At 36.1% G+C, this 144,179-nt stretch overlaps 1 protein-coding gene across 1 annotated transcript; it reads left to right on the top strand.

Annotated features, from left to right (window-relative positions):
• The first annotated feature begins 36,367 nt into the window (after positions 1-36,367).
• meox2.S (mesenchyme homeobox 2 S homeolog) lies at positions 36,368-109,145 on the top strand. Its single transcript, NM_001087204.1, is given in 3 exon segments — positions 36,368-37,015; positions 100,119-100,291; positions 106,197-109,145. Coding segments are annotated over 3 exon segments (897 nt in total). The 5' UTR covers positions 36,368-36,516; the 3' UTR covers positions 106,422-109,145.
• The last annotated feature ends 35,034 nt before the right edge of the window (positions 109,146-144,179 follow it).

Raw genomic sequence — 144,179 nt, 5'->3', positions numbered from 1 at the left:
ATCAACAGCATTTGTACCCACTGAAATAATCAGGACAGGAGAATCCATGAGACTACATTACCTCCAATATATGCTGACTGTGTGCAAATATCCATGGGCAAGACGAAAATGCCATAGACTTGACCTGGGCCTTTGTCGCTGTGCACCATTCTCTCAACAACTGCAGTACATTGTAAGCTGCATGATTTTAAGGGTTATGCATGATCTCTAGGTGCAGAACTGGGACAAAAATGTATGCAGAATTATACCTGATGGAACACCATTCCTTAAGGTCCCTTTTAACCTGCTAAGATGCATATGGTTTATAATGCAAACTTCAGGTCTCACTGGCACAAATTGCATGACATGTAATTTTTGCATGATGCATATGCTGGATAAGAATGATGCATTGTGGGTAAAACCTTGAGTCATAATGCACTTTGCATGTACTGCCAACTTTGTAAATGAGCCCTTTAATCTTTTTGTTCATTATGGATAATATTTGGGTTGAATACACTGTGGGATGTAGCCTTACTGCACCTGTCAAAAAAAAATATATATGTAGCAATCACTTTTTATATTTGACTAAGCACGAGATCAAAGCAAAAATGTGGTTCGTTCCAGGAAGAGTTTTTAAATTGTGTTTAGGGAATAAACATATAAGAGGATTTTAAGCTGAAATGTAAGCATTGGTGAAAGATGCCATCAGTACAAGCACCTGTAAGCCACTTATTTTATACCTTAAAGAAAACTTCAAGCCAAACAGGATGCATGTGTGCCGCCGTTTCCAAAACAAAGACTATTAAAAAGTGTAAGGTGGCTATTTCTGCTAACAGCACTTCAAAGTCCACATTTTAAAGAGGAATTTATAGTGGAAAATATCCATTTGTTCGAAGTGCAGATCCACAAAGAGAGAAACATATGGTAACCTTGAGGTGCCAGTTTCTGTTAATGAAACTGCGGAACATGTGTTAAGTTTGATATTGAGCTTCAGCGAAAGCACATAAATATCATAGAGCTTCTTGGGATTGCCTGGTCTTTGTTTAAATCATGTATTCTGAAACAGCAGAATCACAATGCAGAAAAAATATCCTATTGTGTAGCTTTTTGCCACTTAATGGTTGAAAAAGGCACCAGAAAACTGTAAAAGGAGTTATTTAGGGGCTGATTCACTATGGGTCGAATATCGAGGGTTAATTAACCCTCGATATTCGACTAGGAATTGAAATCCTTCGACTTCGAATATCGAAGTCGAAGGATTTAGCGCAAATTCTGCGATCGCACGATCGAAGGATTATTCCTTTGATTGAACGATTAAATCCTTAGAATCTAACGTTTCGAAGGATTTAAATCCAACGATCGAAGGAATATCCTTCGATCAAAAAAACGTAGGCAAGCCTATGGGGACCTTCCCCATAGGCTAACATTGACTTCGGTAGCTTTTATCTGCCGAACTAGGGGGTCGAAGTTTTTTTTAAAGAGACAGTACTTGGACTATCGAATGGTCGAATAGTCGAACGATTTTTACTTCGAATCCTTCGATTCGAAATTCGAAGTTTTTTTACTTCGAATCCTTCATTCGAATTTAGTGAATCGGCCCCCTAGGGTCTTTCAGATTCAAGAACCTTCTACATTCTAATCGACTGTTGAAAAGAATATTATGATACTCTATGAATCCAACAATGTTAAATAATAAGAATATCTAAAATAATATATTTATATAATAATAATAATGTTTCAATTATATAGTTGTCAACAAAGTTTGAGATACATTTTGTCATACCAACAAAATATAAAAGGAAAATCATTAGTTTAAAGGGATCGAAAAACAGGAGGAGTAGTGCTACTTTATACCTTGGAGAAATACCCATGGAAGAATGGAGCCATTAAAAATATTTTAATATTGGCTTTCCGTTGCACCTGCAAAGGTAACAAAAAATCCAACTAGCACCATACGGGAGATTATATGTACTACAAAAGTCTGTTAAATTGGCCATGTGTATGTTTGGTGTTTTTCAAAGGCAGATTTACAACAGGGGTTTCCAGACTGGGAAGAGACATTCTACAAAATCCACTAAATGAAAAACATTTCTTTTTGTTTATGATCTCATTCAACAGCCATAGTAGAGCTGCAACCAGCCTACAGGAACCATGCAGGTATATTGATCCTATCGAGCCAAATCCATGGCCAGTAATGAGGCGAATTTCTATTTCAGGCATTAACACAAAAAAATATGAATCATGTTTCTGAAAGACCATGTATCCTGGCAGCATTTTGTCTCAATTTCTAATCACTTTCTAAGAATAAAAGCAATAACGATGAAGGATAGAGACAAGAAAGAAAAAGGAAACGCATAACATTTTGCTACATTTTCCAAGACTATTAAGTTAATAATGATTCAAGTGGAAAAGGCTGGTAAAAAATATCTGGCAGTTCTGCGTGGAAGTCTGCATTATACTTGTAATAATCCATAGAAACACATAAACCACAGTATGAAGAATGCTCACTGTAGCATACATATCATTTTCATTGAATTGAATTCTACTATACAGGAAGAAAAACTATAATGCTACTGCACAATGCCTCTTAAACAGGTCTAGATTAGGCCAATTCATCAGAAAAATGAATAATATAACCACTGAAATGGTTTGGAAATCACTGATGCTGATATTATAGAAAGCAGCACTGCATGTTTATTTAGGATTCAGTTAGCCATAAATCACCTAATATCCACCCTAAATAATTTGTAAAGCGAGTGAACTTGAATGAAACAATACTTTTCTAATTAGAAAACACCTGGATTACTAAGAACAAGGCGTTATAATAAGCAGGCATTCTATTTACACTGACTGTAATGTTCTTGGAAAGTTGGCAAATAAAACATCACTTTCTGCATGCAATTAAAGTATATGGTTTATTGCAAAGACAAGGAAATATATTACAGATGTAACTCACTTAATAGGCTACAGATATCCCAATATTTCTAATTCCTCAGCTTGCAAACTATTGCAGTTAAAATTCTAGAAAGGTTGTAAAATGTCCCGGTATTAAATGTGTGTGCACTGGGCAGAAATAAGAGTTTTGCACTTTGATGCGGTCCCTTTTTAACTGATAAATTAGAATTGAATGTTGAATTGTAATGCTCAGCAACATGGAGAAAATGTGAGATAGTCATTCAAATACCCTGTAATTTAATTCACAATATTCAGAGTCGCCTCATATCAACCTGGATTGGCAAAACTCCATGAGGTTTGGAATTAATCCAACTCATTTTTAGGTTCCTTGCTTGGTAGACAGTTTATTGCAGCACAATACATTGAGATGTATAGAAAAATATACATTCTAGATATTTTCCAGAGCACCCTTTTACAGATGTGTTCTGTTTGGCAATTTTTTCTTTCCATCTGCTATTTCTTTATCCTCTGCTCTTCTCTTTCTCTAAATAAAGAACTGCGCCTATACCCCAATGGTTTGTCTCATGCCTATCCTTTTCTTTGAATGCTTCTTGCACAATGTTATCATAATCCACCTAAAACTATTTATTATTCCTTAATTACATAAAACACCCAACCATTTGATAAGATAAGCACCACCTGCTAGAGACCTGTTCAGAGTTTACACACTGTGTAAGGAGAAAGTCAAAGATAATAATATGTTAAAAACAAGGGAAAGGGGAGCAGGAATTAGAGGGATTAGGATTAGGGTTATTTTTATAATAGGAAAACATATGTATTAGGAGATGTGAGAGGAAAAAGCTGTGTATGAAACCTACACAGAGAAAGGCGAGGCAGACATATTTGCCCAAGCCTCTCTCAGCTGCGACAGAACCAAAATCCAAAATTCAGTCCAGCACATCACAGTCTGAAACATTTACACCTACATTTTTAGTGCTTTTTTCATCCCCATGCTGTGTTTCAGATCATCACCAGGATTCCTTTGGGCATCTTCTCTGCGCATTATGCATGGCTTTGAAGTCACTCGGAAAACCAGGTATTCAATTTTTTACGTTTTGAAAGACGATTTATAAATAACACACAAAAAAATGATTCTTTTTCTCTATAATAATAAAAGAGTATCTTGGTAAAGCAATCCAACTGGGTATATTTAATGCTTACATTATTTTTTTTAGCAGACAGAATTACTGAAAGACCCCTTATCTAGACAATGCCAGGTCCTGTATTCTGGATAAAAGGTTCCATACCTGTATATGTGATATTATACAGCACACTTTAAATATCAGTTCTATCCCCAGGAAGTGAAATGTAGTTTGTTTAAATATTATCAATAAAGTTGTGTAGGGACCTATAGAATCTATTAGGCTCCTATAGAGTTAATCCCCTACCTTTCTTTAAATTCTCTTATCCCTTGTTATTGGGCCAAGCCCTTTATACTGGTTAAGTGTAACATCTGCACCTATTGGACAAAGAGTGTAATGACACTCCCCTGCCACACTGCTATATAGTGCAGTGTAGGGAGTGGCCTCTTCCTCTTTGGCTCCTGGTGTCTGTGCTGCTGGGTGTTTCCCATTGAGCCTGGGATCACCAAGGCCCCAGTAAGCCATTTATCCCAAAGGGACCTGTACCTTTGGTGCTGAAGTCGGGAACCAGGCAATCCCGTGAATGAGGATTAGCTATCATTAGGGCAGATTCTTTAATAGTCTCTCTAGGAGAGAGAGATAGCCAGATTTAGGTAGTATGAGCAGTTGTGTGCTCCATCAAGGAGAATAGCAGGGAGTAGCCTCCCAAAGGCTTCTAAGGTTGCCTTTAGTGTAGGGAACTCAGTGATAGGGAATAGTGATGGGCGAATTTTTCGCCGTTTCACGAAATTCATGAATTTTCCAGCGAAGCGAAACAACGAAAAATTCACAAAACGGCGCCGGCGTCTCGAATTTTTTCGGCTGAATTTTCGCGGGCGCTTCGCAAATTTATTCGCTGGCTGCGAATCGCGCAAATTCGCCGCGAATTCGCGCCTGGCGAATAAATTCGCCCATCACTAATATTGAATTCAGTTTAGCAGAGCACTGCCTGACCCCTACTTGATTGATCCTGTTTCACATTGGTCGCTGGTCTTTGAGAGTGAGATATTCTTCCTACTATTTGACTGGGGGAGTGACATCTGTTGTATCATGCTATCCTTCCTCCTCTGTGATATGCTAACTCCTACTACAGCTCCTGCGTGAGTAAACCTGTGGTCAATTGCCTTTGCATATTTGTGTGCCAATAAACCATCTCACTTGTTTTCACTATTTAAGAACCTCCTGGCGTCCATTATTCTATTATTCTACTACAGTTTAAAGGGGAAGCTTCCATTTGGCGAAGTCTCTGCCCTGGGTGAAGATTCGCAATGTAACCCATGCTCACTACCTAGCTGGTCACCCTTAACTCCTAATTGGCAGAATAGGCCAAGAAAGCGTTACAGTTGTTTGAAGAAAGAAAAAAATGAGGGAGGTGGTCTTTTTGGCAATGAGAAAGAAGAACAGCAGTCTTGTCTGGATTTAGGCCTACAATGGGAGTAGGGGTTGAAGTGTTCCAAGTGTCCTCATTAATATTACAGTTGTACCCTTGATGTAAAAAATGTAACATCTGTATTTCTCCCACAGTCCAGAACCTTAAAGGCAGTCATCTGATTCCTGATATACTGTAACTAATCCTACTGTGTGTAAATGTGTGAGACTTAAACCATAGGTTCCATTGGGGCAGGGAATAATGTATGATCTATGTAAAGCTCTGATGAATATGTCACCACAATATAAATAAAGCATAATACCTGCAGTAATAATAATATTAGTCATAAATTGCAAGTGTAAATTACCAGTCATGCACATTCATTTATACTTCATTTTGCATATTTTCTCTGCTTTATAAAATAATAAACTTTGTATATTCAGGCTACGTGACGGGTGGCAATAATATTTTCTCTTCTTAATACGCCTGCTTTCCAATGAAATTTAAGGAATGAACCCCGCATTTTATTAATTGACAAATACATGAAGGATTTTTGCTTTACAAGCCAGAAGACAGACCCACAAGTGATTTAGAGTGGAGACACTCTACACCTAAATATTATCAATCAGCAAAGTAAAAATGGGGCATGAGAAATCAGAAAATATTGTTGCCTACAGGAACACTGTTGGCCTTGTCACATGATTTAAATTTATTTGCTTTGACTGAACATTAAAGGAGAATAAAACCCTCCCAACCGACCCTATGTCCCCTTCATTGGCCCACTCCCTGCACCACCCATTATTGTGAAAGTGTCCCTAACTCTGTACCTACTATAAAAAGGCAGAGCTGTGCAGTGGGGTTGGCAGGTGCCATCTCATATACTGCTATCTGGCACTAGGCTTGGCACAATGATGCTCTACTTGGGGGGAGGACAAATTAAATTTGATTTAAGACAGCAGGTATTTATCAAGGGACGAAGTAAAATTAGAATTTAAAAATAAGGGTTTTCAAGCTATTTTTAGTGTACTTCGACTATCGAATCGTCCAAAATTTGTTCGAATTGGAAAATATCAAAATTTATCATGTACTGTCTTTTTAAAACTTCAACCATTCGCCATCTAAAACCTGCCGAATTGCTGTTTAAGCCTATGGGGGACCTCCTAGAACCTATTTGGAGTCATTTGGTGGACTTTGAAAAATCAAAGTTTTTTGGGGCAAATACTTTTTTTTTTTTTGTAAGTCTTTATTTTCAATTTTAAAGAAAAATGAAGGGTACAGAAGGAAAAAGGGAAGGGGAATGAGTAATAATATACAGTTATGTTTTTCAGATACATATATACAATATCATAGTACATTTCCACACATATTATATCTAAGTCCTAACCATTTCTATTCTCTTTTGTTTATCTTTAGAATCACTTTAATACGTAGGATCTATCTTTGTTTAGTACTAAGTTATTGTATTTTATAGAGGGGGTGGGAGATGAACAGATAGAATAGGGGTGGGTGATAGAGGGACAAGAGAGAGGGAAGCAGATTAAATTTTCTTTTCTGTCATTTCCAGCAATATTGTTCCAGTTCGAGACTACTTGATACGTAAGAGTAAAGGTAAGTAATTTTGTTATTGATGATTTCTTTTAGCTCGGTTTCTTTTTTTTTTTTTTTTTGTTTCCAGTTTTTGAATAGCATTATTCCACCTGTCTTTGGCTTGTATGGTTTCCGTGTCTGTATTCATTCCATGACTCCCATAATTTTTCAAAACGTTTCATTGTTCCTTGCTTTAAAGCTATAAGTTCTTCCATTGTTTTAACTTCTTCTAGTGCTCTAATCCAATCTATTTTACTTGGTGGCTCTTCTATTTTCCATTTTCTTGGGATTTGGTTTCTGGCTGCTTGTATGATCTGTATTATTAATTTATCTTTTATAACTTCTTCAGTATGTTTATTGACGGTGAGGATTACTGTTTCTATACAATTCTTATAAGTTCCTGGTCTTAGAATTTCTATTATTTCGAATACTTCCTTCCAGTATGTAGAGAGTTTAGCACACTTGTACCAGAGGTGGCTATATGTTCCTAGTTCAAGGTTGCATCTCCAACACTTCTCTGAAACATTGTTGTAAATTTTGTTTAAGAATACTGGTGTTCTATACCATCTACTGAGTAGTTTGTAGTTGGCTTCTTGTGTATTTGTCGTTCTCGATCCTTTGTGTGCTGTCAGCATTATATTTTCCCATGTTTTCCTCCCAATTTTAATGTTCAATTCTCGTTCCCATTTCTCTTTGGTTTTCTGGTTACTAGTTTTATCTTCCTCTGATAGTTTCTTATAAAATTTGGCTATAGGGTGGTTAATTACGGGTTGATTCAACAATACCTCCCATTCTGACAATGGTCTGGTGATGTTCTTGGGATCTAACGAGCTTAAATAATGATAGATTTGACGATAGTTCCACTGGTCCCTGGGGTGACTTCCCCATCTAGATTGGATTTTATTTAATGGAATTATTCGTCCTCTTTTAATAAATTGTTTGAGTTTAGTGGGTTTACCCTTTGTGCAGGCCCACCTATCAATTTGGCCTCTATCACAACTCGGTGGAAAGTCCGGATTGTTTATTAGCTCTGTCTCTGGAGACGGATAAGGAGAGATATCATACTTCTTCTGTAAACCATGCCATATTTCCAACGTTGCTCCTATAGTGGGATGTGTTTTGATTGAAGTTGGTATATTGTCGTAATGTATATTCATGATGTTGCTTATATTAATTTGCATCTCATTCTGCTCTATTTCTTTCCACAGCTTAAAAGATCCTTCTTGTTTCCAAGTCCAGATTCTCTGTAGGTGAGTGGCTAAATAGTAATTTTCAACATTTGGTATAGAAAGTCCTCCTTTAGGTTTTGTCGTCATAAGAATAGAAAGTTTAAGTCTAGGCCTTTTCATAACCCATATGAATTGTGAGAAAAGAGAGTTAATTTTTAAAAAGAATTGTTTGGGGAGTTTTATTGGAATCATTTGTAGTAAGTATAAAATTTTCGGCATAATCATCATTTTTAGTATATTAATTTTCCCAAACCAGGATAAGGATTGTGTTTTCCATTTGGCGAGTAGAGTCTGTATGTCGGATAGTAGCGGTAGATGATTCATTTCGTATAGTTTGTTGGGATGTGATGGGATGTTGATTCCCAGGTACTGAATTGATTTTGTAGCCCATTTAAAAGGAAATTTTCTCTTTAACAGTTCTGTTTGGTTCTGTGGTATAGTAATATTTAGAATGTCTGTTTGAAATAATTTATTTTAAAGTTAGAGACTTCACTGAATTTCTTGAATTCTAGGATGATGTTTGGTAGAGATAGTTCCGGTTGTGAGATTATTAATAATAGATCATCCGCAAACGCTGCAGCTTTGTGTTCATGGATTCCCATTTTCATTCCGGTTATATCTTTATTTTGTCTGATAGCCGTTATAAATGTTTCCATAGTTAGTATGAAGAGAATTGGAGATAGGGGGCACCCCTGTCGGGTTCCGTTAGTGATATCAAAGTGCTGAGATAGGATTCCGTTGACTTTTATTCTTGCATGCGGAGCTTGATAGAGAGCCATTATTTGCGCCACACATTTAGGGCCAAAACCAAATTTCGTTAATGTCAATTCCAAAAAATTCCAATCCACCCTGTCAAAGGCTTTTTCAGCATCAGTTGTTAAAAGGAGTGTTGGTCTCTGGTGTTGAATTGCATGATGTAGGATGTTTATGAGTTTGGTCGAGTTGTCCTTACCTTCCCTGCCTTTCACGAAACCCGCTTGATCGGGGTGGATAAGAGTGGGTATAATCAGTTGGAGTCTGTTAGCCAATATTTTAGCGTAGAATTTTTGGTCCAGGTTTATTAAAGATATGGGCCTATAGCTGCTGCATATAGCCGGATCTTTCCCTGGTTTAAGTAGAACAGTTATTTGGGCTTCTTGTGCTTGTTTGGGAAAATGTTTGGTTTTGGGGCAAATACTTTTATTCGAATTCAATCGAATGCGGTAAAACTTCATTCCAAACAATTCAAATACAGCCTATTCACCCGAAGTTAAAAACTTCGATTTTTTTTATCTTCTACCCTGGATGGAAAAAAAAAAATTCTATTTTTTTGTAATAAATTTCGATTGGTCTTTTTTTATTCAAATTTCAAGTTAATGGGAGTTTAAAAAAACTCCCATCACCTCGAAATTCAACCCTTGATAAAATCTGCCCTGTACAAAGCAGAAAAAAACACAAGAGTGGCCCATTTGCCTTCAAGAGGTCCCCTGCACTCAACCCATTATCAATATATTTAAGACACTGAGACACTTGGTGCCTTAAGCTACCAAAAATGATTTACCCTTAAAATAAAGCAGGGATTGTTTATCCATATTTTGCAATATATTTAAGCTGGCCAACTATGTCAATGTCATTCCAAGGCTATTTTAGTATTTTAAGGTAGAGTCCTGCAGCGGGTCAGGTACTCTGCGGGTTGCGGGTGGAAGTTCTGGGGTAGAAGTTCCGGATGTGGGTATAGACGTGGATTGGCAGTTCTGCGGGTTTGTGGGTTGGGGGTCGGGCCGCAGGTCTTCTCAAAAGCTATATTTACTCCTTTTTTCTGATCATGTCTACTTCCGATGATGTCACTTCGGGTTTTACAATGACAGCACTTCCTGATTCTTGGTGGTCATCGGGTAAGAATGTGTGTTGTGGGTCCGGGATGAGAATTGCAGGTTGCGGGTTCGGGTTCCAAAAAATGGACCCGCGCAGGACTCTAGTTTAAGGCATGAAATGTCTCAATGTCTCAATGTCTTAAAAATATTGATAATGGGTTTACTGCAGAGGACTGGCCAGATATGGGATGACTTTGACGTAGTTGGCCAGCTTAAATATATTGCAATATATGGACAAACAATCCCTGTTTTGTTTAAAAGGTAAGGCATTTTTCAGTAGCAGTATGCACAAAATGTCTCTGTCTTAAATATATTGATAATGGGTTGAGTGCAGAGGAATCTTGTATGTGTCTATATGTATTTTGTGGTCACAGCCTCGTTGCACCCCCGCCTAATGGTTTTAAAAATTAGTGGTGAGAACAACTTTTCCTTGTTTGTTATAGTTATACAGGAGCAGTGACCAGCTCCATGTTGTAGCTCCCACCCTTCCCAGCTATAGTCAGGTGATCCCACTGGTGTCTAATAAAATGGCAGCCAAGTTTGGGAGTTTTACTTTGAAAGCAGCTAGTAAGTTGCAGGTAAAACTTAGTCCCTTTGTAAAATGTATAATGAAGCAGTAGAATTCTTTATGAATCAGATGAAAATTGAGCATATTTTAAAGTTAGAGACTTCACTGAATTTCTTGAATTCTAGGATGATGTTTGGTAGAGATAGTTCCGGTTGTGAGATTATTAATAATAGATCATCCGCAAACGCTGCAGCTTTGTGTTCATGGATTCCCATTTTCATTCCGGTTATATCTTTATTTTGTCTGATAGCCGTTATAAATGTTTCCATAGTTAGTATGAAGAGAATTGGAGATAGGGGGCACCCCTGTCGGGTTCCGTTAGTGATATCAAAGTGCTGAGATAGGATTCCGTTGACTTTTATTCTTGCATGCGGAGCTTGATAGAGAGCCATTATTTGCGCCACACATTTAGGGCCAAAACCAAATTTCGTTAATGTCAATTCCAAAAAATTCCAATCCACCCTGTCAAAGGCTTTTTCAAAGTTGCAGGTAAAACTTAGTCCCTTTGTAAAATGTATAATGAAGCAGTAGAATTCTTTATGAATCAGATGAAAATTGAGCATAGGTCTGCATTATTCAGCTTGAGTGACAAAAAAGGGAATTGCAATTTAAAATCATTTTTTTACTCAGTCAAATTGGAATTCATTTATGCATCTCTCTTTGGTACAAAAACCTTCGTTTGCCTCTTCCTTAATACATATCAATCTGATGTTAAAAAAAATTAACCCTTTCTGTTTTTTGGTACGCTTTATTCTATCTGGCTGGTTAATGTCCCTGGTTACTTCTTATTAGCTTTCCAGTACCATAACCAGCTCATTACTAATATCAATAAACATGCAATTTTGGGCAACAATTAGAACCACTGACAGCACACCCTTTGCAATCTATGGGAAGCAATTTGAGACTACTTCTGACAATATGATTGTGACTGCTCAGTAGTAGGAAAAGATTTCTTCAAGATGGGGCAGAATTGGAGTACTAGTATGTGCAGGTGATTTAATTGGTTGGGCAGAAAAATGTCACTTCACAACACACCACTTTTGTATTAATTTACCTTTTGAGTTCATAAAATTGACTTTGCATGCTACTTATACTGTAATTTTGCCATAAAGTATTTTCCCAATGCTTTTACATTACCTATCTGACTCCCTGTGATCGCCTATGAGGGGCTGCCATATTTGTGCAGCAGGAGTCCGTTAGCATTAGAAACTTTAGGCTGAGATGGGACAGTCAGGTTGGCAAAACAGTCAGGTTTAGGAACTTCAACTAACAATTACTTACAAAAACAAACCTCACAGCAAAAAACATCAGCATGACCTATAGGTAACTTATAATGTACATTCATATTTTCAAAAGTTTTTTGGGGGGCAGATTTATTACGGGTCGAATTTCGAAGTTGAAAAAACGTTGAAATTTTAATTCAAAAAGACCAACCGAAATTAAATCAAAGGTTTTTTTTTGGCTGAATAGGTCAGTTTTTGATTGAATCGTACAAAACACTTTTGATTTTCAAAGTCCATCAATTAACTCCAAATAGGTTCTACTCGGTCCCCCTACAGCAATTCGGCAGGTTTTAGATGGCGAATGCTCGAAGGTGAATTTTTAAAGAGACAGTACATGATAAATTTTGAAATTTGAATTTTCAATTTTTTTGCTAGAAGGCGAATTTTTAAAGAGACAGTACATGATAAATTTTGAAATTTTAATTTTCAATTTTTTTTCAAATACACAAAAAAAGTAGCTTGAAATTTGAATTTTTTAAATTCTAATTTTTACTTCGACCTTTGATAAATCTGCTCCTTAGTGTCAGTATCACTTTAAGGCTTTTCACTTCCCATAGTCGTCCAAAATGTTGGAGCTAATTTTAAGTGAATTCACATATTACTGTTAGGGGCACATTTACTAAAGGTCAAATATTGAGGGTTAATTAACCCTCGATATTCGACCATCGAAGTAAAATCCGAAGGATCTCGAAGGATTTACCGCAAATACTTTGATCGAACGATCAGAGGAAAAATCGAACGATTAAACGATCGAACGATTAAATCCTTCGAGTCGAGCGATCCGAATCATTTTAATCCATCGATCGAAGGATTTTCCTTCGATCAGAAAAATCTTAGCAAACTTATGGGGAAGGTCCCCATTGGCTAACATTGAAGCTCGGTAGGTTTAAGGTGGCGAAGTAGGTAGTCAAAGTTTTTTTTAAAGAGACAGTACTTAGACTATCGAATGGTCGAATAGTCGAACGATTTTTAGTTTGAATCATTTGATTCGAAGTCGAAGGTCGAAGTAGCCAATTCGATGGTCGAAGTACCCCCAAAAAAATCGAAATTCAACATTTTTATACTTCAAATCTTTCACTCAAGCTTAGTAGATGTGCCCCCTAAAGTGCACTAGATCCTCATTGCACAATATTCTACTAAATGTAACTGAAAAGATCCAATATATTCATTATCAGTGAACGTGTAAGACCAACAGTTCTAGTTTTTATCCTGTTGAAAAAGAGATAATTTACTGTTTGATTTTTTTAAACAACTTAACTTTTCATAAGAATTAGCATATTCTAATATGATTTGTCAAAAGCAGAAGCTCACAGGTCTGTCTTTTCACCCAATTAAACAATGATCTCAAAAGCTGGACCTTTTAAAATGTCCATCCTTCTTATTAGCATGTAAAAAAAAGAAACATTCAGCAAGGGAATATCTAAAATAATGTATTTCCTGCACTTTGAAGGTTAAAATGTAAATATTTCTCCAGTGTTGTAAAGTCCCTTAGGAATTCGTATTCTGTTATTTTGTTAAGTCACGCTATGTGCTAAAAATTTTATGCCAGGCTACGATCGTGTGATCTGCTATCTTAAAATATAAAGGAATTAAAACTATTTCCTGCAGCATTTTAGCAATCTCACATTCCAGGAGGAAGACATTCTCTGATTAGAACAAATGATTATAAAGGCGTATGTACCCATTTCCACCTTTATAAAATTTTACCTATTCAAAATCCCCTGTGCCTCGCTACTTAGAAAATAACTTTTTGACTTAATATCCTTCAATTGTTGAAAACATGCGTCACTGAGAGATCCTACTGAAATGTAGAAGTCCCAAGCTTCAATACATTGGCATCTCATTGTGATAGGGGAGTGCCTGTTCTATATTTGCACTCAAAAAAGGTTAGGAACTTAGATTTCCGATGTGCATAATGAATGGAAGCATAATTACACCCCCGAGCCAGTCACTTAACAGTGTGAAATGTTCACAGGTTAACAAGAACAGCACTTGGAACTATAATTGTGTTGAAGCCCAAGAGGCTTCTTGCAGACTTGAACAAGTAATCTTTAGTTTTACTGAAAATATAATCAACAAATGTAAACATAAAAAACAAAATTACAATTAACCACAATAAACATTAAAGGGGAACTCCACAAAAACATAAGTTAAGCTTTTCGAAAAGTAAACATAATTTCAAGCAACTTTGCAATATACATAATTTAAAAAATATGCAGACTTTTCATCATATTTAATAGTTTGGAAAAGTTCCCTAAGCCTCCTGTTCTCCTGCTGATCTGTCTGACTATTTTGCTGAGCTGGCTGACTACTTTGTATTAACAGCCAGCTGTCTTTTGACTGCATCCTCCAAACCCCACACGTGATTTCAATAAGCAATGGAACATCACAGTGCAATGCATTGTGGGTTATATAGTTCCTGCATGCTGTCTGTAAGCTATGGAGAAGTTGTTACAATTTGTAACAACAGTGTTTAGTTCCTCCTTCCCTGACAGGATTTCAAATGATGCAGAAAGAGAAGAACTGTTAAACAGCTGGATTTCAGCATAGAAAATGCATTTATTCATACTTTTTGAAGAAACAGGTAACTGTGATGGTATATTAGGGGTTTCTGTGTTATGTGGGCCTCTTTATCAAATTTTGGTTTGGAAGCAGAAGTTCCCCTTTACTAAAAAGATGGTAGCACAAGTTTGTGGTGCCTTATTTAAGTTGTTGCTGAACTGTAAATCCCACCAATGTTCAGTCAATGGAAGAATGTGGTGGAAACTGTAACATGAATAACTGGATGGCAGCCAATCAGCTCTCAGTTATAATGGATTAAATAGCTTGGAGCTGGCCATATAATGTTCTTGATGTCTTATATTGACTTAAATTTCTGGACATATCATAAAGAGCATCAGCTTGCTATTTATCTAGAACACCAAGCCACTTTTATAGCATACGTGCTAAATGTTTTTCCTGTCACTCTATATGCATTGGACTTTCAAATTCAAAATGACTTAACAATGTTGTTAAAGGATAAGTAAACCTTTAAAATAAGTAAATGTAAAATTGATAAGGGGGCTATTCTTAGCACTTTTGTAATTTACATTCATTATTTATTTTCTTTTTATTCCAAGATATTAAGAGATACTTGTATCGTTGATATGAATGAATTTTGTGCCAACATCGCCACCTGGTGGTCAGTTTCTGACCAGTCTGGCCGCAAAGTAGTCAAGGAAGTTATCAGGAGAAAGAAACAGGCTGTGCTGATGTTCTTCTGCTTAGGAAAGATGTGAGAAAGGTTTTTAATTTTGTCCTAAGCAGAACATCAGAGCAGCCTCTTTCTTTCTCCTGACAACTTCCCTGACTACTTGGTGGTCAAACTGGTCGGAAACTGACCAGCTAGTGGCGCTGTTGGAACAAACTTAATTCATATTAACAATATATGTAACCTTTAATATCTTGGAATAAATAGAAAATAAATAGTGAATGTACATTACAAAAGTGCTTAGAATAGCACCCTCGTCAATTTTACATTTACTTATTTTAAAGGTTTACTTATCTTTTAAGAGAACATGGCCAAAGAACTGGCCCAACGTGGGCTGTCATACAATGCCAACCTGACCACTAATTGTTCAGCTTATTGGCTTGTGTATGGGCAGCTTTATTGCCTTATAATAAAACACGCTAAAAGGGGATGCAAAAAACATCAAAAAACATCAAAAAGAAAATAGCTGTTTTTTTGCATTTACTCATGAATTCCTTTAAACAGGAAGGTCAGTTGACTCCAAACAAAATTGACTATAGTGTTTGCGCCTGTATTTTATAGGGATTTCAGATTGTAAACTTTACTGGGGCAGAGCCTGATGTGAATTATGCATACTCACTGTTGTGTAAGGGGAATATTTATCAAAGGTTGAAGTTAGAAGTTAAAAAAACTTCGAACTTTGAATTCAAAAAGACCAATCGAATGGTGGTCGAAGTTTTTTTGGGTGGAAGTGGGCCTACTTCGAATCAAACGATTCAAAGTAGCACTACTTCAAACTACTTTGATTCAAAGTTTTTTTAACTTCGAAAAAAAATTTGACCTTCAAATTTCCAAGTTTTTTTTTCAACTTCGAATTGAAGTTGGACTATTCGATGGTCGAAGTACCCAATTGCCTCCATACAGGTTCTAGGAGGTCCCCCATAGGCTAAACAGCACTTCAGCAGCTTTTAGGAGGCGAATGGTCGAAACCAAAGTTTTAAAGAGACAGTACTTCAAAAAAATTTGACCTTCAAATTTCCAAGTTTTTTTCAACTTCAAATCGAAGTTGGACTATTCGATGGTCGAAGTACCCAAAAATTACTTCGAAATTCAACATTTTTAACTTCGAACCTTCATTTCGTCCTTTGATAAATCTGCCCCTAAGTGTTGTGGAATATGCTGGTGCTATATAAACGAGAATAATAATTAGGGGCAGATGTTTGATTCATGTTCAAGAATTTATTTATGGAAATGACATACCCATCCCTGATGCACCAGCAGATGAGAATTACCAGTTTAATCTAAACCCAGAGCAATATAAGAAGTCAAATTGTATATGATCGAAAATAACCCATCATGTACTCTACTGCAACCAGACTGCTTCCTGTATGCACATGATTTATGATGCATTAATATACACATTTGGAGTACTTGAATCCAGTGATCAAGACAAGACACCTTCCCAAGCAATATTATTTTATTTTTTGGGCCATTTTTTGGATCAGATACTTTAGCGAGAGAGATCCTTTGAATTCCATAATCTTAAAATATTCCTGGGCTGTCCTACCTTTTCCTACTCATTCAGTTGTCATTTAAAAAAACCAAACAACACTTTTTTGTTGTTTGGTTATGGTTGTTTATTCCTGTTATATTTATGAGTTTCTTTCGTATGAAAACTTAGTTCAACAACAAACAAAAAACAAAAAATATTTGCTTTAAAAATACTTCAAGTACTCCATATAGAGAGCATATCAACTACATATGGTTAGATTGAATTTATTGGCTAACCTAAAAACCCATTGATGTGAGGCACCACTGGCATCACCTAGCTAAAAAACATATTTGTTAAATATAGGATTTTAGAACAACTCTGCATTTTTGCTTGTTAAAACAGTATACGTGATATATAGTATAAAATAGTGTGGTCATTGTTGAAATGATTGAAATATGGAAGACTTGTAACACAGGATTCTGGGCATATGTAAATAGATACTGTAGTATCAGATTGAGGTTTGGCTTACAAAGTACAGTATCTGTAACATTTTTTAGAGAAAAAAATGGGCTTCCTTAATCTTAATGGGATGTTGTATAAAACCTGTGCACTTCTGAACCAAACACTTTCTCCTAAAATTTCACTGAAGCAAAGTTAAAATAGCCTTCCCTTGGAATATAATGGAAATTTCCAGCCTCGGTGGTGAAATATTTATTGCTTATATCGTCCTGTAAAAATCTTATTTTAAAAGTGATTTAGAAATTGGCATTTTCTTCTATTCTTAGTATTATGTCTGATGAGTAAGAAGAGAATGGCATTCAAATAAAGTGTGCCAGGAAAAGGTACATTATGTTTGAGCAAACTGGCATAACAAAAGATTTTTTTTTAAATTTCTGGATCATTTTTTTTTACTGAATGTTCTATTTGTTCTGAGATAAAATTGCTCCTGTTGTTTTGAATTTTTTTTTTTATACATTTATTTTAATATTTAATACTGTCTGTACAGCTTTCAGGTACTACATTGATATATTTTGAAAACATATATTATATTAAAGATTTTGTTATTTTTTATATTTTTAACAAGAGATATTCTATAAGTCTTAGAAATATATTTTTTTCTTTTTATTTGTAGAATAAATAAAAATAATGTAATGAGTTGATGTGTGAATTAGCCTCATGGCACTTTTTTAAGTTATGGAGAGCTCTTAATCACTTTATAATGAAGAAGATGGTGCCCATGGCCATAACACTATGACATCAGCATACTGCATAACGTTGTGCTGGCATCACACTTGGCTCAAATTAAAAGTTAAAAGGATGCCAAAGACCCACTTTCAATGCCCGTGTAAGCTATACTGTAAATACTGCTTGACTGATTTCTAGTTCCTGACCTTTCTGTTTTGACTCCTGACTACTCTGAATGCTGCCTGCCCCTGACTTCTCTTCTGGATTTCAAACTTGATCTGCTTAACCCTTGTGGACCATAAACTGGACTATCCCCCATCAGTCTGCACACAAGCTTTTAGGTCCCGACTCCAACCTGGTAGAGCCGCTAGACCCAGACAGGAAGCCATGAGGTTGTGATAATCACTTGCCTGCCTAGCCCAACCTGGGTGGCTGACATGACAGGCAGCCAATACGTGTAGTTTGCTGGGAAATAGGGGCAGTATTGTGGGGGTTTTTTCAGTTTTTTAGTTCTATTAGAACTATTAGAAGTCTATGAGAAGTTTAACTATTGTTCTAAGTTGTTATATTAGCGGTACGTTAAACTGGGGTAGGCCTTGTGCATGAGCATAAAATAATTTCCCATTTTCAAATTAATTTATTTCACATCAACTACTGTTAAATTAATTTTTTTATTATTGTGACAATTCATATGTAATAAATTCTTCGTAAATCTGGTATTTCTATAGTGCCAACAGTGCATTTCATCATTCCCATCAGTCCCTGCCCCAGTGGAGATTACAATCTAAGGCCCATATCACATTCACACACAGTAGGGTCAGTTTTATCAGGTACCAATTAACCTATCTGTGTGTTTATGGAGTGTGGGAGTAGCGAAGAACTAGCTTCTGGCTTCATAAGATCTCTAAACTCAGAGGCGTAACTAGAGGTGGGTGGGCCTGGCGCGGGACGTGCAGCCGGGCCCCGCCCCCCTCCATACGGCCGGAAATGGCCCCAGAACTGAGTGGTGTGCGAGCTGCTGGGGGGCCCTGAGGGGGTGCGGGCCCTGGCCCGCTCGCACCCCCTGCTCCCCCGGGAGTTCCGCCACTGTGACTAAATTTATGCAAAATGCCTGATCATGGTCACCAATTTTATCTGTAGTAAATGCCTGTGATTTATTCATAAGCAACTACAACTAATCTTATGACGTCAGACAGACAAGAGCTTGAGTGAAATAAAACAGCTGTTGCATTATTTTTACAGTTAATATATCAAAGCCCACATCTCAAATGATAAAAAGGGTCAGAAGTAGGATGTTCAGTTCAAACAGGTTTTATTGTTTATTCCTCTCTTTAATGCTATAGCTTGAGTAAGAACACCTCTGTCCTGGGTCTGACTGTGCTCTGCGCTACTGATGGGCGAATTTCTCCTGCAGAATTCACTAAATGGCGAAAAAATCGTAAATTTTGGACGTGTGTACAATAAAGTCGCTCGTGTCAATTTCGCCATCACTAGTGCAGAGCACAGTCACTAGTGCAGAGCACAGTCAGACCCAGGACAGAGGTGCTCTTACTCAAGCTATAGCATTAACAGGAGGACTAAACAATAAAACCTGTTTAAAATGAACATCCTACTTATTATTTGAAATGAATTCATCCAAATGGGTCAGACTAGCTAAAAAAACTGTTCTAGTAATGCTAAGCTAAAATAATACTGTTGTTCCATTGTGTTTGTTATTCATTTAGAACAGAATATAACAGAAAAATTGCATTGTTTTTATAAACTTGTCTCTAATTATATAGTTTACATAACATTTTTGTAGTTTGGAAATAACTATTGTAATGATTACATTCCATGATGTACACAAAATCTGGCTTCTGTATTGTTTATGTATAAACTGTTTTACCAGGACAACATTCATTTTTTTTTATCTTCCCATTTCTGTTTTAGATATAACAGTACATGCAATGTTACAAATGTAATAAAGAACTAACAAAGTATCTTTCTCACATATGTACTGTTTAAAGACTTATGGCTGCAATAATTACTACTTAAATAAATGTGGATAATCCCTATTAACTTTTTCAAAGTTATTTGTACATGCAAATATCTAGCAATTAGTTCATAAATCAAGCCCTGAGTTACAGCTCGAATGAAACAGGCTATAGCAGAGATAAAAGAGTTGCAAACACTTCTTCTGGAGGGGGACTATAACATAGGTATGGGATCCTTTATCCGTAAACCATATAGCTCCAAAATTATGGAAAGCCATCTTCCAAAGACATTTTTTTTAGCAATTAACTCTCAAATTTTAAATGAATTCATTTTTCTCTGTAATAATACAACACTTTATGGTAACTAACTGCACAAATCCATATTGGTGGCAAAACAATCCAATTGAGTTTATTTCATATTTAAAGGATTTGTAAAATTCTTGTAAATTTGTAACATTGTAAGATACAGTTTGGAAATGTTGCTAATAGGGCCAAGAATATTTTCCTTAATTTTCCTTAATTTACTTGACTGTTCACCTGGTATATCAAACAGTCTTATTGGCACGCTTTGTTGTTTTATCAACTGGGATGCAAGGGTTCTACTATAGGCACCCATTTCATTTGCATCATTAAGAAACCCAGGCATAATGAGTTTTATAGACTCCTCGCCTTTATAATCAATTAGGCCAACACTTGTAATGGTCTATTTTATGTTGTTGTCTATTAATATAATTAACATTCTTCTAAATCAGGAGTGCCCATACTTTACTAATGCAAAGTCTACTTTTAGTGATGTTGTCCAATTAGGATCTACCATTGTCTTCCATTCTCTTCCATGGAAAATATTACTTAAATATGTTACTGATTTATGAGAGAATTTATATTGTTATATTTAACCAACAATTATTTCTTATGTAACTTTAACATAATAAATATCTGACTCAAAAGAATGAAACCGGAGGGTGATTTAGAAAAGCTGTTTGTTGACAGAGTCTTGAGATCTACTGATCACCAGCTAAAGGTCTACTGGTAGACCCCGATCTACCTTTTTGGGCACACCTTCTTTTTATTTGCAAAATGTTGGGGGGTATGCTAGGGCACTGAAGTTCACAGGTAACTCTGCAGAGCAGATGACTGTTCATTTTAAATACCTATAAAGGTATTCCTTCAGACCTGATTCTCTGGGCAGTCTTGCATGACTCTCCCTTGCTGTCCATGTAATGCTACTTTGCCAAGATGGAGGTCTTTCTCTCTCTTATAGAGGTTTTCCTTCTGCATATTTTCCAGCAATTCGTTTACCAGCTCTTTATTCAGTCTGTCCTTTTCAAAATATCCTTGATTCTCATTCTAGTGGACAGGCAGAGTAGTATTCCATCTATTATTCCCACTGTGAAGGAACTTCCAGAATCCAGACGGAGTAATACAAAGATGCTTTAAACAATACAGATACAACCTATCGTGAGGAAGTGGACAACACAGCTTTTTAATTTCTTACAGTGATCTCATTTGTAGCCAAGGAAATATCTACCTATTTATGCCCATCCTTTTAATTAGCCTCACTTCTTACCTGGACTTTGTGAGATTCCAAATAATGTAAAATTCAGAAATTGTAAATTTACTTTGGAAAAATTAATAATTTTTACATTTTACCTAACATAATATAAAGTATTTTTTCTGAAATATGTCATAACACATTTGACCACTTGGTGGGAGGAATACACAGTCCATAAACCAAAGTCATTCCTTAATTGCACTCATTTTAAAATGGAAATCATTTTCTAATGCAAATTCATATAATATCTCAGGAACTGGCATATTTTATAATTTTAAAAACACGTTTATTGATTTATTTCTATTGCCTGTGCCACTTACTGGACAAATTTATAAATGTTTCTTTCTTTGTTGTTGTTTATTTTTTTTTTTAAATGATAAATTATGGGAAAGGGTGATACTCCAAATTGCGGCAAAGTTACAGTGTTTGATAAATTCAAGTCATGTCCTTCATTTCCTGTGAACAAGCTTTCAGTTTTTGTAGTTACAATTGAAAAGTGGAAAAAATTACGAAAACTTTAATGGATTCCTGAAGACGTGAACCAGACACGGTTACACAATCCCACTTCCGAAACAGAATTGCAGTGTTTCACTTTTTGAGACATTTACCACCTGCAAAACACATTTGGTATTATTCATTTGCATGCCAGTAGCACTGCTTCTACCTGACATAAATATTGTTTATGTAATTTCATTTCTACTTTTTTTATCCTCTTCAAACACATGCTGACAAAGAAAAAAATATAAACTTGCCGCCATTACTGTTCAGACCAATAATGCAGATTTCCTGGGATGTAAAAAATAAGGGTTACAAGGTTTCAAATTCCAAAGGAGTGACATGCTGGGCAAATGACAGGTGTGAAAACCTCATATTGAAATGATTGATTTTTTTTTTTTAACCTAGTCCAGGTTAAAGAGAACAGATCAATATACATCCTAGTAATAAGAAGTAAAATTGTTTCTAAACTAAATTACACCAAATGTTTTACTTACTTTATTTATCATAATAACAGTCTGTAAAATTAGACACAGGTGTAGGTTACCAGGAAACGCTATTTTTTAAGAACATTTAAGATCATTAAACTTCATAATGTTCCCATCAAAAATATTAAGCAAGATTAATCAGCAATCAAAGATCAAGAAACAAATCTGAACAAGAGAGAACTGACAGAAAGATACTAGAAGCTAAAGTTGTGCAATATTTGGTGCTTAGAAATCGCGCTCTCTCGCTGGTTTAGGCTGTGTACATTTGTATGCAATTAAACTTTTTATTACACTTATGTATATATTTACTATGACCTGTATATATATATATATATATATATATATATATATATATGCTATTACATTTTATTGAAAATGACTTGTAACTACTTACAAATTTGCACCCTACTGTATCTTTACCTGGCATTGCAATTAGAATGAGAGAATGAGAGACAGTAGGTCTCAAAGAAGTTTCTATAGAGATAAGTTAAACCATTTGGCATGCCTCATTTTTCTATGAAGTTTGGAGGTTTACTGACGAGAAAACAATTTATGAATAAATGAGTGGAAAATTAACATTCACTAATATTTTGTGAAATATTCTTCAACATTTCAAAGTGATAAAGAACAAAGGCATAATCTCAATGTATAGTTCAAGATTTAACTTATCATTAGATTTGCCCCAGGTCTACAAGGTTTATTTCATAGTATCCAATCAGCAGGTCGCATTTACTGGTCACCTGTCTCAAACTAATATTTGATTGGTTGATGTGGGTTATTAGACTGAGCACAAATTTGCAACTTGTTTTATATTACCCCAATAATTTTGTGAGTTAATGGTTTAAAGTAATAGAAAATAACTTCATAACAATGTATGGGTGGAGTTCTAGGTGTACCCTGCCTATTTAGACCAATTGAATCAACAAAATAGAGGATCCATCAACGTAAAAGTAACTCGCCAAGTGATGGAAAAGGCTTCCCTTTGCCTTCAGCAAAGGGAAGCGACCATGACCAGGAATATGTTGAGCAACCACTCAAATAAAGCAATCTTCACCCAGGCAGTAGAATTCAGTAAAAATATTTTATTACGTGATTCATGTTATACACACTTAGACATATTGCTTGAGTGCCTGCTCTACAAATTCCTGGTCGCAAGAGGGGATAATGTAATAAAAGGTGTTACTGGGGTTGTCCACCTTTTGTAAAGTTTTACCACCAAAGTGGTAGATTTTGCAAAAAACACTTTTCCAAATAGACTTGTTTTGAAAAATATGCATCCTGTAAATGGAGAAAATAAATAATGTTTGTGCCTGCTGATCCTGGGGAATTAATTTACACCTCTGGACTCCTTTACAAACTCATAGAAATCGATCAGTAGTGAGAAAAATATTTTGCAACTAAAAAACACTCCAGCACCTCTGTCATTTATTTGTATAACATTAATCATATTGACAGAAAGGGGAAGATTTATCAAGGGTCGAATTGCGAAGTGAAAAAACGCCGAAATTCGACCAACGAATAGGTGTAGTACGATAGTCGAAGTTGAAGGTTTTTTCCGCTAAATTAAAATCCTTTGAATCGTTTGATTTAATCATACGATCTTACAAAAAACCTTTGACTTCTCAAAACTTAGCTAACGGCTCATATAGGTTATAAGAGGTTCCCCCATAGGCTAAGCAGCAATTCGGCAGGTTTAAGGTGGCGAAGTGTCGAAGTCAAAGTACTTCGATTATCGAATGGTCAAATTTGTGAAGTATTTTCAATTCAAATCGAATTTTGGCCTATTCGATGGTCGTAGTACCCAAAAATTACTTTGAAATTCGACGTTTTTGAATTCGAAAATTCACTTCGACCCTTAGTAAATGGATCCCTTCGCTGTAGTTTCCTCTTTCACTGCTGCCTATCTAGGCGCAAGTAATGTGCCAAAGCATCAGTTAAGCATTTAATTGCCATTTAAATAGCAACAAGCATTTTCTCTAAAACGTTTGTTTTGAGAACATATTTTTTTTGCAAAGTTTTAACTGTTTGGTAGAAAAAGGTGAACAACCCCTTTAATGGTAAAAATTTTCACAACAAAAAACTCCTTTGCGCAAACAATTTTTGCAGTCTTTTGTGAACCTGGAAATTATTTAGCAACCTCAGTCAGTAGAGTAAGAACAACTGTGAATGTAATAGTTTGTACCAGTATGCTGTGTATGTAATATAACTTCTTATTGAAAAAGTCAGCGTTTTTGCTCCAGAAGAGTAAGTAGGTCTTAAAAGTGTGCACTAACTAACCCTATATAATCTAATATAGAATATTAAATTGCTAAAAAAAAATTCGGTTTATGGCTTTTATTATATACTCTCCAACATGATTAACATGGTATAAATGCCTATACCTACTGCAAAATATTTAATTTAATAAATATTAAAATTAATAAACATTTAACAAGATTTTTACCAGCATTACCAGTGTTCATTTAAAAAACAAAAGCAATTACATTGTCATGGAAGTTTCAGTGTCATAATAAAAGTTTTAATTTTGAGACCAAATACATTTTTAGCAAAATAAATGTGTGATTAATAAGAGTCGAGAAGCAGATAAATGTTTATTCCCCTTACAGGGGATTTCTTCATCATTCTAGTTCATCAGGTAGCTATTTGATGGACAAAGAAATGCATTTGATTACTAAATATTGCAGTCACTTTACTTCGAATTCAAAGAAAATGTAAACAACGAAACATCACAATTACAAAAATAGTAGCTGTTGTTTTACATTTCTATCATCTGATCAAGGTTTTGCCATCTCTTTTAGTATATATAACATTCTATTATGTGTCACAAGAGGTTTTCAGTCTTGAGAGCATGTCTTTTTGGCAGATGTTTAAAGCATTGCTAGTTTGACAGGAAATCTCAAATGCAAAGTGTTTTCATGAAGATACTACAGTATAAATATTGCTGCGACTAATACTGCATAAATCATCCGGAAACATGGAAAAGCCCAAACTATGCACATGGCTTTCTTGTCAAAATGAAATTATGGAAGAAGCTGTATCAAAGCCTGTCATGGACATTGTATAAAGAAGCGTAATAAGTCTTCCTGACATTAACTAACATGTGAAACTACCAAGATCTGTTGCCCAACAATGTCACTATACAAACTGTTTATCTGCAGAAATAGTTTGAATATTTAAAAAGATCCCTTTAATGTTGGACAAATTGGGAGCCAGCATTAAGCAACAGTATCATTTTAAACATTCTTGGTCAAGTGCCGTGTAGTATAAAATAATAACAGGCCATAGCTGCAAAAATCATTACAATATACAATAAATTGCAGCTAATAATAATATTTAAAACATTCTTAATTCTTGGCTTTGTAACATTTTTTTTTCCTATTTTTTATATTGTTTGCACTTTATTTCATAAAGACCAAGCTTTCAATTGTCCCTTTACAAGATCACAGTTCCATGAATGTTTCCATTTTTAAAACAGAATTTAAGATACCCTCTTAATGGTTCTAATAAATTATATATCCCTTGCCTGTGTATGCTTTTGCTTAGACCATGAAGCCCTATATATTGAATGGTTGATTGACAGCGGCAGGTTGTGAAACAGTTTCAGGACATGTCGTTAGCAAGTGACACTGAAAGAAAATGCAAACTCTACATATGTTAAAAGGAAACTGCAACTCCTGGAAATTCTCTTGTGTTAATGCAATGAGCTGCTAGTTGTATACAACTTTGTTGCTTCCAGTCCTATTTAGCACATAGTCACTAACAAAACATCTCCAAGAAAATATTTTGTTAGATAGAGTTGTGTATTCACTGAAGGTGACAAGAAAGAGAAGAAAAGAGATTACAAGAGGCAGAGAAAAAAAAAGAAAGGCCTAAAGCAAATAGTTTTCATACATTTTCTTACACACATATCATTCTCAGATATGGGAAACACAGGCATAAATAGTAGTCTAGATTAATAGATATTTGCACGTCTGCTCCAATAATCTGTTGTTCCATAAAATTTAAATCCTGAATTTATTGAGAAAATGCTACAGAGTCAAGCTTCCCTTTTAGTTTGGGTAAGCGGACTTTCTCCCTCTGTTTAATCACTTATATCAAAGTAAATGTTCAAAGAACAATTGTTTCAGAGAATAAACAGTAAAGAAAAAGATACTGAAACTAACCCTGAAAATGTCTTCTCTTTGGCAAAAGTCCCACTATTACTCCTGCCTCAGAAGGTAAACAGTTATATCACATGTATTCTGTTTTTTATCATATCTATCTACTCCTGTTTGTAAAAGCCCTCATCAACGTTAGTCGTGTGTATGAACTTAAGGTTACTTAACCATCAGAACTTTTAGGCCCAAATGATATTTGCGCAACTGAGTGAAAAACCATCCTGTACAACTATGGACCCATTTTAGTGAATATTTACAAATCAGAAGAGAAATATACATTGTGAATATTTCACAATTTTTTTAAAACAATTAAAATGCAGGACCAATGTTAGTAAATACTGTATTTACAAATCAGAAGAGATTTATACATTTTTAAAAACAATTAAAATGCAGGATTCATTTCATATGGTTTCCTAATACCCTCAGCCAAGTCAGCATTTTATCCAACCCCTACCAAAGAAAATCCAATTTTGCTTGAGCAAAGAGAACAACTATGCTTTGTCATATTAATTAGACTTTTGCAAATATTATAGAGTGTGAATATAAATTAATAGAGTTCTGCATCACCATACAAATCAATCCCTCTCTCTCTCTCCATTCTGATACATTTCATTTGTGCAGTAAAATTTAATAACGATATCCAGACTGTGCATATTTTTGAGTTAATTCTGGTGTAGAGTTTAGATGTGTTAACAAAGAGCTTTGCTTTCTTAATAAACATGGAGCAATCGTTTTGCAGCAGAATTCCTCGACTTTTTTTACACGTCATTCATTGTGTTTTTTTGCCATGATTAATTCATACATCTCAAAGCTTTAAGGCGTAGCTTTCATGAAATGCAGCACATTATAGGTTCTAGCAATGTCTCCTACATCTGTATTAATATTTGCAGTTTAAAAAGTTCAAGGAAATTACACGTATAAGGAAGTTGAAGCAGATGCATTTTTAGAAGTTACAAAGGTCTGCAAAACCAATTTCCCTTAAAATAAAACTCAATTTCCTTCAACAAACTAGCTTTCAGAAAATGAGTATTCATTTACTGACTGGTTGGTAGCTACATTTCAGGTGCAGAATAAGACCTGTTTATTTTCTTTTTTTTTCTATTGCGGCGCATTTGAGGACACTCTGAACCATAATTTTAGCTTAAAGACTTTAAGAAACACAAGCTTCTTGGTTCTTTGTGACTTGTCAAAAGTTTTTGATGGATGAGTTTTAATCAGAAAATAATTCTTTGCAGTAGATTGTATATACATGGTGAGCTTCTGGTGCACAGGCACTACTCCCAAAACATTCGACTGATTACTATGGAAGGGGCTATATTTATATATAAATGGAGCGACTCTGAATCAGCTTGTTTTAGCTCTGTATTTTGAATTTATTTGTAGCTAAACGTTGATGACTTACAATTGAATTTGCAGAAATCCATTTTTGCAGCTTCCAAATCTCAGTTCATTCCGAGCAACTGTGGTTCCCAATTCATTTATAAATTATTCGAACCAAATATGTCTGAAATGGGGCAATCTGAATATTATATTTCAGTAATTGGATCATTTTCTAGTTTTAATTTGCAATAAATTGTATTATGGAATTCTAAATACATTTTTTTTGTTTACCACAATCTTTATGTAAATTTGGTACAATATGCGATGTGTCATTTGTACTAAAAGGTTAGAAAATATACATGAGAATTTGCAGACAAGAGGAGAACATACTAACTCCTTTCAGCTAGATATTACACATAGTATTACTGTGCAATCGATTCATATTTTTTTGTTGGTATCCATAAGCATCACTGTATAATAAATTGCATTAAAATTGCACAAGAGAGAAAACACATGGAGAGATATATTCATCCTTCTAAACAAAAAAAAATCTAATTGCAATGTTAGTGAGTGATTTAAGCCATCTTCAGCACCATTATTTCTGTGCAGTTGACAAATGTTTCCTCTATAGCCTTTTTGACTTTACTTTTTATGTATGTATGTAGTGCTGATATAGTACATATCCCTTTACAGAAAATATAACATGATTTTGGGGTGTTTTTGAGAAGATTTGTGAGTTATAGTAGTAAACAGACTTTGCAACTAGGGACAGTGTCTGCTAATTAAGATAATCACGTAATCACAAGTCTGGTACATAAAGGTGCAATAATTCAAGGGATAAATGCATTTGCCTCGTTTAAGGCCGCACCTTGAGTATGCAGTGCAGTTATGGGCACCAGTCCTTAAGAAGGATATTAATGAGTAGGATCATGTGTAGAGACTTGCAACTAAACTGGTAAAACTAATGGAGCTTTTAATCTATGATGAGTTTTCTCTAGAACAGTGATCCCCAACCAGTAGCTCGTGAGCAACATGTTACTCTTCAACCTCTTGGATGTTGCTCTCAGGGTCCTCAAAACAGGTGCTTTTTTTTTAATTCCAAGCTTGAAAGCAAGTTTTAATTGCATATAAACTAATTATAGTGCCACATAGAGCCTGTTGTAGGCTGCCAGTCCACAAAGGGGCTACCAAATAGCCAATCACAGCCCCTATTTGACACTCCAAGGGACTTTTTCCTGCTTGTGTTGCTCCCCAACTGTTTTTTACATTTGAATCCTGCTCTAGAAAATAGACTTCTGATTACTGTTTAACAAGTTTGTTTATAAGCAAATAACTAGGCAACCCCTTTAGACTGGAGGAGACATTTTCATTTGAAGCTGTGATAGGCTGTGTGATGCTGTGAGACAGATTCCTTTGATGTCATTAAAGTAGGTTAGATGTCTTCTTGGAAAGGCAAAGTAACCTTGGCTAAAGTATTGCTGATGATTGCAGCTGGTATTATGGATATACTCTGCATGTGTATCTTTATTTATATATTCTTCTTGTATATATATGCTTCTTGAAATTTTGGGAACCCAATTAAACAAATGTTTTTTTGCATTTAGTTATTGAGCATACTTATCCAAAGTTACATACAGTATTTGTGATTGGCAAAAGTATGTGACAATTTGCCTTTAGTAAAATAATCTCCATCCCCTGAAAATCACAAGGCTAAACAAACACCTATATTCAATCTAAAATGAGAGTAAGATGGTTAACTAACCAAAGTGGATCTACACATTAGACATATAAGAAGAGGGTTCTCACCTATCACCAAACTACCCAGATGAGCATTTCGCCATTCAGGTTTCCAATTAGGGGAGGACACATGTTAATTCAAGCTCTCTGCCCATCGTACCTAATCACTGCAAGGCCAAAATACTAGCCACTTTGTGTTTAAAATAACTATTGCTTCATGCAGCTACTGAGTGATTGGTTATGCGTAGGTGGGTATGTATTCTTTCACTGTGCAATCCCTCACTTGTTTAGGCTTGATGCAACAAGGTCACATGGCTCCTTAGTCATAGTTGTCAGACTTTTTCAAACCTCTCTTGGGCCCCCTTAGCTCATAGCTAGGTCACAAATGTAGAAAAATATTGACTTATCGGTCATTCAGCCATAATTCAAAAAATATATAGGGCAGCAAACAATTTTTCACTCCAAATCTCATGCTCATTGACCTTCAGGATTGTGTTTTTGACCTGACATTTGAGCTGAGCCCCTCTGCCATTGCAATAAGCAACCCAGTGCATTATTACCAATGAAATTGTGATTTGCACTTAAGTCATGTAAGATGTTGTTGGAAAGAAAACAATTATTCAATATATTATTTTAGGATAAGTGATGATCAAATCTGTCTTTTCTCTTCGCCTAAAAATTAGCAAAACACATTGAAATCAAAAGGCGTCAAATTCTTTTTAACACAAGACCATTTTTTACTAGTGCGACAATTTTTTCTCACTCGAAATGCATTAAAGTCAATGCGTTTTTTTCTTGTGGCAACTTTTTTGCCTCTGCAACAATTTTGTTTTGGCAAATTTTTCCTGCAGTTTTGCAACAAAATTGTGTATCTGGTGGCTAACAATGAATAAGGAAGTAATACATGAAAACACTGATGGTGAGTACTAAGGACTGATTTCAAATGCTTGAAAGTCAGTTAGAAAAAGTTAAAATTCATGGTTACTTCTAATGATCAAAAGCAAATATACCACAGGTTAACAGCACTCCAAGGAATATTATGTGTATGTATATATAGGATATGCTTCTTTAGAATACATGTTTGGATGTTTCTAGTAGGCTGGATTGACCTATGTACCTCCATACTTTGCCTGATGTGTCTTCTAGTTTGTCACATTTTGCGTGTCTTTAAACAGCAATTTAATCACTGTTTAAACCTTGCCTGTGCTAAATTAACCTAATTGTTAAGTAGTAAAAGTTTGTACCACTTCTATACCATTTGCTTTCTGCTCTTCTCACATATATTGGGGTTGAAAGAGACTGAGGAAGGACCAAGGGAGTTCCTTTCATGTATTGACACTCTGGCTGTTTTACGGGTTTATGACTATGAGGGCTTGTTTATAAGTGAGTTAAGTGTGCAAATGGATTAAGGGGTTATTATATCCGCATGCCTGGAATAGTTGCAGCAGTTGGAATATGTGTATATTTGTCTTCAAATTTGCATCTGTTTGTCTGGATGTATAATTTTTATCCCTCAGAGTCTTGTAAGTATTTATATGGTCTGTGGCCCAACTATATCTAACGTTGTCTCATCATTTTCCAAACACCTACTCAGTCATAGAATAGATCTTTCTCTTTCTAATCTGTTGTCATGTACACATTGTCGATATTTATGTTTATAACATATCAATATTAAAATCTGTCTATCTAAATATTTCTCTATCTATCTATCTATCTATCTATCTATCTATCTATCTATCTATCTATCTATCTATCTAATCTATAACAAACAAGGGAAAGTCATGCTCACCACTCATTTTTAAAACCATTAAGCAGGGGTTCTGATCAAGAGATCCTCCCCATTAGCAATATTAGGACATTGAGACATTTTGTGACTTAAGCTGCTAAGAAATGCCTTACCTTTTAAACAAAACAGGGGTTGTTTGTCCATATATTGCAATATATTTAAGATGGCCCTGGTATGGCCAGTCCTACTCTCAACTTGCATCTGAATCAATAAGAATTCTATTGCTTCATTATACATATTATACATTATACATATGTGTTATTACAGAGGTCAGGGAAATTGTGAAGGTTATCAGAAGCCAACACAGAATGCATCATGCAATACTTTGGATTAAACCACACACTATCTGTATAACCATTTGTAGAACTTGATGGTTACCAGGTTAACATAACCTGTGTTACCAGGCAGGTAGAATATTTGCAAAACTGATTACTTGTTTTTACATTTTTATCTGGGGCGGATAGGGTTCGGGTAATTAGAAGGGACATATAGGAGTAAATGGAAAGGGAACCACACACACGTGTGCTATTAGTGACTGCAGTGCTGTGTTAGCAGTGGGTCTAGCATGTGGAGCGTTTGGCACAGTTTAACTGACTGTCAGCCCATTATGCTGACAAGTCATGTCATTTTTATCACAATATCAACACATGGGGTGGCAGTGGGTTATCTCCTGAGTCTTCCTGTGAAAGCTGCTGTTAATCTGGGAAGTGTAAAAGGATAACAATAAAAGAATGCATCCAAGGGGAGTAATTAGAGGGAGGGGACTTTATCCATCATTATCTGCCTTCCTCAAAAAGAAATGGTTTGGCCAAAACATGTCATAAGCAAGTATGTTTGTATGTGTGTGGGTATGGTGTGCAGTGGTTACACATGGCTGGAATCCAAATCAACTTATCAGATAACCATTTTCAACAGGGGTCATGATTACGCAGAGACACAGAATATGAGATAAAGGTTAAAAAAATGCTCTTTTCTGCAGAACTGTGGCCCACAGTCAATCCTACATGTCTGAGCTAAACTATATTACTGGAGTGGAGGTTGGTGGCAACAAGGAGAATGGCTCAAATCTAATTTGGTTCAGAGGACCCAGGGCCGCTGCAGGGAACACAGGGTTCATGTAAATCATTATTCATTAAATAAGTAGAATGTATCTATATCGTGCATACACAAAAATTAATACATGTGACATGACAGTTTTATCCCCTCCTTGCATGTAAAATACATCACCAAAAGCCTATAGCCCTTACTGCTAATGCTACTTACTCATAAGTCATTTAAAGTGCATGGTAAACGACCAAAGGAATGTCCAGATGAAGTGTCAAAAGCCGGACCCTCCTGCATTACATTCTAGTGAAGTCAGTGTGAGTCAGTTAGATCCCACAACATCTGTTTGCTTTGAAGTCTCCCACATACATGCACCAATCAAAGCTGACTGAGAACTATGGGAGTTGTAGTCAAGGAACCACTTTAGCAATGTTAATGTCATGCTCATGCCTTTTTATGACTAAAGGTGAAGAATTGCTTTGTATCACTATGCGTTAGGAATGCTAGCAGTTGCACAAGGCAATTTTATCCAGAACATATTGCAGAGAGGAGAGGATTATTCATTCTGTACTTCTGCTTCAGTGGAAAAAATGGCTACAGATTAGGCACAAAGAAGTGAAACAGTGTAAAGTTTGCAAATTTAGCCCCAAATTATTGCTAAAATGACTTTGCTAACTCAGACCTCAGGCAAAATCCCATGATCTTTAAACGGTAGATGGAGAACTTCTTAATGGACAAAATAAGAGAAGAAATGATAATTTTATTGTTTTGTTTAGTCATTGCTTTACTGCAGGTTTGTACAATCTTCCCATGACTGTAAAAATCCATGTTTTTTAAACGTGATTTCCATTTACTCTGTAATAATAAAACAGTACTTTGTACTTTGTACTTCAAATCTAAGATGTACAGTAATTAATCCTACTGGGTTTAAATAATGTTTTCATGATTTGCTAGTAGACTTAAGGTATGAAGGTCCAAATTACAGAAAGATCCATTATCCAGAAAACTCTAGGTCCTGAGCATTCTGGATAACAAGTCCCATACCTTATCATCTTTCATTTATACAGACCAGACAAATGTACACAGTGCTTTACAGATTCATCATTACCTTCAGCCAATGCCCCTTTGGAGCTTACAATCTAAGGTTCTTCCTATCACATTCATCATCATGTAGCAAGTTAAGAACACTTTCCCATAATTTATAGCAAACAGATACAAGAAACAAGGGTTATGGCATTAAAAATGCTCAGCTTGCAGGACCTCTCTTTTTTAAGATAGAACTGTCTTACAACTAAACCAAGACATCCCCCCTCCCCCCGGTGAAAATTCAGGTAGCTGGATTCCTGACTTTCTACACTAATAACTAGTCACCACAGGGGGGTAACTGGACCCATTCCGGGTGCCTTTCCTTTGGTGATTAATTACCATGGGAAAGTGTCCCATCTGGCTCCCCGAGATATGTAAGTTAACCTGTCACCTAATGTTTTTCAAGTTGTTTTTTTACCCTTTGCAAAGGTTTTTTCAAGAGCCTGACTAATTATCATTAAAGAACTTAGCACTGTAGTTACAAATATCATTCATTCGCATTTAAATTGAAGCCACTGTATAACACACTCCCCATGCCCTTCTAAAATGTTAATGCACTTGGTAGACTTAGGTTCAGTTTTTTTCAGATAAGACGCAATATTTGACTATTCCTAAAAATCTAAAAGGAAAGGATTCAAAGAAGTTATTTTGTAGCCTGAGTCTTCCTGTGAAAGCTGTTGTTGCCTTGGGAAGTGTAGAAATAAAAGCATAAAGAGAAGGCATTCAAGTTATTATTATTTGCCTTCCTCAAACAGAAATGGTTTGGCCAAAATATATGTCATAAGCAAGTGTGCTTGTGTGTGTATGTGGGGGGTATGGCGTGAAGGGAGTTGGAATCCTGCTCCAGAGTAGAAATATGGAATGGGCTGCTTCAAAAATCAACACTACCTCGTTAGATTCACCAAATTAGACCTAGCTAAAAATATTAGGCACATTCTCTCCTCTACTCTGCCATTATGTGATCAGTCTATCACTGTAAATCATTTTGGTTTAGGGATCAAGTGTATAATAGCAATTAGAGTAAGTACTGCATTTGTGCATTTAGTATCAGCAACATTCATACAGTATGTAGACTCCTCATCTTGCTGAATTGCCGTGCTCACCAGGGACCCTCAGTTCACCGTCTGTGGATAGTTATAGTTCTTTTTTAAGAAGAAAATTTTAATTTGCCCAAATCCAAATTATAGTAATAAAGAAGAAACCACAGCTGTGCATTGGCAGTCCTTGATCTAAGCAAGGTAACAAAGTATTTAAGCAATAAGTAGAGAAATTAATGCACTACAGAGGGAGAAACACAAGTACTTTGTTGGATAAAGGAGACTTCACCCTTCTACAGTTGCTGGCACAGAAATCAAACTTAGGCAACGATCACCAAGAAACCTCAGATCTGCTGTTTGACAGTGGGCAAATTTGCAGTTTTTTAAAATTATTTTATGCTTTTAATAAAGTTTACAATTCAAGGTGTGTTGTACCCATTCTTTGCTGAAAGGTTGAAGGCACAATGAAAAAGAAAAGCGGGGTGCAATGGTAACTTTCAAAGTGACCCCTGAAAGTATTAGAGTTGTTTGTGAGATTCTTGGAGTTGTAGTTTAGCAACAGCTAACTAGCCACGTATTCTATAAAACTATTTTATATGTTCTTTCTATTTACAGCAATAGTTTTCTGCTAAGGGTCCCCTGTAATGCTAGGGGCACAGAACAAATGTCCTCTGTTCCTTACAATAAATCCATCCCTGCTTTGTTTAGTCAGTTTAGTCAACATGGTGTGGTCATTTTCTCAGTTTTTTTATGCACATTGCTATACTTTAGCTTTTTTAACCTCCTTCCACATCCCACAGAGTCTGGGAGATTTTTCCATGGTGCACCTACTGCTTCCGTGGAGCGGTGATTTGTTATTTTTCCTGTCACTCTATGTATTAAGACTGTGACCCCTTCTGCTGCAGAACTCTGCACTGATAGTGACTCCCCATTAAATAAGCCGCAGGCAATCTGCTGCTCTCTACTGTCACCAGCATACATACCATTTATTTACTATACTATTACCAATAATATTCTGCCATATGCCTGTTGCTTTTTAAAAAATATACTAAAACAGATGTATTAAATAAGGAACAATTCCTAAACCATTCTTTTATATGTTGGATTAATGTAGCTGATATGCAGCTGTGCACTGAATATAATTGAAGACATAGGGGCTGAATAATATACACTGGTGGTATCCAGATCCAGCACAGACATTAGTCAGGAGTGTTAATTCTCATTAAAAAAACACGTACACACACGTATAATGCTCAATCCCCACTGCATAGAATTGTGTATATGTGTGCTCTGTTGGTTAAGAGTTACAATCTATTTTAGCTTGCAGGGGATTCTGGGAGTTATATAACAGTAGGCTGATGGTTGCAGGCTGGACATCCCGTACTTCAAACTATATTTTGTATCACATACAACTACACAGATCACTTAAGTCAAACTTGTGGAATACAACTTCCCAAGGAGGAAGAGAATAATCTTTTTCTCAGATGTGAAATGGTGTCATTATATACATGACTAAGACCTGCGTGCCGTTTCTAACTGTCCATATTAGCAATGGTCAGAAGCCTTTTCAGTTTTACGTAGACAGTGCAGTGATGCTGTCGCAACTTGGAAAGATCTGTGAGTGCTAAAGTTTTGGAGAGAGTTTGTGGTCAGTACTGTGTTGCTAAGCCAGCCCCCAGCTCACATTACACACTATTTATATCCTCTCTTAGCTGTTCCCCCATTAAAGCAGCTCCTTGGGACCACCTTCTGTTGGCTTTAACCTCTCCTACTCTTGACATCTGAGCAGCTCTGCAAAAGCTCATCTTGGTCAGAGCAAACTGTTTAAGCACAGGAGACTGGCCACCAGGCTGAAGACCTGGATTATCTGATCTGTACTGAAAGTGTGCCGTTACTGTTTGGGAAAAATATCATTTTACAGTGAAAAGTGACAGCGTTGTGGAGTTTAATCCTGCCAGAATCTCAAGCCTGCAACTTGAAACTTGCATGCCATGGAACACACACTATTTGGCTGCCTGCGCAGCCCCCATGCCACCTCTCAGGGCTTACACCCCTTTGCCCAGTCTTCTCTTGCCCTTCATGGAAGATCCGACCATATGTCCTACCCTGATTTATCCTCTTCATCGTCCTCTTGCATATTAACTGGCTATCCCAATGAGGAGAGCATGTTCGGGAGTCAGCATCACAGAGGGCATCATCATCACCATCATCATCATCACCAGCATCAACAGCACCAGACCTTGCAATCAAATTGGCACGTTCCTCAGATGTCATCTCCTCCTGCCTCTACCAGACATAGCCTTTGCCTTCAGCAGGAATCTGGACCTCCAGATCTAAGTGGAAGCCCCTCTATTTTGTGTTCAAATACATCTAGCCTGGGCACTAACAACTCAACGGGTGCAACATGTGTGACAGGGGACTATGGCAGACAGACCCTATCCCCTGCAGAAGCAGAAAAGAGGACTGGTAAAAGAAAAAGTGACAGCTCAGGTAAGGATCTTTGTGTTTACAAAATCTGAGCATGCAGCAAAAAGAAAAGCTATATAGTTGGTAATTTAAGTAAGTTGCAATACCTTTTATTGGCATTGTATTGAAGAAAGTAATGCAGTGGTGCAAACCTCTCATTTTCAGATAGGAGCAGGGAACAACTGTATGCCTAGGATTTGCCATTAGCATCCATGCATACTGCAACTTCGTCTGACAGTTAAAATTGGACAGAGAGTTTTTTTTTCTTCTTTGCTCTGAGGTTTGTGTCTGTGCTCACTGCTAAATGAATTCAGCAGTTGAAACAATACTAATTAGACACTTGCTGCAGTAACTAGTATGTATACAATATGTACAGCCTGCTTACACTATAGGAGTGTTATAAAAGCAATGCAAAAAATCACAAGTGAAAAGTTGCTATTTAAACTTGTATACTTCATTACAATAGGACTGACAGAAACCGTTTTCTTTTTTCATGGAGTTTCTGATTTATTCCTACAGACCCGTTGGTGTCAATAAAATATAGGATTTCTTTAATAAGCAAAATTTAATCCAAGTATAACATTTTAAAATGATTGACATTATCCTACAGAAATTAATGCTGCCCTCCATCCTTATTCAGCTTGATACAGTATCTCTGCAGTATTATCACAATGAATGCTTCTCTTGGCGGCCAAACTATTGCGTTTATAAATGCAATTTTATGGCAGATTAAAAGACAATTGACACTTTTAGGCTGCCCATTCGCCCCGTTTGCAGGAATAGGAAAGAAATACGTATTTCATCCCAGAACCGGTTTATTTTTGTCTGTCCCAGAAACTGCAGAAAGGTGTTAATTATATTATCAGCTAACACTTCCTCTGGGAAATCCATATACACAGTCTGCACCAAATTAAGAGTTTAATTAACAAAGTGCAACGTGATGGGTCATATTTGCTTTAATTTCAACATCAGTCACTTAAGTGAATTCACTTCTTTTGTGCTCATTACATCACTTTCTCATACAGTATGCATTTTAGGCACTGGCTCTGTCACATATCAGTAGTAATGTGGATGACTACCAATGAATATAGGTATGAACAAGTAAAACAGTTCATAACAGACACCTTCCACCATACCTGAAATACCAGACATGAACACTAAAATCATCTTTTCTTGTAACAGAAATACAATGTATACTTACCTTCCTTATCAGTAGCATAGGAAAGTTACACACTAACCGTCACTTCTATTAGAAATGATTATTTGAGGTTACATAGTTTGTATCTCTCTCTCTCTCTCTCTCTCTCTCTCTCTCTCTCTCTCTCTCTCTCTCTCTCTCTCTCTCTCTCTCTCTCTCTCTCTCTCTCTCTCTCTCTCTCTCTCTCTCTCTATATATATATATATATATATATATAGGTATAGGATCCCTTATCCGGAAACCCGATATCCAGAAAGCTCCGAATTACGGAATGGCTTCCCATAGACTCCATTTTATCCAAATAATCCACATTTTTTAAAATGATTTTCTTTTTCTCTGTAATAATAAAACAGTAGCTTGTACTGGATCCCAACTAAAATATAATTAATCCTTATTGGAAGCAGCCTATTTGGTTTATTTAATGTTTAAATGAATTTCTAGTAGATTTAAGGCATGATGACCCAAATTACCGAAAGATCCGTTATCCAGAAAACCCCAGGTCCCGAGCATTCTGGATAACAGGTCCCATACCTGTATATATATATATATATGTATATATATATATATATATATATATATATATATATATATATATATATATATATATATATATATATATATATATATATAGAAGTGTTTAAGTTATTCAGTGGAGTAGCTTTATTATAATAGCAAGAGATAAGTGCAACTGTAATAACTTTCCAATCAACCAATCAGAAAAGTGGTCAGTGAAGTAAAGTGAAAGCTAATCATAATTTGAGATGACCTGCTTTCATTTCCTAATTAAGTCTTATGAGATATGGTGATTGGGATGAATGATTATACAACAGTTATAAGACATGAATGACAAAAGAGTAATTAATGACATATGTCTGCCCTTATTTTTCTTCCAGGCTTGGGGCTTTTAAACAAGACAACTTTTTAGAAGTTATTATTCCAGTGTATAATTAGTCTGTCTAGGCTTGCGATGCTTTTAAACCACTCTCCCTCTCTTTTTTTTCCCCCCACTGTTTTGTCTGTTTGGGGAAGATAACATTGGCAAGCATTTAAAGAAAATAAATTACCAGGAAATCTATACCTAATCACAGAGCAAAAATGACAAACTAGCTTCATTAACCACGGTGTATCCAATAACTGGGTCCTGGTGAATTTGAGAAACTGCTGTTCTTTCTTTATAGTCACTTCACAAACAATTGTTTTAAGGGCATTTGGTTTCTGGAGAAATGAAAAGACAGCTTTGTGAAACAGTATACCTATCCAAATGATACAATCTAGATTGAAAGTTAATGGCCCAGACCGTGTCCTATCCATTATATGTGTGTATTTCGACAGAGAAAAATGTAAACTATGGCCGTCTAGGGGTTGCTGAACTGTAATCATCAGCCTGTAGCCTTTGGCTGTGGTGAGAATCTTGTAGCTGTAATTTATCAATAGCTGGAGGGCCCCAGGTTTAATGTCAGTCCTGCAACATAATTTTCCTTTAAATTTTATACTGTGTAATGTCATTTAAGCTTCATCTATCACTTAGTTACCTTTTGTAGCGGGGGTCAGATTTGATGAGAATTCCGTCTACATGTTTTAATTCTATAAGTGATGTAAAAACCAGGGGGGCACATTTACTGTGCTCGAGTGAAGGAATAGAATAAAAAAACTTCGAATTTCAAATGTTTTTTTGGCTACTTCGACCATCGAATTGGCTACTTCGACCTTCGACTACGACTTTGAATTGAATGATTCGAACTAAAAATCGTTCGAATATTCGACCATCGAAGTCGACAGTCGAAGTACTGTCTCTTTAAAAAAAACTTTAACCCCCTACTTCGCCACCTTAAACCTACCGAGGTGCAATGTTAGCCTATGGGGAAGGTCCCCATAGGCTTTCCTATATTTTTTTGGTCGTAGAAAAATCGTTCGATGGATGGATTAAAATCCTTCGAATCGTTCTATTCGAAAGATTTAATAGTTCTATCTAATGATTTTTCGATCGAACGGTTTTTTGATCAAACTAATTGCGGTAAATCCTTCGACTTCGATATTCGAAGTCAAAGGATTTACATTCGGCAGTCGAATATCGAGGGTTAATTAACCCTCGATATTTGACCATATGTAAATCTGCCCTCTGGTATTTATAATTAAGCCTGCTTTGGTCAGTAATACCCTGTAGCAGACCACCAGAATAGCACCTCCAGAAAGTGCAATTACAATAATCCTTATCATACCCTTTCAGCCATCTGCGCAGGTTTGAAAGTTTTTCATTCTGTCTGTCCAGTTAGGTTAGTGGTCTAACATTACAAGCTACAATCAAAGGGCTTTCCTCTGGGACCAATAAGGAAATTAATACTTTGCCCTTCACAGTATTTTAAAAATCAGTGTGGAATATGCTATGTAAACATTAATATGCATTTTGGAGCACATTTATTTCATCTGTAATGGTTTCTTTTATCCAATTAGGATTTCTAGTGATCAGAATTCTAACAATCCCCTGTGCAATTTATGTATTTATTTTTTTTTTATTTTTTTTTAAAAAGCAGGTATATTTCATTAAATCTGTGTTCTTAACTGCACCTACACTTCAAACCAAAAAATATTTAATTTTCTAATGGTCCCCTTTCTACACTAAAAATTACAACTTATATCTTAGCTTAAGAATAAGTAAATAAGATTTGAGTTTTTATCATCTAAAATCTGCATCTTTTTTCCTTTCTATTGTCACCGACATTACATTAGTTTTTGAAACAGGTATGAATCCATTAATTAGGTTAAAAAATATGATTTATTTCTATTACAAGTCTGAAAATGATTTTTTTTTACATATAATCCAACATACACATAAATAGTTTTTTTTAAAAATGTTGTAAAGAAACAAATTACATAATTTTTTTTTAATTTATCCAGAAAAGTCCTTAAAAATCAGCACCAAAGAACTAATTTTGGATGGTGTTTCTGTAATAGTGACTAGAGAATTTATAGGGAGTGTTTTCTTGTTCCATTTAATGTGTCCCTGAAATGTTTAACTATAGTTAAGTCCTGAAAAATCATCAACAACCCATTCTTGTTTTAATTCAGAAATGTAAAAAAATAGTTTTACTTTATTCTTCTATATTTGTGATTTTTGTGGATTATTCTCCCTTCTAGTATTCTATTAAATAAATAAGTTTCTAATCACTTTGCCTTTCTTTTGTGCTCTTTTGTGCTTTTCTGTAACTACAGAAAAAAAGCCATTTATTGGAAGAGAGATAAAATATAATTTTACTTTTACATAAGCCTATTTCTCAAATATTCACATCTTTATTCGAAAGTACTAAACATAGCTGTATATGAAACTTCATAAACAAAATATTCAGTGCTTCTGTAATTATGAGTTTTTAGAACATACTGTAACCTTCAATATTATTCCGTTCTATTTCTAAATGTTTAGATCTTTTGTGAGCTCTGTATAAAATTTTACAATTTATTTATCTCTTTTTCATTCACTCACTCTCTGTCTCTATAAATAATATATACAGTAAAATAAAAATTGAGGGAAACTTAAAAAAAACCCAGTAAAAAGCCACAACCACAGCCACAACCATAACTTTCAGATATTAAAGAACAACAGAAATACATTTCTTTATAGCAACAAAAAACGACAGTATTCCTTGTATATGAGATTAAATGTTTCACTATCTTCACTGCATGAATAAATGCATTATAAGCAGCCATAATGTAATGGACTAAAAAAGACTAAAATACTACAGAAAAGAGAACAATTATTATTTTTCTGAAAATAACACATTGCCAATTTCTGCATCTAACCATTATGCTGATTTGTTAATTAATTCCACAATATTACATGCTTTAAAAATAGAAAAATAACACTGTATATTTATCATTGACTGTAGTTCAATGGCTAAGCATAATTTTAATGACATAAATTTGATCTTATTTTAGTTGTCAGTAACATATATTGCAAGGACAGTGGATGAAGGAGCCTTTTTCATACTGTATTTATGCTCTTCCTTTGCTAAACATTTTGTAAAATCTCTAAAACAATCCCCATGTGCTCAATGAATTATTCATACAAATGTGGGCTTTACATCTTTTTTGCTAAAATCAATAACAGGGATCTCAGTCTTGCTTTGCCTCTAGTCTTACCTGTGTTTTTTCCCTGCTTGCTTCTTTTTGCACTTATTTTTCTGGATAAAACTGCCAAAAAACTAAATTCTGCAAAAAAATAAGTTTTTATATATATATATATATTTTTAAATAAATAGAGGCTAAATAATAGCTGAATACCAATGAGATAAATATAAAAATATTTAATCAATTAAAATCCATTTGTGCATATGCATGTTGCAAATGAGATAAATTGCCGTGGGTTTTTCTTTTTGCTACAACAGATTAAACAATGCAAAGTGCCTCCTCCATTTATTTATTACCTTGACCCATCTTCAAATTGCCCTATGTTTTTTTTGTTGTTTCAAGACATTTTGAAAGGAAAACTGATTTGTTTAATTGACTTAACTACTTTGTAAAGGCTATTATGGTTATGACTCATTAGGTGGCCAAAATGTGTTGTTAAAAATAACACCTCATCTAGTTGAAGTGCAAAGTTCATATGCATTAAGAATGGATATGTACGTGTATTAAACTGACACACAATACTGCACAATTACTGCACTGGTTGAATTATTTTAGCATAAAATAGGAGTATTAGGGGTATTACTTTAATAATTTAAATGTTAACCTTAAAGTCCACTTTTTATGCCAAAAATTATTTTGATTTTTGTTTCTGTTCTTTTCTTTAACCAATAAGTGGGTGCAGCAACTTTTGAACTGACTGCAGTTAAATTTGGACACAAATGGCCAGCTAAGCCAAAATGAACCTGTGTTTTACAGTTCCAGCTCCTAGGGACAGATAGTGTGGCTCGGTAAAACAGGATTTTATTGAATCTCAAGCACAGTTGCCTTCTTATTTGCAGATTTGAGGGCAATATTCAGGCTTTGGAAATGGAGAATGTTAGGCAAATATTTTGACATAACAAACAAATGGTAATGTGTTGCCTGCTAAATATTAGCACTTGTGCAGTGTATGGACTGTAGGAGACTGTGCTCACTATGCAAATTTCTATGTGTACAGTTTATATTTGTATGTTTACATGAATACACATTATACGAGGCGAAGAAGGTCTATTATGTGCCTTCTTTCAATTGAGGTGTTACTCTAAAAGAAGCTAAACACAAATTCTATTCAAGAAACCAATCACTCACATATTTTGTTCCCTTGAGACCAGATAAAACATAAAGAATGACATTATATTGAATCAAAAAATGATGCCACTGTATATATTAAACAGCATATACAGTACCAGGACTTCACAAAAAAATAAATGATAGTGTTTATCCATTATGAATAGGTCAGGGGTAGTTTATAATTTTTGTTGACTAGCATTCAAGCATTAGAAAAAAATAAACTTTTTTCAAATACATTATCTGGTTTTGATAGTAAAACTACAAAGGTGTGCACTGTATGAAAACCCCAATAAAAGGTCTGGGTTCTTGGGGCCAGAATGAAAGTTCTAAACATAGGCTTGGAAAAGGTGTGAATACCTTGTGGAGCTGGAGTCCTAGGTTTGATTCCAGCTAGGGCACTATTTGCAAGGAACTGTATGTTCTCCCTATGTTTACATCAGTGTACTGTGGTTTACTCCAGAAACATATAGGCTCTTATTTAAACTGACATTGTGTGTGTGGACAAGCTGTGGCATTACAAAAATAAAGGATAACAAATATGTGATTCACAATCAATTTTAGAGTTAATCAGTGACCACTTAGGACTGAAAATAGGCTTACTGTTGAGTGTATGGTTCTGAATAAATTAACTTTGTTTACTATTTTCTGTACCTAAAATCCCACTCATATTACAGTTAGATATGTACAGGCTATAAAGCATTCAGTGAACTATACATTAATAACTCAGATATTACTGCATAGTTATACAGGTATGGGACCTTTTACGCCGAATGCTCGGGACCTTAGGTTTTTTGGATAAGAAATCTTTCTGTACTTTAGATCTCAATACATCTATTGTAATCTATTAAAATGTATTTAAACATGAATTAAACCCAATGGGATTGTTTCCCTCTGAAAATAATTTATTATATATTAGTTGGTACAAGGTACTGTTTTATTATTACATAGAAAAAGGACATCATTTTTAAAAAGGGGAATTATTCAATCAAAATTCAGTCTATGGGTGATGGCCTTGGAATTTTGAATTATCTGGATAATGAGTTTCGGAATAATGGTACCTGTATTGGTTGTACCTCAAACAACAGTGTGTGTTATTAAGATTGTAATGTTTACATAATTAATGCACACGAGTGCAGAAAGAGAACTAAACAGTTCCATACATAGGGAATTATGGAGTTTCTAATTAAAAAGCAATATATAGATAATTACAGATACAGACAGAGATATTGCAATACAGTATCAGTATTCTGCAACAGGATTAGGTTTAGGTTTATCCCTCAGAATAATAGCTACTTGAATTACAAAGAACACCCTTTTGGCTTATTGATATATGTTTTAAGACTCAGTGGCATTTAATCTAAGGTCCAAGTCATATACATATTCTATGTTCAGTTTTAATAGGAGCCAGTTATCTTTCCTGTTAAATTCTATTAACTATTCAAAGGTTTACCTCCTGTTACAAAGCCATTCACATACTCATTCCTTCTACTCTACGACACTAATGTAAATTGCAAGCAGTCTATTTAACACAGCACAAATGTTTTATTATATTTCACTTGAAAACTGGCAAAAATAATGCTTGAGTTGTATAAAAGAAACAAAAAATATGGATAAAAGTGCTAGTGAAAATAAAGATATTAATAGAAGACTCTAAATTAAAAGATTTGGTCATCAAAACATCTTGTGGATGGGTTCAGTTTTGGAGACCAGCTAATAAGTGATCCCTAAATACTGCAGTATGTAAGAGGCATGCGCGTTCTTTTTAAGGAATTCGGTCATTAAGGTGTTAGTGTACAGTGATGCCGCTAAACTCTAACACACTTTGAAAAGCAGTGACTTTAAGGGACTTTAATAGAATTGTAAGACAATAAAGAAAGTGTTAACGATTATGATAAAATTTAAAATCTAAAATTTTAACAAATGTGCCCCTCTTTTCAAGATACAGTAAAATCTAGGCTGTCCTTTCTAGCTGGAGTTGGTATTTAAGTGTAATGTATACATTTTTACTCTTACCAGTAGTCTCACAATCGAACTGTAATACTTAACCAAAGAGAATGTATTGTTATCATTTTATAATTGCCCTATATAAAAGGAATTGCTATCAGTTCATATAATGTCAGTCTGTCCCAAAGCTGAACAAGTCATAAATATCAAAATCCAATAATAATACATTCTTGAGGTTTGCAAAGTTCAGTTACTTTTCTCATTATAAGTTTTCTCTTTCATGTTGATGTATGCATTCTATTACACATTTATTAAACTGTTAAATTCAAGAATTGTTAATATAAATTACAAAGAAAAGGCCATATAATTGCATTCTATTGCATTACATTTTTCTTTGCATTCAAATCTGGTGGTTTCTCTGGTTAGCATAATTGAAAGGCTGTGTAAAGATTCAATTTTGAACTATATAAAATTAAGGGATATAATATAAATTAATTTCTTGTCCAGAAAATTGTATTTCCCATATTGTCCTAATTAAACAATCTATCATTCAAGAATGATTTGCTTATACTCTGTAATTATATAACAGAACCTTATGTACCTGATAAAAAATTAACCTTGTTTATGGTGACACAATCTGTTTTTGATGTTTAGATCTTTTTACATCTTAAGGATCTTAGATCTTTTGAGTTTTAAGGAATGGTGCTTATTATTATAGCAAGGATCCATTATCCAGAGAAACCCAGGTCCCAAACATTCCAGTCAATAGATTTTATATCTGTACTTATTTTAATGTAAAGAAACTCCATAAGAAAATGGGGAATCACATTGGTAAGATATGCACAACCTTCCGTGAGTCATATTTATTGTACAATTATTTTTTCTTGGCAGATTTTCTAAATGCAGCAAAGTCTGTAAAAGAAAAATTACTATTATTCTATAAGGTATTTAGGAGTACATTTCATTTTGTTTAAGTGGTAAGAAAAGACCTTACTATAACCATGATGAATACTATGAATGTTGAAGTATTTTGCTGATTTTCTACCCACTTCTGTTTGTGAAATAGGAATAATGGAATTCATTACTGAATTACTAAACGGTGAAAATTCGGTCATTAACTACTGTATTAAAGGGGTGGTTCACATTTAAGGCAACTTTTAGTATGTTATAGAATGACCAATGCTAAGTAACTTTTCAATTGGTTTTCATTTTTTATTTTTTATAGTTTTATAGTTATTTGCCATTTTCTTCTGACTCTTTGCAGCTTTCAAATGGACGTTGCTGACTCCCTTCTAAAAAGCAAATGGTCTGTAAGTCTACAAATGTATTGCTATTTGATATTCCAGATCTTTCTAATCAGCTCCTCTCCTATTCATATTCCACTCTCTTATTCAAATCAGTGCAGGGTTGCTAGGGGAATTTGCACCCTAGCAACCAGATTGCTTCAAATGCAAATTAAGGAGCTGCTGAATAAAAAGCTAAATTACTCCAAAACCCCCCACAAATAATGCAAAATGAAAACCAATTGCAAATTGTCTTAGAATATCACTCTCTGAACCACCCCTTTAACAAGACGAAGCCTCATATAGGGGATTCAATTGCTCCTCTCCCCATTATAGGCTGCTGCATTTAACCATTCTCTAATTTTTGTCATGTCTTTTGCTAGGGGTGGACATCTTAGAGTTTCTTTTAGATGTTAAAAAATACCTTTCAGGGGGTCATTCAGTGACCCCTGAAATTGTCCCACATACAGGGGTGCTGCTGTCATGTGGTGAGTTGAGAAACTCACCTCGAGCACGAGCCCACAAGTTAGAAGGGGCTGCAAATAAGCTGCTCCTGGTAACTTTAGGAGCCAAAATTCAGATTTAATGCAATGCTGTCTGCACTAGCAGAGCCGGAATTCTGATTTAAAAATCAGAATTTCAGCTCCTAAAGTTACCTGCTAACTGGTGGCCCCCCTACACCCGATTTGGCACTGAAAATGGTATGTGCCGGGTGCGAGGGGATGCTGCATAATAAAGGCCACCTTAGAGTGGCAAGGAGCCCTGAAACGACCCTGCCCACATTTACAGTATATATTGTTTCTTCAAACTGACATTTGTGCTTGGATTTTCTTAAGTGATTGCAGATACTATGCACAGTGACTGCATACCAATCAACATCTAGGGGCCCATTTACTTAGCTTGAGTGAAGGAATGGAGGAAAAAAAACTTAGAATTTCGATTGGTTTTTTTGGCTATTCGATAATCGAAGTACTGTCTCTTAAAAAAAAAACTTCGACCCCCTAGTTCGCCACCTAAAACCTACCAAAGTCAATGTTAACCTAAGGGGAAGGTCCCCATAGGCTTTGCTATCTTTTTTTGGTCGAAGAAAAATCGTTCAATCGATGTATTAAAATCCTTCGAATCAAACTATTCGAAGGATTTAATCGTTTGATCGAATGATTTTTCGTTCGATCGTTCGATCGAACGAATTGTGGTGAATCCTTCGACTTCAATATTCGAAGTCGAAGGATTTCAATTCGGCAGTCGAATATTGAGGGTTAATTAACCCTCGATATTCGACCTTAATTAAATCTGCCCCCTAAAGTAGCAGCAGTCTTTTCCTTTTAGTATGTTATAGAATTCTAAACAACTTTTTAATTGGTCATCATTATTTATTTTTTATAGTTTTTGAATTATTTGCCTTTTTCTTCTGACTCTTTTCAGCTTTCAAATAGGGGCCACTGACCCCCTCTAAAAACAAATGCTCTGTAAGGCTACAAATATATAATAATATTCATATTACAGTCTCCTATTCAAATCAGTGCATGGTTGCTAGGATCATTTGGACCCAAATAACCAGATTGCCGAAATTGCAAACTGGAGAGCGGCTGAATAAAAAGCTAAACAATGAAAAACCCTCAAATGATAAACAATGAAAACCAATTGCAAATTGTCTCAGATTAACACTTTCTACATCATACTAAAAGTCTATTTAAAGCTAAACATCCCCTTTAAGATGCTGCGACCATTTTATGGCGCTTGCGTTTTTAAAATGTGGTCAGAATAAAAGTTCTGAACAAGTTATTTGTAGGGATGGGTTAATTTGCGCCGTTTCGCTTCACCGGAAAATTTGCGAATTTCGCGCGAAATTCGCGAAATGGTGAAAAATTTTGTGAAACAGCACAGGCGTCTTGTTTTTGACGCCAACGCCCGTTTTTGACGCTGGCGCCCATTTTTTTGATGCCGGCGGCCGTTTTTGAAGGCGGCGTCTGTTTTTTTTTTCGACACAGGCAAAAAAAATTTTCAGCCGGATTTTCGCGGGCGTTTCGCGAATTTAATTGCTGGCGGCGAATCGTGCAAATTTGCCGCGAATTCGCGCCTAGCAAATAAATTCACCCATCACTAGTTATTTGTGAATCCACAGGTGGTTAGTAGATTCAGCGTTGGACTGGGCCAGCGGGACACTTGGAATAAACCCAGTCCCTAAGCTGCCGAAGACCCAAAACAAAAATGTCCTGTGAGCGCGCCTGCGTTCGAGTATGATCGACGCGTCCTGGCGTTTTGGGGTGTGCCGGCATTCACGTATGTGTGTAGCATGCTGACATTCGTGTATGCACGTGGGGGGCCTGGAACGTTAGACCCCGGGTAGGGCTCACCATGCTCCAGTCCGACCCTGAGTAGATTAATATATATGTATGTAGCAATATTGTTGATAATTGTAAGTTACAGGCATTTTGGCAACATTACTAGGCTGGAAACCTGCCGTGTAATAAAAATTGTCGTTCGTCAAAATTATTTAGACGCCCATCGACTTTAATGCATTTGGACAAAATAGGTGCACATATAAAAATTGTCACAGGCGTGGAAATTAATGAAGTAGCCTGAAGTTAAACATGGTTCCAGATTCTATGTAGTCAGCAGGACCAACCACCCAAAGGAACAGGACCCCCTGAAGCTGATGCCCTGCCAAGTATGTAGTAAGGGACATCTGACTTTTCTTATGGCAGCCCTGAAAAAGACTGAGAAAAGTATTTTAGTAATTAGGTATTTTCTATAAGTGTAGCCATTTAAAGAGGAACTTTACATTTATATATGGAGTATGGCTACATAATGAGAAAGAAACAACTTATCTCACTGTTTATCACATGAAAACTCTGTTGAAGTCTATAGGAAAAAAAATGAAAATGAAATAGGAGGAAAGGTTTTTTTTATTCTCCTAAAATTGATTCCATTCTAAGTGATAAACCATAAGATAATGTTTTCTCATTGATTTGCATCTGGTCGAAAAGGTAGTAAAAGTTGGTTAATTTAAACGTATTGTTTAAAATAACATACTTATGACTGGTCTGACCTCCTGTTGCAGAATGATGTATTGCTATTTGTACATATGCTTAAATACAGTATATATTTACAGCAGGGGTCAAAATAGTATCCTCCAGCTGATGCTAAACTACCTGCCATGTATAAGTTATGAAATATAATTAATTTGATACAAAATGTTAAGGTTACATACAGCAGCCAGTCCTATCTAATGTCTGATATCCCAACTGAAATAACATAATTAGCTTATTTAGAAGGGATGCCACTGATATTGAGACCAAATTGCCATGGAAACAGGAAAGAACAGCTGCACAGACATATGAAACAATGCAAGTGTGAGGTTGATTCACTAACATTTGTTAATGGATTCCGCATGTTAAGTAGCACAAGCTAATAAATGAATTGTACTCCATAGAGGCAGCTAATGGCTTTAATGCAGTGTGCCTTATATTTCAACATAACCATCACAAACAATGATATAATGTTTATGAATCAAGTAATCTGCCCATATTAGCCATGTTGGACATGATTCAATGTCATACTGGATAACATGAGATATAACACACTACACTACAAAAAAATTAGGCTGAATCCAAACTATTAATTTATACTGTATGTGCTTTACACACATTTGGTCACATCTTAGACTGGAGTCATGTCCTTTATCTCCCCTTACCCATGTCCACAGCCAGTAAAAATAATGTGGGGATTCCCTATACACTCTTTACGGTCCTTCTTTTCATCCAATAAAATTTAGAGGTTGATGGGCTGTGTTCAATAGGGTATTCAGGTCTAGTGCTGCCCTTGGCACCAGACCTGTGAGCGGCTATCGACCTGCGAGCGGCTATCTGCATGAAGTGGGTGGATTTGTCACCATGATGCAACACACACATGTGTGAATTCACTTCTGCCATACACTGCTACATGGCCCCCCACCTCTTCTGCCAGATTTTATAGGAAAGTATCTGGCAGCAGGGGAAGTGTTTTTTTTCATAAAGTTTTTTTTTTTAACCAGGTATCTGATTGGAGCTGCTGCCCAATGCATGTATGGTAAAAATGCCTCTGGCTGCGTTACCTGGGAAGGGATCCAGAAGCTCCACCCCAACCAAGTGGAAGTAGATGGAATGAATAAAGGATGGGAATAGTAGAGACTAAGAAGAAGGCATCAATAGTAGTTTTTGGTGTTCTTGCCGCGAAAAAGATGCCCATAAACTCCAATAGGTGAAAAAATTTGTAGTATGTCCAAAAAATTGGCACCCATTGACTTCAAAGAATTTGGCAACTTTTTCAATGTTTCTCAAATTTTCAGCGAAACCAACGGGTCAGATTTGCCCATCACTGGTGTTCTGTATAAACCCTCAGAACTGGTTGGGGTAATAAAAGTAAAATGTGATGCCCCGCAATACCTACAGCATGAAATGTTCTCATAAAACCAAAAAACATAGGCGATTAATCTGCGGTAAAATCATTTTTGGAGAAGACGTGCACCTTGCTACATCAAATGCTGCCATCTAGTCCTGCAGCTAGACTTTGCAATAACGTTTTCAAACGGGCTTTGTATGCTTATTGCACATGCTCATGTTTCCAGGTCTAGCAGTAAGTTAGGAAATCGCAGGCATTCATGTGTGGCATCAAGCTTTAAGGAGTCTTTGCCTAGAAAATTTGTTTTATTTATTGTTTTACCCCTATGATTGGTGGCTGGACATGCCACATGCCCAGGATATTCTTTTCTAAATCTTCAGCTTCTTTATTTTTATAATATGCCATGTATTTCTCAAGTATTTATGGAGATACATAACACTTTGGAGGCCATTCTTATGAGCATCTTAATACAGATTTTCTTCTACTTTTTTGTTTTTAATGGGAAGAATGAATTCTTGGCACCCATGGCTCTACCACTGCTGAGAGCGTTTCACACCTGAAGACATTGAATAATGAATCACTTAATCAGAGTGTCTTTTTCCTTCCTCAATATTCAGTCATATAAAGCCAGACCAACTTTGTGATGTCTCATCTAATCTAATACAACAAGTCAGAGTTGAAATCAGAGAATTATATTTAGACAACCTTGAAACTCATTGCCATAAATGCTGTTTTTGTCATTTATTAGAGGAAATGAATATTAAAAAGAAACCTTCTGGAAATGTTATACGGCGAATAGAAAGCCTTGAAGGCTGCAAGACAGTATTTCAATATCATAGTAAAACATCTAGATTGTGCAGTGTAACTGTGGGATGGCTTCCAGATTCAGCTTTTAAGAAAAGGCTGGGGAAATTTCTAAAACCCGATCTTTACTCTTAAGTAATTATTAGACGTAATGCGTCTTTTAAGTATTATTATCCGGAACCATGCAGTGGTGACTTTCTTGGATCCAGAAATGGCTAGGAAATAGATTTGTTCAATTATCGTACAAGGTTTCATATCCATGATATAATGCAAAACACAGTGAGAATGTTTTGTCAGTAGGAAATTTCAGGTATAGGGTGCATTCAAAATGGAATGTACATAGGACTCTAAGAATAAGAATTTGTAGCCAAATAAAATAAACTAGACCTGCAACACTGCGGCCTCTATGCACAAGACAAAGTGTTTACAGAAAGCTAACAATAGAAAGGGAAGTGAATCAGTAGTAAATTAATCTCATGCTTTGGGGTTCTTCATACTAGTTTATGTTTTACCCTTCCTCTATTTAATTAAGGAATTTTAACTTTTCTTCTTGACCCATATTCAATGTCATATAAAATAAGGGACATATTTGACCTGTTTTAATCTAAATCAAAACAATCATACACACTTAAAATGTCACACTTTTACTCCAGAAAGGGTCTTGGCTCTAGTAGTTTTGCAATATCTGCTGTAATTTTCTGTCTGCCCCTGGAGAACTCATTGAATGGTCAGGAACACAAGTGATGACCAGAGAGAGGGTTATCTGCATTCATCAAGAAGCTCCCATTGCAAATAAAGGTATGGAACCTGTTATCCAGAATGCTCAAGACTTGGGGTTTTATGGATAATGGGTCTTTCCATAACTCCATACCTAAATTCTACTAAAAAATCATTTAATCCAATGATCCCCAACCAGTAGCTCGTGAGCATCATGTTGCTCTCCAACCCCTTGGATGTTGCTCCCAGTGGCCTCAAAGCAGGAGCTTATTTTTGAATTCCAGGCTTCCAAGCAAGTTTTTATTGTATAAAAACTAGGTGCACTGCCAAACAGAGCCTCAATGCAGGTTGACAATCCACAAAGGGGCTATCAAATGGCCAATCACAGCACTTAATTGACCCCCCAAGAACATTTTTCATGCTAGTGTTGCTCCCCAACTCCTTTTACTTCTGAATGTTGCTCACGGGTTCAAAAGGTTGGGGATCCCTGATTTAATCATTAAATATGCCGATAGGATTTTTTGCCTCCAATAAAGATCAATTATATCCTAGTTGGGATAAAGTTACAGTTTTATAAGTACATATAAAAAGGAAATACATTTTAAAAGTTCAAGCTATTTGATTAAATTAGATGGCTGGGAGGGGGGATGAATGGAACAGTTCTCCCTATAAAATATTCTACTGGGGTAAATGCTACTGAAAGGATTTGACACCTCTGTGCAGGCTGATTCAGTTCAGTATAATAAATATGTCCCTTAATGTGATATAGAGAAATGTTTTCTAGCCTATTTTACGTCATGATTTATTTTTTTGTTTTTTGTAGTTTCTTAAGGTTCCGTGCCTAGCAAAAATAAGACATTACCTTGCACTTATTCTGCTTTCTGGTTTAGCAGCCCCTGTCCTTTCCTTGGAGAAAGAAGAGAAAGGCCAATATGCATTTGCAACTTAATTTAGTAAAATAAACGTAAATGTGAAGTTCCATCTCATTATTTCAAATATTTATTTTTCCTCCTTTCAGTATAAAAGTGGCTGATCTAAATCACATACAAATGCAAAGCTTACAATAAACTATAATTTTTGTAGCATTTATGGGTACTATGCCGACTATGACAGTTGCCCTACTTCTGTGCTGCATCACCACTTGACTTTCCATTATGCAATGGAAACACTCAATTATTTTCAATGACAAATATATGTGAATTAATTGTTGGAGTAATTTGAAGCAACCAATTAAAAGACATTCAAATGGCACAATTTAAAACCATTCAAATGGCTCAATTTAAAATTACTGCTGTTTGGCTGTTATGGATTACTGCATGGGTGCAGTTTGGCACTTGTGTTAACAAATGAGTGCCACCGAGTCTGTTCATGGCTATTAATTCACACATTTATTGAGAAAATAGACCATTCCCGTCGACAAGAATCCAACCAGTTTATCCAAAACACCTCTACCTTTGATAAATATGCCCCCGGAGAATAAAGGAAAGAGGAAAAGGGAAACTTTAAGGGAGATTTTTTTTTTAAGTTATGAGACACAAAGTTGAAAAGTACATAAAAAGACAGGCCTACTCTTTGGCAACGTTTCTGTTTAATTGACTGAAACTGTAAAATGTGTCTGAGTTTACTTCCAACATATTAATCCTTTCTGAGAATATTAAATTTTTAGGAAATATTTCAAAGCACACTCATAATTTATCATGGGTTAAAATTCATAATGAGACCCATTTTACTGCAAACTTAATTACATTTTATGTAATAGAAACCATTTGGGACACCCTTATATATATATATATATGTATATATTGAAGCCACGTCATCTTTAGAAATGAAAAAAAAAAATACTTTCAGTGTATGGGGATTGGCTTCCATTTTGGAAGGTATCCAGTTACAAATGTATATTTATATTTCATTGGCACAAGGAAGATCCAAGTGGAATTCTCTTTCTGAAATATATAAAATGATGAATTTGATTAATACCGACTTGTTGAAATGGTCCGGAATAAATGTAATAACCTAAAAATAAAAGTGTTTTCTTGCCAAAACTTATGAAAGGAAAGGGAAAGAAAAGAAACATACAGCACAGTTTATTTCTAAACTAAAGTGCCTGTTTCTTGCATATATTTAATGTAACTGCTATATCTGAAGGGAGCAGCAGGAGTGTTTTGATTATACCTACTGTTGATAATTGCAAGAATTATGGAACTAGTTTATAGTTCAAGCCTGTTGGCCCCATGCAACACAACAGAAAAACACTTGAAGCAAGACTGACCTTCCTCAAAATATTGCAAAAGCTTCACCCAATGAAACACAGTTTGGTAACTTGCTGTACCCTCTGTAGGCTCCAAATGGACTTTGGTACTAATTGCAAACAGTGGTTACCTGCCTTTTTTAATTTTTAGTGAGGTTAAAAACTTGGTGGGCAAAGTCCCCTCACAGTGCCATTAGTCTTAAGGTGGCCATACACGGAGAGATCCGCTCGTTTGGCGATGTCGCCAAACGAGCGGATCTCTTCCCGATATGCCCACCTTGAGGTGGGCAATATCGGGCTGAGCCGATCGCGAGCCCTAGGGCCCAAAGATCGGATTCTAACAAATGTTAACGGCCAGTCGGATCGCGGGGCCGCATCAACGAACAGATGCGCCGCGATCCAATGGGATTTTTAGTCCCATCCAATCAAGATATGGCCGACTTTCAGCCAGATCTCGATCAGGAAAGCCCGTCGGGGGGCCCCATACATGGGCCAATAAGCTGCCGACTCGGTCTGTCAGCAGCTTTTATCGGCCCGTGTATGGCCACCTTTAGGTTGACTGAAGTAATGGGCAACTGGATAAGAAAATACAAAGGCTTTCAGACAATGTAAAATACACTCATCTACCTGCATGGAAATTGGATGTACAGCTTCACAGCTATAATTTGATTATGGTTCTGCTCATTGGGCCAACTGAGTTGGTTCAACTGTATCAAATTACAATTGCTCCATGTCTGTAGTACAAATGTGGTCTGCATGAGGCACATATCCAGGGGGCAACCATTGCCTTGCTGTCCGAGTCCATAGCACAAAAATGTGTTGGGAGAAATAACCTGGAATGCTCGGAATTGCATTGCACTCCTGTAATAAATATAGCATACTATAAAAGGCCAGGATGACTCAAGGCCATCTTTCATTAGCTTAAACTTGCAAGACATGGCTCCTTTCTTTAAGCCAAGGGCACAGTGGGCTGATCATTAGTCTGAGGATAAACACAGGATGAGAATCAGCCCTTACACTCTTGCCTGCACCCGGAACTACTGCATCGGACCGGTTGCAGGCAGATTTCAGTGCTGAAATGCAAATCACTTGATGTGATCACTTGTCAGGGATTGTAATTCCCAACAGCTGCGGATCCATGATGTTGACGTCCCCTACCTTTTCCATCATGCTGAGGTTGGGTATTAATAAATAAACCAATAAAATCTCTGCTCTGAAATTCAAACACCTGACTGTTTGGTGTGCTACTGTGTGCGCGTGCGAAACCCAGAAATAATATGTGCAAAATCAAATTAAAACACACTAGCATCTGTGCAAGCATAGAAATGTGTTAATAAAGTGCCTTATACATAAAGCAGACCATTAGTCAAAGAATTGTAAATAAAATACTTGGCAGAGATGTTTGAACCTGAAACACCAGGAAAAGAGCCTGAAATTGATTGATTCCTTTCTGCTATGTGTATCAGGTAATTCCACAATACCTTCTGAAATAACACCTCACAAATCTCCACTTTTACCGCGACGCAGTACAAATAGGTTCTCTTTCATTCGGGCAGCTTCAGCGCAAGAGACTGAAAAAGAAAGTGTTTCAGAGGGAGAGAGAAATATGCCTGAATATGTGTCAGATGTTGAGTTGTTAAACGAGCACAGGAGGCACTTAAACTTCTAGTTTAGCTGCGATATGCTCCTAAAATGCTGGCGATCCAGTGTCTGAATTGTGACAGAAGTAAAGCAGATACAGATGTTACCTTCATCAATTCCCATTGTGAAAAATATATATGACACATGCCAACATTGCTTTACAGCTCTGCACAAAACAACAATTTATGAATAAATAATAAAGAATATTATATTTTACATGTAAGAACATTAATTTTCTCTCAGTGCTGCGTGGGGTGTATCACTTGTCAGCTATAAATATAGGAATGAAACCAACTTAACTACTAATTATTTTTTGATTGCAGTACAGTGCATAGTACTACTGAATAAAATACAAGTGGTCTGAACAGCTGAAAGATTTCGCATTTTATTTTAACAAGAATGGTGACAGTACTGAGCATAGAAATGCCACTGTGGAATCTAGCATCAGAATTAAGCCTTTCATGGCTTAAACACAAGGGAACCCTGTGAATTACACCTGCCATGTACAGGGATTACTTTGCATACTGGCCTGCACAATAAACCCAAAATTAATTACACCCTACATTGGTGCACAGTTTTTGCCTAGTAATGGCGGAAAAGTTTGTATTATGGTAGGACTAAATGGATGTGATCCGACGTGCTGCAACAAAATACCGGTGTCAAATCGCATGCAATGGAAATAAGGTAAGTGAATGCATTTGCAGCGTTGATCCGACGCATCACGACTGTCGGATACAGACACTGCGCGCTGTCATGTCGTGTCAGATCAATGCTGCGACTTCATCTGACATTTCCATTACTTACCTATTTCCGTCGCATGCGATTTGACGCAGCGTGTCGAATCTCGCCGAAAACGTCCATGTAGTCCTACCCTAAGGCTTTGTGCAGTATCACAGAGAAAGATTTGTGAGATACTGAGACGGGTTCCACAATGACTTGCAAAGACTTAGCTTGTATCTAACAGGTAAGATCAGCAATGCTTATGGCAGAAGGAGCAGTTTTTGTTTGGGAACTTCCATGTTACATTAGTGATGCATGTTGTAACATGGAAGTTTTTCGCTATATCTGTTACCCGGTATTTACAGGTGCATTGGGCATTGGCTGCTAGGTATAGGTCATTGGTCAGAGTTGTGCAATATCTGCTGATTCGGATTACTGTTATCCAGGTTTGAAACATATATAAAGAAGCAGTGGCAAGAATATTTTCCTAATGAATAGTTTTACCATTGTTTATATGTTTATATATAACATTGCCTTTTAGTAACTTTATGGCAGTGGCCTTCATTTCAACCCCCACCCTTACCTTCAAATACTGGTGTTGGAACAAATCAAGGAGCAGCTGGAAAGTTATAAGTAATCGTCCTATCAATATGCATTTCTTAAAATGCTATGCAGGCCTTTCTCTGGGATTCTCGATTCGGTGGGATGTTGGAGTTCAGTGCTTCTACTGAGCTTTAACACCTTATGGAGTAGAATGGTATTCTACTGCTCAAACCAACAACTCACTCTGACCAACTGAAATACTTATCAGCGTTGATACATATGTTAAGTCACTAAGCACTTTACCATTTTGATTTTTATTTAATCTACCCCTAAGGCTAGGGTCACACAGGGGCCAAAATCAGATAGCTAAAATATGCTGGCCAATGTAGATCAATGTCCAGTATCAATGATTGTTTTACAGGGAACAGGGCCCTGAATAACTTCATTATTCTATTTCATGTAATAGTTAATTATATCTATAGAAGCCCAACCTCTAATTCTGAAGAGTGAGAACAAGGCTTTTGCTGATCACTACTGCACTTCATATTCTTAGGTCTTCATTTAATAGCAAAAGTTTTCCCCTTCATGTGAATCAATCAGCATTAGCTTCGCAATTGCATAAAGGTTCAACTATGCACTAGGGCCAAACAATTAGAAATTAACTTTATTTTTCAAATGAAACAGTTAACCAGGCCAGTGCCATTGATCTGTGTTAGAAAATGAGTTATGTTCATAGATCTGTCTAAAGCGAGGCCATCTAAACTGCTGAGCAGTCACCAAGTAGCACTTGCAGCCATAAAAGAGTCATCTTAGGACACATAATTCATCTATTTTTGGGTGGCAAGGGGCCACGTGATTAAACACAGTGCAGAGGTGCTTTAATAAATAAGTTATTGATGATTCTTAAAATGAAAGAGCCTGTTTATAGGACTAGGGTGCCTGTATGTGTCACTTTACAAGAGCTTCTTGTAATAATTACAGGCAAATACATTTTGAATTCTTCAGTCCCACTGATTCATTTCTTTGCAAGCGCTGCGGAATATGTCGGGCACTATAAAAATAGAAAAAGAATAATAATAATTCCTGTCCCTGTTAAAAACTGTAGACATAAGAATATTTGCTGCCATTCCTATTTCAAAAAAGAAATTATAAATCATATAATAAAATATTCACATGACATAAGTTATAACGTGAAATATCATTTAATACAAGATGCCTTATATTTTTTGCCCTAGTCTGAAGGTGATTACCGTAACATTTATTATTAATGTAGCTAGGTAGACTATATGAAATTGGCTGCTCTGCAAGAGAAATAAAGTGTGCGGCTTAGAGTCGCTGGACAAATTTTACCGAGACTGATGTGAAATATTGGAGGTGGCATAAAACTGTATGGCAATAAAAAATAGTTAGACAGAAGCAAACACATAAAATTTGAAAAGTACACTATTAGGTCAGTGGAGAAAAGTAAAAAATAGATTTTTATATGGATGCATGCGGGAACCTATTAATGCAAAGTAGCCCCAGTAATCTAATGAGAAGTGTGGGATCATTTATAAATCCAAAAAGAGGGCAGACATGAGGAAAAGGTTTTTCAAAGCTAAAATGCCATTTTTCTAGTTTTTAACCCTTTCACTACTGGCTGTATAAGCTGCCAATGAGACTGTACAATATGTTGCCTAGCAATGTTCTTAACCCTCTCCCCCCATGGTATAAGCAACTTAGGATCTACCTGGCCTGGCCTGGCACTCTATAAATGCATACAATTGAACTAGTCTTTAGCTGTAGTAACTAAAGGCAATAATAAAACGAATACAGACACTAAAATGTATCCCAAAAAGAAACAATTGGCAGATAAATTAAACTACACATTGGCAGATAAGTGGGAAAAAAAAGGCAAAATTACATTTTGTTATCATTCTCAAGAATGTTTGCAGCTTGGTCTGGAAGATTGACAAGTGTAGATAGAGGATCCTTTATCAGAAAACCAGATATCCAGAAAGGCCATCTTCCATAGAGCCAATTTGAAGAAAATGATTCATATTTGTTTCTATATTATTTTTCTTTTCTTTGTACCTTTGGCTTAAAGGTAACTTATATCCATTATAAGTGGCAAAACAATTCTATTACTATTCAGAATTCAGTTCTACTCAGTACCATCAACTGCAACTAAGGGCTAAGTCCAGACTTCCCTGGCCTTCTTGGCCATCTCCCACCCACACCATCTCACCCCTGCCGCCATTGCTGCTCTTCCTCCAATCGGATCACCTCCACTGGGACTAGGCAGCAGAAGATTAAAATAGCTGTCAATATCTCCCACCCAGTCCACAGTTGAGATGTGGCTAGCAGGTGGCATACCACCTGGGCCTGGAAACAGGAACAAAGTAAGCCATAGTAAACTAGAGTAGTCATAATAACAAATTAAATTATTGGTTTCAGTATCAAATTGCTGTTGAATTAAGATCAATACATTAAGAAATATTTTACATTCAGGCAACTGTAGCTTGGGGTGTAATCTTTCAATTATTTACAAGTTTGCATCTATGGTGAGTTTATATCAGTAATAGGACACCCATTTGCTATTGTAATTAAATAAAACATCTTATATCATTAACTTATGGTTTGCAATATAGAAATTTTGAGGGCAAAATGCTGTTTACAGATATAACAGTAACAATCCAGTCCTTCAAAGTTGTCCACAGGAACTCGCCATCTAGGATCTTTTAGGCCATCTTTTAAATGTCAATGACAGTGCACATGCTCCGTGTGTTCTGGGCAACTTTTGAATAGATATGTTTAGGGTGCATTTAAAGGGGACCAGTCACCCAAAAAAAATATTCAAAATCCTATTTTATCACATTAGTCAAGCAAAATGAACTTTAATTACATTATATAAATTATTTAATTCTTGCTTCCTTCAGTCTGGGATTTCAAAATTATAGCAAGCAGGCAGCAGCCACAGTGGACACTTTTATTAAGACAAGCCTTGTATCATCTCAGAATCTTGTTTGTGCACCAGAATGGGGGACCTGATGTCCACCCCCATGCACTGGTTACACAATTAAATGGTAAAGAGAACGGGGGAATGTGTGGAGAGCAGTGACATCTAGGAAGTGCTGAATGAAAAGTGAAAGTAATTGTCTGCCCCGCCTCTATGCCACTGGCATAGAGGAGGGGCAGACAATATTTGATTGACAGCTGAGATTTCTAAATGAGCTTACAACAGCTATGAATGCTTTAATAAAAAATAGAAATTGGATTTCATGTTTAATTTGAAAAAAGACTTTTATTATACAAATTTTTGTGTCTGGGTGACAGGTCCACTTTAAGATCATCACTCAAAAAATGAGGTTCATTTGTCAATAGAAGCTGATGTTACAGGCACTGGTTTATCATCTGCAATGTAATGAGAAATTACTAAACAACCTTGTATCATGGCTTTTATATTCTATATACTATATAGTGTGTTCAAATAACTGACCACAGCCCACAGCATGTATTGTTCATCAGCAAAACAGAAGAGCTACTGGTCACATCTTCACTGCCAAAGGACCATGGTCAATTTGAACTAATAAAGACGCCAATAAGAATATAATATGTAGTATTTCTAGCCTACCTCTTTGCTATTCCTAAGTTCTCCTTTAAAAAAAGGATACAGGTACATCTGCGAGTCTTTGCCATAACAGAGATGCATGGAATTAAATAGAACAAACATGTAAAGACAAAAAGAGATGGTCACATGAGGTCCCAAGGGAATGGCAACTACAGGCAAAACAATCTATCCCACAGCCTGCATTTCAAATGAAAAATGAAGACCTCCCAGGATAAAACAACTACACCAAATGCATGGCATAAACTTGTAATGCGCAAGGTACAATATGATTTAATGGCTGACACATGCTTATCAGTGGTTTCCTGTAGATCATTGTCTCCTATACAGAAGTTGACTATTTTAAAAGTAGTCAGTGATCATTTTAAAAATGCAGACTCAAACAAAACATTACTTTAGCCACATTTAGGGGCCGATTCACAAAGGGTCGAATATCGAGGGTTAATTAATCCTTGATATTCGACTGGGAATTAAAATCCTTCAACTTCGAATATTGAAGTCGAAGGATTTAGCGCAAATAGTGCGATCGAACGATCGAAGGATTATTCCTTCGATCGCACGATAAAATCCTTCAAATCGAACGATTCAAAGGATTTTAATCCAACGATCGAAGGAATATCCTTCGATCAAAAAAACTTAGGAAAGCCTATGGGGACCTTCCCCATAGGCTAACATTGAGTTTGGTAGGTTTTAGATGGCGAACTAGGGGGTCGAAGTTTTTTCTTAAAGAGACAGTACTTCGACTATCAAATGGTCGAATAGTCGAACGATTTTTAGTTCGAATCCTTAGATTCGAAGTCATAGTCGAAGGTCGAAGTAGCCCATTCGATGGTTGAAGTAGCCCAAAAACACTTCGAAATTCGAAGTTTTTTTACTTCGAATCCTTCACTCGAAGTTAGTGAATCGGCCACTGTAAAATGTATGAAATATGGACATTGATTCTAAACAGCCTAATTGCATTTGTGGGCATAACGAATGATTTATTAGCGTCTAAAATAACTGAATGATTTCCTGTAATGTTACACTTTCATGAATATTTACACGCAAGGTCTCAAATATATAAAATAGCTTGATTCATGCAATGTGCTATAATTGATGATTTATGTTAAACTGTCCACAGATTTTCATGTTTGACAAATCTCTCCTGTTTTCTTTGAACACAGTAAAATTTGATAGACATCTGCAGTACAGTTAGATACTACATTGGCTCAACAGTACTTGACAGATTCATAACCCCTTAAGGCCAGCGGTAGGAAGTGACATTGTGGAAGTATTTCATGGCTTAAAATCAAAGTTATGTACATTCCGCTCGCTTTTAATATACCATCAAATCTGGACAGGAACACTTATGGCGTGATTATAATTCAGTCTGCCTTGCTTGAAAAGAAAAAAATAAGAGATGTCCACTTAACTAATAAATCTGTCATCACTGACTGGTTTCCATTTCCTATGAAATAAACAAATTACTATTAGGTTCTTTAGCACAGTAGACTGCTAGGAAACACAAGCCTCGCTTGTGCTTCCACCATTCAGATAAGTAAGTTTGAAAATGGCAATCAACTGCAACTGAACGAGCCTCTATCCTCCAACACCTGCTAGAAAATAGGCAAAAGATTTCCATACAGCATGAATTCAAACAGAATCCTAAGTCAATACTTTAAGAGAAAGTGCTCTGGAACAGCCAAAACTAAATCCTGTGACCAGAATTACTGCTTGCAAACATCCAGCATGAATGAAATAAGTACTGTACCCCTTGCTCTTCTGATGACTTTCCCAGCACAGGTGAATAGTTTTATGAGGAAAATAGCAATTCATACCTCTCCCTGTAAAATAGATCAATTTAATCCAGTCTGCTAAAAGTGTCTGAAATGGCGCTTCTTAAAAAGAAACCCTTTGTGTCTCAAATATTTTTTTCATTTTGTAGATTCGTCTTCCCTATAAAATATTAATTATGAAAATCTAGCCAGCCTTTGCACAAAATCCTACAAAGCACAAACGCAAAAGGAAAGAAAAAAATTCCCGCAAAATCTCGTCCTCCATTTTTTTCAGTGTTTAAATACAGTCAAAAAGATGTTTTATAAACACACAGATGTATATTTTGTTCTTGTTTAAATGTTAACTGTGGAAAATACATTGAAAGTCATACCTTCCTATAACATAACTATATATTTTTCTCTTTTTCTAAATAGGGTGATTATTGTGTACCTTAAAACAATTGCTTGTGTTAATATTGCTTCAGATAGGTTTACAATATGCAAAGAAATTACATACTGGTATTTGCTCAAAGCGTAGCATTACATCATGCACATTGGCATTTATTAAGGTTGATTTTCAACAAGGTCAGCCAAGGCTGCCAATCCTGTTACTTCTTCTCAAACAAAAATTCTTATTATATTATATATATTATTATTAACTTCTTTTTTTAGCGAGACTAATGTAAAGGTCCCAGTAACTTTTCAGACAGAAAATGAGCCCTTCCTGTAATTTGTAAAAAAAAAAAACATTCAGGGGTAAGAAAATATATGTATGCAAATCATTTTAGATTGCCCCTTTTCATGGAATATTAAGGCATTGAAAAATTCCCTGAGGGGTTTCTAGCCTGATGGAGGTCACCTGTTTCGAAAAATGAATGGTTGGCCTGTATGTAACACATATATTGACTTAACTAAGCATAATATGCATATATAAATATTAATTAAAGGCAACAAAAGTCTAGAAATAAAATACAGACTTTGTTTAACTCCGAACCTGGAGGTTTTTCCATACTTACAGCGGTCCCCTCCCTCAATTTTTGGCTTCATGATGATACAAGAGGGCTTTAATTCCTGTTAAGAATACTGAAAATTTACACTTGTCCAGCACTCACAGACCAGGCATAGGGCCACCAAAAGAGAATAGGGAGAGATAATATAACAGAAATATCTGACAGACCCAGATTTGTAATTGTATTGCCTAGGGCAGTAGAAATGTGTATGTAGAAATAAAATTATTATGATCCGGTGACTTATGTAATGCTCTCTGGAGTGAAGCTCATTCCTTAGTGATCATTACCATATGAAATAACTATACAATCACTTTTGACAATGTTAACACGGCATTGCTGACATTTTTCTAAAGTAGCAACACACAAAAAAAAATATACTCACATCTGGTCTTCTTACTAGATCTGTCTGTTCTCCCTCCATTCCATGCTGGGGAGAGATGTGGATCTCTTATAAACAAGAATATGGAGTATGTTGGTTTTACAGACAATTTTAGCATCACACTTCTCTTCCTAGCCAGCATGAAAGAGGAATATAAAGAGCTAACATGATAGAATCAAAAGAGATTGAGAATGGAAGCTGAAAGTGAGCCAGCTATGTCGGCTGGAAAGAATAAATTATAAATAGAAAAAGAAAAACAAACAATTTATGAGCTGTGTTTCAGGTCAATAGAATTTCTACTTGAAGTTCTGGGGGCAAAGATTAAGAATTTGAAATTAATTCTGCTTTCTATTTAAACCATTTACTCAAAATATTAGATGACACATTTTGTCAAAAAATGTTGATGAGCAAATACAGGTATGGGACCTGTTATCCAGAATGCATGGGACCTGGGATTTTCCGTATAACGGATCTTTCCATAATTTGGGTCTTCATGCCTTAAGTCTACTAGAAATTCATTTAAACATTAAATAAATCCAATATTCTGGGTTTGCTTCCAATAAGGATTAATTATATCTTAGTTGGGATCAAGTACAAGGTACTGTTTTATTATTACAGAGAAAAATGAAATAATTTTTAAAAATTTGGATTATTTGGATAAAATGAAGTCTATGGGAGACAGCCATTCCGTAATTCGGAGCTTTCTGGATATCGGGTTTCCGGATAAGGGATCCCATACCTGTACCAGAATTATTATTTACTGATTTATAAAACAGCAAACCTTTGCTAAAAAATGGCACTATAAAATGATTTCTCAAGTTCTTTTTAATGTGACATGAAATGCAAACAGCAAGAGTGATTGCATAAATGTAAGGAATACCGCACATGATTCAGCTATTTATGAACAGTTCCTCGTTTACTTGCCAAGCAGCTTGAAAGCTTGGCAGCTTTGTGGTTCTACTATATCTTAGCTATATTTTAGACCTACTGTATAATGAAACATTAGAACTATTATTTTAAAAGAACAGGTGTAAGCAGCTGCAAGAGGGTAGAAAACACACTGTCCACACAGATTGATTATGATGCTAATTTCTTGGTTAAATTCAACTATACACTTCATGGTCGCTATTTAGTGCTGCAGATATATTTGAGGAAGCAAAGACTTTTTGAAATATTTAAACTCATAGTTAGCTGTCATACATCATGCTCATTCATTCATTTATTTCAAGTAAGTCTACAATTACATTAGCCGAAAATAAACTAAAACCCAAAGATACAGTGTAGGTAGAGTTTTTTTAATTAGTTCAGTATGGCGTGTTTAAGTGAAACACAAAATAAAACTTGAAATAGTTTGGAAAATATCCAAATATGCATATTTAAAAATGATGCTATAAAAATAATACAAAATAATACAAATATTAAAATGTAAATAATTAAAAATATTAAAATTAAAATAACAGATATTCTTGTATATCATTGCTGTATATCATTAACTCGTTTGATGAAAACATAATCGAGTTTTTACATACTGTATAAATAAATATTTGGCACTGTTATTCTATACTACCACACTGTGGGTCACATAAAAAAGTTAGATTTTATGATAATATAGAAACGCCTTGAATGGTTATGGTTGAACAGTTTCAAGTGCAAAAATTTAAAAAAAAAGCAAAGAATGTCTTCTTTAGGGGCCAAATTAAAGACAACTTTTACTGTAATTTTTACCTTGTAGTGATGATGGTTAGTGAAGTGTGAATTTCTCGGGAGGTATGGATTTGCAGTGAAATTTTGAATTTCAACAATTTTTTTTTGGAAACTGCAACAAAAAAACATTTTGACAAAATTGTTGCAGAGACAAAAAAGTCACCATAAGAAAAGACGCCCATTGACTTTAATGCATTTGGACAAAAAAGTCACCAAAACAAAAAATTGGCGAAAGAAAAAAGTCACCACAAGAAAAATGCCCATTGACATTAAGGGGCAGATTTACAAAGCTCGAGTGAAGGATTCGAATTCAAAAAACTTCGAATCTCGAAGTGTTTTTTGGGCTACTTCGACCATCGAATGGGCTACTTCGACCTTCGACTACTACTTCGACTTCGAATCGAACGATTCGAACTAAAAATCGTTCGACTATTCGACCATTCGATAGTCGAAGTACTGTCTCTTTAAGAAAAACTTCGACCCCCTACTTCGGCAGCTAAAAGCTACCAAAGTCAATGTTTAGCCTATGGGGAAGGTCCCCATAGGCTTGCCTGTGATTTTTTGATCGAAGGATATTCCTTCGATCGTTGTATTAAAATCCTTCGAATCGTTCGATTCGAAGGATTTAATCGTTCGATCGAACGAATAATCCTTAGATCGTTCGATCGCAGGATTTGCGCTAAATCGTTCGACTTCGATATTCGAAGTCGAACGATTTTAGTTCCTGGTCGAATATCGAGGGTTAATTAACCCTCGATATTCGACCCTTCTTAAATCTGCCCCTAAGGCATTTGAAGTGCATAAAAAATTGTTGTACGCGTAAAAAATGATTACACGTAATAACAAAATTAATGCCCATTGACTTCAATGCATTTTGCTAATTTTTAAACGGAACAGATTTGCTCATCACTAATGCTGGTTAAAAGATATACCGTAGAACATTTCAAATTTATCAAATCATCTTCCTCTTTACAATTAGCATCAGAGATTAACAATTTAGAGAGATGTCAGAGCTCAGCCCTGCCACCACACCGAACAAAGCAGTCACACACAGTCTGATCATTCAGCTCATTTGATAGAAGTGTAAATTTATTTGGAAAATGTAAGGATGAAAATGTTAATAACTGTGGAAAATATTGAATGCTTGATACAGGTATGGGATCCATTGTCTGGAAACCTGTTATCCAGAAAACTACAGGGCTGTATTAAATAATTATACCTCCTAATTTAGATATCTGAAAACCTTTAGAAAATATCATATTATATGTTTTTAATACAAAAACATATTAAACATTGTCAAAGACATTACTTTATATAATTTTATCAGAAGCCAATGATGCTTTGAGTCAGGTTTATATAAAAGTTGTCAGCGTGAGACAGGGTGGCAATCATATTTAGCATGTATATTATAGTTTGTAAAATTTTGTAAATGTCAAGTAATTTATAGCAGAATACACATGAAAATATGGTGAGAATATTACTTCTGGCATACAGTGTACCTTGCATGGGAATGCAGAGAAAGTCTCAAGCTACAAATAAAATTCCCACCATTTGCAAGACATGCCATCCCAAAGGGTTTCATTTCCATGTCTCCTGTCACTGCTAGAAAAGGGAAATAAAAATCAACATCTCATCTCCCACATCCTGTAACAATATACAGTTTAGCAATTATGTTTTGGTCAGTTGCAATATTCTCTTCAGCTAAAAATATATATTACAGGTCACAATTATTATTCTGGGGGCTCAAATGAAGAGAAAAGATGTAAACTAAAAAAAGGAGGTGCATTATTGGCCCATGTCTCCTTCAATGCAGCACCAGAATTCCGCTGTGGGTATATTTCAATGAGAATTGGAAGAAATTTTAAAGCAAACTGTCGGCACACAGTTCTACAAGCACAAATTCACTACAATGGGAACCTTTGAAGAGGCTGTAGCTCCAGGGTTCCCCTGTGTTAATATGTGCTCAAACATGCGAAAGTGCAGGAAGCAGCATTTTCTTTTTTTATTAACATTGGACATTCATTGTATTAAAGATTAGATCTGAAATGTATATCCTCCCTATCTGATATTCAGGTCACTCAGTTAAAAATTTAGGTTTGAAATATACATCATAGAATGTTTAAAATAAAAGGCAGGTACTGTATTCAGTTCACTCAATTAAAATTTAGATCTGAAATATACATCATAGAATATCCGTCAAAGACTCATAGATATTGAGTTAATGTTTATTCAACAGCATATTTTCTCCACGTTTTTCTTCTTTTTTCTTATTATGTCATTTGCCATGCTGAAATTATGATTACATTGATTTGTGTATTTTAAGTTAAGGTACCATGAATACCTTTGGTTCTGGGGTACTATGAAATAATTAATTCTGAATGTCATATTACTTGTAGCACTCCATGGTAAGTGTGTGTAGTAACCTTTTCCTATAGGCAGAACATTTTGAAACAATGTTTCAAAAATATTTTTCCTCTGCACTTTTCATTGCCTGCAAATTTTCCTACTCTCTTTTTATAAATTTGTGCTCTAGACATTTATGGAGCTTTTTACCAATTGCCATCATGTGTTCACTACACTTTCTTATTCTCTATGGGAGGACTGTCACAAGAATCTGTTGAAAAGTCTAGATGAAGATTATTTGAAAAATACTAAGAAAACGTGGCATGATTACTTTGTTTGAAAAGATAACTTACCCATAAGGAAAATCAGAATTTTCTTTCCAGTATTCTGGTACTGTAGTACTGAATTATATATTTCAATTAAAAGGCTTCTAAAGTTTGCTATCAAATAAGCAGGCCTTAAAAAACAAAATTGAGAGAAAAAAGGAGATTGAAATGGTAACTAGAAATGAGTTTCCTCTGTTAGAGATAACATTTAAATATGTTTTTTCTGTATACACATTTGTCATTGACAAATATTTCTACAATACCAGTCCTATCTACATGCGACATAAGTTTTCAAGTAAATATTGTATTAGTGTCATTACACAAAATAAAAGGTACCGTAGATTAGTCCCTAATTTAAAGAACAGAAGCACAGCATCAGTGGAAGAAAAACAAAGAAGCAAAAACAAGAAGAGGTGATGATTCTCACATTTCTGTTAACACAGTGTGTAATTAGTGAACACATTTGGCATGAAGTTTGAAAGGACTCACTAAGTAAAGGTCAAACTCTTTGAAATGGCAAATGTCTTTTAATGGTAGTATGTCTTTGGGTTTGTCAAAGTTCTGTGTGCAGATGTACAATAGATACTTTGAATGAGTAAAGGCCTGTCCATTATTTTGTAATGTGAGTGTCCACGCTTACATTATTATTATAATAAAATACTAATTATTCACACAGATATAAACAGAATTATTCTAGAATAGGGATTTTCTTCTAGAACCTATATAAGGCAGTTTGATAGTATTTACAATCTACTATTTGAATATCGGTTGAGTTCTAAAAATCTTTATAAAAATATGTGGGTTACTGGACTAGGCATGCTTTGTCCATACAGGTAGGGGATCTGTTATCCGGAAACCCATTATCCAGAAAGCGCCAAATTACGGAAAGGTCGTGTCCCATAGACTCCATTTTATCCAAATATTCCAAATTTTTTAAAAATTATTTTCTTTTTCTCCATGTACTTGATCCAAACTAAGATAAAATTAATCCTTATTGGAAGTAAAACCAATCTATTGGGTTTATTTAATGTTTAGATAGTTTTCTAGTATACTTAAAGTATGAAGATCCAAATTACGGAAAGATCCATTATCCAAGTATTCCAATATATGACACAGCTCCAGTCAGGATAATAATCTAAAAAGCCTTTATTTGCACATGGCTTCAAGATCTGCAACAAACATAACGTTTCGGGCTCACCTGTAGCCCTTTTTCAAAAGGGCTACAGGTGAGCCCGAAACGTTATGTTTGTTGCAGATTTTGAAGCCATGTGCAAATAAAGGCTTTTTAGATTATTATCCTGACTGGAGCAGTGTCATATATTGGAATACTTGGTGAAGTCGGTTGGACAGTGGGCCACTGGACACGTGCACCGCCAGAATCATAAAGAGGTTACTTAGTGGGTGAGTGCTGACTTAAAAACCTATTAAGATCCATTATCCAGAAAGCCCCAGGTCCTGAGCATTCTGGATAAAAGGTCCCTTACCTGTACAAGGTTTTAAGTTCAAGACCATCTGAGTACTATTGCAAGGACTTAATGAATGCACTTGTATGTCATTTTTATCACTATATTCCTCTTTGAATACCATTCATTTTAATTATTATTCTCACACTACAAGAGGCCACAACCAGAGCCTGGAACCTAAGAGGGTCCAATTGGCATAAATAATTAGATCTTTCAAGAAGTAAGAAAGGGTCACAATCCAAAATCCAAAGTATATGTCGCCAAAACTGTGGCTACATGGAGAAACCCTGTCCATGAACTTGCGGATTTCTTGTTAGTCACACCTAGAAGATGAAATTATAAAACCAGTTTTATGTTCTCAGTTTAATATTAAATATGATTTTTGACCTGTGATTTATTTTTTAGTTGAATGAGAAAATGTAATAAGTGTTCATTGATAAACTTGCATATATCAGCATTTAGCATTTTGTAGGGGTTATTTACTAAGCTCAGAATGCCCGAAATTAACCGAAATCCCAGAAATTTGTGATATTTTGTGTTATAATAGGCTTAAAAAAAATCACGAATTTTTAGGAATTTATTAAACACCAAGGGCTAAAATATATATATAAAATATAAAACCACGGCATCTCAAACCTGTCGAGGTTGCATAAAAGTCAATGGGAACAGTCCCATTGATTTTTGGTTGTGTCGCGGTTTCAGGCAATTTCACTATGTTTTCTGAGCTTTCGGAGGAAAACTGAAAAATTCTGAGCTTTTCCCGCAAAGGTAATTTTCGGGAAAATTTAATAATAAATAAGCGTAGAAAACCCGAGCGGGTTAGATAGGGGTTTGTAGCAGCCAAGATAAATTCGGACCTTGATAAATAACCCCCGTAATGTAATGTCATTAGGCAGTTATTACATTTAATAATTTAATTGACCATTTTTAAAGAACATGGCAATAGTTTTCTTATATAAAAATAATAACCATTTCAGCAAGAAGTCTTACTACATGCGCTGTGCACTGGCGCAAACTATAAAATGCACAATGCTTCTACACTATTTAAAGAGTCACCAAATGTTAAATACTAAAGCTGTATTAAATTCACGCAGCTTAGGAAAAATTGTTGGCACTGTTCTTATTTTTCCCCATTAACTCCCCAAAAACTCAATATAAAACTCTGATAAATGTAATTGTGGTTTAATTAATCAAAACTAAGATGTGAAATGACTTACTGTAAAATGACATATTCACACTAATTAAGGAATATTGATGAATGGCCTTGGCCTCAGATTTATTACAAAAGATTCTTCTTTCAAACTGGGTTTGGTGCAGTCCACATATCAGGAACTATCCATAAGGAGGTGAAAGATTAGCATCTCGCAGGATTTATAAAAAGGGATGAGCAATCTGCTACATTTCGCTGAAAATTCACAAAACCATGAAAAAATTGTGAAACTGTGAAATTTCATCAAACCGCATTGGAGTCAATGGAAAGGCAATATTATAATGATTATACTATACTAGACTATATATATCGATGTATCTATCTATGTATCTGTTTATCTACTGCAACATGCATTATGTATAATATTGACAAATAAATGTACTTATTGTCATGTGTATAGGAATATTTTTAAAATCTCATATAAACATCTAAACCAATGCAATAGGAAAAGAGGGCCCTGCCCAAACAAGTTTACTAAAAGTTATCCTCTTTGGTCTTCCCCCATCAAAAAATGTTCAGTATGAATTATGAAAGTCTCTTGGACTCAAATACTAAAGAGGAGAAATTTGTCCTAATCCAGGAATTTATAGCAGCCAGTCACTAATTTGTTTATAATGAAAGCAAATCTTGTATTGGTTGCTAGGGAAAATGTACCAGTCTTACTAAACAAGTTATTTTGATTTATTAATGCCCATATAATGGGCAAAAAAAATCTGGCAGTCAAAGGGGAGGATGTGGTGAATGTGGTTGGTGTAGGGGTCAAGGATCAATCACTCATTTGGGATGTTTTATTCAAAATTACTTTTGCTGTTTTAGGAAATGGTTTGTAACCAGAAAAGTCTTTGTTTGCAAAGGCATTGTGCAATCACACACACAGGCTTAATAGGGGAATTCTCATAAATCTGTTAACTGGAAGTGTAAATACTGCATGCATTTGGCATGGGGTGTGAACGAAGAACCCTAGGGACAGACACCTTGAAATGGCAAATGATGTTTGTGATGCTGAGATACAGTTTATTCAACCAGTTACCTGCCATTCTGTGCATTTTACTTGCTACAGCCCTGTTCCTAGATACTCATTTATCAAGTGTGTTGTGAGGATCTTATAAAATGTCCCTTTTTGGCCACAAATGCTCTTGCTACCCTGTTTTGTGTCTGAAACACTCCCTGCCCCTGAATGTTTCACTGAGCGGTATTAATTGCATGAAGGGTATTTTCATTTTAGCCATAGAAATTGAAGGAAAGATTAAGGCAAAGTGGTTCGGAAACCTTTTTATTGGATTCAGTAAAGAGGAAGAATTCAAGATACATTTAGGCCATTGTAATAAATGTCACAAAGTTTGCCCCAGGTCTAGTAACCTAAATCAATCCATGATCAATCATAGAGATATTTGTTTTCAAACTAGTGACAAATGAATGCTACCTGCTTAGTGGCTGATCCTGGTTACTAGACTTGATATAAACTTTGCAGTCTTTATTACATTCTCCGTTGTTCTACCAGCCTATTTGGGTTTATTTAATGTTTACATGATTTTCTAGAAGACTTAAAGTATGAAGATCCAAACTACAGAAAGATCTCATACCTGTAAAGTCACTTTGGATGCTTTGTTGTTATTATTGTTGTCATTATTCTTTATGTATATTGTGCCACATATTACACAGTTCATAACAAGGATTATTTAACATTCACATCACTCATTGCCCCAGTGGAGCTTACAATCAAAGGTCGCACTCATCTTTCCATTTATATGAGTGACATTTTTAATGATACTCAAATAGAAATATACATTGCAACAAATATATGAAAATTAGAAGATAAGTGGAACACAGGATGATTCTACAGTGTGTAAATCCTTGTGTTCCAGGCAAACACAGTGAATCCCTTCCCATTTTATTTGGAGGGCAGCACAGTATGTCTGAAACATGAGTAAAATTATAAAGATTGTTAGATTTCATGTGATGTCTGCCATAAATTTCAATGTGAAATGACCATTGCCATTACACCAATTTTGTTCCTGACTTTGTCATTGTAATTAAAGAAAAGCCTGGAATATTGTAGCCTCAGGACATTACCACTAGTAGGTAAAGAGAGTGCACAAACTAACAAAACAAAAGACAACTGCTAAAGGATATTTAACATTTCAAAGAGTGTGTCTTTCTTTAGGGATATCACTTCACACCCCTTGCCAAATGTGTGCGCTATTTACCCTTTCAGTTTACAGATGTGAATTATCCTGGACAGGCTTTCCAAGTGTTCTTTTTTTTAAATAGTCTTCAAGTTTATAAGATCCCTTTGTACCAAAGTAGATGTATTGCACTTGTGGTTTACTGGCTGTCTAAGAATCTAAATGGTTCCAGTTCAATAGCCAGTGAAGGTGATCACTGTACCTCCCTTACTTATTTTCAAATTCATCCATTATTAACCCTTTAACATCTAGGCTTTAAGTTTAGTAACTGGTTTATCACAAATTGTTATAGCTTGTTGATTCCTTAGGTGTATATGGTGATAAAGTACTTTGTCTAAGACACTTCCAAATATCGAGGCACAGAATCCAGGATATAGTTTGGGATTCAGCTGAATCCGAGCCTTTCAGAAGGATTCAGATTCAGATAAATCCAAGAGCCTGGTGGAAATGAATCTGAACTCTACAAAATGGGAGCAATTTGCTATGTGTGTATCTGTGATTTTCACCTGTGTATCAGCAATTTCTGCCTGTTGCGAGGGTTTGTATTTCGTTCTGGATTCGTCTGGAACCGGGGAGTAGGATTCAGGATTCACATCTACGCTTTAACTTTAATAGCTGATTTATCAAAAAATGTCAAAGCTTGCTGGATTCTGATTGATCTATAATGTTTGAGAATCTATCATCCGAAATTCGCATTAATTTTATTGATATCTACTGGATTCCCAGATCAAGCTTTGATATACCAGACCCTAATCCTACCCCATATACATTATATACAGAGCCGGTAAAAAATTCATTGCAGTAGGAATGCTGCATGGATTACACTTCAGCTAACCCTACAGTATATTAAGGAGAAGGAAAAGTAAAATCACGGGGGGAAGGGATGCCAAGTTATTAGGCACCCACAGTGATTCCATTTCTTTTGCTGTTATCCTAGACTTGTGCTTCTCTTTTCCCTTAAAAACACAGCAGCCAGTGGTACTATTTTCTAAATGCCACAAAGTGCATGGCAGCACAGAACATTTTCTAAGATCTCTGTACTGTGCATGCATCCAACTGGCACTGGTGCAGGGATAAAAAATAGCAGCTAGGCACTCAATAAAGAATACCCTGGTCTGGAAATCCAGCCCCAACATGGCAGGTAAGCAACTGGGTTGCCAAAAGCTTGGCACTCTCAACCCCTATGAGAGCTTTGTGGGAAATTGTCACCTACTGATACATATTCCCCTTTTAGTTTGTGCTCATAATTATCTGAAAATAATATTTTACTAAGCTCTAATGTGGACATAGCATCAAGAACCAATTTTATGAAGTATGCCCACACTGCCAACTGACTTGATTAGTTGGACTATTACTATATGTGTATTGAGCAAATCAGTTCATTGCATAAGTAATACTGCACTTCTAGCCAGTTGCTGTTGATTTAATGTGCTTCCCAGCAGCTAAAGTTGGCAAGACTAATGAGTTCATATTAGACCTCACATATACATGCAATGTGGGTTAACTGTTTGTTGCAAGGTAGTAACAGTCACATAAAATGGTGATCTTTTTAATTACTCTTTTGATTCTGCCTTTCCTGCATCATATTCTGGCACCCTGCTGTTGTTATTGTAGAGCACCTAGCTTAGTATGCAGACGCTGTGTTTACTAAAGGAAGAAGGAAATGGTCTAACGCACGGCACCATGGTCTTGTAGTAACATCAGCGGTGTGGGGGAGGGGGTTATAAAAATATGAATCATGAGCCTCGTTTAACACTTGATTTCCAACATAAATAACATATGCTTGGAAAAAAGTGTCTATGTTTGAGCGTGTGAGGGACAGGTGATAGTTTCCGAACTAGCTAGAGGCTATTTGCAGACTGCTGTCTTACTTTCCATTTAACTTTGAAACTACTAACTTTCATAGTGTTGGGAAAAAATAGTCCAATACAAATAATGTTTAGGACTCTCATTTCCAAGAAGAAATTGAAACCAAAACTAGATGGGTATTTTGCTTTTACTTGTTAACCTTCCTATATTTTTAACTGTATGCCGTTATTATTTAGTGGCCTTTGAGCTTCAATATTTAAAGAGAAAGCACATTTAGGAATGAACTATTAGCATTAGTGATGGACGAATCTCACCCGTTTCACTTTGCTGAAAATTTGCAAAACAGCGAAAAATTTGCCAAATGCATTGAAGTCAATGCTCAACAGATTTTTTTGACTAGCTATAAACTTTTTTTTTTATGCGCAACTGTTTTTTGACATGCAAATTGTTTTGCCACCATTGGAGTATATGGCCGTCTTTTTCTTGTCGAAACCTGGCAAAAATGTTCGATCATCCCTCATTAGCATCTGTAGTTCAGACTTTGCAATTATTATTTTCTCTTCTTCTGAGTTTTGTATCGTTGTTCTATCCTTCGTCTCATGGAATTTAAACTGCCTTGTAGTGATGAGCTCCTTTGTTTGATTCTAACCAAGGTGCTATCTGCAAGTTGATTATGTATCCTTTACCTATCATTAGGTATTTATACTTATATGCATTATCTGCACCCCCCATAATACTGAGAACATTTTTAATGGCATCTGCATAACATGTTGGAGCTATATAAATATGGAATTATAATATCAATGATCATTAGGGGGCACATTTACTAAGGGTCGAAGTGAATTCAAAGTGAATTTTCGAATTCAAAAACTTCGAATTTCAAAGTAATTTTTGGGTACTTCCATCGAATAGGCCAAATTCGACTTCAAATTGAAAATACTTCAAATATTCGACCATTCGAAAATCAAAGTACTGTCTCTTTAAAAAACGTTGACTTCGCCATCTTAAACCGGTGCCGAAATTCTATGTTAGCCTATGGGGACCTTCAAGAACCTATAGCCAACATTTGGCTACGTTTTTAGAAGTCGAAGGTTTTTTTTTGAAAATCGTTCGATCGATCGATTAAATCGTTCGAATCGAAGGATTTAATAATTTTTCGATCGCATATGGCCATATTAGATCAAAAACAACTTAGACTTTGAATATCGTACTACTGCAATTCGATGGTTGAATTTCAACGTTTTTTCACTTCGAAATTCTACCATTAGTAAATGTGCCCCTTGGTGTAGGTGATCTCTATTATGTTTATTATTATTTGTGTTTCTATTAAGGCCTGCTTTTTATTATTTATATATAGCCTTTTTTTCAAACCCGCACAGTTGCAAAGGTTAGAGACACAAGAAACCAGCCCTATACTGGACAGATATAATTAGATAAGATCAAGTTCAAATTGCACCTTGGACAACCATCAACATCAGACATGTTTGTAAACCTTTTAGGGCTATTCCACACGGGGAGATAGCGACGCGTTTGCGGTCGCGGCGACAAAGCGCCGCGACAGTCGCCGCGACCGGCGCAGGCGACAGTTTTGTATGGGCGCCTATGTAAAAACGCCTGTGCTAACCACACGAGGCGATGCGCTTTTCAACAGTCGCCTGAAAATGCCTCGCCAGGCTTTTTCAGGCGACTGTTGAAAAGCGCATCGCCTCGTGTGGTTAGCACAGGCGTTTTTACATAGGCGCCCATACAAAACTGTCGCCTGCGCCGGTCGCGGCGACTGTCGCGGCGCTTTGTCGCCGCGACCGCAAACGCGTCGCTATCTCCCCGTGTGGACTAGCCCTTAGTGAGATCTAAGACTTTACAAAGTAACATGGCCAGCAGTCACAATCCAGCAACACTGTCCTAAGAATATTAGGCTGTCTCTTAATATTAATCTCTATTTCCTCTTTATTTTACTGGCTTAAAGCCCATTTCAAATAACAGCACATGATTTACATATGTCAGCTAGTGCAAATACTAGACATAATCCCAATGCTGAGCTGATTTGTTGCCCAATTCTGACTATGTACATAAATCATACTTTCTGGTAAGGAAAATAAATCAAATTTACATATGTTTTTAAAAATTCCATTGACTTGAGATATATTTCTCCAGAACTATTTACCCTTGAATCAGATGCCTCCCCCATATACGGGGGTATTTACTAAAACAACTTTTTTTGAGTCATATTTAAAAAAAAAATTATATTCTACCAAATTCCCAAACCCAAATCCAATTAATTTACCTATACATTTGAATGAAAAAACCATGTGCGGGAAAAATCCGCGTCAAAATTGTACGTCAAATCGAATCAGTGCAACTTTTTTGATTTGACGCCAGAAAAAAATGTATCATTTTTTTTATCTGACAATGGAAAAAAATACTTTTCTGGATTAGTGAACGAAAACCAGTCCAAAACCCTTGACAATTGTAAAGGCAAGAAAAATCTTCAAATTGTTAAAACAACATCTGCCATTGCCCTTTACATGATTTCAACACGTTTTAGCTGGAGTAATTTCAGATTCAGATTTTTAGCAGCTTTGAGAGAAGATGGTGTTTAAGTTGTTATGCCCAGTGATTAGTGATGTGAAAAGGTGACTCGTTAAGCTTCACGTAACATCGACAAATTTCCCTAATGCATTGAAGTCTATGGGCGACAACATTTTTTTTTGACGTACAATTTTTTTTTTATGTGTAGTCTAGATTTAAACACTTTTCCCTCTAAAAATTCCAGTTTACCCCTAAAAAACTAAACCAGATAAAACTGAGGCTCCATAAATAGGCTTGTGAATGTTAAAGCATATTCACCTCAGTTCACTGATCCTACACATCTCTCACACCCTGTTTGAATTTTGCCTTTTGTTTATAAATGACTGGAGAATCTTGGTTTGACCCCTCTTATTATTTAACGTTACATCTCTGCTTGATCCTTTGCATTCAGGCTTCACTTCTGTACATTTCATTTAAACTCCTCCAGTGATGGTAACAAGGAGCATATACTTTGCTAAAAACAAATTACATTTTACTGTGCTTGTTGGCCTCAGACTTTTTGGCAAGGTAGAAATTATATTTCTCATATATAACTTATATGACTAGACTAAACTTCCTCCTAATATTTCTAACATTGTTTAATCACTTAACACCCACTCTGATACTCTTGACCTTCATTTCAGTGTACTCCAAGGATTAGCCCCAGGACCACTTCTGTTTTCTCTGTACACCCTTTTATGAGGTGACCTCACAAAATCCTTTAAGCAGATGGTATACAAAGCATGCTTTCATACATTTTTCTAACTCTGGTTTTACTACTGCTGGCCAAGAGAATGTCTGCCACAATTGCCTCATATCAGATAAGTCCCTACGCCCTGCTATTGTCTCTATACATTTTCTCAAATGATTTGCCAGCGTTCCTACCAATTCTACAGCAGCAGAACATGTCAGCATGGGCTTCTTAAAACTATCTTCCTGTGGATAATTCCCAATTTGTCACTTTTTCACTATATAAAATCTGTCAATAAATCCTGATCTTCCTATCAACCCCTCCCTCACCATTTCAACTGCTGTTGCTATAAACAGTATTACTAGCCTTTATGTGTCACTATTAAAATGTAACGTTTCATTTCTACATGTCAAAACGTAATGAGAAAATGCAATTTTATTATTAGCTTCCATAATCAGTATATAGCCCAATAGGAAAAAAAGTAATGCATGGGAAAACGAAAAGAGAATTGTGGTAAAGAGGTGACTGTTATCCGTTTTCCAGTTATAAATTCCTAAATCACAGTATCAACTATTATGCATATGATGTAGCAATCTCTATAGCTAGGCTTTATCTAGAGTTTACTTCAACATGTTTTATCAGAAATTTAGAAAATGTCAGAAAAAGCTGTCCATTCTGATATATGAAACACACAAGCATAATATATAAGCTTCTTTGTTTGAACTATAAAATATGCACAAGCTATCCCATAAGACAGCTGTTGGACTGCCTGTCTTTAGTGACTTTAGTGTCTTTAGTAGCGCGGCAAATTTGGTGCGCAAATTGTTGTGCGTCAAAATTATTCAGACGCCCAATGATTTTAATGCACTTGTAAAATAGTCACGCGTCTAAAAATTGACGCTGGCGTCAAAAATTGTCGCACATCAAAATTATTTTAACGCCATTGACTTTAATGCATTTCACAAATTTTTTCACCATTCACAAATTATTCGGCAAAGAGAAATGGTCCAGATCCGCCCATCACCACCTGTCTTACTAATGTTTATATAGCTTCCCCTTACTGTCCTTGGCTATTGAAGGATGGCGGGGTTTCTTCTATTACAAAATATCAGTATGCTGCCAACCACTAAAAAAATATACAATTTAATCATTGTATGCTGGGAAATCACAACCCAGTGTGATCATCTTCTCTGTGCTAGTTTTCATCATACTTAGGTTGAGTGTATGGTAAATGGGACAAATCATTTCATAATTGGATTGTTGTAAGAACAAAAAAATAAAATTTTGCCCAATGAAAGGAAATTTAATTCTAAGCAAGTTTACAGTAGTCATTAACACATTATCTATGTTTTAAACTTATTTCTAAATAGAATTGCTGTTGAAAGTGATATTTGCCTGACCCTTTTTATTCTCTGCATTCCTGGTTCCAGCTAATGAAACAAAGTGCAGCAGAAGGCAACATTTCTTTAAAGAAGCATGAGAGGCATTGTAGGCAACTGAACCTTGGCTGGAGAGGAAATGACAGCTTCTATAGTTTTTTAGAATAAGAGCAAAGAAAGGAACCAATATTGACTTTAAGTGCAATTCCATTTATAAATAACTTTAACATTGTTAACATTGTTTAAGGAGGTAAACAATAAACTCCGACTATATGTAGATTTCCTACAAAAGTCTTAAATAATAGTTTGGCTGAGGTACCTGTTCTACCTTGATACATTGAATGGTTTATTATATTATTATTATTTTGTCATTTTTTGTCATTATTAGTGTATGTTCATTATGGTTCTTCCAGGAAAATTGTTGAAGGAAAGGAAGAGGGGATGCTTGGACCGTTAGCAAAAGGAAAGGCCACTCCATGGGACAAGCTGTGAATTGTTCAATAAATGGGGTTCTGTTTAAGAAAATATCAGTACTTCCATTTTAACCTGTTACAAATGTAACAAATGTAACAAATGTCTGTTTAAGCTTATAAAGTACTGTTTTGTATAAACAAAGGGCATTGACTGCAGGGACAAAAGCATCTAAACTGTTTAAAGGAATGGAACTATGGGGGGACTGGGTTTGGGGTAACTCCTAAGAACATTAGAGGGTATTAGAGATAAATAGCAGGAATGTTTTCCTCAAAGAAACAAAAAGGAAAATAGGACACCTGAAGCAATAAAAATGGTTCTACAGTTTACAGAGACATACTCACATTTAGTGATGGGCGAATTTGTCCTGAAAAATGTAAATTTTGACACCGGCACCCATTAAAGTCAATGGGCGTCCGTTTCCGGCGCTGGCGTCAAAAAAACTTTGACGCCATCGACTTTTTGCAGCAAATTCACTAATATATTTTCCCGCAGCGAAATGTGGACATTCTCAAATTTGCGCCTGCCAAAAAAATTCGCCCATCACTACTTACATTTGTCAACAATGTGTTTTCACTTTCAGTGATGTTAGAAGAGACGATTAAAGTTGGAACTTGATGAACATCAAGTTATTTCTTTAATCCAAATTAACTATGTAACTATAATACATTTACTCTATAAGCAACTTTGCCTTTATTTTGTACCACAGATAAAATCTCTGTATTGTAAAAGAAGATATTTAGTGACCTTTGCCCATGAATGTACAGTAAATTTACTTAAAAATATGGATATATAGCATTGTAATAAGGCTGAAAGTGATTGTGAAATTTCTGTAAAAGAATGCAGTGACTAACTTGGTATCTGAAACGATGACTACTGAACACACAACACATGTTTATGCTTCACACGGATATCTAAAAGATAAACCCAAGATTATTATACACAAACATATTTAAATGATTAAGAAGAAAGAAAGTGCAGACATGTTAATCTTGAAATGTTCTGCCATCTTTAATGTGCATTTGTATTTACTGGCTTGGAAGCGTACAAAAAACGACAATATATAACAGTTTGTTAACACTATTCAGAATACAAATTCACCCCTATACATGTCCTTTCATGTCCTAAGTTGACCATACATTTTGAGAGTTTAGAGAGGTCCATAAATGAGCTGACCTTTGCCCAATTTGACCACTCATATGCTGGGTCAAATCAGGCTGATCCGATTGTTGGCCCCCAGGTCAATGATTGGATCATACATTGGGTCTACTTAGCCCACTGTATGGAAGAGGCACTCATCAACTCGCTAATGCATACTTTGTCCGGGGGAATTTTTAAACCTACCTTTCTGATTTTTGGCCAGATATCGATTGGGTAGACACTACCAAGAGTCCCTACATGGGTCAAAAGCTGCAGACACAGTCCGGAGCTTTTATTTGCCCTTTATGGAAAATAAAGTAAATAAACTGTCAAAATAAAGACACGCACAACTGTCCTAGATGCACATTAAATATTAAATGTAATGCCACCATTGATTTTTATTTTTGCACAAAGTCTTATTTACAATTTGAGCTACCAATGCCATAGCACTTGACACTGAAATAGCAGCATATCTAGTAGCATAAATAGATACTGCAAAAATTCCGCTAATAGGCATCTTTGTATCTTACTGATTTGTCTCATGCTTTAGTGGAGTTAGTGGTCATTAGTGATGGTCGAATTTGCGTCGTTTCGCTTTGCCGAAAAATTTGCAAATTTCCAGTGAAATTCGCAAAACGGCAAAAAATTCGTGAAACTGCGTTGGAGTCTCATTTTTGCCAGTGAATTTTCGCGCATGTTTCGTGACATTAGTCTAAAATCTATCTGGGAAAGATATAACACCTAATAACAACAATTGCCTAACTGTTGTTGGACTACAGATTGTGTTTGACAGGATGCTCATCAACATCAGAGATCCCAATGTTATACAGTATAATAACATTTTCTGACCCCAATACCCCAAATCTTTAGCCCAGTACAGATGGCACTTTTCTTTTGTCTTTTTAAGTTTACTGGTTATGCGGTTCTTTTAGCTAGTCGTGTAGGTAATATGAGGACTCTTGAAATAATATTCTCTGTGAGTCAGATGCCTCATGTGATAGAAAGACTCTGCACAGCTGAATTTGGAGGGGGTAGACATGGGTGGAGAACTTTAAAAGGGTTGGTTAATGGTGTCCCACTGGGAAAATTTTAGTCTGTTTGTATGAGACTCTCATCTACACACATATTTATCATTCTCTGTTTCGCTCTAAAATGAGTAGCAATTATATCCATTTGAAGAGCTCAATTATAAAATGATGGCAAAATAAAAAAAAAATAGTTCTAATAAAATATCATCTATTCCACAGAATATAATATATCCCAAAACATTTGTGGGTAATATTCACAATATCAGCAGAATGTCTACTCATGTTTCTCTCCTTATTATATTATTTTAGGTAATACATATATGTTGCTGAAAGTATATGTAGCCCTTTCATGTCTGATCCAAGGTTTGGAATGTGATAGTGTTGTAGTTTATTACACTGGAGAGGGTGATATAATATCTCAGATTCCAACATGGTAATGCTGGTCCTTCACATCAATTAACCCACAAATAAAAAGAGCCCTAAAATTTCAATTAAAAGATTCCTGCAAGTGATGTGCGAATTTATCCCATTTCGCTTTGCCGAAAAACTCACGAATTTCCCCCAAAATTTGCCATACGAAAAATTCAAGAAAAAACATGAAATACCAAAGTTCCTGAAAAAAATGTGAAATTCGAAAGTTTTCACAAAAAAAACGTAAAATTCTGACGTTTTCACTCAAAAATCGTGAAATTTTAAGGATTTCACTCAGAAATCATGAAATTTGAAGGATTTCACAAAAAGATCGTGAAAATCGGAAATTGACACCGGCGAATTTTCACAGGAGATTTGCAAATGTATTCACTGGCGGCGAAACGCTGGAATTCACCGCAAATTCGTGCCAGACGAATTTATTCGCCCAACACTAGTTTCTGCATATATCCAAAATTTGAAAGATCAACATAACAGTTTAAGGTATTGCAAAAGTAACATCTTCAGTCTGGACAATATGCAGTACTGTGCAGACTGTACTATGTATTTTCTGAAAATGGGAGATGCCATGACTTTGCTGCAGTTTGGAGAATTCAGAATATCGGGTTTCCAGATAAGAGATGCCATTCCTGTACTTGTTCAGTCAATAGAGCATTCACTTATAATTCAACATCAACATGGGAACCTATAGCTTCTGGCCAAAGTAATTTCGGTTTATTTTATCAAAATTAGCTTTTAGTATGATTTATAACGCTAAAGACAATTACTTCCTTGCCACCTGGCAAAAAAGATGCCAATGTTATTCATAGGAAATAAAGATTAAAAATATAGTAAGGCTGGTATTTTATTTCCCCAGCAAAACAGTGGCAACCCTATGCCCATTTATTGGTTCTATATTCAAGCTCACAAGAACATTCCATTGTTTGAGAATATTCAGAGTACATCGTGATCAATCATTAGCACAGAAGTGCTGCTGTATATTTCAGAATGGTTTGTAGCCCAGTCCCTATTCAAGTCTATACAAACCATTATTCATTTATTCTTAATTCATTTTAATTCTGTTCAGTATTTATTTTGTTTTATCACTTTCAATAATTAAATATTTTTACACTCCAGTATGAATGCTCCAACAAAACTTGGACCTGTCCCATACACTACACTTGAGAAGAGCTTCATCAGGACTACCACTCTTCCTATTTTCTGAGAAATCCATTTTGCTTTTGATTACACAAGGGCCTGTTATTTTCCCATTGGACTCCTGGCTTGATTCATTACTAGGCAATCAGTCACCTGACTGCAAATGTGCATCTCCAGTATCGTTACTGGCAAGGCATATAAAGCTATTTAGTGCTTATACTCTAGAAGGATTCGACCTTGATAAATCTGCCCCTAAATGAAAATGTAAAGATTATGAAGAGATTATCTACTTCACCTCTTATGCACATCATAGATACATTATAGATACATTAAGAATCAATTAATTAGCACCATGTGTTAAATCTGGGATAGGGTGTATTTTTAAAAGTCAAATAATAGTGAAACATGGCTGTTAAAATGTTAACATTCATTGTGAAGTTAAAAAAAAAAAACACCATCAATAAAAGATGTTTACAAGTAATGAAATGTTTATAATGAAAATTTACATTTACATTTTGCCCCTTTCACTTCTTAGGCAGGGGTGACCTTCTCTATATTTAAGCAATGGTGTCCGTAGGCTTTACAGTAATGATTGACTACTTTGAACCAGTGAGTTAGAATGTCAGAATGATGATGGGTAACCCTACACACATTGCCATTTCAGAGCTAAGTTGTTTTGGCTGCTTTTCCACTCATCAAAAGGCAATACAATGGAAAAATTGTGATCATTCAGCCTTATGAATGTTTACAGAAAGACTTATTTCAATTCCTGGATACTTAAGAAAACAGAAATAGTAGTACTTTTCCTACTTTTCGTGTATTCATCAATGTATTCAGAGATATATGCACATCCGGATGTGTCTGCATGTGTACAGATCCATGGGGATCAATGATTGATATTTTTTTCTTGTCTTTCTGTCTGTTATGGCAAAAGGAGATGTAGTAACTTGGGCAGATGATAAAGTCCCATGTAAGAGCCCTTGTTTAACATTAAGAAAATTATTTGAATGTCATTCTTAATTTTAGAAGGAGAGAATGAAGGAGGACGAAAAAATTACAGGATGGGGGTGGAAGGGATGAGGAAAGATGATTGTATTTAAATGGTAGTCAAGAGCCTTCCAAGTAATTCATACAGCTTATTCTTTTTGGAGTTATGCAATTTCAATTCTTTTAAATACAGAGGGTAATTTATCTTGCTATGACTACTGCTTGGTTCTTTAAATTTAATCCATGTCATAAAATATGACAAAAAGTAATAGTAGAGGAAGTAACACGAATTCCTGCAATACCACCTCATCTCAGACTGGGCCCCATAGGACCCACCTAGATAATATTCTCAAAAGGTTAATGTCATTGTTTTCACTGTAAAAGTAAATAATTATCTTCCTGAAAACTAAACTAAATTAAAATGTAAATACATATGCTAATGTTAGGACACAGTCCCTTTAAAAAAATAGCATTAATGAAATGAAATAGAGGCCTGGAAGTGAAATTACATTTACTTAACTGCCAAGAAACTGCACTGAGCAATTCTTAATGCTATACAGGCTCCTCATTTGTTCAATTATTAACTATTTCTCATACAAGATGGGGGTTAAGCATTGATGGGTAATTTATTATGTGTACACTTCTTGTCAATGAAGATTAATTTCATTCTTTCAGCAAAAACATTAAGAAATTAGAGAAGTAGAAAATTAAACATGTCATATTTTCCAAAGGAAATAAGGGAAGTCAAACTACAGCACACTTAAGGCAGAAATAATACACAAAGGCAGACATATATATCAAATATGTAGGGGTGATTCAATGTAAACAGCAAAGTATAAGGGGAACTGTATGTGTCTATCAACATTGTTAAACACTACCAATAATATTTCAATATCATTCCTCATACTAGAAATTAAGTTCTGCAAAGTAAAGAAATGTAAACAGATTAAGTTATTTTTTTCTGTGTGGTTTTATGGGTGGGGATGCCTGGTACAGATGGAAAATAAGCTACACACCCTTATCCTTATCCTTATTTAACAAAATGTTGCTTTATTAATCTATGAAAATGAAATAAAATAAAGGTTCCACCATGTCATGTCATCACTTTTCTCTCAAGTTTGAAGTAAGAATCAGAATAGTGTATGCAGTTTATTTCTGATTATGCAGAATATGATTGAAACTATGTTGGCCATAGGCTGGGAAAGCCAGTCCTTTTGCAAATAACCCAGACATTGTGGGACATATATATGTATATATATATATATATATATATATATATATATATATATATATATATATATATATATATATATATATATATATATATATATATATATATACAGATATAGTTGATCAGTTGTTGAGTAGTGATGGGCGAATTTGGGACGTTTCGCTGCGCTGAAAAATTAGTGAATTTCCAGTGAAATTTGCGAAACTGGGAAAATTCACAAAATGACGCCAGCGTCTCATTTTTTATGCCGGCATCTGTTTTTGACACTGGCGTCCATTTTTTGGATGCCGGGATCCGTTTTTTTGACGCCAATAGTGATGGGCGAATTCATTCACCAGGCGCAAATTCGCGGCAAAAATGCGCCGGTGTCCAATAAAACGGACGCTAGTGAATTTTGCCATCGGTTTCGTGAATCGTGGAAATTCGCTGCGAATTCGCGCCTTGCGAATAAATTCGCCCATCACTATTGTTGGGTTAATATCTCCAAATAATTGCAGTTGGTCTCATGCATGGGTCAATATAAAGTAATGGAATTTCATTGAAGAATGCATATTGTATTGTATAACATAGTATAATATATAATTTCAATGACAATACATATTTTACTTACATATCCACCAGGTTGAAGAGTTTTTTAAATCAGTCTTTGCTTTGTGTGATCATCTGTAACCAACTTTTAAAGAAGACTATAAGCAACTTTACAACTTTTGAATGGTCACAGAAATAGGCCAGCCTGGGAAGAATGAAAATATTAGAACTTTCTTGATTTAAATCTTCACAAAACAAGCTGCCAACAAAATATATGTGACACGTCTTGATATAAAGTTCATATATCCAACTTGTTACCTTGTCTTTTCATTCTCTCAGATGTCTTGCACAGCAAGGCCTCCTAACCAGGAAGGAAGGTGTGTAAAAGAAAATTGCCTGTCCCAGCCACAGCAAGCACCAAATATTAAATACTGTAAATGTTACCACATGTTCTGTTTAAAGCGAATCATTGCTCATTCAGTGAAATTATATTTTACTGTTAGCATCCCTTTGGGATATCTTATATTGCACATGCTGCTTTTAAGCAGGCTGGGATATACAGTTTCCTTTGCACTTCTCATAGCTTCCTGACTAGGAAATGAGTGTAAGAAAAATAGTTTTCCCATCTGACTAAGATAGTATATTTATTATTTGAAGTACTAATATGCCATACTAACATTAAAGTGAGTCATTTTGTATTAGAAAACATTACTGTTATTTTGCCCATTTCTGAGCATGTTAGCAATTCATCCATCAACATCCACATTTCATTCTTAAAATTTTTAAAATTCTTATTAATCCTGGCATACTGTAGTGTAAAAATGCAACTGTCAAAATGATGATGATAATGTGTGATCAATAATCGTCAGGCTTCATCCAAAGGCAATATGAATACATAAATGAGGCCAATTCACTAACTTCGAGTGAAGGATTCAAAGTAAAAAAACTTCGAATTTCGAAGTGTTTTTTGGGCTACTTCGACCATCGAATAGTCGCTTACGACTACGACTTCGAATCGAAGGATTCGAACTAAAAATCGTTCGACTATTCGACCATTCAATAGTCGAAGTACTGTCTCTTTAAAAAAAACTTCGACCCCCTAGTTCGCCATCTAAAAGCCACCGAAGTCAATGTTAGCCTATGGGGAAGGTCCCCATAGGCTTGGCTAACTTTTTTTGATCGAAGGATATTTCTAAAATCGTTGGATTTAAATCCGAACTATCTGCGCTAAATCCTTCGACTTCGATATTCGAAGTCGAAGGATTTTAATTCCTAGTCGAATATCGAGGGTTAATTAACCCTCGATATTCGACCCTTAGTGAATCGGCCCCTTAGTGTAATGAAGGTTGAAAGCTTTTGTGAGGTTAGATAAAATATAATTTTTTAAAAATAAATATCATTAAAAAGGGGTAGGAAATTAAATAGGGCAAACTACTGAAAACATTTTAAGAACAATTCTGTGCTATATAGAATGAATTAATTTGTAGCAGACTCAGACACTCAGAGATACTGTCAAGTTGGAATACCCCACACGTGCATCTTTTCTGAGTTGTCCTAAGCACTGGGCCAGAGGGTCAATGATCATATCACATTAGGAGCCTGTAGAGAACTGTTGGGAGAGGCCCACACCCCCATCCAGATGCAGAACTGACACAGTTTTGAATCCAGATGGAATGCCTTCTTTCTAAGCTCCAACTTTCAGGAGACTAATACCAAATAAATACAGGTGCTACTAACTTAGCATATTAATTCTTTCAGCGTCTCTGTAAAACAGTTTATAATACCAATTTATATATTTAGACGCTCACCAACTTAAAGGAAAACTATACCCCCCAAACAATGTAGGTCTCTATAAAAAGATACTGAGTAAAACAGCTCGTATGTAAAACCCTGCTTCATGTAAATAAACCATTTTAATAATAATATACTATTCTAGTAGTATGTGCCATTGGGTAATCATATATAGAAAATTGCCATTTTAAAAATAAGGGCCGCCCCCTGGGATCGTAGGATTCACTGTGCACACAAACAAACCATACATGTTAGGTCACATGAGCCAATTAACAGACAGAGTTGTGTCTTTTGCTTCAACACTTCTTCCTGTTACAGTTAGAGCTGTTGTATTTCTGGTCAGGTGATCTCTGAGGCAGCACACAGACCATCACAAAATGGTGGCTCAAGGCAAGTGATGTAAAAGGGCAATATTTACTTAAATATATATTCCAGTTTGGTAAGATTCTTTAATATGTCACTTAATATGATATCAACTATCTGTTGCTTAAGTGTTCAAGCTGCAACTGCCCCAAACCCATCATTTTTTTTATATTTAATCAGTTAAAACAGGGTCACTCACCACTCTCCGTTGGTGGTCCGGGTGCTGCGCCCCAAACCCATAGCTTGGGAAGAACTATTTCAGCATTCCATGTTGGACGCACACTCCAGGGATTCCAAGGACGTGGTGTATAGTAAAAGAAAAAAAAGCTTTATTTCACATCAGCTAACCAAAACACCTAACTCATTTTGTGTGTTTCCACACGTAATCATAGGTACATAACTACCTATGATTATGTGTGGAAACACACGAAACACGTAAGGTGTTTTGGTTAGCTGATGTGAAATAAAGCTTTTTTCTTTTACTATACACCGCATCCTTGGAATCCCTGGAGTGTGCGTCCAACTTTCTGGAGGGCAAGAATAGATTATGAAGCAGCGTTGCAGTTAAGGGAAACTAAATAACTGTATATAACTTGTGTTAAATGTGTGACCATATCCTACCTGACTGTTGTAGTCCTTGCTTATTTTTGCTTGCTTCTCAATCACTACCGCTGTGCTGAATAGATCCGTCAAAGATACCTAATAGGTATGTGTCTGTAAATATAATACCAACTTTGCTTCATGCCTTGCAAATTTGACTTAACATCATAACAGGTTAGAAATGGTTTCCACTGAAACTGTTTGAGCAGATAAACTGTTCTAACACTCTGCCAAAAAAGGGCTTTTGAAGCAGAAATGTCTCAGGCTGTGCAAACGCTCTTGAATATGAAGTAGCTGATTATTGGCGAGTGAGTCATGAAACCATATAGTATGGTTGCTTGTGTCGCACATTTACATTTTAATCGTTGTGGTGCAACACCAGCCCCACCCCAACATATTATTCCCAGTACAGCTGGTCACCCACTGAGCATGGCATACAGAGAGTGTGTCAAGCATGAACTCTGTGACTGTGGATTTTGCATTTAGTTGCCACATGAGCAGCTAAGAGTTTAGCATGTCTGGAAATAGGTAGTGAAGTGGTTTAAATGCACACATAAGCAATGTTCCATGCACTGTGGATCCAGCTTCTGTTGGCTGGTACCTGCAGTGATGGCAGAACGATTCCAAGGCTATTCCAAACTTTTATAGGAGCAATTGTACTCAGAGATCAGTGAAGTGAAACACCGTCTTCAGACCATTCCGGAAGTCCCCCGCCACAAGAGTTTAAAGGCATTGCCTAAAAAAAAAGGGGAAAAAAGAAGCCGTTCATTGTACAGAAAAGCTTCAGATCACAGTACTGTAACATTATGTTTACACTTAAAATCGATATGTCCTGATAGGAAAGGCAGTCTTGTAGTCGTAAATGAAGAAGGATTTTAATTGACCTGCATACAGATGCATACAGCTACAGATGCATCTGATTATGTTTAAAGCCTGACAGTTTCAAGTTTAACTGATAATGAAATGTGGGAAGGTAATGGCAGTGTTAAGTAAGGAGAGAACAGGGCTGGGAAGTACACAAAGGGAGAGCAGCAAGAGAGTTTAGTGTTTCGGATCTAGCAAAATCTTGTCCATCCTCCCAACTTCATATATTCGGTAATATATTTTATAATTAATGATTTAAAGTTAGATACCATTTTGGCTGTTTGGCAGTCAGTTTCAGTTTCCACCAGCACAGCAGCAGAAGAACCCTGTGCTTAAGTAAGACATGTAATAGAAGAACCCCCACCACTGCATAGACTAGATACCAGAATTCTTGGATTCCCTCTCACTTAAATACTGCATATTGTGAACCAGCAGGAGGGCTATCTTCTCCTCATTTATTATTCAGCCTTCTGAACGCAGTAATTTTCTGACATGCTAGGCGGTTTAATATAAATTACTTTCGGAGCCACATGTTACAAGTGTCATACACTTCACATTGTTGTGCATTAGGCTAATGCCACATGGGGCGGAGACTCTGCTTACCCCTCTGCTGGAATCAGCACCTCACCTTGCCTGCACCCAATCCCAAACACTGTAGATTTTCTGTGCAGGAATACAATATGTTTGCCTGCCCCTGGGCCAATGCAATGGATTTGGGTGCTGGCAAGGAAAAGGCCTAATTCTGGATCTTTGTTTTTCAGCAGTTTTGGTGTCAGACAAGAGCCACCATAGGTGATAGCTGGTACACTGACATATTGCTTGAAGAAGTCTAAATAAATGTAATTGTTTGCAGATTTGTGGTTGAAAATCCCCAGTCACCTCTTTAAATTAGTGTAGGGTCTTAATCCAGATCCAAGGAGCCATGAGGAGGCAGAGCCTAGCAGGAAAAAAGCATAAGGACTATAAATAAAATATAGTGGGCAAAGTGCAATATTCAGATGCAAAGCATCTGCTGCAACTCATACATAGTGCACCAACATGGACACAAATGATCAAATCTCTACGTTGTGTTGCATACCTTTCGTGCTGCATTAGTGTGCAAATTGTGTCATTTTTGTTGGGTGGCATCAATAACATCATTACCATCCAATTCACTTGCAATTCCCTTTCAGATTAGGTGCATCGATTCTCACTGGATACCAACTCAGTTTTGCATTCATTTTAGAACTTCGCAGTAGGGCTTGTGTTATATTGTCTGTGATGACTGGGTACTTGGGAATTACAAAAAAAGATCACAGGTAATAGAATTATCCAAATGTAGCATAGAACAAGTATTTCCCTCTATTAAACACAATTAACAGGAAGTGTAGTAGCCTATAAAATATACAATATTTTTACTACAGCATTGACTCATTGGAGGCAAACAATATACTCACATACATGTGTACTCAAAGGAATTACATATACCAGTTGTATGTTTAATAGATCATTTTGTATTTAAAATGTGCTGTGGCTTCTTTAAAGGGAACAAAATGATATTATCAGAACTGAGAGAATCACAGCTTTGCATAAACTAAACCCTACAGAATGATCAAGGGACACTGCAGTAGATCAAGTTCAAAACCCATCTTTGTTCTCTTACTTGGGAGCTTGTTCAGGTCAGTTGTGTGCATGTGTAATAGGGTTCTTTAATTAGTTCACACCAATTTTTTTGTTGCTATTAAATTACCACCACAAAGGACCACTTGTGTTTGTTAGTTTTTACACTTTCATTTTTGCTTTGCTTATTCTGACCCCAAAGGAACTGATGACCTTTGCAAACTAATGCTATTCAACACTCATCTCTTTGTTATTCTTGCAGTGAAAGACTACAGATATTCTCTCTCAGTGAGACTTGACCGCCTTGTGTTTACAAAACAATTAATAAATATATACTACTATACTGTATATCAGTTCCACTGGGGCAGAAAAAAATATGTATGATATAATATTTAAAGAGCACTGTAGAATACAGTATATGAGAGTGACATTAAAAAAAACTCAATGTATTTATTATATGTCAAAATGAAACAACAAAACTAACTATACATTCCACTTTATTTTTTATACCTTAATTTCAAGGACTAGATTATAATAAAATGATGTTGTGCAAAGAAATCTAAAAATCCCTTGTGCAGACTTGGGTGCCATAAAAATGCCTTCAAGAAGAATATCTGGCCCAACTGCCAGCAGATTGTCCTGGAATAGGTGAGCATGTCAGTTAAGGGATACTTAAGCACCTACTGTATATGATTAGCAAAATTGCCACCCTTCACTAAACCCTAATGTTTTTCTTCCATTGATTTTAAGTATGTGCAGTTTGAACATAATTAATTCTGATAGTTTGTCTGTTCAGCGGCTTCCAAGTATTGTAATGCACCAGATGTGGCTCTAACCAATAAAACATTGGTTGAAAAGCACTTCACACCCAGCAGAAGCAGATTCTCATGACATAATTGAGCTATGAATAGCTATTAACTTTAAAAAGCACTTTATAATGAGACTAATTTAAACAAGTCCTTTATCTTTTTTTTTTTACAAATGACAGTTGTTTGCTTTTATAGCTGTTCTTCTTTTAATCATCAATTGTCAGGCATTCTAGTTCCTGCCTTATTTGTTTACTATTAGATGCACATCTTGTAGTACTTCTGACCCAGTGTGACTTAAAGCTCTTTCAGGGGAATGTAATAAAAGTCGCAAAGAGCAAAACAATTCGCACCAATAAGACTAAAAATCCACATCTCACAATGTAATATTGTTCCTTAAACTGTTATTGCATTGCGAATTTTAATTGCGCACTCATAAGAAGTGCTTGAAGGTGTCGTAATCTTTTGGAGCAAACATAACGACTTTTTCAGTAAGAAGTTTTATAACATTGACTGCGCACTGGCGCAAACTATAAAATTCGCAAACGGTCTTTCACTGTTGGAAGTGGTCGCTAAACAGTTTCCGGGCTTGCAAAAGCTATATTAAATTCGCACAAAGCAAAATTTGTTCTCGCAAAGGCATAACTTTTCGCATTGCGAATAGTTTTTCCGTTAGCGATTTTAATTACATTCCCCTATTTGTCTTCACTTAGGGGCCGATTCACTAAATTCGAGTGAAGGATTCGAAGTATCCAGTTGTTTTTAGATTTACCTATACTAGATATAACATGACCTGGATGAATGAAAATCTTCATAGTCATATCTCTTTAATACTCGCAGTCTGTACTAAAACTGTGGTATTTAATCAATATACATGTACTCAAAAACTGATCTCTGATCAGCCCTGATTCAATTAAATAGGAAAAACAATGTCTCCCAGCACTCTCTACCTCTGCTCAAAAATATGAGTTTTCAAGAATTAGTAGTGGTTGCCAGCTGACATGTGCTCATTCTTTGCAGTGGGTACAAGTGACATATGATTCCTCCTATTTAAATTAACAGGAAGTAGCGATGGGTGAAGTCCCGTTTCGCCGAATAATGAACAAATATCCAGCAAAATTCACGAATCGCCGAAAATATTTGCGAAATGCAAATTTTGACACCCTGGTCAATTCTGACACTCGGGTCAATTTTGATACCAGAGTTAAAGTTAATGGGCATCCGAATAATGCTGACACGCAACGATTTCGTCAGAATCGACTTTTCTGACGCGTGTCCAAAATTTTTTAACATAGGTGAATTTTCACCGGCACATTTTCACGCCAGTTTTGCGAATTTATTCACCGCCGGTGAAATGTGGAAATTTGCAGTGAATTTGCGCCTGGTGAATTTATTCATCACTAACGGGAAGTAGCTTTTATTTGTGCCTAACTACGCATGTTTGTTAAAAAAATCAACATTGCCACGTGTACTCATTATTTAGATGCTGGATGCTTTGACTTTGTGTATTATTAGAAACATACAGGGAGGATAAGTCTTTTGTGTATGTTCCTAATGTTGCATAACAGAAAAATATTGTAAGCATTATTGAAATGATTCAGACAATATTATCTCACAGTATGTAAACACTTGCTTATTAGATATCCTACTAACATGAAATTCAGATTTCCAGGTAAAGCTACAGATTATTTTGGAATAGTAAGGTATCATTCTAAGCAGTGTTCATGCTATGTACTTGTCGAGTGGCATTGGGTTTAAAAACATACATGGATAGACTACTGGTATTTTTTGTAATGAACCATGTTTACATACTGCATTTATACAGTCAAAAGCTGTTCATAATGAAAATCTTTTCTGTGATTTTGGAATTTGACCAACTCTGTATTCAGAATGTGTCATTTTATTTGACTGAATCATATAATTTAATATATGTACAGTATTAGCATATCCTATACCAAATGTATTATTAGTTTTAAAGAGAACAGAGGGTCATCTCCCTAAATCCCATATGGCTAAAGTTTTTAGTCTTAACATCGATCATAGGGCATTCAGGAAAGAGTCCTTATAAAACATAACAAGACTTCTGAGTAAGTTGTAACATCTGTAGAACAGATGCAAATGGATATGAAACCTGCCAACATTTTTTTGGGCCTTTCAACGATTTTTCCTCCCGAGAAAAACCATGAGGGCCTTCTTTCGAACGATGTGAAAAAAGACGAAAAGGTCAGAAAGGGATGGTATCTCCCAGCCCAAATCCCTGAAGAGCTGTAAAGTCGGAATATTTCCAGAAACAAATAGGAAAAAAATGTGATTAACTTCACGCTATTTGAAACAAAGTACAGTGTCTTGTAAGGTAAAATTACTACAAAGGTTGATAACCAAAGGCAAAGTCTGGACCAGGAACATTTTAAGCATAAGGCCAAAAAAGACTTGTAGAATCACTCACCAAAATGGAAACGTGGCCCAGATGCTCCAGCCCCAGGCCCTCAGCTCGGGGGAGCGGTTAATCCGTATTTAGAAGCATAAATGTTTGTGCAGAGCACACTGATAAACTCACGTATTGATCAGACCAGAAGTAGTAGATAAAAAAAAAGCTTTATTTACATAGTCATCTCTTGCCTGACGCATTTCTTGTCACTAGGACACATGGGGGCCCATTCACTTAGCTCGAGTGAAGGAATAGAGGAAAAATACTACGAATTTCGAAGTGTTTTTTTGGCTACTTCGACCATCGAATGGGCTACTTCGACCTTCGACTTTGAATCGAACGATTCTAGCTAAAAATCGTTTGACTATTCGACCATTCGATAGTCGAAGTACTGTCTCTTTAAAAAAAAACTTCGACCCCCTAGTTCGCCACCTAAAACCTACCGAGGCCAATGTTAGCCTATGGGGAAGGTCCCCATAGGCTTCCTATCAATTTTTTGATCGAAGGATAATCCTTCGATCGATGGATTAAAATCTTTCGAATCGTTCGATTCATACGATTATTCCTTCGATCATTCGATCGAACTATTTGCGCTAAATCCTTCGACTTCGAAGTCGAAGGATTTTAATTCAGAAGTCGAATATCGAGGGTTAATTAACCCTCGATATTCAACCCTAGGTAAATTTGCCCCTTGATCATAGGCTACAACAGTTTTTCAAACAGAGAGGGATAAAAGGAAACTGAAAATAATTTAAACTGTAAAACGTCACAACATTAGGGAGCCTATTTATCATGCTGTGTAAAAAGTGGAGAGAAACATTATCAGCGATGTTGCCCATAGCAACCAATTAGCAATTATATTTCTACCGTTAGAAAACAAGAGCAAAGTTCTGATTGATTGCTATGAGCAACATCACTGGTAATGTTTATCTCCACTTTTAAACATGAAAATAGACCTCTAGACATAGTACAACATTATTACACAGTGTTTATCAGACAATGTTCCATAGTTCCCTACCCTTGTGGTTTTATAATCTAAATTACGAGCTGACATACTATGATTAATCTGGTCATAAGCCAGTTATCTGATAAGGGTAGAACACACTCCAACATAAGAGGAAAATACAAACTCTACATCTTGGCTGGAGTTAAACCCAGAACCCAGCACTGTGATTATGGTATTTTTTTGTTCTCGAATGCTGATATGCAAATGAAGGTTCCGTTTGCTTTTGTATTTGAGCTGTAAAGACTGTAATGTTGCCAAAAATTGGCTCCAAGTTGTTACACTGGATTTGAATCAAATAAAAATAAAATTATATTTGATCTAACAGCAAAATATCCATCTATATCTATCTATCTATCTATCTGTCTGTCCGTCTGTCCGTCCGTCCGTCCGTCCGTCTATCTATCTATCTATCTATCTATCTATCTATCTATCTATCTATCTATCTATCTATCTATTTATCTATCTATCATCTATCTATCATCTATCTATCATCTATCTATCATCTATCTATCTATCTATCTATCTATCTATCCATCCATCCATCCATCCATCTCTATCTATCTATCTATCTATCTATCTATCTCTAGAAGCTAATGTTTTCAGCAACTATAAAAAACTATTTTACATGTTGTTCTCTTTATGAACAGTTCTTGGGCAGCAGCTTCCTTTTTAGAAAGTGGAAATACAGAGGAACAAAGGAAAGTTGCTACTTGTAGCTGAAGGAAAAGGATATTGCAATTGAAAGTTCAGTCCACATGCTGTATGATTCTCATGGCTTGTAGCACCAACACGTTTATGCAGTGCTTTACAAAAAAAAGATCATTCATGTCAGCTCCTGCACTTGTGGTCCCTAAGACCTTCGCACACTAAATGGTCCAGTTTTAAAAGGAGCCAATAATCCTGCCTGTATGCTTAGTAAGATGTATGAAGTATATAGTATGAAGCCAGATTCATTGGTAGAATCCCACACAGACACAGGGAGAACATCCTGTACAAACTCATTGCAAATAGTGCCTAAACTGGAACCAAACTCATGACTAGTGATGGACAAATCAGACAAATCACTAAAGGTGACAAATTTGCCAAATGCATTGAAGTCTATTGGTGGCAAATTGTTTTTGACACGTGACAATTTTTTTTTCTGGAAGCTCGACAATTTATTTCACCCTTTGGAGTCTATGGGTGTATTTTTTGCGGCAAAATCTGACGAAAATATGCACTCATCACTAGTCATGAGCCCAGTATTGCAAGGCCAAAGTGCCACCTTGTAATACACTGTTAACTAAAGGATAAATTGCTGCAATTGTGGATGTTGAATGATTTTTGAAAGTCATTTGAACTCCCTCTCAAAGGGCTAATGTGACAGTTTTACAATTACACCACTTCTAATACTAGATGAAACAGATAAGACTATTTTGTGTATAATTGCCCATGCCAAGATATTAGAGAAGGTTTATAAACTATCCACAAACGTATGTAGTGTGCAGTAAATTCATTTGGGAGTTACATTATGCGTATCCAATCTGATCCAGTTTACATCAATTTATAGTCTGAATCAGTTGTTAGAAGATGCTGCAATTCTATAGTAAAATGTGGTGAATCAGAAAGAATAATTCAAGCCATTCACTGTGCACAGTCAGCAAAGCTAAACAAGTTGGCCAAACTTTTGTCATGACTAAATACATCTCATCATACTAAATGTAAATTTCTCTAAGAATAGTTTAACTGCAGCTCTTATCATATAAGTTAACTTTACTTTGCTTTAGGAAATACTTATGTCAGTTTGGGTCCATTTGGGATGATAGCAATGATGATCAGGTCTGTAAATACAGATGTATAACTGGTGAGGTGACTTGAGCATATCTCAACAATAGCTGTGATCTGACACTTTTAAGCTTATTTTTAAAGGCTGGGAATAGAAAGGCTTTGGATTGTGTATGTCTTGCATTCCATATTCAATGAGCAGGGAGGGGAGAGGCTCAGTGGTAATCACGTGTTGTGTCACTTGCAGGGATATCTTGTACCCCAAATTGTGTGATGCAAATGGAGCAGAACAATACAATTCCACTAATGATGGCATGCCCAAGTTAATATGCAGGAAAAAGAAAAGCTACTGCAATGTTATAATTCACTTTTCAAATGTCTAGATGTTGTCCACTTCCACCTGGGGTACTGACTGATGGTTTACCAAAACAAAATATAAAAAAAATTGACATTTGAATCTTTGCAACTGGATGTTAGATTCTTATCATTAATAAGGAAAGGTCATCTATACTTTAATAACAACCACTGTTGGAGTTGGGAGTGCTATCAGCACCATATATAAACTGCTTCCGTCAATATAGACTATTACAGCAAATGTATGTACCACTCTCAACTGGGCAAAACTAGATACTGCTAATAATCTTGAACTTGATGGCTGTCTGCTGTATGTTCCTGCTTCAGTCATGACTTACCTGGACAGCTGTGTCACTTTGTAATCCATGAGACACTATCAACATGAATTTAGTGGTTTATGGAAGACAGATGAATCGTATATTAAGGGAGAACTAAATCCTAAAAAATAATATGGTTAAACATGTCATATTTTATAATGAATTTATTGCACCAGCCTAAAGTTTCAGCTTGTTAATAGCAGCAATGATCCAGGACTTCAAACTCATCACAGGGGGTCACCATCTTGGAAAATGTCTGTGATGCTCACATGCTCAGTGTGCTCTGAGCTGAGCTTAGGGGTTGTAGCAAATTTTCCAACTGAAAATGAGGTTGGCCTGTAATATAAGCTGATGCTACAGGGCTGTTTATTAAATTATGATGCTAATTACACTGGTTTCTGTGCTGCCATATAGTAATTAGCTGTATTAATTACTAATCAGTCTTATATTGTGACATTTCTATTCTATGTGTACTGTATATTTTGAGTGGGTCCCTAAGCTAAGTAAGTGACAGCAGCACAGAGCATGTGCAGTGAATCAGCAGAAAAGAAGATGGTGAGCTACTGGGGCATCTTTGGAGACACAGATCTTTACTGCTAAATGGTTGTGGTTGCCTTGGGTTGGTACAGAAACATAATGTACAACATTTCTAGCTACTTCTTTAGTTCGCCTTTAGTTCTCCTTTAAGGTTTACCGGTCAAGAGAATGACTTATTATCTATTAAACAAGAATGTTGTAATTTTGCAGAGAAGAACAAAACAGTTTATTTACAAAAGACAAACCCTAATACATGCGATATACTCCTGTGCCCCTGTTGGTTGGACTCTGTTTAGACCTTGCAGCAATGAACAAATTATTGTAAATTAAATTGAGTCATTAGAGTAACATTATACAGTCATTTTACTGTTCATATAATCATTTATTAAGTATTTTATTTATTATCATTGGCAAAACTTTTTTTTTTCAATTTTGCCTGGATTTTACCCAAAGCATGTGTTTTTAATAAAGTTGTACATTCTTGTATAGTGACTTTCATTCTAAAGAGTCCGTTGTTGAGATTGGGTTGGTATGGCATTTATTTCTATTTCTTTTACAATAAACAACAAAAGATGATATACGTTTGTCCATTGTTGTTGTTGCAGATTCCCAGGAAGGAAGCTACAAGTCAGATGTGAACAGTAAACCAAGGAAGGAAAGAACAGCATTTACAAAAGAACAAATCAGAGAGCTAGAAGCTGAATTTGCTCACCACAACTACCTGACAAGATTGAGAAGATATGAAATAGCAGTGAACTTGGATCTTACAGAAAGACAGGTATTTGCAATATCTATTTCATTGTTTTCTATAAGAAGTATAAGAACTGAACATAAGTTAAGAGGTCTCATATACCCTCTCAGAACTATACACATGCCATACAAGGCCAACTGCCAACCCCAATATATGCACCTATAGTATCATTTATTTATGTATTTCTTTACATTTTGAATGCCTGGTGGTTTCCCTTATGAAATAGTGTAAAGCTGCTGAAACTTCAAGGCAATTTGATATAGATGTCTATACTGAGACCTTTATGAAACCCAGAAAATGACTCAATTTAAAAAAAAAATGGAATTTTTGAATTTTAATTTTTTAAACTTAAAATCAGACGGATGCTTATTTATCAAAAAACTTAAATCATGAAATCTTAATTGATTAGAAAACACAAAAAAGTGAATGCAGTAAATTGCATTTACGCATCATTTTAGTCTACCATTTTTCAAAAACATTTTAAAAACTTAAATTTTGCCTCACTCGCTGTCATTTACAAACACTGGCCAAATTTGTACCTAGACAGTAACCTATGGCAACCAATCAGATGCATGCATTCATTGCTCTACCTGCAGCTCACTGAGAAAAGCTAGTCACTGATTGGTTGCCATAGGTGCAAATTTTCCCAATTTGAGACCCGGTGCAACTCTTACATGAACTCGCCAATTTTTAGATGTCAAGTGTTTACATTTGAGTTTTTTGTGCTTAATAAATCACAAATATTTGATTTTTGAAAATAAAAAAAAAAGTGGAATCACGGTAAAAACTCGAGTTTAAACTTTAATAAATATGCCTCTTAGCATCGACAGTTTTAAATGCTGTTTATTGTGCCACAATGAGCCCCCCTAGCACTAATACTGTTACCATTATATTTGTATTTGACTGGCTACCAGAATGGATTGGATCTGATCATTGTAAATGTTCTACTATTATATTGCATTGGTCAGAAAAGGTCCCAATTAAACAAACAATATGCATAAATAGTGATGGACGAATTTCTCCCATTTCGCTTCGTCAAAAAATTTCCCATGAAATTCACGAAACAGCGAAAAATTTGCGAAACTCGTATTTTGCCGCCCGTATAAATTAGCTTCAATTTTGCCGATCATGTCAATTTTGATGCCGGCGTTAAAGTCAATGAGCGTCCCTTTAGTGTTGATACATGAAGGTTTTGATGCAAGAGACTTTGCAGACGAACATAGAAATTCACCACAAATTCGCGCCTGGCGAATTTATTTGCCCATCACTATGTATAAAATGAAAACAGTAAACTTAATACAGAAGCCACTTCTGTAAAACTTTACAGTTACACAATGTGGGGCAGAGCCTTCTTATTTTTTAAAAATTTTTGTTGAAGTTTTGATGGCCAGTTTCCCATCAGTTGCAGTTCATTAAATTATCTTTTCACTTATGGATAAATGTGTGCCTGCCAAATACTGTAAGAGAGAGTATCCCAACATTCTTACTCTGATGATAAAGGCAGGCTGTCACTTCTCCAAGTGGTAACGTCATGTGAGGCGTGTCCACTGTTATTTGTGGGTTCTAATAAATCTAGATCACATATTACACAAAGAGAAGAGGAATACAGTGATAAAGTAATATTATATACATTGTTAGGAAAAAGCCAAATGGGAAATGTCAAGTAAAGTCAGAGGATAATTTAGGAGGATAATACTAAGGGGTACATTTACTTACTCGAGTGAAGGAATAGAATGAAAAATACTTCAAATTTCGAAGTATTTTTTTGGCTACTTCGACCATCGAATTGGCTACTTTGACTTTCGACTACGACTTTGAATCAAACGATTCAAACTAAAAATCGTTCGACTATTCGACCATTCGATAGTCGAAGTACTGCCTCTTTAAAAAAAACTTTGACCCCCTACTTCGCCACCTAAAACCTACTGAGCATCAATGTTAGCCTATGGGGAAGGTCCCCATAGGCTTTCTAACCAATTACGTTCAATTCGAAGGATTTAATCGTTCGATCGAACGACTATTCCTTCGATCGTTCGAAGATCGCTAAATCCTTCGACTTCGATATTAGAAGTCGAATAACGAGTGTTAATTAACCCTCGATATTCGACCCTAAGTAAATGTGCCCCTTTATATTTGCTAATCAGTGAGGATTTTGCATATTAATTGTCGAAGAAAAGAGTAGAAAGCTGGGGACTGACAAAATCACTGTAGGCATTGCTTACATTTTCAAGGGAAAATCATTATGCTGTCTATAGGAATGTGCAAATTATTAACTGCAAATGTAAAGCAGATGACCCATGCTTTAAAAAAATCCTTAAAAAAGAATTAGAAAAGGCACAATACCAAGAAACAAGGGAGTTCCCACCATTTTCTACAGTGATGAAAACAGGTGTTTCCAGTTCTCCATTTAACTTTTTGTGTGCCAAGGCTGAGACAAGCACACAGGCAACTATCTAGGGCACCTTTATGCATGGACAAAGCAAAAGGGTCCTCATGTGAAAGAACATAAATGAAATAGTCAATATACACCCTTTGATAACTGAACAACTCCTTGTACCATAAATGCTACTTACTACATTAGGGGTCATGGCATCCAATGGGAAAATAAAGCTGGTGAAATGAGGCCTTCTGTCAGTATAATAATCTAACTCTATCTCCACTGCTTCTATGTGTGTTTGGGGCTGGCATTTGTAAAATTGTAGAATCAACATCAATCACTGGGGTTCAATATAAATAAAATATTACATTAAACATTATTTTTGAATTAGAGGAAGGCATTTCCAAGGCATCATTTCAAAAGGGTTTTCTTGTTAAGGCCAAACAATTTCACCACTAGAGGGCCCATATATTTCTGATTCTTATCAGAGCAACTATTGCTGCTCTGTCTCTTATAGTTTGATACATATATTGTGCACAGTGACATATGTCTTTATGGTTTACTCAACATTTCTAGAATGGTACATTTAAACATCACTTTAAATTGGAGTATGTTTTCCTTTTAAGCATAGTTCATACATCCATACAGATATGATTAACCAAGGGGAGGCTGGCAGTTAAAGAGTCACAAAAAGAATTTCTTTTTAAAGAAAACGACTCTGTAGTAATCATTGTGCCTTTATAAACAATAATGTTTCTGGCCAGCAGGAAAGTGATGGAAACACTGAGCTTTCCAAGAGAAAGAAGAAATGTAATACTCCAAACCCCCTAACCCACCTCGTCTGTTAGAATAACTTGAAACCTTCACATTTCTAAACCATGCTGTTATTTTAGATTGCATTACACTACAGATGTCTAGTCCACCACAATCCAAGAGATGTATGACTACAACTCCCTTAACAGTCTAAAACCTTTGAATGATGCTTGCAATACCTGGAGAAACTCATGATTATTATTATTATTAATAATAATAACAATAATAATAATATTTCTTTATAAAGTGAGAACATATTCCCCAGCACTGTGCAATAAATGTTGTATTCATAAGGAGGTTATTTACTAAACTCCCATCAGGCTTTTTGTGGCAAAACTTTTTCTTTTTTTTTTTTTAAACTAAATTTTTTTGAGATTTATTAAAGCAGCAAAAAGTCAGAATCTGAAAATTTGTCATCTCAGACCTGTCGAGGTTGTGTATAATTCAATGGCAGAGCTCTCTGTCCTATTTTGAAATTTCTGTGGCCTGTGCTAGAATTAGCCCATTTCTCGGATTCCGGGAAAATCGTACAAATCGGGAATTTGCTTGATTTTATCAGGTTTTTACCCAAACTCATTAAATCAAGCTTTTTTAATAATAAATAGATTCTAGTTCGGTTGGACTTATTTAAATTAAGAAAAATTGCATATAAAAAAAACCCAATAACCAATACAAAAGGTAAAGAAGAGAGTCCTGTCACTTACAATCACAAAACATCTAAGACTTTCAGACTGCTGACATAGAATGTGTATTTTCTACCATATACATTACAAAGTCTGTTTTAGTTTTTGTTTAGTTTTTGTAATGGGACCACTCTTAGAAAGAAGAAGAGATTTGCAGTACGATTTCCAACTAAATGATAAAAATAGCATTCCATAAATAAAAACGCTTGTGTGCAAGGTAATGCATTCATATTCCACAACCTATTTAAGCAACAGCTTAATCATCAGTATGAGGACAGGATGCCAACCAAGATTGCTGACTAAGGGAAACATGCTAGTTAGCAGATGCACCCAACAGATCTGCAAATGCTGATTTAGAAGTAGTTTTAATACCATCTTTACTGCTACTGACAACTTGTATTTCATTTCCATTTACTACTATGGAATGGTACAGTAAACGTTGGCAAGGTAACCCAAGCACTAAATTTAGGAATGTTTCCTTTGATATTTGAGATTAAAGTACTGTAACTGCACAACAGTATAGCTTGCCAGAAGTATTTATATATGGATAGTTTAGCACAGTTTGTCTATGAATTTTATTTTAACCAATACTTAATTATTCTTACATTTAATTTATAAAGCATACACCAACGTGCAGCACCGCATTTTGCAGCACTTTACTAAAAATAACCTACAGAAAGTTATAGTGTAGGTGCCATAACATGTTGAATGTTATGTTGAACATGCAGAGTGATTGGAACAGGGGAGTGGGATATATATGTAGATAATAAAACATTATTTGAATGATGATTATCATTATTGAACCAGACTTGAATTTGGTTGTAATTTGAACTAATGTGTCATAATTACTCAAAGAAAAGAAAATACTCCCTTGATACATTACTGTCATTCCATATTTTGAATTAAATTAATGTAAATGTCCTCAGTGTAAATACAGTTCCTTAACGACCACAAGTGCAAGTATGTTTGACCTCACATGGCTGCATTGTGAGTTGGCACAATGAACCCCAAATTGCACTTTGTCCTCTGCATAAGTAAACAAGCTAAATGTATTTGTTCTTGATCCATCATCAGCATTTGCTACAATTGTCGGTATATTCTCCAAAGCAGCCTACCCACAATCTACATTTACATATAGCGGAAGTATCAAATAGTTTATTGAAAACAATCCTACACTAAACTGTTGCATTAATGGATATTCCTTGAGTCAAAAATATGTCTTCCTTATATATACGCCATGGGTGACTTTATCTGTATCCTCCTCTTGTTTGCATTGTTTTGAATAAGCCTGATTTCATAAGGCTTTCCTTAGGATTTCCTTTAGACATTAATCTTCCTGTTAGAGGACAGATGGCCCCTTCAGCAATTGTACCATTGTGATTCTCATCACAGGGGAGTTGGCCAAGACATGCAGGGAAGACACGCACTGGTCTTGCCCTAAGATTTTTCAGCTAATATCTAATATGAATGGGTTACAGTCCAAAGACAGTTTTCTATATAACTACAATTGTAGTAGAGCATTGGTACATTTACAGTACTTAACCTCATTTATCCCCTCACTGCAGCATGGGGTTGCTAGGAAAGTACATTAATAATATATCTGGAAATCCAGCTGAACATCTAATTACATTGTTCTACATTTAATATAAAGAGTGTTCAGTTGTTTTGAACTTGAAACTGGTGAAATAAGTCACATACAGAGACAGTAAAAAAAGAGGACCAAGAGCACAATCTAAGAATAAAAGATGTATAACGTACATGGAGGCAGATTTAAGGGATTACACCCAAAATATAACTAAGAAAATATATATATTTTTAGGTATTTATTCCAAAACTAGGAGCTCATGATTATTGGAGACAAAAAATGAAGATGAACTGATTCAGTGTTATTGGCATTTATTGTAGAATTTGCTGTTATTATTATTTGCTGTTTTTATTATTTGCTGTTTTTTTGCTGATAAGCATAGTTTAATAGATTGCACATGTTGGCGATTGTATTGTGTTTTATAATCATTTATTATTTCAAATTAATAAATTGTTTAATCATTATTTTTTAAAGGTCAAAGTTTGGTTCCAAAACCGAAGAATGAAATGGAAGCGAGTAAAAGGGGGCCAACAAGGTGCTGCCGCTAGAGAAAAGGAACTGGTGAATGTAAAAAAAGGAACTCTTCTACCTTCTGAGCTTTCTGGGATCAGATCAAGTAGTCTTCAGCATACAGCTGACTCATTAACCAATGATGATAGCCGTGATAGTGATCAAAGCTCTGAACATGCACATTTGTGATTCCAAAAAAACAAAAGACTTTCAAGCAGTTTTGTTCTCAGGAAGAAATTGCTACATGGCAAGACTTATTCAAGCAATGTCTATGTACACAGATATTCTGCTGAACTAATCTGTTTGTAATTTTTTTTTGAAGAGTTTACTTAAATACCACACTAATGTCTTAAATACATGATTATGAAGAAGGAAAACTGGTTTGGAACATTCCAACACTTAAATGATTACAAAGCTGATGACTATGGGCAGGTATACTTGCTTTAGCTTGCACTGATGTTTACTCAGAAAACAGTTTACTTAATACAAAGATAGTTTTCACTTTCAAAAAGGCAGTGATAAAAATCTGCTATTTTATAAGCAAAACGAAAACAAACTAAATAAATATAAATTTTTAGCTCTGTAAATATTCATATCGCAGTATCACTATGTTCACTACTTTTGCAATGCATTCATGTATGAAGTAAGCATTGAACAAAAAAAGACATTTCAATACGACTTGTATCCTTCTCTCTTTAACGCTCTTCAGTCCTGCACATGAGTTCAACTTGGAAATATTTATATTATTAAACTGGCTTCCTCAAGGAGATGTAGTTTTCTATTGTGATGTCAGGAATATCCATACTTATCTGCCACTTATCTGGCCTAACTGTATTTCTAACATCTGCTAAATGAATGTTACTGAGACTAGAATATCTTACTTTGTTACTGCAAACAAAGACAAAATCAAATTTACAGTTCAACAGAATGGTGAACAGTTGCCACAGATAATGCAGCTCCCTTGGAACCCTTTTGTGTAATGCTGTGTAACATTGAAAGTACTTTTCCATTATTCAGACCAAGACGAGACCAGACCAAGAAAAAAAAAAATAGTTGTTAAAATTAGAGACAAGAAGAATATTATATTTTATGCATGGCCATCCACTTGTTCTAACTTTAAAGGCAAATGCTCAGGGGAATATTTTTGAAAGTCAGTGGCATAAATAACACCACCCACGGGACAGCACCGCAAAAGCCACCAGATCCCCCGTCACCGTATCTGCCAGGGTTTAAACAGAGCTTTCGCACCTTCCCGTTCTGGCTGGAATAAATCAAAGATGGTCATGCTTGCCACCTGTCGAACGTACAGCCATCTTTGATTTTTTTCCATTGAAGTTTCAGCAAGGTGGAAGAGGCAGAGAGAGAGATAAGCACAGTTAGAAGAAAAGTGTGGTATTCAGCTTGGTGAGAAAATGCTTTCAAGCTATCAATGCAGTGCCGAGTGGCCATTTCTGCAGTCATTTTACTGTCAAGTCTGGAGTTAATGGAGACCATTGAACATATTTGCAGTGATCTTAATGGCAAGTCTGGGATTTTTTGCAAGGTATACATGTGCTTCATTAGTTCTCCAAGGGGGAGGGACCCCCCATGTTTGTCTGCAGTGGGGGCCCTCAAACTCTAGTTACGCCACTGATGAAAGTATTGAAGTACAGTCACTTTAAAGTCATGTACACCATGTAGAATATTGTGTAATTATTGAAATACAATACATAGCAATATTGTGGTGTAAAAGGAGTTATTAATTTGGAAAGAAACGGGTAAAACCATCTTGACTGCCACAACTTTTTGCATAGCATTTTATACCATTTTTTCAGGCCAGAATTCATCATTGCCTGAATTTTCTGTCTTGTAGTCTGACTAGTGTGATTTATGGTGTACACTTTGGTTTTAGTCGGGCATTAAATAAAATACAATGATTATTCCTTTTGTAGTGGATTATCTCCAAAATTGTGGTGCATGGTGTTGATTCACCAGTAAGCACTATAAAAGAGATTGTCGTGTATTTTTCACTGAATTTACTCCTTTTTGGGTGTAGAATATTTCACAAGGCTTTCTAAATGTGCCCATTTAGCAAGCAGAAGCCACAAAGACATTAGCGCAAAGCAAATGACTGGGAAAAGAGATCAGAGTGTTCAGTACAAGTTAAACCAGCAAATTCTTGACAATTATTGAGCACTAGCACAAAAAGACATTTGCTCAAGGCACTGTTATTATACTTTGTCACTCGTTTACTGAATTTACAGTGCAGCCAATAGTAAAAATCAGTCTATTCCACATCCTGGACTCCCACCCACATTCACGCAAACAGAATCTGCAGCAGCTGTGGCCAGACAGGTTAGATGACTGTAGGTTTGGGAGGAGGGGGAAACTAAACTGGGACTATATGTCAGACTGGGGACTGCCTGAGGAAACAAAACAGGGATCAGCCAGGGGAGACAGACAAGGCATAAATGGGCTGGATAAATTAGCAGGTGATCAGTGTAACAGATTGGGGGTCCAGCTGAGGAAACAAACAGGAGATCAGGAAGAGGAGACAGACAGGTATCATTGGATTGGGGAAATTAGCAGATGATTTGTGTGAAAGATGGGGCAATTCAGCTGAGGAAACAAACGGGATCAGGACGGAGAGACAGGCAGGATATGACTGAACATGGATTCTAAAGATCTACGAATACATAATATTTCATGCAACTCATTCACAAGCAAAACCAGCAGAGCCTTGAGGTCCCTCTTAGTCTAGGTAGTTGAAAAGTACCCAAACTACTCACTTTGTTTGCATAAAGGTGGATACAAAACAATTAAGGTTGCACTTATTAATGTGTACTGATTAAAAGAACAAAGCCAAAATAAAAGCTAGCAATGCATTGTCTTTACTTTGTAAAAAATGTTCAATAAAATTCTCTTTAACTACCATACACTGGCTTTGTCTAAATGTCAAAAAGTTGTACAAAAATCTTATACTTTTTAAAATGATTCTTCTTTCTGAAAGTGGGTGTAGTAAAATAATAACAGATTTGTGCTTTAAAAATGATTTCCATATTGCCATTGTGATCTCTGGTTACCAAGTTACATGCTGATCCCAAAATGTGAAAGTGTGAGAAGGGCAGCCTATAGATACCAGTGGGTACAGATCCCATTAGTGAAACCTAGCAGACCCGACTCCTGAACAAATTTGTGGAGGTATAGTTCTGCAGTTAACACAACTTAATAGCTAGAAAATTCGTAGTCTTAAAACATGGAACAGCCAATATCCCTTACAGAATCAGAACTTGTACTACTTTTGTAAGTATTATCATTATTATTATTGTTATTAATGGATCCCTAACCAAAATGTAAGTGGATATACTGTTTGTGGTGGAGAAATAGCCAATCCTTAATATAAAAGTAAAGGAAAAGTAAATAAATCATATTTCTTTGGATCATTTCATGTGCCTTGTAAGGCACTTCCAGCAGTAAAAAATGAGGCGTATTTAATTTCTGGTGGAATATTTAGATTTCTGCTAATGAAATGGCTCATGGTGGGCCCTGGCAAATGCTCCTTTTGTCCATTTATTACATTTGCCCAGAGTGTGAGACACTATTACATCAATAATTCAGCCCACAGCTCCCTCCAGCGCAGAAGAAATAGAGCTTAGACTTAGAACCAGTAGGATGAACAACACCAAGAAGTAAAGCAATACATATCTGAAGGGTGATTATGAAAATGGATTTTAACAATGGGGCTAAAAACTGCACTGAATTAATTTTTGTAAGATCCATTATGCAAATCTCTAGCATTGCCCTTTCCTATAGCTCCGATTCAAATAAATTATTGTTATTGCTCAAGGATTTACTTTATTTCTATAATATACATGATTGAAGGAACAGTAACACTGAAAAATAAAAGTAATTAAAAATATAATGCAGTGTTGCCCTGCACTGGTAAAACACAACTTCAGGGTTCAGAAACACAACTATTGTTTAAATAAATAAGCTGCTGTGTAACAATGGAGGCAGCTAAAGGCTCAAGTTACACTGCAGATAACAGATAAGCTCTGTACAACATCTGGTATCCACTATTTAACCTGTGCAATATAGCCTTTTTTCAATTTCCACCATTGCTACACAGCAGCTTGCTTATATCAACTATAGTAGTGTTTCTGAAGCAAACACAACAGTTTTACCAGTGCAGGGCAACAGTTCATGATATTTTCATTACTTTAAAACACTTTTAATTTTTGGTATTACTGTTCCTTTAAATATTTTAAGTTTTTTCTAAAGCATGGTGTTCCATATTATTGAAATAACCCTGATCTGAGAAATCCCCTATGTTGATGCATTCTGGATGACTGATCCTATATTAATAGAATATTTATAGATGTGAGTGTCTATTATAAGCCTCTTAAAATAGGTTTTCGATGGTTTTTAGTATTTCTTATCTGGAAAGGGACACATTTCACAAGCATTTCCTAATGTATTGTAAACATCCCATTTTATGGAAGAGTTTTATTAGCCACTAGCCATTGTACTTTGTTGTAATTATCCAGTGATCAAAGTTGACCACACACCAAACTCTATGATAGCATTTGCATGTATGGACCCCTAAAATAATTATTGGCCAAAATGCAAACCTGGATGATGTGTGCTTTAATATTACTAAGTTAAAACTGGTTGAAAAAAGACAAAGTCCATCAAGTTGAACCCTTCAAAATGAAACCCAGCATCCATACACACACCCCTCCATACCTTCACATAAATTATATATACCCATACCTATACTAACTATAGAGTTTAATATCATAATAGCCTTTCATATTATGTCTGCCACTCTTAAAGGCATTAACTGAATCAGCCATCACAACATGACCCGGCAGTGCATTCCACAACCTCACTGTCCTGACTGTGAAGAACCCCCTACGTTGCTTCAAATGAAAGTTCTTTTCTTCTAGTCTAAAGGGGTGGCCTCTGGTACGGTGATCCACTTTATGGCTAAAAAGGTCCCTTGCTATTTGTCTATAACGTCCTCTAATGTACTTGTAAAGTGTAATCATGTCCCCTTACAGTCTACCCTCATAATTTAATTCTGCCATCCCTCCAACCAGTTTAGCTTAGTCTCTGCACTCTCCAGCTCATTTATATCCCTCTGAAGGACTGGAGTCCAAAACTGCACTGCCCTTTTTATGCAAGACAGAACTTTATTTGCTTTAGTAGCCACAGAATGACACTGCCCAGAATTAGACAACATATTACCTACAAAAAAAAACAGATCCTTCTCAGTTAAGGAAACTCCCAACACACTGCTATTTAGTGTATAACTTGCATTTATATTATTTTTGCCAAAGTGCGTAACCTTGCATTTATCAACATTGATCCTCATTTTCCAGTTTTCTGCCCAGTTTACCAACTTAGTCAAGAAATACAATGATGCAAATATTTGATCAAACCATGTGTGACAAAATTGTGCTACTGTTGTTTGGCACTGTTGGATTGATATTCAACGACTTGTGTCGCCTAGTGAAGTTTTCTCCTTATTTACCTCGAAATGGACATTCTGGAGTACAAGACATAGAGTCTGGTAGCTATAAAGATCTTGAAGACTTTTTATATCTCCCCTACAGTGATGGGCGAATTTGTTCGAGACGCCGGCGTCAAAAACGAGACACCGGCGCCGTTTTGCGAATTTTTCTCTGTTTTGCGAATTTCGCAGGAAATTCATGAATTTTTTGGAGAAGCGAAACGTTGCAAATTCGCCCATCACTACTCCCCTACTTTTCTTCTAGGAATGTCTCCAAATATTACATTGATTTCCGTATCAGCTATGATAATAGGCAGAATTTAGAATACCCTTAAAGAACTAACCCCTAAAAATAAATATTATTAGAATAGCCATACAGTATTTTATATACTGAACTTATTGAACCAACCTAAAGGTTCAGAATTACTATAGTAGTAATAATTTCAGGCCTTCAAAGTTGTACCAGGGGTTTCCCATCTTGGATTTTGTTAGGAGTGTCTGTGAAACGCACATGCTCAGTGGGCTTTGAGCATCTGATGAGAAGCTAAGCTTAGGGGTGGTCAGAAATCATCAAGCAGAAAATGACGGTTACCTGTCACATACCTGTTACATAAAGGGCTGATTAAATTCAGATGCTAATTGTGCTGGTTTCTGATCTACCATGCAATCTGAATTATTTACTAATTATTTACTTATAATGTGACATTGGTCATTAAGTACACTAAATGACAGATTTACAGAGCATGCGCAATGAATAAGCATTAAAGAAGATGGGGAGCTACTGCTAAATGACCGTGGTTGCTTTGGGCTGGTACAGAAGCCCAAAACATAATGTACAACATTTCTGCTCCACTTCTTTAATTAAGCTTTAGTTCTCCTTTAATGCAAAAAAGACACCAGCTCCAGGCCTATAGTGCCATCTAAAGGAAGCCTTTTGGTTTAATGTGCAACTAACAAATACAAGAATATAAAAATATTCCCTAATTTACATATAGACATGGAAAAATGTGCATAAATAATATAATTTGGCGAAATACAAAGTTTGCTATATGTCTAGTCACATATAGCAACCAATATGCAAGTAACATTTACTGGTCATTTGCTTAAAAGCTAGCATCTTATTGGTTGCTATGGGTTTACTGCACCCAGGCAAACTTTTATTATATTGGGACAATCATTTGTATGCATTGCTGTTTGGAGTACATAAGAAAAACCTGGCCTAACAAGACCTTAGGAGTATCTGAGGAATCATTTTTACTTCAACAGAATTGCCCATTCTTCATAGTATCCTATGTTAGACTGTCAACAACAGCAAATAGAAAAAAAACATATTTTTAATAATCATTGAACAATAAAGACAGTTTTTGTGGCTCCACTAGTTCCACTAATCAACTGGTTAAAAGAGATTTACAGCAACTGGTATGGACGCATCAGACACATGGAAATTGAGAAGTATATCTATCTAACAGCACACTAGCTTTCTCTCAATACTCTGTATATGCAGGGACTGCAAAAGAAAGACACAGTGGAGTTGGTAAAGAAAAAAAGTACCAGTTTTTCACCAGTTTGAATGGTAGTTTACAAAGAACGGTGCTTAACACTTTAATTACCACATAAAGCTACTTTTAATAAACCATCTAGAAGAACTAAAGCTTTTGGCAGGGCCATCTGTTAAAACCACCGGAATTTGGAAGCAGTTTAGCAGTAGATGTAGCTATTAGTGGAAGCAAGGTTTAAAATCCATTATCACAAATTTCCATAGATACTGCCAACATTATCTAATAGATGCAGTAAGACATCAGCTATACAAACCATTGCAGATCCATCCATTCTCATTGTTTACTCACCTCATATAAAGCACACATAGAAAGGGTCAGTAATGTGACATTTCTCTTGCAAACATTGACTGTCTTTTGGACATATATAATGGTCATTTGTTTCCTGTATACTCAGCTTACTTACATTGGTCAAATCAGATGAGCGCACCAAAAAATCTATTATATGATTTAATAGGCATGATGACTAGGGATGTAGCGAACTGTTCGCCGGCGAACTTGTTCGCGCGAACTTCGACCGTTCGCGTCCGCCGAATGTTCGCGAACGTCGCGCGATGTTCGCATTTTGAGTTCGCGTTCGATTCGAATACAAATCGTTCGACCATTCGACCATTCGAATTCCTTCGACCGCTAAAATTCGAACGATTTCCATTCGTTCGAACGATTGTAAGCATTCGATCGAATGAAAAGCATTCGATCGAATGCTTCGATCGTTCGATTCGAATGAAAATCGTACGATCGAACGATTAAAATCCTTTGATCGTTCGGATCGAACGATTTTAGCAGGTGTTCGAAGTTCGCGAACGTTCGCATTTTTTGCCGGTGTTCGCGAACGGCGTTCGCGAACACCAAATCGGCAGTTCGCTACATCCCTAATGATGACAGCATTATTAACAACAATTTTGATAATATAATCTTTGGTTATATTATATCTTGATTAAAGGATGCAGCTTTGAACACATAAATTATAGAAAACTAATTTTAAGAGAGGACAAAAATCATGCAAAATAATATGCAAGTTCAGTGCAAAGAGTGTCTAGTATGCCTTTCTTTCTGTCTATAGACAGCAAGTGGCTAACGCTAGCGACTTTTCGCCAGAAATCACATCTGCAGGGACATTGCCAATTCATAGGGCAGATGACAATTCTTTAGTGAAAGAGACCTTCACTAGCGTTCATTCGCACTCTATCGCCAGGCGACTTTTCGTTTAGGTGAATGGTCGTTGCTCCGCAAATACACCAATGTACGGATTTTACTGAACGTTACCTCTTTCGATAAAGTTGACTTCGCCACCTCAGACCAGACGAACTGCTAAAGGAAGCTAGATCTTCCTCAATCTTATGTCACTGACATCATATCCTGTCTGCCCGAAAATGCATTAAAGTTGAAAAAACGCTGGTGACTTTTACTTTTTTTTTTTAAGCGGGATTGACTGCAAAAGTCCTAACAAACTTTTTTGGGTTAACATTTTTCCCCAGACATTTGAGGACCATGGAAAATTCATTTTACAGTGGGCTCATGTCTAGGGCATTATATGATCTCTTTTGTCTTTATTAAGGTTCCTTGGTCATTTATAATAAAAAGTGGCCACTTCAAGCATGTGCACCAACATCTCTAATAAAGACGTCCATACAACTTTAATCAACCCATTCAAATTGACCTAAGCGTAAGATCACTAGCGACTTTTTGCTTGGCATAAATAAATGCTGGTGAATCTTCGCTATGAAATGCTCAAAATGAAGAAGTATTGCTAGTGAAAAGTCACCAGTGTTCGGTGCCCAGTACACAACTTTGCATTTTAGTGAGTTAGTATAGTTGCACCTGGCGAAGTGTGCGACAATTCGCCCTTTAGTAAATCTGCCCCTTTGAGTCCAAAGAAAGGCAACTATGCTGGTAAAGGGTATGGGAAATGACAGTTATCATGAAAAATTATAGTTAGGGAGAATAGGTATTTCAGGGGAGCTGTGATAACTATGTATACATGTATAAGGGGGCCATATTATAATCTCTCTAATGTTTTATTTAGCAAAGATCCTTCCAGCAGACATGAGGGCATCCAATTTGTTTAGAAGAAAGGAGTTTCAATCTTAATATTCGGAAAGGGTTTTTAACAGTCAAAGCTGTGCAATTTCTCACTGAATCAGTTGCTTTGGCACATACATTATATAGCTGGATGGCTTTTTATCAAGAGAGGTTTATTGAAAGTAGTTCTAAGTACCAAACTGATCCAGGGATAGGTCCAACTGCCATCTTGGAGTTAGGAAGGAATCTTTCCCCCTTCTAAGGCAAATTGGAGAAACTTCAGAATGTATTTTTCACCTTCCTGTTTTTATATAGACATAAAGGGGCACATTTACAAAGCTCGAGTGAAGGATTCGAATTAAAAAAACTTCGAATTTCGAAGTGTTTTTTGGGCTACTTCGACCATCAAATGGGCTACTTCGACCTTCGACTACTACTTCGACTTCGAATCGAACGATTCAAACTAAAAATCGTTCGACTATTCGACCATTCGATAATCGAAGTACTGTCTCTTTAAGAAAAACTTCGACCCCCTACTTCGGCAGCTAAAAGCTACCGAAGTCAATGTTAGCCTATGGGGAAGGTCCCCATAGGCTTGCCTGAGATTTTTTGATCGAAGGATATTCCTTCGATCGTTGGATTAAAATCCTTCGAATCATTCGATTCGAAGGATTTAATCGTTCGATCGAACGAATAATCCTTCGATCGTTCGATCGCAGGATTTGCGCTAAATCGTTCGACTTCGATATTCGAGGTTGAACGATTTTAGTTCCTAGTCGAATATTGAGGGTTAATTAACCCTCGATATTCGACCCTTCATACATTTGCCCCAAAAGGTTGAACTTGACAGTCTTGTCATTTTTCAACCCAAGTTACTATTTTTGTGTTCCACAAAACAGCGATATATGAGATAACTTTTACATCTCGATAAAAGGTTTTATTTTTTAACTAACAAGGAAATAACAAAAGGAAATATTTAAATGAAGGAATTATATTTCGCTCATGATAAAAAGAGAAAAAAACGATAAAAAGCTATTTTTTTCTTGACTTTTTTTTAGATCTGCCCCTTTACTCAAATCTGCTTAATCTTTACATTTAAGCATATATGACACTGCACTCTCATGCCACTAAAGAGCTTTTGACAAGCCCAGATATATATGTGGATGTACATAAAAAAACTCATGACCTCATATGCATTTATAATGCTGTAATTAAAAAATATTGAATAAAACATTATTTAAATCAGAAAGTGCTACGAAATTCACATTCAGCTTATTTGAAGAATAGTTTGCGTAAATACCAAAGGAATTGGGTCATTTTTAATATTTGCAGACAGATTATTTCCCTTGGTATTTTCATTCATGCACAAGTCCAGTAATAACATTCTTTTTATATTGCAGAAATCATTTTTAATACTCTGATATTTGAATAGTACCACATTGTTAAGACAGCAAATCGTATATGCAGCTGCATAAATTTAGCTATGTATGAATTCCAAAGGAAATGCAATGTGAAAATCAATTGAAATAAAATGTGCATGTGACAGGGACAGTTATTGTGTAAAATTCTAGAACAAATTATAGTTGCCCAAAACAATGTGTTGACAGGAGGTTTGCAAGGTGGTAACCACAAGTCTGTCTTTACATCCTGTTCACACCTGAGAAATAATGGAAAATTCTTACAGATAGGAAATACAAAGATTAAATTCTGGAGTAATTGCTCAGAATTTAAACATGTTCACATCAGCAGTTTAATGGAAGAGAATAAGAGTATTACCTGAAATATGCTCACTTAAGCAGCGTGCTTGAGTTTGTCAATGGTTTGTCTCATTTTACAGAAAACTTCTATAAAATACAGATCTGCAATAAAAGCAAATCAGAACAAATATACATGATCAGAGTGCAAGGCACACAACAACGCTTTATTCTAGTTTTAATAGAAATAGTAGAATTAATAGTGTGCTGTGTGAGTTGCAGATTCAAGTGTATTAGGGAAAATCAAGCTAAAAGAACTGATTTATTAATCAACCACTAATTCATCTGTAGCCTCCACTTCATTTTAAAAATTGTACTTACATCATCTCTCCAGAAGCATGGCAACATTGAGAAGGATTACCAATGAATTCCATCTACGTCTGCCTACTCTACTTGCGAATACACAGACAATTTAATCCATGTTTGGCCTTTACAGATCTCTTGCACTGCTTAGCCCTACCAAAAACATCAACTCATCTATGGTTATACAGGGGACCCACCTATAGAAAAATTCTCAGGTCATACAAACCTAAATTTTAACAAAACATATTTAACTTAAGGCTATTTTTTTTTTTTTTTAAAAAGTGAAGCTAATTTGTGGCAAAGTCAGGCAGAGCTTAGAATAAACTGTTAGAACTAAAGCACAAAAGTTTTCTATTTTTGAAGGTGGTGCAATAACATTTAGAAGCCTGTACAACTCTTGTGAAGTTTGAACCCTGTGGTGAGACCATTAGATGTTAATCTGGCTTTAATTGCAAAAGCACCATCATGGATACTGGAGTATTTAGTACTTATTGTCAATTTCCCAGTCATGTGACTTGTACTCTGATAAACTTCAGTCACTCTTTACTGCTGTACTGCAAGTCGGAGTGATATCACTCCATCCCTTCCCCCCCCAGCAGCCTAATAACTGAACAATGGGAAGGTAACGAGATAGCAGCTCCCTAACACAAGATAACAGCTGCCTGGTAGATCTTAGAACAGCACTTAATAGTAAAAGCCAAATCCCACTGAGACTGATTCAGTTACATTAAGTAGGAGAAATAACAGCCTGCCAGAAAGTAATTCCAACCTAAAGTGCAGGCACAAGTCACATGACTGGGGCAGCTGGGAAACTGACAAAATGTCTAGCCCCATGTCAGATTTCAAAATTGAATATAAAAAAAATCTGTTAGCTCTTTTGAGAAATGGACTTCAGTGCAGAATTCTGCTGGAGCAGCACTATTAACTGATGTGTTTTGGAAAAAACATGTTTTTCCATGACAGTTTCCCTTTAATGAAAGTTTCCTTCTTAATAGTCCCAATTCTAGTAATACAACTAATGATGCATGGTTCACATATGAGGAAATTCAAAAGAGACTAGAACATGTTAAGATAAACAAAGGTCCGGGACCAGATGGTATTCATCTCAGGGTGCTTAGAGAGTGTATCTCTGTTATTGCCAAACCCTTTACTTACAGGACTTATTGAGGTCAGGCATTCAAAAAGGGATCCCATTCTCAGTCTCCAAACTATAGGCCGTTTTTTTTACATCAGTGGTAGGAAAGCTTTTTGACCGGGTATTAAGGGATAAGATAATGGACTTCATTGCAAATCATAATACTATTGTGCCAGCATGGTTTTATGTGTAATAGAACTTGCCAGACTAATTTAATTTTCTTTTATGAGAAGGTGAACAGGGACCTTGATTCAGGGAAAGCAGTTGATGTGATCTACACATTTGATACAGTGCCACACAGAAGTTTATTGGTTAAATTAATGAATGTTGGCCTGGAACATAGTATTTGTACCTGGATAGAGAACTGGCTAAAAGATAGACTACAAAGAGTGGTGGTAAATGGGACATTTTCTAATTGGACCAGTGTTGTTAGTGGAGTACCGCAGGGCTCTGTACTAGGTCCCTTGCTTTTCAACTTGTTTATTAATGACCTGGAGGTGGGCATTGAAAGTACTGTTTCTATTTTTGCAGATAATACTAAATTGTGCAGAACTATAGGTTCCATGCAGGATGCTGCCACTTTGCAGAGTGATTTGACAAAATTGGAAAACTTGGCAGCAAGGAATTGAAACCTGGAACCAGCAAATCTATTATAAACTATATAAATCCATGAAAGATATAACAACAGAACAATGTTAATGTTTGTGCAAAAACATTGATGGTATTATTTTTATTATTAATGCCATGTGATATCTGTATTGCTTTAAGGACAGTGATACATGAAGCATTTGGGTCCACTCCTCATTCTGTGTATTTCTGCAATTAAAGAGAAGCTTTGTAACCAGCTCCCTTCTGCATCTATATGTATCTGAACTGAAAACTACAATTTCCACATGAGTACAGGTACGCTAGCATAGATTGGATGCAAAAATCCAAAGGAAGACATTACCATGCCAACCTCTGCTCTTGTCCATGTACCTGTACTCTTCAATGCAGATACTCAGAGATGCAGAAGGGAGTGGATCTGCTTCTACAAATGTTTATGATCTCCATTTGTGTCAGGAAGGAATTTTCCCTCTTGAGGCTTTCACCTGCCTTAACTCATTCCTTTTCACCTAAACACAGCCTGGCTCCGGACTGGGTTTTTGTCTTCTTCATGATCAAAACAGTAGATAAATGATAATGTATTTTAAGTTTTATTTGTCACAGCAGTGGTAGGACCTTGCCATAGTAGTGTACAGGTAAGTTTAGAAGAGGGAGAAAGGAAGTTCTCTCCTGTGATGGGTGGGTTGATTGATACAGATGCTACTACTGCTTGTTCTACGTGACAGCCTGCTTGGATTTCCTATCAGCGAGACACAGCAGATTCAGGACCGACAGCAGGGCTGCTGAACTTCTCTCATGATGGCAGATCCAGCTCCTGCTGTTAGCAGAGTTTGGGGCCATCCTCTCTATAGGTAGAGGCAGTCTAATGCTCAGTAGTGGATATAAAGATATAGTGCTGGTCTGAAATGACAACTATGGAAGTTAAACTCAAGTCTCCAGTGAGGAACAGCAGAGCATAGTAGAGTCAAGTAGAGAGGTATCAGATGAGTCAGACAAAATAAAAATCTGAAGCATGTCCACAAGTCAGGGCAGCAGCAATCAGAAGTCAGGAACAGGCAAAGCATACACATGAAATTAAGGACTATAATAATGCCAATGCCACCACATGGGGACATAGACAGTGTGATTTACCAAAATGGACACTGATCTCTGGCCATACTGGTGCATTGCAAGCAAATTTTAGTGCAGGTAACTTACTGTGCAGCTGCAGTTACAGTATGCTGGAACTCTTAGAAAATCTCTGCATTGGGGATAAAAATGTATCATAATTTGCCTCAAAATGTGTGCTTTATAAATGAGAATTTATGAAAAAGTAATCAGATAATTTTAAAAATCAAGGTGATTGCTGTACCAAAGCAGATTTTTTTCTAATTTAGAGGTGCAAAGCTCTGTTTTGATTAGTGCACCTCACTTTTCTGTTTGTACACACCTACCAGAGGTGTACACTGGTGATGAGCAAAACTTCTGTGGTTCTTGGAAAAATTAGTTAAACAGCAGAATTTCACCAAAATGGATCTAAGATAATGAGAAGGCAAACTTACATTGTAGTTTAGCTCTGCAATGCCATATATATATATATCACCCTACTTGGTTTGAGAAGTTCTTTTCCAGTATGCAACACTTGTTCTTCCAAATATGGAGTAATGACAGCTCATTAGCATGTGAATGTATGTGGAAGTCACAGGGGCACATATTAATGATATGTGCTTTTTTTCAGAATTTCTTTGTCCTGCACAAAAGACCTCGGAGTATAGTACATGGTGAAATTCTAGAACTGTAGTGGCAAAAAAATGCTCTCTTCTGTCCCTATTGTACACTTTTAGTTTCTCTGGGGCAAATTTTTCAAAGGTTGAAAAACAAAATTCTTCATGGTTTTCTACGAGGAAATCTATTCACTAGTATAGAGGAGATCATTCACTAGTATAGGGGTATAGATTGTTAAGGGGAATATTCTCTCAAAATGTAAAGATATAAACCATGCAACTATTCTATGTATACGTGGATGTAAATTTATTGTATTTGGTACAAAACATACTCATTTTAGAACTGATATCCAGTAATACTTTTATATTTTGAGGAGAAACCCATCAAAAGTGGTATATTTCAATTTTTTTTTATTTCATTGGAAATGAGGTTTCTAGTACTTCCAAAGCAAATACCAAAGAGACTTTTGTGAACTTACTGCTTGCTGCTGATTTATGAGTGGTATAGCGTGCAGTGGAATGCCTGGCTTCTCTACTCATTCAGGGAGTGGTATAACATTATTTTATTTGTATATTTTCCTTCCTTTTTTTTATATTGCTTAGATATGAAGCAGTGTCTCTTGAAACAATACAAAAAGGTCTTAGTCATGATCAATGGTTAATTTTATATTATTTGTCAGTTAAATTAAGATCATTTGTAATTTTTTTTTAGAAAAAAATAATTCTTGAATCTTTTAGAGCATTAAATTGGAGTGAAAACAGTTATACATTTATTTAGTAACATTTTCTTGGATATGTTAAAAATGGTAATTTTTTTAAATGAAAACAGCCCAAATATGGAGTTATTTGATTTCACACCTTAGCTGAGAGTGGCGGAAAGACTGATCTGCCAATTGTTGATCTAGAGATGCTCATCTAAGATTTGCTCATTCCTCAATTCTTACAGCTTTTCCTTATAAATTGAAAGCCCTATTGTCCGGGGCTTTCTTTACCTACTGTATTGGTCAGTTTTTTATGTGATTTGTGTATTCAGTGTATACGCCTTTTAATGGTACAGCGCTGCAGCATATGTTGGAGATTTATACATTTGTATTAATAATAAGTTTAACAATAAAAAAATCATCTTTGCTCATATCACCATCCTATAACTATTCCTCGTAATTTATGCTTATGCCTAGTGATGGGCTGATTTGCGAAACATCGCCGGCGTCTCGTTTTTCACGCCGGCGCCCGTTTTTTTGACGCCAGCGTCCGTTTTTGACGCCGGCATCCGTTTTTTCCGAAATTTTTTTGACGCTGGCGAATTTTAGCCAAATTCGTGACGAATTTGCGCCTGGTGAATAAATTCGCCCATCATTACTTATGCCCTGTTGTGACTGCTATTGTGTGCTTTGTTGTATTTGAACTTTTATCCAAGTCACGTGGTTGGCTGTTTCTCAGTGTCATGCTGTCTCAGATTTCACTGTGTGTATTGGAGCAGGAAGAGCAGAGAGAGTGCAGAGAGTGAGCCCCTTATATAGGTCTCTGACCACTCACCATACACAGCTTTCATAAAAACAACATACACAATAATCTAAGTGAACTGGGAACCTGCATCAGAATATTTTTTTTAGATATATTTCAAACTCCCAACAAGCATGGGGGTTTCACAGGCCAAATTGAAGTGTCTGTGTCACAGGGAATCCAGATGATGTTTTATGTCCTCCACCCAAATGAAACCTCCTTTAAAAACCTAGAGGATGTACCAGATTACGTGGATAAATTGAGAAACTGCCTAATAATTTTCAAGCAAATCAGATCACTAAATGTATTACTATATTTTTACCCAAGTATCAGAATAATCCATAATCATTATATTAACAGCTTGTATGCCAAGGGGTCTGCAATGTATTGTCTAGCTGTGTGTCTTCTGCCTTCTGTTGTGAAAGAGGGTGATATACAAACAAATCGTTCTGGCATTCAACACACGCATAAATAATAACAACAATATAATTCTGTATTACATGTTTTATACATTTACAAAGCATTTGTCTGGGTCTGCGCTTTATTTGCTATTCGCTTGTAGCACATTCTACATGGTTTTGCATGTGTTTATGTGTTTTAGCAGAATTTGCACTTGGTGCATGCTAATGTTTACACTGTGGTTTGTTTTTTATGCAATCTACAGGCTAAAAGCAAATTTGCTGTGCACCTAATAGTGTTTATTAAGAGCTAAATCAACATACATCCTGTCAGCAGTTCATTTACTTGTGCAAGAGAGCATTTGGAACTTCGGATTTTCTTTTTTTCAAGCCCATAAAAATCAGTAGTGTATTTGTTTGGATGATGCGGGGAAAATGTTTTAATGGACTACAGTATATTATGAAGATAAAATATAAAATGTGGCAAAATGAATCACATTTATGATACAAACAGTAAATCATTATAGAAGATAGTTCTATCCATGCTGGCTTTGTTTTCTTTATAGAAATGTATTTAAAAACCTGGAAAGTGTACTTGAAAAATGGGAAAATGCATGAGACAAGTATTTAATTGTCATTGTAAAAACACCTAAGCTATAGTGCCAAATCAGTACAGATATGGGATCCGTTATCTGAAAACCGTTATCCAGAAAGTTCAGAATTACGGAAAGGCCGTCTCTCATAGACTCAATTTTATCTAAATAATCCAAACATTTAAAAATGATTTCCCTTTTCTCTGTAATAATAAAACAGTACCCTGTACTTGATCCAAACTAAGATATAATTAATCCTTACTGGAAGCAAAACCAGCATATTGGGTTTATTTAATGCATTCTGGATAACAGGTCCCATACCTTTACTAATATATAAATAAGGGTGTACTTATATGCATGATTATATTCCATTTCATTCTGTGCAGGGGAACTAGAGATGTAAAAAGCTGGAGGACCACAGACTGGGTATCACTGATGTAGGGAAATTGGTATGGGTGCTTTTGTGAGCTTTGAGTGTTGTTAAGTAGCCTGGAAACATGGCACTTAAGTGTCCCCCTCACAGGCTTATAATGAATGTCTTTTGTGGCAGTGCTTTAGTAGTGTGAATAAAATGGACTGTTGCTTAATTGAAACTAAAGATATAAGGGGTCATTTTTGAAGACCCTGGACACAAGTGCTAGAGCACTAAGAGCACTTAGTGCTCATTCAAAATCACTTGAATCTTACTGCACTCTGCAACTTGTATCAAATAATTATGGCTATAAATACAGGGCTCCTGAGCACCTTGTTACTAGTAGGGGGCAGGAAATGGGGTGACTATTTGCCTTTGCCAAACACAGGCACCTCTGTATTTATAAATACATTGTTGGAGCAAGAGAACATATAACCATAAGTGCTAAGGACAGTGTAGGGGGCAGAAGATGGGGTGACTATTTGCATTGCCCAGCCTGTCCTTTGGGAATACAGGGCAGCCAAACACAGGCACCTCTGTATTTATAAATACATTGGGGCAAATTCACTAAGAATCATAGTTGCGCCAGCGTCCGCTTCGCCACACTTCGCCAGGCGTATTTTCGCCAGCGCTATGCAAATTCACTAAAATCCGAAGTCATGCTCAGGGGAAGCGTAAATTGCGAAGTTGCGCTAGCGTTAATTCGCCAAGCAAAGCGAAGTTACACTAGCGATGCTTAATTTGCATACGGCGCCAAATTGAAGTTACAATGGAGGTATATGTAGCATCACTACACAAGCCTGGGAAACCTTCAAAACAGCAAATAAAATTTTGTCCTACACATGTGCCCACTGTATAGTTAAGGTGCCATGAGTTAGGAAATGTAGGGGGGAAGGTGGGTAGCCCCAAAAAAAATTTAGATCTTTTTCAGCATATCACCCAGCGTTTTTTGGGACTTAGAAATTTTTTTAACTTTTTTTGAAGCAATCCCTATCTACTCTATTGCACTTCGCCTGTTCTGAGGTGGCGAAGGAAGTCTGGTGTAAAAGGTAGCGTTCAGAAAAATGTGCGCGTCAGTGAATTTGCGTAGTTACGTCCGTTGCACAAATTCGCCAGGCGTAAGGGTGCGAAGGAACACTAGCAAATTTACGCCAGCGTCCATTAGTGAATCGGCAAATTAACGAAAATGCGCTACGCTATCGAATTAATGCTAGTGTTAGGCACTTCGTCCTTTACTGAATTTGCCACATTGTTGGAGCAAGAGAACATATGCCCATAAGTGCTAAGGACAGTGTGCAAAGTCAAATGTGCATTTGTCTAGAATGGTGGCTGGTGGTTTCAGTTGATATGAATGACTTAAGGCATGGGAAGGGCATGTCCTGTTTATCCACCAGTGTTTTTCAGTCAATGGATAAAACATACTCTGAAAATATACATGTGACATAGGTGGGCTGGTGATAGTACTATGCCGCCTAGGAGGGCTACAGAGTGAAATCCAGCCCTATATACTCCCATGTGCTGCAGGACTAGTGATCAGTTCCACTTGCTTTTATACAGCTTTTCACGTATTTGCTATTCCATCATTGAACATGTGGATTTTTTGTGTATCATTTTAAATGTACAGAATTTCTAAATCAACTGGAAACCTTCAAAGAAGGTACATACTTATGCAGGAGCCAATTAAATTTACAGCATACATCTAAAATAATGACTACATAAGCCACTTAATGATAGGTGAATCTGACCCATTTTGCTTTGACATTGTACGCATTGTAGTCAAAGGGTGCCAAACCGTGCAACAATTTTTCAAACTGTGCAACATTTTTTCTTACTATTCATTTTAGTTTATGGGCATTTTTCTTGGCGAAACTATTTTTCTCATCCCTAGAAGCCAGTTGTGGTATATTATAAAAAGTTGATGCACTTATGCATAAAATACATATTGTATACTGTTGCCCTTTCTCTTCCTCACTGCTGCACCTTTTTGCAACCCTTCATTGATTAAGAGTTTAAGGTATAATGTGCCAACACCTAAGACTTTTAGGAATAATGTGCCAACCTCAGATAAGAGTTTAAGGGATAATGTAGCAACCTCTGATAACCTCTTTATGCCCCATAACCCTTTCAAAACTGAATAGTTTATAGGGAGATTCAACCTCTGCAGCCCCAGATTAGAATACCCAATAAAGGCTAATGAATTAGCTGACCTATTATTCCTATATCATGAAGGCTTTAAAATGTTGCAGGGATGCATTCAAATCACAGATGAACCAGAGAATGCATTAAACATATATTACATAAAGGGAAAGCCTAATCAGTTTATTCTGCAGTGTTTAGTTTAAAAGGGATGAGGTGGAACCTACTGTAAAAAAATATCTATAAATGATGCTAAATTGATCAACCCTTCAAAAATAATTATCTATAAAGCAAAGTCGTCAGCAAGTTGCTTGTGTAGAGATGTTAACTAACCCAATGCCATGGATAATAAGGATTCACTCTGGGCACTGTTCATATATGCCCAGTGGGAGTAATTGTAGCTCCTGTTGCCTGCTTTATATAATGGGTGTCTTTGGACTCTACTCTAGGAATTGGTGGATGATGCTGAGGAGCCTGACACATAAGGACCCAGTATCAAATGTGAGCCCTAAGTTGACAAGCATAGTTAAAGAAGTCAAAAGAACAGGGACGCTGTGAACTAGATAAAGACAGTGGATAGTAGCTTAGTGGTAGTAGTCATAGCACAACCAGAGCTGTGAGTTACACAGGGTAAGCTAGTTAGAGAAACTTTCACTCCTCCAAGGATGCTTAGTGCAGGGTACTTCCCCAGATTAAGTTTGCTGGGTATAGGGTTGCAGTTCAGCTGCCTATGAGAAAGCTTTGCTACATAACTGTGCTCTGCCAGAGAGCAGCTAGAATAAGTTATTACTGCCAAGACAGGGTTACAGTCCTATTTTGTGTGCAGATGAATAAAGGTTTAATAAACCAGGATTGGGTCATTTTAACTCTAATTCCATGAGGTAGTTTGACTTCTCTGCGTGAGTGGGATGGCCTAAAAGAGGGGATCTGGCCAAGTTCATCATAAAAGACCAGGCTGTGTGACTATAAGTGATACCTTCAGAGTATGCCACTTTTTGCTAACCAAAAAAAAAATGGCTTTGTGCAGTGTGTACTTGCTGCAGCAGCTGGTTTTCAATTGGAAATACAGAATGTTCCTACTAGAGTCTGTCTGAACAAACTATACAGTCAGTCCTAGAGTTGCTGCTGTTCCACAAAGTTATATGTTAATTACCTGTATCCCAGTATAGCACACTTACTACAGGAATGTTATGCAGTTAGCAACCATCTTGGAAGCTTCAGATCTGACTTCCAAACTCTCAGTATTTAGCTGGAAACTTGAAATGGTTCTAGCAGAATTTAACATACAATACATGCAGGCACACACCATTAGGATCAGATTCTTCAGAAACTCCTGCACTCTTCTCACAGATACTTCTTTAAGCACCTTCTTGGATCACTTCCTTTCTCCACTTCCTTTTTAGAGAAAGGCATTCTGGGAGCTGTAATCCCCTGCACCTGCAGTAACAGGGTGGAAATTCAGTCACTTGTGGGAAGAACTCCTTCCCACAGGGCAGTAGTCTGCACTTGATACATAGTCATAGCATTGACATTAATGTACCTTATATCTACAGCATGGAGCTTGGGAAAACTAATACAGGTATAGGATCCATTATCCAGAAACCCATTATCCATAAAGCTCTGAATTACAGGAAGACAATCTCCTATACACGCCAGTCTAATCAAATAAATCAAGTTTTAAATAATGATTTCCCTTTTTTCTGTAATAAAACAAAACCTTGTACTTGCTCCCAAATACGGTTAATCCTTAATGGAGGCAAAACAATAATGCTTATTCAATGTTTAAATTATTTTTAATAGATTTAAGGTATGGGCAAATCAAAGACCCCTTTCCGGGAAAACCCCAGGTCCCGAGATCTTCTGTGTACAAGGGGATCCAAAAATAAATGGGTCTCTGCTCCTTATTTAGGATCTCCATTCTCCATCATTAAATTAGTTTGGGTTGAGCGTTCAGTTGCAAGGATAAAGAAATATTCTGGTGAATGTAATAAATGGCACAATGCAAGAAATATTCCCTATTTGTGCAACAGTTTCTTTTGTGCATTCTTAAAAAATGTTTGGGAGCACATAGCAACTTGTCCTGTGCGCCACTGCGAAGTACGTATTACATTTGGCTACTTTGTGCCAAAAAATTGTGTAACCTTTAAGGGCTGAACTCCAGGGTAGAACTTCATCAGATCCAACGCGATGAGAGGAATCGGATGAGGGCAGACGGATGCGGCGATTATAAGGTAAGTAATAGAAATGTCGGACCTTGTCGATGTGTGTATCCGACACAACACTACTGTCAGATGTGAACGCTGCACGTTGTGTCTTCATCCGACAGTCGTGTAATGATGGATGCACGCAGCGACAAGGTCCGACATTTCAATGACTTACCCTATATTCGCCACATCCGTCTCCTTGCATCTGCTTTCTCTCATCGCGTCAGATCTGATGAAGACGCACTGTGGAGTTCAGCGCTTAGGAGGTCTTAAAAATGCACATACACAAGTAAAACTGAAATTTCATATTTGTAAAATTTGCACAAGTGTGTTCTGTTATGCCTTTTATTACATAATGGACCATTGATCCTTAACCTGTGTCAACAAGCACTACCACAATAGATGTGGATCCAAAGGAGAATTACAGGCATTCACAATTTATAGCAATAATTTAAATTGAATACCTTTATTATGTGCTCATTCTATAAATTCAGAGACTCTCTCTGTATGTAGTGTATATGTATGCTCAATAATTATCATTAGCAATATAAATTCCTACAAAATATACAAACAATCCCACAACAATCAAAATCAATATTGAGTGCAGTTATTAAAAATGAGGTATTCAATTTTACTTATTGCTGTAAATTGTGAGTAGCCATAATCCTCCTTTGTATCTACATCTATTGTGGTAGTGGTTGGTGATATTTATATATTGATATATTGATATTTGTTTTAGAGGATGGTGCACCAACCACTATATAGGGAGTTATATATTGTGCCAATTATTTTATAATAAGGATCCTTAACATGTGAACTGCTACTTGCAGGTGTGGCAATGTGGCTCATATGTTAACAATCGAAATTGGAATTTTTTTCCACGAATATTGAAAAATGTGTGGTTTTCCTATATTTCCCAAAAGATCTAAAAATTTGAGATTTATTAAGGGGCAGATTTATCAAGAGTCGAATTGAAAAATCAAATTTTTACATTTTAAATTTTAGTGTACTTCGACTAGGGAATAGTCCAAATTCAATTAGAATTTAAAAAAAATTAAAAAATGTGAATATTGAAATTTATCATTTACTGTCTCTTTAAAAATTTGACTTCTACTATTCGCCATCTAAAACCAGCCAAATTGGCTTTTTTTTAGCCTATGGGGGACCTCCTAGAACCCATTTGGAGTCAATTGGTGGATTGGAGTCAATTGGTGCCTGGCTGATTTATCAAGGGTCGAATTTCGAAGTAATGGGAGTTTTTTTTTAACTCCCATAACTTCAAAATTCAAATAAAAAAAAATACTGACCAAACTTAATAAAAAAAAAATTCTGCGGGTGAATAAGCTGTATTTGATCGTTTGAATCGGAATAAGATCGTATTCGATCAAATTCGATTCAAAGTATTTTTTGAAAAAAAACTTTAATTGGTGGACTTTAAGTCCACCAATTGACTCCAAATTGGTTCTAGAAGGTCCCCCATAGGCCCCCCGAATATTTGTATTCTTATTTTTTTTCAGATCCTTCAGTGCTTTTTTTTTTTGGTTCTTACTTTTTATATTCTGATCTTTTTATAAATTCCATGACATTTATGGTTTTAGAGAATGTGAGTTTAGTCGTGATTTGAAAAACCTCTAAAACCACTAAAATGTGAATGTTGATAAATAAGCCTCTAGACATTTAACTTATGGGATGAATTTTCCCTATCCTGTAAATAAAGAAAATAATTAATAGCAATTTACTTATGTTAATACTCTGCCCTCATTTAACCTGTATAAGAAATTAGTGCATGTGTTTCTGAAGTCTTTTAGTGTCAGAGCTATATTTAAAATTAAAATTTATATTGCAGGCCACAGTTTATTTCTTTATTATGTTGATACTCAAAATGATCATCAGCTGCGCTTGGAAGGGGCAACCAATTCGTATTAATGATGGACTGACTTCCCTTTCTGCAGGAGTTTTTTTCTCCTCTGCCAGAGTAAGTTAAATTGGTTTGTGGTTGGAAAAATCTTACTTCAGTTAGTGGACTGGAAGAACTGCAAATCTTCAGTGCCAAAGACGCTTCTTTGTAGAGCAATAAAAACCTATTCAGATAATATATAACACAATTAGGCAGTTCTCGGTTGTATATCAAAGTTATATATATATGTTTATTCCATGTTCCAAAATATATCATATGTTAAAGTTTAAAATCACTATTTGTAAACTTAATTAAAACCTTCATCCGCAGCAGCCTAACCAAATTGTTAACAGATATATTTGAAAAGAAAATATTAAGACTTAATCCCTTCTAACCACCTGATTCTGACATCACTGCTCTTTCTTTGCCAACCATTTTATAAAATAGGAGCCTCTGTGCTGGGCATCCTATGGGGCTGAGAATATATACTGTGCTATTTTCCAGAGACGCCTGTTGTTTATGTTGAGACAGAATCAGACACAATTGGAACGGCTCTGGCCAGTGCAACGTATACGTGATGGACAGAAAGCCATTGCTGGAAATTCCCTTTAGTTTAAGAAAATGTCAGCATGTATCGTGCAAGTCCTATGACATCATAATAAGGAGCAAAATAATAAATAGCCTTTGGTAGACTCTTTTGCTCCTGCAATTTAAGCAATGCACTTGCTCATAAAAGACACATTCCTTTATCTATACTGTTTTATACAGGCAGTCTAAAAAAATGTTTGTTACAGAAATTAAAAATGAACATGTGCATGTTTCCCATTGTGAATAACAAATGATTCACCTCTGTTTATTTACTCATTTATGTGAAGTAAATGCTTTGCATGCAGCCTTATAAATGAGACAAATTCTAGCAAAAATACACAATTTTGTATTAGTCAGTTTCAGTAAGATTAAAGGGATACTGTCATTGGGAAAAAATTTTTTCAAAATGAATCAGTTAATAGTGCTGCTCCAGCAGAATTCTGCACTGAAATCCATTTCTCAAAACAGCAAACAGATTTTTTTTATATTCAATTTTGAAATCTGATATGGGGCAAGACATATTGTCAATTTCCCAGCTGCCCCAAGTCATGTGACTTGTGCTCTGATAAACTTCAATAACTCTTTACTGCTGTACTGCAAGTTGGAGTGATATCACCCCCTTCCTTCCCCCCAGCAGCCAAACAAAAGAACAATGGGAAGGTAACCAGATAGCAGCTCCCTAACACAAGATAACAGCTGCCTGGTAGATCTGAGAACAGCACTCAATAGTAAAAACCCATGTCCCACTGAGACACATTCAGTTACATTGACAAGGAAAAACAGCAGCCTGCCAGAAAGAATTTCTCTCCTAAAGTGCAGGCACAAGTCACATGACTGGGGACAGCTGGGAAATTGACAAAATGTCTAGCCCCATGTCAGATTTCAAAATTGAATATAAAAAAAATCTGTTTGCTCTTTTGACAAATGGATTTCAGTGCAGAATTCTGCTGGAGCAGCACTATTAACTGATTCATTTTGAAAAAAATGTTTTCTGGATAACAGGTTTCTGGATTAAGGAATTTTATACCTGCATAGATTGATTTTGTTCTATGAATCACTCTTCAGTTCCTCATATAAAAATGTATTGTTCTTTCCTATCATTTTCATTCAATGTTTTGTTTCATGCATATTTTCTCCTTCTATGAACTGGTGTTGCTTTCAATAGATGTAGCTTATTCATATGTCATAGAACAGACTCTTAGGTCTTTTAAATTCAAATATATACTGCCCCTGAGGTAACAGGGCATTTGATCTTAATAAAAGTCGGTCGCAAAGATATTGTGTTTTAGTAAATAGTCTATATTTCCATTCTTGCTCTGTGGAACTATCCAACTGTATTATTGGAATGGGCAGATTTATTTTAAATGCTTATGTTAAAATATTCTAAAAGCTTTGCCAGTGTCGTACCCAACTGCATATCCAGCCTGACAGCCCTGCTACATTCAATTACAGAGACGTTACACTGAGTGCTATTATTATGACCTCTGAGGTTTGTTGGGCAGGGTGAAGGGAAACTGGGAAATTAGTGTCAGGAACCTGATGCTGAAGGGCTTTGATTGTTCTACTCATGATGTCCAAAGGAAGGTTAATTGATAGGTTGATGAGTTATGCACATTTTCTAAAGGTAGCTAAAGTACATTTTGATCCCACATAACAGTTTTATAATAAACAGGAATATATTACTTTAAATGCTGATGTCTTTCTGGTACTTAGAATTTTTGCCTTTTTAAAACCAGAAAAGAATTTGTGATCTTTGAGAGCCCTGTTGGTTTTTAAAATGGTCTATTCTACTAAAATTAATATAAAATATTAAAAGTACAGGCATGGGACCTCTTACACAAAATATTCTGGACCTAAGGGATCTTTTCGTAATTTTGGATCTCCATACCTTAAGGGGCCGATTCACTAACTTCGAGTGAAGGATTCGAAGTAAAAAAACTTCGAATTTCGAAGTGTTTTTTAGGCTACTTCGACCTTCGACTACGACTTCGACTTCAAATCGAAGGATTCAAACTAAAAATCGTTCGACTATTCGACCATTCGATAATCGAAGTACTGTCTCTTTAAAAAAAACTTCGACCCCCTAGTTCGCCATCTAAAACCTACCGAACTCAATGTTAGACTATGGGGAAGGTCCCCATAGGCTTTCCTAAATTTTTTTGATCGAAGGATATTCCTTCGATCGTTGGATTAAAATCCTTCGAATGGAACGATTCGAAGGATTTAATCGTTCCATCGAAGGAATAATCCTTCGATCGTTCAATCGTACTATCTGCACTAAATCCTTCGACTTCGATATTCGAAGTCGAAGGATTTTAATTCCCAGTCGAATATCGAGGTTTAATTAACTCTCGATATTCGACCCTTGGTGATTCGGCCCCTTAGTCTACAATAAAATCATTGAAACCTTAAATAAACACAATAGGCTTGTTTTTCCTCAAATAAGGATTAATAATTTTAGTTTGGATCAAGTACAAGGTACTGTTTTATTTTACAGAGAAAAGGGAAATAATTTTTAAAAATTTGAATTATATAATTAAAAAGGATTCTATGGGATCCTGTAACTCAGAGCTTTGTGGAAAGTTTCTAGATAACAGATCCCATACCTGTATACTTATTTCTTAGAACTTTGATAATTCAGAACTACATGTTCATTATAAAAACATAATAAAGGAATAATGTACACTCTAATGTAAAGTTGGGCTATTTGGAGTCAAAAAGGAGTTCCATTACCTGATAAAAGAACAAGGCAGTAGGCACACAAATTACATCACTGATTACAGCACAGATTATAATTGATGATATTATCAAGAACTGTTTATATAGTCAATCATGTACCTTCTATTTTAAAATATAGGGATACTATGAGTTACCTTGGCGCTTGACCTCAAATTTTTCATCAGGGGGTACTTTATTTATTATAATATACGAGAGTCCGTGAATCATGTGACATATTATAACTAATGGAATCACTAAGGACACTTTATAAGGATATAACTTACAGGATATTCATGAGTCTTCTGTATTATAAGGATATAACTTACAGGGTATGCATAGCGTTTGTGTATTTTAACAATATTAAAATAGTAATAATAGTAATTGCATTAGATGTGGTTTTTCCTTATGGAATGAAACAAAATTACACACACACATATAATGAGGACCTTGGAGAAGGTGCCCAGAGGGGAACCGACAATAGTCAGCAGTGGCTTTGTATGCACTTAACAATCATTAAGTTTTTCTAAACTTGTTCACGGCAAAAATTCCCAGTGTTGCTGGTCTTTTTGATGCTGGTAACACTCTTTGGCCATGGCACTGGGTAATAAATAATAAAAAGGCGGTGTGCCAACCCTACAGAATATATTATATATATATATATTACCAAGGTTTTTCAGACCAGCACTCCCTTTTATGTAAAAACAAATAATCTTTTATATATATTATATATATATATATATATTATATATTATATATATATACACATACATCAATAATCTTTACACATTTTTTTTTAAAATGTATTTGCCTATATAAAAGTAAATTAAAGGATACTGTCATGGGAAAAAATTTTTTTTCAAAATTACTCAGTTAATAGTGCTGCTCCAGCAGATTTCTGCACTGAAATCCATTTCTCAAAAGAGCAAACAGATTTTTTTTATATTCAATTTTGAAATCTGACATGGGGCTAGACATTTTGTCAATTTCCCAGCTGCCCCTGGTCATGTGACTTGTGCCTGCACTTTAGGAGATAAATGCTTTCTGGCAGGCTGCTGTTTTTACTTCTCAATGTAACTGAATGTGTCTCAGTGGGACATGGGTTTTTACTATTAAGTGCTGTTCTTAGATCTACCAGGCAGCTGTTATCTTCTGTTAGCGAGCTGTTATCTGGTTACCTTCCCATTGTTCTTTTGTTTGGCTGCTGGGGGGGAAGGGAGGGGGTAATATCACTCCAACTTGCAGTACAGCAGTAAAGAGTGATTGAAGTTTATCAGAGCACAAGTCACATGACTTGGGGCAGCTGGGAAATTGACAATATGTCTAGCCCCATGTCAAATTTCAAAATTGAATATAAAAAAATCTGTTTGCTCTTTTGAGAAATGGATTTTAGTGCAGAATTCTGCTGGAGCAGCACTATTAACTGATTCATTTTGAAAAAAATTTTTTTCCCCATTACAGTATCCCTTTAAGGTTTTGTAGTTTGTGGCATACTAAAATATAGGTCCTTAATTATGCACAGTAGACTTATTAACACATACATGACTCTCTTCTTCACTGAAAGTATCATCGGATACACTAACACAAGCTCTTACATGCAGCCAACTTGGCAGTGTGCATAGACCATCTATGAAGAATGCACTCAGATGGGGGACTGCTGAAGCTATTAAAATCCACTGTGTGTAATATCACTTCATTGCTTCAGAAGGAACGAAGTACATTCATTCTCCTTGCTGCACTGACTCTACTGAAACAATAACTTTTTTCCTAATTGATTAGCTGTGAAAATCATTTAATAGCAGATGAACACCCCACAGATATTATATTTTGTCATATTGCATAACTCCTTCGTAGCCATTGAGTTTTTAAAGTCATGCACAGCAGCTAGTACAAATTGTAGATCTGCCAGTTTCATGAACACCAATTAACTTGAACGCTGAGCTTTATATTCAACACATTTTCCTTCCTCATTATGATGCAAAAGATGGAAAGAATGCAGTGGAAAATGGAAAGAATGGAGTGGAAAATGGACAGAAAGTGAAAAAAGAACCTTTTTTTCCATCATAGGTGTGAGGAAATCTTGTCAGGAACTGCTAGTAATATCTGCTGCTCAGGTTTCTTCTACAGTCAAACTAATTTCAGTATGAAGAAAAATAGGAGAAACCTGACAGAAATTGTTAAAACAATATATTGGCCGAAGCCACATCATTAGGGGAGATCCTGGTGAAAATCATTAGCAGCTGAAATGGGTTTGCCACATCCTTAAAAGCTATGGCATATACCATATATTTTTCAGATTACTAGCTCATTAATCAGTAAAATGCCCTTCATAATAAAGTTTCCTTTTAATCAGCTTTAAATCAGGAGGTAGAGCAGCTTTGAACATACTGATAAAAATAAAATGCATTTGGGATGACTTCTTAAAAGCTTCAAATAAAAAGCTAATTAAAATGAGACAACCCTCTACCATGTGTTTTGAGACTAAAGTTGTCAGAGAGAACTAAATCTAAATTTTCATCCTTAAAGGGATACTGTCATGGGAAAAAAAAAAATTCAAAATGAATCAGTTAATAGTGCTGCTCCAGCAGAATTCTGCTCTGAAATCCATTTCTCAAAAGAGCAAACAGATTTTTTTATATTCAATTTTGAAATCTGACATGGGGCTAGACATATTGTCAATTTCCCAGCTGCCCCAAGACATGTGACTTGTGCTCTGATAAACTTCAATGACTCTTTACTGCTGTACTGCAAGTTGGAGTGATATCATCCCCCTCCCTTTCCCCCCTCAGCAGCCAAACAAAAGAACAATGGGAAGGTAACCAGATAGCACCTCCCTAACACAAGATAACAACTGCCTGGTAGATCTAAGAACAACACTCAATAGTAAAAACCCATGTCTCACTGAGACACATTCAGTTACATTGAGAAGGAAAAACAGCAGCCTGCCAAAAAGCATTTCTCTCCTAAAGTGCAGGCACAAGTCACATGACTTGGGGCAGCTGGGAAATTGACAAAATGTCTAGCCCCATGGTAGATTTCAAAATTGAATATAAAAAAAAATCTGTTTGCTCTTTTGAGAAATGGATTTCAGTGCAGAATTCTGCTGGAGTAGCACTATTAACTGATGCGTTTTGAAAAAAACATGTTTTCAGATGACAGGATCCCTTTAATGCTTCTGTCTATTCACTTAAATCACCTCATCCATTGTACTTTTGTTAAATCATGATTTAGATAAAGATACACGTTCATCAGTAAATATTCATTCAACAATATTTTAGCAACCCCCATAACAGTACATTGTTCTTTTAAATGCTAAAAACTTCACTTCACTCACATAGGAGTCTGTAAAATATGCAAATAATTTAAAAACATAAGGAAAAAACAAATTAAAGGTTAATGTTTTGGTCTCTGATGGGACATTTATCAAAAACAAAAATATATACTGAGCTCATTTCAGGACATTCCTTGTAAATATTACAACAATAATGCTAGTTTGCTATATATATACAGTCATATGAAAAAGTTTGGGATCCCCTCTCAGCCTGCATAATATTCACTTTCAACAAAAAAGATAACAGTGGTATGTCTTTCATTTTCATTTGCCAGGAACATCTGAGTACTGGATTGTTTTCTGAACAAAGATTTTTAGTGAAGCAGTATTCAGTTGTATGAAATTAAATCAAATGTGAAAAACTGGCTGTTCAAAAAATGGGTACCCTTGTAATTTTGCTAATTTGAATGCACGTAATTGTTCAATACTGATTACTGGCAACACCAAATTGGTTGTATTAGCTCATTAAGAGGCATGTTTACTAACATTGGAGATAAATATCTGGAGAGATTTCTGGAGATGTTGCCCATGGCATCCAATCAGCAATCAGATTTAAACAGCCACCTATAAGTTAGAAAACAAAAGCAAATATCTGATTGGTTGCTATGGGCAACATCTCCAGAAATCTCTCCAGATTTGTATCTCCAATGTTAGTAAGCATGCCCCTAAGCCTTGAACTTCATAGGCAAGTGTGTCCAATCATGAGAAAAGGTATGTAAGGTGGTCAATTGCAAGTTGTGCTTCTGTTTGACTCTCCTTTGAAGAGTGACAGCATGGGATCCTCAAAGCAACTCTCAAAAGATCTGAAAACAAAGATTGTTCTGTATCATGGTTTAGGGCAGTGATCCCCAACCAGTAGCTTGTGAGCATAATGATGTTCTCCAACCCCTTGGATGTTGCTTCCAGTGAAATGTGATTGTGAAAATGGTTACAGACAACCCAAAATCACCTCCAAAGACCTGCAAGAACATCTTGCTGCTGATGTGTATCGGTACATCGTTCTACAATTTAGAGCAATTTACACAAAGAACATCTGTATGGCAGGGTGAAGAGAAAGAAGCCCTTTCTGCACTTACGCCACAAAAAAGGTCGCTTGTTGAATGCAAAAGCTCATTTAGACAAGTCACAGTCATTTTGGAACAAAGTGCTTAGGACTGATGAGACAACAATTTAGTTATTTGGTCATAACAAAAAGTGCTTTGCATGTTGGAAGAAGAACACCGAATTCGAAGAAAAACACCTGCAAATTTGGTGGAGGTTCCATCATGCTGTGGGTTGTGTGGCTAGTTCAGGGACTGGGCCCTTGTTAAAGTCAAGGGTCAGATGAATTCAACCCAATATCAATAAATTCTTCAGGATAATGTTTAAGCATCAGTCACAAAGTTGAAGTTTGCAGGGGTTGGATATTCCAACAAGACAATGACAATAAACACACTTCGAAATCTACAAAGACATTTATGCAGAGGGAGAAGTACAATAATCTGGAATGGCCATCACAGTCCCCCGACTTGAATAAAATCGAAAATCTATGGGATAATTTGAAGCAGGCTGTCCATGCTCGGCAGCCATCAAATTGAACTGAACTGGAGAGATTTTGTTTGGACCAATGGTCAAAAATACCGCCATCCAGAATCCAAACACTCATCAAAGGCTGTAGGAGTTGTCTAGAAGCTGTAGCATTTGCAAAAGAAGGCTCAACTAAGTATTGATGTAAAATCTCTGTTTGGGTGCCTAAATTTATGCACCTGTCTAATTTTGTTATGATGCATATTGCATATTTTCTGTTAATCCTATAAACTTCATGTCATTGCTGAAATACTTCTGTTTCCATAAGGCATAAAACGAAGTTGCTACTCAGCCAAAGATAAACAAAACTCCAAAGAATTAAGAGGGGTTCCCAAACTTTTTCATATGACTGTATATATATGCAACATTAGGCACGCATTTTGCATGTGAAATAGATGTAAATGCAGTGAAGAAAAATGTGAAGACCTTAAACCACTAATTGCATGCACATGTCCATTAGATCAGTGTTTTTCAAACACAAACCTTAAGGTCAAATTATGTCATTAAGAAGGATGTTTTTACAGAAAGGTTACCATCCTTGAATAATAGAAAACCAGATCCACAGAGCCGTCCAGTTATCAAGAGGGCAGATTCTTGCATAGAGACAACAAACGGAAAAAATTGTATCATTGAAAACTTATCAGCCGAAATCTGGAAGCACTTGTAAAAAATTCCGGAACTTGCAACCAGCCGTCTGGAAGTCAGACTATTGAAAACATTTTCTCCACTTCTTCTATCTAGTCTACACATCTGTTAAACCTGATCCACTTAAATCCGAACTCAAGCAATTTCACAAGCTTCATACTCACAACTAATGAGAGAATTGAAAGCACATCTTTTGATAGCTAAGTCATAATAACTGAATTATAGACTATACTTCAGGAACATTGTCAAGTACAGATTAACAGAGTAAATCATTCTTTGTTGTTTTTTTCTTTTCATAGAAAATAAAGAACATTTTCTGAGTGTAAAAGACACCCAGACTATTCTGAACAAAAATGGTGAACCTACTGAATTCCTGTCTTTTTTAAATATCTAATATTTTACAAATTCAAGAGGTCCTCTGCACTCAACCCATTACCAATATATTTAAGACACAAAATGTCTCTGTCTAAGGGCTTTTACAGATGAGCGTTTTTACCTGCGCTCCCCTGCGTTCAGTTTTTCTGCTTTCAGCCGCAGGGGAGCGCAGGGATAGACGCATTACATTTTTTCCAATGGGGCTGTACTCACACAGGAGAGTGTAGGCGCCGAACGCAGGAAAAATGCAGCATGTTGCATCTCAACCCGCGTTCGGCACCTACACGTGCCTGTGTGAGTACAGCCCTATTGGAAAAAATGTAATGCATCTATCCCTGCGCTCCCCTGCGGCTGAACGCAGAAAAACGGAACGCAGGGGAGCGCAGGTAAAAACGCTCGTCTGTAAGAGCCCTTAAATATATTGATAATGGGCTGAGTACAGAGGACTCTTGTATTTGACAATATGTATTTTATGGTCACAGCCTCATTGCACCCCAGGCCTAATGGTTTAAAAATGAGTGGTGAGCACAACTTTCCCTTGTTTGTTATAGTTATACAGGAGCAGTGACCAGCTCCATGTTGTAGCTCCCACCCTTCCCAGCTATAGTCAGGTGATCCCACTGGTGTCTAATAAAAGGGCAGCAAAGTTTGGGAGTTTTACTTTGAAAGTAGCAAGTCAGTTGCAGGTAAAACTTAGTCCCTTTGTAAAATGTATAATGAAGCAGATGAAAATCAGATGAAAATTGAGCATAGGACTGGCCAGATATGGGATGACTTTGACATAGATGGCCAGCTTAAATATATTGCAATATATGGACAAACAATCCCTGTTTTGTTTAAAGGGTAAGGCATTTTTCAGTAGCAGTATGCACAAAATGTCTCTGTCTTAAATATATTGATAATGGGTTGAGTGCAGAGGACTCTTGTAGTTGACTATATGTATTTTGTGGTCACAGCCTCATTGCACCCCCACCTAATGGCTTTAAAAATTATTGGTAAGCACAACTTTTCCTTGTTTGTTATAGGTATTATTTATGCCGTTGGGATGCAGGTTTGAATGCACCAAATTGCATAGATTTATGATTCCATTATAATCTGCCTGGTTGTACACATGAGGGTTCAGAGTTTCTTTTTAATCCATTTGGATTTTATTGCATTTTTTTAGATGCAACATGCTGCATATTCTGGTGCTTGATGCATGTTCAGAAATCATTATAATAGATTATTGCATTTGGGCCCCTTTGTGGAAGTGTACATGTGCTGCAGAGCTGGCTGACAACATCCTGAAGAAATAACTCTAGTATATTTTTCCTTTTAATTACAAATGGGCAACAAAACTGATTTCCCTTTCTTGTCATTTATTGAGAGACACTTCTCTGCAACTATAAGGGGGTTATCATGAAGAATGGGGGTAAAATCATGAAGAATTTGTGATTTTTTTATAAAATCACGAATTATTCAGCATTTATTAATCCCTGAGGATGTAAAAGTCGAATATGAAAATCCGGCATCTCAGACCTGTTGAGGTTGCATATAAATCAATGGGAGAAGTCCCAATGATTTTTTCATGTGTGCTGGGTTTCGTGCAATACCCCGAAGTTTTCAAAGTTTTTTGGGTGAAAATTTAAAATAAAATCTTGAAAATCGTATTTTTTCCTGCAACGCAAATTTTCGGGAAACAAATAAGCGTTAAAAACCCACACAGATTTGATCGGAATTTGTAGCAGAAAATATTGAAATAAATTCGGACTTTGATAAATAACTCCCAAAGTCTGACTGCAAGAGGAACTGGTTTACCACATCACACACTATACCAGCACTACAGTTTCTGCTTTGGTTTCATGTTCCTGAAGGTTAAGAATATTTGTAGAAGATACAGAAGAGTAGAATGTCAGTAGCCACTTGGAATGCAAAATAACTAGGTTGGAATGAGCCGCTACGTAGTCTCCTATCCAATACCACTCCTTACCCCTGACAAAAATAATTAAAAAGTACACCAAAAACCTTGAAAAGCAATATCTTTATTATAATTGCTTATAAAAATACCTGTCTTATTTTTTTTTAAAAAAATGTAGCAGTAAAGGCAAAACAAAAAATAATTGTCAAAAAAAGTGTCAAAGAATCGCCAATCATAATTAAAAGTATGATCCACATCATGACGGTTTAGAATTTTAGCAAAATCAGTAACACACAATAACACATAACACCTGAACACATTTACAAATTAGAACAAACAAGTAGTTGCAATACTGTTTTTGTGAAGTACACTCAAGGGCTAAATGTAAGTTTGGACATGCAGTAAATGTGCCCCGAATTACAGCCCCAATTAAGGAAATCTCTGGAGCTATAAATGCAGATTCTGCATGACAAGGTATCCGAATGACCAGCTGCCAAATTATACTGGTTTATGCATAAATATTGGCAGAATTAGATGTAGCTGTGATTGGATGAGAAGGAGTGAGTTAAGGCAGGGGAAAGCTCGGATGGGGTGGAAAAATATCTGAAAATATCTTCTGATAATGTATTTTAAGTTGTATTTGTCACAGAAGCGGTAGGACCTTGCCAGAGTACTGCACAGAAAATTTTACTTGTGTTAGGTGGCATGCTGCTTGGATTTCATATCATTGAGATGCTGCAAATTCAGGACCACCAGCAGGGCTGCTGAACTTCTCTAATGGTGGGAGATGCAGCTACTGCTGTGTCAGATTTAGGGGCCATTCTCTCTGTAGGTGGAGGCAGCCTAATACTCAGTGGTGGATATAATGATATAGTGATGATCTCAAGAGCATAGTAGCAATCTCTTATGGAATTCTTGAATATTGATTTGGGGCAATGTAATAAAATGTGAATAAATGCTGTGTTCATTAAGGCATTAGTGGGGAAGGCTGAAAGTGAAGGGTCAATTGAGGAGTCCTCTTGTCATGCCTCGTTCAATTAATGGTATTTAGTAGCAACATTTAGGGGCAAATTCACCAAGGGTCGAATATCGAGGGTTAATTAACCCTCGATATTCGACTGGGAATTAAAATCCTTCGACTTCGAATATCGAAGTCGAAGGATTTTAGCGCAAAAACTGCGCGATCGAACGATTAAATCCTTCGAAACAAACGATTCGAAGGATTTTAATCCAACGATCAAATGATTATCCTTCGACCAAAAAAACTTAGGCAAGCCTATGGGGACCTTCCCCATAGGCTAACATTGGGTTCGGTAGGTTTTAGATGGCGAACTAGGGGGTCGAAGTTTTTTCTTAAAGAGACAGTACTTCGACTATCGAATGGTCGAATAGTCGAACGATTTTTAGTTCGAATCCTTCGATTCGAAGTCGTAGTCGAAGGTCGAAGTAGCCCATTCGATGGTCGAAGTAGCCAAAAAAACACTTCGAAATTCGAAGTTTTTTTACTTCGAATCCTTCACTTGAGGTTGTCCCTCACATCTGAAGTCACTGAAAGAAATAAATTCTGCTGCATAAGGTAAAAGGCTGATCAACTGCATCAAAATACCTGCTGCAGAAAACATTGTCTGCTCTATGTAGGTGGTAGTTAAATATCTTACTGTTGTGCATGCAGCAAGCAATTCCCTGTTGAGCAATTATGTTTAAAGTCCCCGACCAATGGCAAGGACCTTAGTGAAGCTATCACAAGCGAATTTCCCATTTAAAAGAATTGTAGGTGATTGTTAGGAGGCAGGGGGTTTTGAGTGCCACCATTTAGCATGAAAGTACTTTCTAATCAATGTAAGGTTGAAAAGGGTCTTACCCCATATTTTAAAAAGGCATCAAGTTTGGCCAGATGCAGTAGTCCATAGCAAATAAAAAGGTGTTTGCTTTTAAACAGGTGACCACTGCACCTGGCCAAACATGATGTATGTTATCACATTACCCATTTGGAGTTTTTTTATTGTCTATTTATATAGTGCCAGCATATTCTGTTGCACTTAATAAACATTATAGACCACATCAATACCTGCCCAACTGAAGCCTACAAAGTGAAGAGGCTTCACTCTAGGCAAAAATGCATTACTGAAACAGTGAACTGATGCTGGTATGAAATTCTTGATTACTGATACCCTAGGAAGACAGGTGCATACTTTGAAAAAGATATAAGTTATGATGGATTCCAGAAATATTATGTTTTTTTTGTTTTATTTTGTTGCCATGCACATGCTTGAAGTTGTTGGCTGGATACTAGCAGATGTAGGTTAACAGCAGGTGAACCAAATTTGGTATCGCTAACAAACTTCTATATTTATGCTTGTCTGTATCCTAGCAACTTATGTAATAAGGTCATTTGAGATGACGTGTGGCATCAAGTATGATAAGTACTGTGTTGCCATAACACTTTACTGGAGTAGTGTGTTTAAGTAACTTTTACTGTTTATATCTGTCTGGGGACCAGCATGAAAAGCAGTAAGATCCCAAAGATATCTGTGCCAATGGAGGAGATTATTTTCTAAACATTACATTGCATATTCATCTTGAAATCTGGACCAAGTTGATTTTGTGCAAAATATACCATAGTGTGCATGTTTATGTCTCATTTCAGCAGAGAAGCACAAAATAGGTCCCATGATGTTTAATTGTGTCTAATGAAATTCAGCTGACTTTTGTGTTTTACTTAAAGCCAATTTATCTTGAGTGCATGACTTACTGAGCGCAATAAAATGACATACCACCGAAGGCAAATACAAGATAAAACAGAATCTGTAGCTGGTGTGTGTTAGGCATGTTTCAGATCGATTTGTGTCAGCACTATTATGTTCGGTGACAAGGCTGTAAATTGAAGGTCTGTTTAAAGCCTGGCACCTGTGCAGGAAATAGGAGATTTTAGTTACTGGCAGTTTTACTTTATTTTCCAAATGGCAAAACTTATGTCTACCTATTATCCCCTCATGCCATTTGAAACCATACAATAAAAAACTTTCCCCCCATGTTTGCAACCAGATTTTCTTTCTTCTGAGCTTTGTAGCTCTTTTGTTATAAGTTGTGATATCTACATTTGTTCAAAATCAG

This window comes from Xenopus laevis, chromosome 6S (assembly GCF_017654675.1).
Source record: "Xenopus laevis strain J_2021 chromosome 6S, Xenopus_laevis_v10.1, whole genome shotgun sequence".
In the NCBI taxonomy this organism is placed as follows: Eukaryota; Metazoa; Chordata; class Amphibia; order Anura; family Pipidae; genus Xenopus; species Xenopus laevis.
This window is presented reverse-complemented; position numbering and strand designations above follow the sequence as displayed.